The following is a 101527-nucleotide window of genomic DNA, read 5'->3' as shown; positions in this document are numbered from 1 at the left end:
TCCTCACTTCCCAGATGGGGCGGCCGGGCAGAGGCGCTCCTCACTTCTTCCCGGACGGGGCGGCCGGGCAGAGGCGCTCCTCATTTCTTCCCGGACGGGGCGGCCGGGCAGAGGCGCTCCTCATTTCTTCCCGGACGGGGCGCCCGGGCAGAGGCGCTCCTCACTTCTTCCCGGACGGGGCGGCCGGGCAGAGGCGCGCCTCACTTCTTCCCAGACGGGGCGGCCGGGCAGAGGCGCTCCTCACTTCTTCCCGGACGGGGCGGCCGGGCAGAGGCGCTCCTCACTTCTTCCCGGATGGGGCGGCCGGGCAGAGGCGCTCCTCAGTTCTTCCCGGACGGGGTGGCCGGGCAGAGGCGCTGCTCACTTCCCAGACGGGGCGGCCGGGCAGAGGCACTCCTCACTTCCCAGACGGGGCGGCCGGGCAGAGGCGCTCCTCACTTCCCAGACGGGGTGGCCGGGCAGAGGCGCTCCTCACTTCCCAGACGATGGGTGGCCGGGCAGAGGCGCTCCTCACTTCTTCCCGGACGGGGCGGCCGGGCAGAGGCGCTCCTCACTTCTTCCCGGACGGGGCGGCCGGGCAGAGGCGCTCCTCACCTCCCAGACGATGGGAGGCCGGGCAGAGGCGCTGCTCACTTCCCAGACGATGGGTGGCCGGGCAGAGGCGCTCCTCATTTCCCAGACGGGGCGGCCGGGCAGAGGCGCTCCTCACTTCCCAGACAGGGTGGCCGGGCAGAGGCGCTCCTCACTTCCCAGACGGTGGGTGGCCGGGCAGAGGCGCTCCTCACTTCCCAGACGGTGGGTGGCCGGGCAGAGGCGCTCCTCACTTCCCAGACGGGGCGGCCGGGCAGAGGCGCTCCTCACTTCCCAGACGGTGGGTGGCCGGGCAGAGGCGCTCCTCACTTCCCAGACGGTGGGTGGCCGGGTAGAGGCGCTCCTCACTTCTTCCCGGATGGGGCGGCCGGGCAGAGGCACTCCTCACTTCTTCCCGGATGGGGCGCCCGGGCAGAGGCGCTCATTTCTTCCCGGACGGGGCGGCCGGGCAGAGGCGCTCCTCACTTCCCAGACGGGGCGGCCGGGCAGAGGCGCTCCTCACTTCTTCCCGGACGGGGCGGCCGGGCAGAGGCGCTCCTCACTTCTTCCCGGACGGGGCGCCCGGGCAGAGGCGCTCCTCACTTCTTCCCGGACGGGGCGCCCGGGCAGAGGCGCTCCTCACTTCTTCCCGGACGGGGCGGCCGGGCAGAGGCGCGCCTCACTTCTTCCCGGACGGGGCGGCCGGGCAGAGGCGCTCCTCACTTCTTCCCGGACGGGGCGGCCGGGCAGAGGCGCTCCTCACTTCCCAGACGGTGGGTGGCCGGGCAGAGGCGCTCCTCACTTCCCAGACGGTGGGTGGCCGGGCAGAGGCGCTCCTCACTTCCCAGACGGTGGGTGGCCGGGCAGAGGCGCTCCTCACTTCCCAGACGGGGCAGCCGGGCAGAGGCGCTCCTCACTTCCCAGACGGGGCGGCCGGGCAGAGGCGCTCCTCACTTCCCAGACGGGGCGGCCGGGCAGAGGTGCTCCTCACCTCCCAGACGGGGCGGCCGGGCAGAGGCGCTCCCCACCTTCCAGATGGGGCAGCGGCCGGGCAGGGGCTGCAATCCCAGCACCCTGGCAGGCCAAGGCAGGCGGCCGGGGGGTAGAGGCTGCCGTGAGGCCAGACCACGCCACCGCACTCCAGCCCGGGCAACACCGAGCACTGGGTGAGCGAGACTCCGTCTGTAGTCCCAGTACCTCGGGAGGCTGAGGCGGGCAGAGCACTCGGCGTCAGGAGCTGGCGACCAGCGTGGCCAAGATGGCGAACGCGTGCCTGCATCCAAAGGAGAAAAGGCAGGCAGCGGTGGCACGCGCCGGCACTCCCAGGCAGTCGGCGGCGCGGGCAGCAGCAAGCCGAGTAGATTGTAGCCTGCGCCAGAGAGGGAAAGAAAGAACGAACGAACGAACGAACGAAAGAAAGAAAGAAAGAAAGAAAGAAAGAAAGAAAGAGAGAGAAAGAGAGAGAGAGAGAGAGAGAAAGAAAGCCAACAGATTTCTCATTAGAAATTTTGGAGGCCAGAAGAGAGTGGGCTGACATTTTCTTTTTTTTTTTTCTTTTTTTTTTTTTTTTTTTTGAGATGGAGTCTCGCTCTGTCACCCAGGCTGGAGTGCAACGGCGTGATCTCGGCTCACTGCAAGCTCCACCTCCTGGGTTCATGCCATTCTCCTGCCTCAGCCTTCTGAGTAGCTGTGACTACAGGCGCCCACCATCACACTCGGCTAAATTTTTGTATCTTTAGTAGAGACGGGGTTTCACCGTGTTAGCCAGGATGGTCTCAATCTCCTGACCTTGTGATCTGCCTGCCTCAGCCTCCCAAGACATTTTCAAACTATTAAAAAAAAAAACAGCAGGGCGTGATGGCTCACGCCTGTAATCCCAGCACTTCGGGAGGCTGAGGAGGGTGGATCACAAGGTCAAGCAATCGAGACCATCCTGGCCAACGTGGTGAAATGCCGTCTCTACTAAAAATACAAAAATTAGCAGGGCTTGGTGGTGTGCACCTGTAATCCCAGCTACTCGGGAGGCTGAGGCAGGAGAATCGCTTGAACCCGGGAGGCGGAGGTTGCAGTGAGCTGAGATTGCGCCACTGCACTCCAGCCTGGAGACAAAGTGAGACTCCATCTCAAAAAAATAAAAAATAAATAAACAAAAACAAAAACAAAAAACCTGTCAACCAAGAATCCTATATTGGATAAAACTGTCTTTCAAAAGTGAAGAATATGCGCTTGGCTGAAGAGCCAATGCAGCAGAGCTTCCATCTGTGGGATTATGACTGAATGCCTCTAAATCAAAACTCCACCCAGGCAGAATGATATGATAGCACTGCGGAGCCTTGGTTGGCCTCAGATAGCTGGTCCTCTGCTGTGCTGCCAGTGCCCCATCTGGTGCTGGGACCGGAGTCCAGTACAGAGAACTTCTCATCCTGTGAAATGGGGCATGGCCAGAAATGGGCTGTCCCTGCTGGCCCATCATGGAGTGCACATTCACGGAGAACCTGGTACTAAACCATTCATAGACAACCCGCTTCTGGGTCAGGATTTTGTACATAGCAGAGCAACTTCCTCACTGTGATCTATTTAAAGTCAGCCCTCAAGATAAGGGTTTGTAAAAGAAAGGAATCAATAATATAAAATTTTTTGAGACAAGGTCTTGCTGTGTTGCCCAGGTTGTAGCGGAGCAGCATGATCATAGCTCACTACAGCCTCAGCCTCCTGGGCTCAAGTGATCCTCCCATCTCAGCCTCCTGAGGACTACAGCTGGGACTACAGACATGCACCAAGTCCAGCTAATTTTTTTTCTTTTTTGTAGAGTGGGGTTTCGCCATGTTGTCCAGGGTGGTCTCCAACTCCTGGGCTCAAGCAATCTGCCCACTTTGGCCTCTCAAAGTGTTAGGATTACAGGCATGAGCCACCACACCCAGCCCATAAATAATATTTTTAAGGAGATAAAAGAAAAATATAAGAAAAGCAAAAGGGGCCAGGTACAATAGCTCTTACCTATAATCCCAATACTTTGGAGGACAAGGCAGGAAGTTCACTTGAGTCCAGGATTTTGAGACCAGCCTGGGCAACACAGTGAGACCCTATCTCTACAAAATTAAAGGCCAGGCGTCGTGATGCATGTTTGTAATCCTGGCTACTCAGGAGGCTGAGGTAGGAGGATTGCTTGAGCCCAGGAGGTTGAGCCTTCAGTGAGCTGTGATTACACCACTGTACTCCAGCCTGGGTGACAGAGCGAGGCCCTGTCTCTAAACAAAAAGAAGAAAGAAAAAGAAAAAAAAAAGCAAAGAAAACTCAAGAAGTTCATAACCAGTAAACCTGCTCTGCAAGATATGCTTAAGGGAGTCCTGCAGGTGAAACGAAAGGACGCTACATAGTAACTTGAAACTGTATGAAGAAGTAAAGTCCTCAACAGAGGCAAATAAATGCGCAATTATAAAAGCTAGTAGTATTGTAACAATAGGTTGTAACTCTACTTTTGGTTTTCTGCAGAATTTAAGAGACTATTACACTTTAAAAAACAATCAGTATCGGCCAGGTGCAGTGGCTCACATCTGTAATCTCAGCACTTTTGGAGGCCAAGGCAGGCAGATCACCTGAGGTCAGGAGTTCAAGACCAGCCTGGCCAATATGGTAAAATCCTGTCTCTACTAAAAATACAAAAATTAGCCAGGCATGGTGGTGGGTGCCTGTAATCCCAGCTACTCGGGAGGCTAAGGCAGGAAAATTGCTTGAACCTGGGAGGCGGAGGTTTCTGTGAGCCAAGATCGGGCCACTGCACTCCAGCCTGGGCAACAAGAGTGAGACAGACTCCATCTCAAAATAAATAAATAAGTAAATAAAATAAATTAAAAATCAGTATAATAATTAATTAATTGATTAATTAAACCAAGAACTAATCTAAAGCTAGTATTACTGTAACTGGTTTGTAACTACACATTTTGTTTGCTATATAATTTAAGACACTAACTTTTTAAAAATGCTTGTCAGTTTATGTTTTGGGGCATAGAATGTATAAAGATATAATTTTATGACATCAACAACCATAAGAAAAAGAGATGGAGCTGTAAAAAGAGCAGAGTTTTTATATGATACTGAAGTTGACCTGGTATAAATTCAAACCAGAGTGTTATAACTTTAGGATGTTGATATGGTTTGGCTGTGTCCCCACCCAAATATCATCTTGAATTGTAGTTCCTACAATCCCCATTTGTCATGGGAGGGGCCTGGTGGAAAGTAATGTGGGTGGTTACCTCAAAGTTGCTGTTCTCATGATAATGAGTGAGTTCTCACAAGATCTGATGGTTTTATAAGGGGACTTTCCCCCTTTTGCTCAGCACTTCTCCTTGCTGCTGGCATGTGAAGAAGGACATGTTTGCTTCCCCTTCCACCCATGACTGTAAGTTTCCTGAGGCCTCCCCAACCATGGTGAAGTGTGAGTCAATTAAGCCTCTTTCCTTTATAAATTACCCACTCTCGGGTATGTTTTTGTTAGCAGCATGAGAATGGACTAATACAGATGTTAAATGTAATACCCATTGTAATCATAAAGAAAATAGCTGCAGAATATACACAGAAGAAAATGAGAAGAAATTCAAACAGTTTACTATTAAAAAAAACAACCAAACACACCAAAAAGCTTGTAATGCAGGAAATGAGGTCCAGAAAAGCTACGAAGCATATAGACAAATAGCAAAATAACAGCAGTACATCTCTCCTTATGCACTGAGAAGACATTGCCCCTGGATATTCTTGCCACAAATGCACAACTTGAATCTACTCACAAGGAAACATCAGATAACCCACACAGAAGGACATTCTGCAAGTCAAGACCACAAAAAACAAAGCAAGACTGAGGCACTAAAAGACAGGACAACTAAACACATCGTGTGATCTTGGATTGGCTGCTGGACTGGGGGAAAAGCATGTATCAAATTATAATATTGTATTGCTGGTGAGTTTCCAGATTCTGATAACTACCAAAGTGATTATGTAAGAAACAACAATTTTGGAAATATACACTGAAGTACTCAGGGGTGCATAGGTGGGGTGTTTCTAACATAACCTCATATGATTCAAATCATCTTCATTATTCTTGGATTCTGTATTTGTGGGTTCACCTCTAGCTAAATTTATTTGTAACCCCGAAATCAATACTTGGGCCTTTCTGTGGGCATTTGAAAGCTGGTGCACACACGGAGTGGTGAAAAATTGGTGTCTCCAGAGACTAAAGTCACCCGCTGAGGTGAAGCAGTCAGCACTCATCTCCCTGTTTCAGCTCTCCGACCCGTAAACAAGTGTCCTTTTCACAGTCTATTTAGTGTCACGTTTTTCACAGTTTTGTGCTTCTTGTTGGTGATTTCACCATTTAAAATGGCCCCTGTGCAGTGCTGAGGCTGTCTAGTGTTCCCACGATCGAGAAGGCTATGTGTGCCTTTGGGAGAAAATGCCCGAGTTAGATAAGCTTCATTCAGGCATGACTTTTAGTGCTCATTGACCCCCATGGCAACGTGGGGTCAATGTCAATGGATCAACAATATGTATTAAATAAGGTGTATTTAGGCTGGGCACAGGGGCTCACATCTGTAATCCCAGCACTTCGGGAGGCCGAGGCATGTGGATCACCCGAGGTCGGGAGTTTGAGACCAGCCTGGCCAACATAGTGAAACCCTGTCTCTACTAAAAATACAAAAATTAGCTGGTGTTGTGGCACGCACCTGTAATCCCAGCTACTCAGGAGGTTGAGGCAGGAGAATCACTTGAACCCAGGAGATGGGGGTTGCAGTGAGCCAAGATGGTGCCACTGCACTCCAGCCTGGGTGACAGAGTGAGACTCTGTCTCAAATAATAGTAGTAATAAATAAATAAGGTGTCTTTAAACAAAAGCACACATTTTTGTTTCGAAAAGGTCATGTATTGATCAGTCGATGAAAATGTTGTAGCCGGAGGCTCACAGGAACCTGACCGTGTCTTCCTCTAAAAGCAATGATCCAGTATTTGCAGCAACTCTGTAACTACTGTGAAGAGGGAGAGTGTAAATAGTTGGCGAATTTGAATAATGTGTATATGGGAGTTTCTTATACTAGTCTTTTTTTCTGTAAGTTTGGAATTATACAAAAATAAAACATTACCCCAAAAACAGGACTGTGTCACTCCTGGCTTCTTGTTATACTTGGAATAAAATCCAAAGTCTTTAGCAAAAACTGAGAGGCTCCCACGTGTTCCAGCTTCTGCCTTTTCCCCAACTTCATTTCTTGCTCACCACGCTCCAGCAACCACGGTCTCCTGACACTCCCCAGGAGAACACACCAAGCTCTTTCTCACCTCTGCATCTACTCGTCCTTCTGCTTGGGACACTTTGACTCAAGTCCTTGGCATGCCTCGGTCTTTCTCACCCATTAGGTCTCAGCTTCCATGTCATCTGCTTGGAGAGTTTGACATCAGCCACTCCATCTAAGGGAGGTGCCATTCACCGTCTCGGCAGCCAGCTTACTTCTCTCATCCTCCTTGTCACAGTCCCTAATTCTTTTGTTATTTTGTTTTTGTTTTTGTTTTTGAGACAGAGTCTCGCTCTGTCACCCAGGCTGGAGTGCAGTGGTGTGATCTTGGCTCATTGCAACCTCCGCCTCCCGGATTCAAGCGATTCTTCTGCCTCAGCCTCCTGAGTAGCTGGGATTACAGGTGTACACCACCATGCCCGGCTAATTTTTGTATTTTTAGTAGAGACAGGATTTCATCATGTTGGCCAGACTGGTCTTGAACTCCTGACCTCAGATGATCTGCCCACTTCAGCCTCCCAAAGTGCTGGGATTACAGGCGTGAGCCAGCATGCTCGACCCCTAATTCTTTGGATTCTTTGTTTATTTGGTTATTGTCCATCACCCTCTTTGGGCTGTATGCTCCATGAGGACAGGCATCTTGTCTCTTATCCACCACTGTTTCCCCAGGGCCCAGCTCACCACAGGGGCATAGTAATGTTGGTTGAAATTGAGAATGAGACTCTCCCTGGGACAGGGATTAGCTAAACTTGAATCCAATGACCACCCTTGGGCTTGGGAGCAGAGTTGTACCAGAAATAACCCCTGTGGAGGCTGAGGGCATGGTTGGTAGAGATGAAAAGGTGGTGAATCGGGCAGACCCCATGAAAGGTGTCTAGTCCAACCCGCTCTGCATGCAGCCCCTCCACAGGGATGCTGAGTGTTGACTGAGATGGTCTCACAGTGGTGCAGCTGGTTCCAGAAGCTCACGGTCCCCCAGGACCCTGACTCCCAACCCTTTGGGAAGGGCGTCTCCATTTTCCTAGGCTGCTCTCTCCTTCTCCATTGGGGCCTTCTCCACTCTCCTCAAGTTGTTAATCTCCTCCTCAGCCACCCTCACCCTCACCTTGCCTCCTTCCTCACAGAGAAACCAGATGCAATCAGAAAGCAAATTCCTCGTCCACCTGCGGCCCACCCCTAGAAGTGTCCAAGTTTACCCCACAAGTGACACCCTCGCCCCTCCTGCCTAACGCAGCTCTCCCTCTGAACGCCCAACGTCGTCAGCCTCCTAGGCCTCCTGGGGACCCTGCTCCTCCCTGGGCACTCTCCTTTATTTTCAGCCTCTTCGTCTGCATTGGGCCCATCTTGGTTGGAGTTCCCTCAAAAGCAGACCCTGAAACAAGGGTTTGGGGGCAAGCAGGTATTCCAGGAAGTGAGGAACTAGGCAGGGGAGGAGAAAGTTCCAGAAAGTGCTTTAACGAGTAGGTCTCGTCACTTGGGGTGAGTAGGGCTCTCTTCTGCCAGTGACCGCCTGAGGAACCACGTGGAACTCACCCAGGAGTTGTCCCACAGAGGTGAAACTGATGGATTATCTGTCGGCTGCCCAAGGTATCACCTCCTGGGCACGGCTGGGTTGTGCCTGCTCCCTTGTGGCCAGAGAAGGTCCTCCGGCAGAAAAGGGAGAGGCCGTCCTGGGTGTGGAGAAACAGATCCAGGCAGTAAAGGGGAGGACTGTGGCGGATGTTCTCCTGCATCACTCACATTCCCCTTTAGGAGTGGGAGGCCCATTGGCCAGCTGCTGCAATGCCGTTGGCAGGTGGCCCCCTTCAGGGACGGCCTCAGTTGATGTGGGCTGCCCACCCCAGGACATGCTCCCTTCCCAGTGTGGCCTGCATCTAAGGACAGACAGGCATGGAAGAGCAAGAGCTACCTCATCTTCAGAGCTCCCCATGGGGGCTGGCATCCCAGGTCAGCTTCTCCCTCAGCCCAATCCTGCTTGCCTCCATTCCATTCTCTTCCAAAGGCGTTGATCCCAACAGCAGCCTCTAACCAACTTCCTGCATGTTCTCTGCCTCAGAGTCAGCCTCCTAGGAACCAGCCTGAAACAATCACTCTTGAGAAATGCTGTACCGTCAACATTCATGATGGCAGAAACAGTGTGAATTGAAAAATTATGGATGTCGATGACTGAGTTGAGAAGGGTTCAGAAGAGTAGGGCTCTAAATGTAAAGTAGTTTAACAGTAGTTTTTCTGCTTTATTGCAGACATTGACAATGCCCATCCACTTCCCTTCAGCACCCACTACTCCATGCCCCCAACCCTTCCAGCTGTAAGCATCTGTGCCTTAACTCGAGGGCACTCCCTGGCTGCACGAGCCTGCAATCCCAGAGAGCTTCCCTAATCCCATGACTGGCAGAAATGGTGGATCAATACCCCAGCTCTCTTGCCTCAGTTGGAGAACACTGAAGCACATCCTCGCGGATTGCCTGAGGTTAGGAAGATCCCAGCAGAATTGAGCCATAGTTGCCTGCAGCAGTAACCAGATTATGAATGCACCCTCTTTTCTGGCTTCCTCCCCATCCCTGTCTCACCTGCTCCCCAACTGGTGCTTCCTGGGATCACTTCTCAAATCATATTCTTTCTCAAATCATATTCTATGACTCTTTCTCAAATCATATTCTTAGGGTCTGCTTCTAGGGGATCCAGCCTGAGACAGCTGGTATCAGATGTGGGCCTAGGAAGCAGCCCCTTAAGAAGTGCTCATTTGCCAGCCAGAGGGTCACCGGGTGCCCACTGCTGAGGAGCAAAGTGGTGATCACCCCGGCCCGCTGTAGCGTCACAATGCTAAGATGCTCACGTGTTGAGGTGGCACACAGGTGGGAAGGGTGCACAGGCCTAAGCTGCTCCTGCACCTGAGTGGCATGGAGGCAACAGTAGCCACCAGGATGGTGGAGAGGATGGCGGTAGTGAGCTGACAGCAAAGACTGGACCGCAGACTCAGCAGCTGACTCTTAACTCACAGAAGAATGCAATGGCCAGAAAGCCCCCAGGATAGCATTTAAAAGGACCCTGTCTGGCAGGGCTCGGTGGCTCACGCCTGTAATCTCAGCACTTTGGGAGGCCGAGGTGGGCAGATTGCCTGAGGTTAGGAGTTCGAGACCAGCCTGGCCAACGGGGCAGAACCCCATCTCCACCAAAAATACAAAAATCGCTTGAATCTGCGGGGGTGGAGGTTGCAGTGAGGCGAGGTCGCACCACTGCACTCCAGCCTGGCCAACAGAGTGAGACTCCATCCCTCAAAAAAGTAAGATAAAATAAAAGGACCCCATCTTCTGCAACAAGAAGACAGAATATGCTAAAAATTGAGGTCCCAGATGGGATTCTAAGAGTGTCCTCCTGCAAAGGAGGTTGGAGTCACAGCCCTGGTGGCTCATGCAGCACCGGGGGGCACTCTCACACCTCAGCCGCACAACAGAGGGGTCAGCACACTAGCTTTGCCACTAAGGCTGTGTGGCCCTGGGTAAGCCACTCCGAGCCTGTTTCCCCATCTGTAAACACAGATCACAATGTTCTCTATCAGACCCTTGCCCAGTGCATGGCACATGGTGGAAATTCAGTGAACTGGCTGCTGTTTTGTTTTTTAAAAAAAAAAACTATGTGAAAATGCACATAATGTAAAATTTGTCATCAGTCTTTTTTTTTTTTTTTTTTTTTTTTTTTTTTTTGAGACGGAGTCTCACTTTATCACCCAGGCTGGAGTGCAGTGGTGTGATCTTGGCTCACTGCAACCTCCGTCCACCCCAGGTTCAAGTGATTCTCCCACCTCAGCCACCCGAGTAGCTGAGACTACAGGTGCCTGCCACCACGCCCAGCTGATTTTTGTATTTTTAGTAGAGATGGGGTTTCACCATGTTGGCCAGGCTGGTCTAGAACTCCTAACCTCAAGTGGTCCGCCCATCTCTGCCTCCCAAAGTGCTGGGATTACAGGCGTGAGCCACCGTGCCTGGCCTCAATCATTTTTAAGTGTATAGTTCAGTAGTATTAAGTACATTCACATAGTCGAGCTACAGTCATCACTTTATCCACAGAACTGTTTTCTTCTTACAAAATTGAAACTGTCCCCATTAAACAACTCTCCATTTCCTCCTCCCCAGCCCCTGGCACCCACCATTCTACTTTCTGTTTCTGTGAATACGACTACCCTACATACCTCACATAAGTGCAATCACACGGTTTCGTGCTCTGTGTCTGGCTCATTTCACTCAGCCTAATGTCCTCAAGATGCTTCCACGTTGTAGCACGTGTTGGAATTTCCTTCCTTTTTAAGGCTGAATACTCTTCCATGTTTTGGGTGTATCGTATTTTGTTTACGCCTCATCCACTGATGGGCACTTGGGTTGTGTATACCTTTTGGCTGTTGTGAAAAACAATACGAACATGTGTGTGTGGTGTTATTATTTTTCTTTTTTTTCTTTTCTTTTCTTTTCTTTCTTTTTTTTTTTTGAGACAGAGTTTTGCTCTTGTTACCCAGGCTGGAGTGCAATGGTGTGATCTCGGCTCACCACAACCTCTGCCTCCCAGGTTCAAGTGATTCTCTTGCCTCAGCCTCCCAAGTATCTGGGATTACAAGCATGCGTCACCACGCTTGGCTAATTTTTGTATTTTTAGTAGAGATGGGGTTTCACCATATTAGTCAGGCTGGTCACCAACTCCTGACCTCAGGTGATCCCCCTGCCTTGGCCTCCCAAAGTGCTGGGATTACAGGCGTGAGCCACCTCACCTGGCCTGTTATTTTTATTAAGAAAGCAATTGTTTGCAGAACACAGGCTTGAACCAAGCCCTGGTCCCTCTCCTACCGGAGTACCTTTGCCTTTAAGTTATATTTTATTATTGGAAACTCTGTTCCCAGGAGGAATAAGAAGGAAACACAGGAGGCAGAAGGTGCAACAGGGGCCAGAGGCCAGGGGCCAGGGACTTCTGCCTCTCCTGCCCCCAGCAGCAACTGGTCCCCACAGAAAGGGCCTGGTTTTGACAGTCAGAGGACCCCTGATGGGGTGGCCACAATAACTGTGCTTTTCTGCTTGTTTTTTTTTTTCTTGCACTGTTGGCCAGGCTAGAGTGCAGGGGCGTGATCTCAGCTCACTGCAACCTCCGCCTCCAGTGTTCACGCCATTCTCCTGCCTCAGCCTCCTGAGTAGCTGGGATTACAGGCACCCGCCACCACACCCAGCTAATTTTTTGTATTTTTAGTAGAGATGGGGTTTCACCATGTTAGCCAGGATGGTCTCGATCTCCTGACCTCATGATCCACCCGCCTCGGCCTCCCAAAGTGCTGGGATTACAGGCGTGAGCCACCGCGCCCGGCCAATAACTGTGCTTTTCTAGCACGGGCCCTGCGTCCAGCACTTCCCCTGCCTAACCCCTGGCAGCCTGTTTAGATTTGGAAATTTAACTCTTGACTTTCTCTTATTTGCTGTAATTAATTTTTCTCACTTCCAGGGAGGGTTTTAAAATTAAACTGTACTCTTTCTCTCCCCTTTCCCTTTCTGCTATAGACTGAATGTTTGTGCCCTTCCCTCCCCAAATTCATATGTCAAAGTCCTAGTGTTCTATTTGAGCCCCCAGTGGGTTGGATGAGGCCCCCACACGGCGGGGGATGGGCATCTGCTTGACTCAGTCCACCGGATTCAAAGGCTAATCTCTTCTGGAGACACCCTCACAGACATGCCCAGAAATCATGTTTACGCAGCTATCTGGGTGTCCCATGGCCCAGTCAAGTTGACACCCATTGACCACCATATGGAGAGACAGCCTAAGTCCCTCAGTCCCCATGGTGAGGGCGCTTCTAGGTCTCTAATGGCCCCCCACCTGGGAAGTCCTGTGCACTGAGAATGCAGGGCTGAGGCCCCCAGTCACCCTCTCTGCGTGGCCACCCAGAATGCCCTAGAGGAAAACCATCTGGACTTTTGGCTCAGGAAATGCCACCCCCTTGGAATTTATCAGGGGACAAGCCAATACCCCAAAATGTGTCTATGAGTTGTAACATAAGGGAATGATTATGAGACAGAGCAAAATTGGCTGATTCCACATAAACCACACATACCCTGGCCAGAGAAGACCCAGGTCAACTCAGAATTGGCTGGAGGCTTCCAGATCAGCACAGACCAGGCAGCAGCTGGGAGGTGACTGGAGGGGCCTGCAGCAGGGAGGCTCGCATGCTAGGAGAAGGTTCCAGCATGTCTATTGGAAGCAGGGACAGTTTCTCTTCCATATTTATTTATTTATTTATTTATTTATTTACTGAGACCGAGTCTCACTCTGTCGCCCCGAATGGAGTTCAACGGTGCAATCTCGGCTCGCTGCAACCACTGCCTCCCAGATTCAAGCAATTCTCCTGCATCAGCCTCCTGAGTAGCTGGGATTACAGGTGTACACCACCATGCCTAGCTAGCGTGTGTGTGTGTGTATGTGTGTGTGTGTGTTTTAGTAGAGCCGGGGTTTCGCCATGTTGGCCAGGCTGGTCTCAAACTCCTCGCCTCATGCGATCCACCTGCCTCGGCCTCCCAAAGTGCTGGGATTACAGGCGTGAGCCACCACGACTAGCTTGCCTCCTCCCTTTAAATATCTGCAGCAATAATTGGCACCAACAGTGCTCCGGCTGAAGGAACAAGATTCTTCAGGTTCCTCATCTGCACCTTAAACCTGTACCATGAACCTGGGTCATTCTCAGAAGCAATGTCTGGGAAACACCCGAGGAAAAACTATTTTATAAAATTTGCTTGTCAAGATAAGTCATGGAAAAACTAAAGTTTTCATTGAGCAGTAGTATTTCTCCAGATTATTTCCCTCTTTTTTGAGTGCATAATTTGCAGCAGTGATTTGCACAGATTTTAGATTTGGCTCACGCCTGTAATCACAGAGCTTTGGGAGGCTGAGGTGGGAGGACTGCTTAAGCTCAGGAGTTCAAGACCAGCCTGGACAACATGGTGAAACTCCGTCTCTACAAAAAAAAAATTTTTTTTAATTAGCTGGGTGTGGCCGGGCGTGGTGGCTCACGCCTGTAATCCCAGCACTTTGGAAGGCTGAGGCAGGTAGATTATCTGAGGTCATGAGTTTGAGACCAGCCTGGCAACATGGCGAAACCCCGTCTCTACTAAAAATATAAAAATTAGTCAGGCATGGTGGCACATACCTGTAATCCCAGCTACTAGGGGGGGCTGAGGGAGAAGGATCACTTGAACCCGGGAGGCGGAGGTTGCAGTGAGCTGAGACCATGCCACTGCACTCCAGTCTGGGCAACACAGCGAGATACCGTCTCAAAAAAAAAAAAAAATTAGCTGGGTGTGGTGGTGAGCGCCTGCAGTCCCAGCTACTGGGGTGGCTGAAGTGGGAGGATCGCCTAAGCCCAGAGAGGTCAAGGCTTCAGGGAGTGAGATCACACCACTGTACTCCAGTCTGGGTGGCAGAGTGAGACTCTATCTCAAAAAAAAAAAAAAAAAAAAGAATTTAGATTTGAGAATTTTCACAACATACACACCCCGGCAATCAGCCCTCAGAAACAGAGATTTCCACCTCCCCACAGTTTCTCATGTCCTCTCATGGGCAATCCCAGCTGCCCAGAGGCTAATGACCCTTGGATTTCCATCACCATAGATTAGGGGATTTTCTCTTCCACGACCTCATTGTTGGAACCCAGCAATTTTTACTCTATGGTTTCTGACGTCTTTGTCTCAATATAATGTTTCTGAAATTCATCTATGGTGTTTGTAACAGTGGTCCGTTCTTTTTTATTTCTGAACAGGATTCTATCACATGGAGAGACCACAATTTGTCTATCCATTCTTTCGGTGGTTGGCACTTGGGTTGTTTCCAGTTTACAGCTATTATAAATAAAGCTACCACAAATAACTTTAAAGGAAAAAATAAAGAAAGAGAGTGGGAGGGAAAGAGAGAGAAATAAATAGAGAAAGAAAAGAGGAAGAAAGAAAGGATGGGAGAAGAGGAGAGAGGAAGGAACAGACACCAGCTGAACAAAACTAGGAACCCACAAACCCATTCTGAGATATATATCAGAATATAGATATATAATGTGGTGAGGAATGATGTTCACATCCCCTCAATGAACCTCCACAGAAAACTTATTTATGACAATGGGCAAGCAAGTGACCTGCGATGGGGAAGCCTGGACAGCCCTAAACCACATGACGGGTGACCCATGTGGACATCACCCATAATGGGTTAAATCAAAACTGCTTCAGTTGTAACATCTCATTTTTTATATTTTTTTTATTTTTTTATTTTTGAGATGGAGTCTCACTCTGTCACCCAGGCTGGAGTGCAGTGGCATGATCTCGGTTCACCGCAACCTCTGCCTCCTGAGTTCAAGCGATTCTTGTGCCTCAGCCTCCCAAGTAGCTGGGACTACAGGCACGTGCTACCACACCTGGCTAGTTTTTGTATTTTTGGTAGAGAGGAGGTTTCACCATGTTGGCCAAGCTGGTCTCAAACTCCTGACCTCAAGTGATCCACCCGCCTTGGCCTCTCAGAGTGCTGGGATTACAAGTGTGAACCACCATACCTGGCCAGAAATTATTAAAAAATAATAGTAATAATAAAAAAAAAACTCCCTGTGCCCATGAGGAAACCTTTGTCAGCTGCTGTTGGTCCTCTCTGTGTTTGCTTCTAGAGAGGGCTGGTTAGGGCTGAGTTTTATTTGGGGGAGGGGAGACAAAAAGGTGTGTGATGGGATCCCAAAGGAACAACATCCTCAGTGACAGGGAAATTTTCTTGGTGCCTGTCCCACTGCCCCAGGTGGGTGCTGAGCACACAACCCCCAGGGTACCCGTGAGCTGGAACGCTACACACCTTGTGGGGTGGGTGGTGGAGAAGCCTTGTCAACAAAGCAAGATTGAGCCCCCAGAATTTGGGGAGTGATTGCAGACCCCTTGCACCTCCCTTTATCCTTGTAGCAACCCTGGAAAGTTAGCATTATCTTTCCCTCTTCCTTCCTCCCTCCCTTCAGCAAAAGCATAGAAGCCTCAACACCCTGTCCCCAGGGGTGGTTCCGGATGCTGGAGACACAGCAATGAATGAGATAGACAAAGCTCCCTGCCCTTGAGAAGCTGACAGTCTAAAGGGGGAGTCAGCCCTAGGATGAATACTGCAAGATACAGAATGCTGGAGCTGTCCTGTGTGCTAAGGAGAAAGAACCCTGAAGCCATGAAGGAAGAATGAAAACTAGGTCTTGGCCAGGCATGGTGGCTCATGCCTGTAATCCCAGCACTTTGGGAGGCCAAGGCAGGCGGATCACCTGAGGTCAGGAGTTCGAGACCAGCCTAGCTAACATGGCAAAACTCCATCTCTACTAAAAATACAAAAGTTAGCCAGGCGTGGTGGCACACGCCTGTAATCCCAGCTACTCAGGAGGATGAGGCAGGAGAATTGCTTGAACCTGGGAGGCAGAGGTGGCAGTGAGCTGAAAGAGCACCACTGCACTCCAGCCTGGGAGACAAGAGTGAAACTCTGTCTCAAAAAAAAAAAAAAAAGAAAAGAAAGAAAGGAAGAAAGAAAGAAAGAAAGAAAAAAAAGAAAACTATGTCCTGGACCTGGACCTGAGTGGTGGAAGGGTACCTGTTTGAGAGGTGGAAGGGTGTGTGAGGAGGGGGTTTTGCTTTCCTGTGTCCCCCAGGTTAGCCGTGTTATATTTGAAATGCCTATTAAGCATCGAAGTGGTGGTGTCTGAAGTTCAGAGAAGTCCAGGCTGGAGACAGAATTTGAGCATCTGAAGCACATAAACAATTGTAAAGCTATAGAGGAACGTACAAAGACAGGTCCAAGGAATGGACATTTTCACAGGTAAGGGAATGGTGGGCCGACAGGCTACATCATTTGCCCCAAATCCCATGGCTAGTAAACTGCAGAGCTAGGATTCAAACCCAGGTCAGACTCGTGCCAACCTCTGTTGACAGCTGCTGTACAGTCTTGCTGCTGTTGACCAGGGGTCTCGTGTGTGTCACTTGATCTTTCAGTGGCTGTTCCTTCTTTTTTTTTTTTTTTTTTTTGAGACAGTCTCAAAAAACAGGCTGGAGCATACTGGCATGATCTAGGCTCACTGCAACTTCCACCTTCCGGGTTCAAGCCATTCTCCTGCCTCAGCCTCCTGAGTAGCTGGGATTACAGGCATGCACCACCACGTCCAGTTAATTTTTGTATTTTTGGTAGAGACGGGGTTTCACCACGTTGGCCAGGTTGTTCTCAAACTCCTGAGCTCAGGTGATATGCCCACCTCGGCCTCCCAAAGTGCTGGGATTACAGGTGTGAGCCACCACGCCTGGCTTCAGTGGCTGTTTCTTCTATTCAAGGACAGTGGCAATGGAGGGGCAGGTGGAAGGCAAGAATGGTGCCAGGGGTAGTGGTGCTCAGGAATGTGAGCAGGAAACCCGCCAGCCGCCCAGAGGGGCCACTGGGATAGCCGGGTACGCCCCACTCTCCCTCTGGTTTCAGACACCTGCTCCCATCAGAGCAGTCCTAGTTTCCGGGCGGGGCGGGGACCAGGGCAGACGCATGTGCGGAGCACGAAAGCCAACATATCACTTTACAATGAAAAGCAACCTGCCTCCAACCTGGAATTCTGGGGTCAACGTGACCTGTGGGACATCCCAGTAAGCACAGGATCAAAGCAAGTGAATCCCTGCCATCCTGTCACTGGGTGAACCTGGCACTCGAGGAAAGGGAGTGGGAGAGCATACCAGGGTGGGTGGCACTAGGCTGGAGTGCCCCTGTACACACCAGAGCCAGCCCTGCTAGGGAGACCAAAATAGACTCCATGGCCTCAGTCAGTGCCCTGGCAAGCGTGCCACTCCCAGGCCAGCTCCGTCTAGGCTGGCACTCCTGGCCAGCCTCACGGTGCTTCCGGAGCCAGCCGGGCCCCTTCCGCTGACTCGGTCTTTCTTTAGAGCTGTTAATCCCTTTTGGTCCCGCCAGGCTGGGGAGGCCCCCCAGCCTCTGTGGCTCAGCTCTTCCACTTTGGGGTGTCTAGAGGTCTCCCAGTGTAAATGCCAAAGGCTCCTGTCACACAGGGACTGGGCAGGTGCCTGGCTGCCTACTTCCTGCTCTCCCTCCCCTGCCAGCTGGCAGGAGGAGCCTCCAACTGGCCTCTCCTGTGGGAGTCTCCCTAGGAAGGGCTCTCCTGGGCTGTGCTCTCGGCCCAGCTTAGCCCTGGCTTCCCTGAGTGGGGACCAAAGGCCTCAAGACCCCTGCATGGTTCCACCAAGGTCCTGAACCCCAATTCAGCTCTGCCAGGAGCCCTGGCCCACCCTGGGTCTCTCAGCTGAGGCTGGAAGAGCAGCTGGCAACGTTGGGGGATTGAGGGAGGAATGGACACAGAACTGGGGACCTGGGAGCAGGCTGGGCTTGGGTTTGCTTATCTGTATCCCTGCCAGGCTGTGGGCCCAGCCTTGCAAGGAAATGCCCAGAACACTTGACTTGGCATCGGGCACTGAATACATGGAAGTGTCTGCATCTTGGGAGTATGGGGGCTTCACAGGACTCAGGATTTGGCGTTCACCCTGAAGGGCACATGGAGAGCACCTCTATGCTGGGGTGGGCTCTGGAAAGCTGGGAGTGGGCAGGACATCGGCTTTGGGGGCTCTGGAGGGCTGCTCAGGCATAGCTGGACTTGGGACCTGAGACCAAGGTCGACTTAGAGGCAGATGGTGTTTCCCTAGTGAGCTCGCTTCCCATGGGCATTCGGTGGTGGGGGTGGCAAAGGCAGTCTCAGTGTTTCTGGCATGCAAGTTGAGTATTTGGAGCCAGGCACTATGAAAATCTTGGAAAGTTTCTGATAAACCAGAAACCAAGAAACGAGAGGTGCTTGGGCTGTGCCCACCGCCCACCCCAGAATCGGCCTCCAGAAGGTGGAAGCTGCTGATAGGGCAGGTGAGGGCAGTGGGAGGAGCTCTGTTTCGAAGATGAGACCCGCTTCTGCCTCCATCAGCCATGTGCCCTCAGCGAGTCACCGTGCCTCAGTTTCCCTCTGTGGAAGGCGGTAATGAGCATCATGTCTGCCAGCCGAAGTCAAGGTCGAGAATGAGGGCAAATAAGGGAGGCGCTGTGCGCCAGTGTTAGTTGGACTTAGTCCGGTTCTTGTGTTGGGTGGTCGTCCACAGCCTCGATTCATCATCCTTTGTGGAGGATGGCGGCTCTGGAGCCGCAGGGGAAAACTAAGGCAGGCTGCAGCTCTTCCTGGCATCTGACTGAGCTGCCTGCCCTGCCCGCCTCCTCTCTGTGGCAAGGGCAGCCTCTCTCCCCTCCTAGGGCCTTGACACTGGCTGGTCCCACTGTCCGTCCATATCCTAGCCACCCCCTTTTCCCAACACGCTCCAATTCACACTCCAGATCTGCGCTTCCTTGGGCACCTGCCGGCACCAAGTTCCAGGCATCTGCACGCCTATGCCAACCTTAACTTCTTGGAGGTCCTCCGCACCCGCTTCCTGATTTATTCTGCATTTTTCACCTGAATGCTGAATGACGGCTCTGGTTCAAGCCCTGACTAGTTGTCATAGAGGTCACGGAACTCCCTGTGCCTCAGTTTCTCTAGGTGTAAAGTGGGACCCACATGACCCCCACCTCCAGGGGTCGTCCTGACGCGTGAGAGGGAGGATGCGCGGAGGCCCTGGTCAGCCCCGCAGGGGCCGGGCGCGCGCTCATCGTTGTTCTGTTGTCTGGATTGCAAGATCGATGCCCAGGCAAGCTTCGCAGCTCCCCGGCTCGCAGGGTGCCCGGCCCCTCAGGATCTCCCCGCCAGCCCGGGATCCCTGAAGAGGGACCGCACGGCCAGCGCGCAGAGCACACCCGGAGTGGAGCGGAGCGCGGCGCGGGGCACATAGTGGGTGCTGGGGGCGGGGGGGGCCCGCGGCGGACCAGGCCAAGGCGCGCCCGCTCTCCTCCTCCCTCGCATGTTCCGCGCAGGAACGCTCAACCTGCCCACACAGTCTTAGGATACATCTGCTGCCAGTGACCCCCATTCCCACAACAAAGACGCTCGGGGCCACCTCCCTCGGCGCAACCGGACGCGCGGCGGGCGAAGGGGGTCCCCTTCCCCAGGGCTGCAGCCCGAGAGGCTGGCTCCAGAGCCGTCCCCGGTAGGCGCAGATGTGCAACGACCCAGGGCCCGGGACAGCCGCCGGGGCTCCGCGGGGACCGGGACCGGAACGCGGTCGCGTAAGGGCGGCAGAGGACCCTAAGGTGGCGCCCGCGGGGCGCGGGCGACGCCGCCTCAGCCGCAATTTAAAGGGCAGCGAGGGCGGAGGGATCCCAGCCGCCTACCGGCCGGCCGCAAATCCCTCCGCCACGAGGGGAGGGGAGGCGACTGCTCGCCCCCAATCGCCCTTTGTTCCTCCGCCGTCGGGAGCGCCCGGCGCAGAACTCGCTCCCCGCGCGTGCCCGCGTCCCGCACAGAGCCCCGTGGAGCGCCGCGGCGGCTGGGCCGGGCGGGAGGCGCGCGCACACTGTGGCGGCTGAGCCTCGCGGTGTCCCTCCGCCGTCGAGGCCGCGGCCTCCTTTTCGTATCCTTCCACCGTGCCCGGGCGGGGTCCGGGCGGCTCACCGGGGGCGGCGACGCGGCGGCGGTGCGGGCGGCAGGGCTGCGGGGCGATGAGGTGAGGACGCCCGGGAACCGGAGGCGGCACCGCGCGGCGCACGGACCTGGGACGCGAAGTCTTGAAGCCGGCGGACGCTTTTCGTACGGGCGGCCGTGCGCGAGGCGGAGGTGAGGCCCCGGGCGGCGGGGCGTGGGGGCGGGCGCCGGGGGCGCGGCCAGCCGAGGCCGGGGGCGCGGGGGGCGCGACGGCGGTGGCGGCGGCCGCGGCCGGTTGGGGGCGGGGGGCTCGGCCGCTGCGTGGACTCATTTTTCCCGTCAGCGGAGGGAGCGGGTGGTGCTGCGGCACGCGCCGCCATCTTGGATTTTACTCTCCATTTTTCTCTGGAATTATTTTTGGTGATTAATTTTCTGGGGGGACTGGGACGCGGGGCCCGGCGGCGCGGCCCCGCATCGCAGCGGCCGGGCAGCGGGGCCTGGGACGCGCCCTGAGAAGGAGCGGGGCGGCGCGGGCGGTGAGTCGGGGGAGGGGCGGGCGCCGGTGAGGGTGTGCGGGGGGCGGCCTCGGTGACGGGGCGGGCGGGGACGTGGGGGACCGCGGGCCCGGGCCGGTCGCAGGGCCGCTGGGGCCAGGGCGGGTGGGGCCGGGGCCAGGCACAGGCGGCCGGGCGCGGGGGGCGGGGCTGCGGCCGGGCCGGTGCGGGGCCGGCGCGGGGCCTGCAGTGGTGGCCGCGGCCGGAAGGGAGCGGTAGCGGCCGCCGGGCAGCGTCGGGGCCGGGCCCTCGGCCGCACGAGGGGAGCAGCCCCGCCGCTCGCGATTGGGGGACTCTGTTTTCCCTTTTCTCCAATGGGCAGCCGTGAGCCGTCTCGCCCAATCTGCTCCCACTGCCGCGCTGAACTTTTTGTTTTTGTTTTGGCCCGAGCGCATTTCGGAGCCCTCCCGAGCTCGTCCTGCAGCCCACCCTCCTCCCCGACGGCGCCCCTGGCCGTGGCCCGGCGACCCCGCGGCCGCTGCCTCCCCTTTGTGCTTTATCCGCTCTCCCTTCGTCCCCTGGTGTCTGTCTGTCCTTCCACGTATCCACGGATGATGTGCATCGTTGTCACCTCCGCCTTGGAAGGAGGAACAGGCAGGTTTTCACAATGACAGCTCGATGCAACTTGCTGGATTAAGATAGAAACAAGTTGGGTGCTGAGAAATTCAGTCTATTTGGGTTTATTGGACCCGGGTCTGGAGCAGTAACTTACGATTTATTAAGTGGTGGAACTTTCGGAATACTAGGGAGATGAACATGTGTTCTTTGAAGTTAATTTTTAAGAATTTGCCAAATGAAATTTACCTGGAGTGAGGGGAGTTTTCCTTAGAATAGAGGGCAGATGAATTAATTTGATTGATTGTGGTTCTTTGTGATGTGGACCTTTTTCCATTTAAACCAGTTTGATATAAAGTGTAGTTGAGGATGGCCATATAGGTCTGAACTCTGCTGTGTCGGATCTTTAGAGGAAGCAGTTGCCAGCTATAACTTTTTTCCTTTAGTCTTCAATATTGAGAACACTCCTGTGATATAGATAATTAGTAGTAAAAAGAAGTATTTTGAAAAGGGAGGAGGAAACCATTTTTGCCTGAAATACAGATAATTTTTGCATGTTGAAATACATAAATTGCTGCTTGCTGTAGATACAGATTTATTGTGCATCTGAAGGTTTAGCAATTTGAACCAGAGGTGTGGCCGTGTCCCTCTTGGAGCGCCTTATATTCCCAGGTTAGAGTCCACAGACGCTCTAATCCTGGCCTGTGTGGGAACTCCAGCCCATTTTTCACTTTGTAATCTCTAAACATTCTACATTCTGGTCCCTCTCCCAAGCTCTGGCTCCAATAGCTTCCCATCGGCCGTGCCCTGCCCTGCCCGGCATTCCTGCACCCCTTTTCTCCACCCCGTACACTTTCGTCCTTCAGAAAGGCCCCGTGAGAATGTTGCCTCCTGGTGAAACCTTCACACGCACAGCCGTTGGGGTGGTTTCTTGTGAGCTTTTCAGTCTCTTGTTATCTCGTCTGCCCACGGGCAGGTACAGAGTAGGTGCTCATAGACACTTAATGAATGGATTAATTTATTAATCTCCAAGTTGTCAAGCTTAGTAGTTTGTATTAGTTTTTCAAAATAAATCCACTTCAATGTTATTTACAAACATAATTATATTTTAAAAACTGAGCTGGAGAGTGAAGGGAATGTGGTAGATATTTCTTCAATAAGAGAGTAGGTTAGGGCTTGATTCTTTATCCATGATCATTTGTAAGTGCTCTCGCGCCTATATTTTCATCTGCCTTCCCAAACACCCTGAACTGCTCATGCAGTGAACTTTTCATTCTCGCAGCAAATGCCAGGGGGCAGTACCGGGGAAGGTGGAGGTGGATGGAGGGTAGCGGACTGTGAGAGGGAGAGACGCGTGTGAAGGAAGTGTCCCAGTGTCTGCGTGTCTTTCAGCAGAGAGTTTGGTGGGTGGGGGATGTTGTTGGTGATTTTTCTCTTGAGTTATTTAAAAAGGAGGTTGAATCTGATTTTCCTTTACCTGATTATCAATTTGTGGGTTTATAGGGCCTAGGTTCGTGGCCAGGTTGTGTGATAAAGAGATTTGTGTGTGTGGCATCTAAGCACCTCGCTGTCCACAGGAATGCCCTTCCCATGGCTTACAGAGCAAATCCTTTCAGATAAATCGCCGTGGTCGCATTATTTCGTGTTTCTGTGTACCATGTACGAGCTTTACTTTCTCTCCATTGGCAAAATCCTTCTCCGTGGTCAGGAGTTCCCCGACTATGTCAGCCCTAGAACGCTCTAATGGTTAAGAATCTTCCGCACACTTCTGACGGTAGGGACCATGTGTCCTCCCTCCGCTCCATCACCCTGTTAGCTACAATACTACATGTTAAGTAGTATTAGTTAAGCAGGGGGTGATCCATTATGTGTCTGGATGGGGTTGATTTGGGGCTAGCCGGTCTCTGAATGAGACAGACTTGAACACCAGGCCATCTTCTAGGGCTGTATGTCAAATGATGACTGCTGTATAGAAGTGTAATTTTAGGAATAGTTGAAGGACCATGGAATAAGAATCAATACCATTCTCTGCTCTGTCACTGTTTGTATAAGTCATTGATAGGGCCTAGACTCCGTCTACAAAACGACTAAACCTCTGAGGTCACTTCCAATCCAAAATTATATTAATGCTTTATCTTTTACACTTCACTACCATCCTATTTTATCCTAATAATTATTTTAATCATATTTTGACGTCTCTCTAGTTCGTCTGCATGTTTCATGTAGTTTTACCTCCTTTTTGGAAATGTCATTATGAGATAGTTAATCAGTTGGGTTTTAGAATTGAGAGACTAGGGTATCAGTGCCCCCCCAAAGCTTGATTGGGGGCCTGTATGACTCCTACAATGCCAGTTGCATCTCTGTAAGCTGTCTTAGTTTGTCTGTTGTAATAGCACACTAAAGAAAACAGTGCCGGCCGGGCGCGGTGGCTCACGCTTGTAATCCCAGCACTTTGGGAGGCCGAGGCGGGTGGATCACGAGGTCAGGAGATTGAGACCATCCTGGCTAACACGGTGAAACCCCGTCTCTACTAAAAATACAAAAATTAGCCGGACGTGGTGGCGGGCGCCTGTAGTTCCAGCTACTCCGGAGGCTGAGGCAGGAGAGTGGCGTGAACCCGGGAGGTGGAGGTTGCAGTGAGCAGAGATGGCTCCACTGCACTCCAGCCTGGGCGACAGAGCGAGATTCCGTCTCTAAAAAAAAAAAAAAGAAAGAAAGAAAGAAAGAAAAAAAAGAAAGAAAACAGTACCTAGATCCAGGGTTCATTTGCTGGTGATAAACCTCTAGGTGGTACACGTGGCTCAAGCACTGGAGTAAACCCCAGACTGCAGTTTAAAGATGAAGGTTTTAGACCCAGCCTTACCACTTAGTAGCACTTTGAGTTTAGGAAAGCAATTTGTTTCTGAGCTTTAGCCTCCTTGTTGTAGTGCTAATACCTGTTTCACCTGGTAGGGTTGCTGAGCTAGCGAATCCTGAGTCCTGCATGTTAGGGGAACGAGTAGAAACCGAATGCGTGTGTTCTGACACCTGTGTTTCTGCCTTGTGCCGCCTTTATAGGAATGCCTGGTCAGCACATCTCTAATGGCACTCGGCTTGCCTCTCAGGCCTTACGCGAAAGGCCCCTTCAGTGAAGGGTCATTGTGCTTCCTAATCTGTGCTTTTCTACCCTGTTCTCAGGTAGCTTTTTTTCCCCCATATGCATCTGTTTGGTTTTCGTCCCTGACTCACGACTGATTTTCCTGAAAGTAGAAGCTCTCAAGCGCCCTCTAGTGTTCCCTGAACATGACCAGTATTCCAGCACCACGAACAGTGCCTGGTAGCTCTGGGAGGTTCTTCGTAAGTTTGTTGAAATGAGTGGATTCTAGGTCAGCTCGATGAATCGTTTTGCCTGTCTGATTTGTATAACAGGGTTGAAATGTCTGTTACATTTTAATGGTCTCTGAGGAGTATTTTTATTTTCGAGGAAATGTTTATGTTGCATCATATGGAGAAATAGATATTTTTAGTAAGAAAACCAGTCTGGGCCGGGCGCGGTGGCTCACGCTTGTAATCCCAGCACTTTGGGAGGCCGAGGCGGGCGGATCACGAGGTCAGGAGATCGAGACCATGGTGAAACCCCGTCTCTACTAAAAAAAATACAAAAAATTAGCCGGGCGTGGTGGCGGGCGCCTGTAGTCCCAGCTACTCGGAGAGGCGGAGGCAGGAGAATGGCGTGAACCTGGGAGGCGGAGCTTGCAGTGAGCCGAGATCGCGCCACCGCACTCCAGCCTGGGTGACAGAGCGAGACTCCGTCTCAAAAAAAAAAAAAAAAAAAAAAGAAAACCAGTCTGATTTTAGGAAGCTGGAGCTTTCCTCACTGAGAAGTAAAAGGGGGCTTGATCCTTCAGCCAGTGAGCCAGTGGCACCATAGGAAACCCCCCTTCTCTTTCCCCCTTGGAAAGGAAACAAAACCAGACGTCATTCAGGGTCCTGGAGGGTTTAAAGGAAATATTTGTTTGGTGCATATAAATAAGTACCAGGAGGGCTTTTGACCCAAAAAAGGTATTTTTTGTTTGTTTGTTTTTGAGACAGGGTCTTGTAGCCTCCCAGGCTGGAGAGCAGTGGCATAATCCCAGCTCACTGCAGCCTCGCCTTGGCCTCCCAAAGTGCTGGAATTATAGGATGAGCTGCCATGTCTGGCCTCATTTTTATATTTGCAATTTTGATTTATTTTTCCCTGATCATCCTATCTCAAGTCCATTTTCACATTAGTCTCTCTCCTAACATCCTGTTTGTTTTTCTTACAGCTCGCACCAGATTGATAATCACATACTTACTTACATCTCTTCCCACAGTATGCTCTAATCTCTATGCAGTCAGGAACAACCTCTATTTTGCTCTAGAGTTTTACTTTTCAAATACGGGGCAAAGTGGTTTGTTTGTTTGTTTGTTTTGAGACAGAGTCTCGCTCTGTTGCCCAGGCTGGAGTGCAGTGGCACAATCTTGGCTCATTGCAACCTCCACCTCCCAGGTCTCGGTTCATGCAATTCTCCTGCCTCAGCCTCCCCAGTAGCTGGGATTACAGGCACGCTCCACCACACCTAGCTAACTTTTGTATTTTTAGTAGAGACGGGGTTTCACCATGTTGGCCAGGCTGGTCTTGAACTCCTGACCTCGTGACCCTCCTGCTTCGGCCTCCCGAAGTGCTGGGATTACAGGTGTGAGCCACTGTGCCTGGCCTGGGCGAAGTGTGTTTAAAAATTTGTTTGGGGCCAGGCGCGATGGCTCACACCTGTAACCTCAGCAGCACTTTGGGAGGCCGAGATGGGTGAATCACGTGGTCAGGAGTTCAAGACCAGCCTGGTCAACATGGTGAAACGCTGTCTCTACTGAAAATACAAAAATCAGCTGGGCGTGGTGGTGGGTACCTGTTATTCCTGCTACTCGGGAGGCTGAGACAGAATTCCTTGAACCCGGGAGGCGGAGATTGCAGTGAGCAGAGATTGTGCCACTGCACTCCAGCCTGGGCAACAGAGAGAGACAACATCTAAAAAAATAAAAAATTTGTTTGGGTCATTATTGTGTGTTGCTTTTTTTTTTTTTTTTTTCGAGACGGAGTCTCGCTCTGTTGCCCAAGCTGGAGTGCAGTGGCGCGATCTTGGTTCACCACAACCTCTGCCTCCCGGGTTCAAGCGATTCTCCTGCCTCAGCCTCCCGAGTAGCTGGGACTACAGGCAGGTGCCACCATGCCTGGCTAGTTTTTGTATTTTTAGTAGAAATGGGTTTTCACTTTGTTCGCCAGGCTGGTCTCAATCTCCTGACCTTGCAATCCGCCCACCTCGACCTCCCAAAGTGCTGGGATTACAGGCGTGAGCCACCGTGCCCAGCCTGTGTTGCTTTTTTGTGTGATATTAAGAGTACACAGTCTCTCAGCCTGGACTTAGCTTCAGTTTTTTTTTTTTTTCTAATTCTCTAAGTTTTGTTCTTATTTGTAAAATGGAGATGTAGTATTGAGTGTGTGTTAAAGGGCTGTGATGTATTTTCTTTTATAGGATGTGAAGATAATCTGTTTGACCAGGTTTGACCTGTGTTGTAAGAGAGTCTGTAGTCCAGTCTGTAGTCCCTCTGAATGTTTAGGATGGGAGATGTAGCTTGGCATGATTTTTTTTTTGAAACGGAGTCTCTCTCTGTCACCCAGGCTGGAGTGCAGTGGCGCGGTCTCGGCTCACTGCAAGCTCTGCCTTCCGGGTTCACACCATTCTCCTGCCTCAGCCGCCACCACGCCCGGCTAATTTTTTGTATTTTTAGTAGAGACGGGGTTTCACCGTGTTAGCCAGGATAGTCTTGATCTCCTGACCTCATGATCTGCCCGCCTCAGCCTCCCAAAGTGCCGGGATTACAGACGTGAGCCACCGTGCCTGGCTGCTTGGCATGATTTTTAATCATGTGTGTTGTAGCCAGAAGTTCCGTTCCTTCTCTTTGGGAACCGTAGGGAAAGCAGAACTGGTGCTCAGCCTTGTGTCATAATTATTCTCTTGCACATTTGTTCTTTGTTAAATGGGTGAGGTGATGAGATTTTTTTTTTCATGCGTGAGTTATTGTGGGGAATGGAAGGGAAATTTTTACTTGATTAAAGTTTTGTGAAGAATGTTTCTGGCCTGCCTTGCGTTTGCCTTAGTTACTTGGAAGGGGAGACCTTAATTTGTTAGCAGTTTGTGCTCATTTAAAATATCTTGTGCCAAACCTAGGGAGGCCCTCTTTTCATTGTACTGATGGGGCGTCGGTGAAGTTAAATATCTCGCCTGCTCACACTGCTGGGGTAAGGATGAAGCTAGGATGGGACAGGTGCTTTGACTGCAGAGCCACATCCTTAATCCCTGTGCAGGCTGCCTCTGCAAAGCCCACCAGCTGGCAAACTCAAAGCGGCCTCTAACGTCCAGCCCAAGAACCACCTTTTGGAAGTTTTTCCTCACACTTGTCCTTGCCCAGTAAAAATCTTTGATTTACTTCTTGTAACTTCTGACAGAAACTATGGGCTGTAAAGGCTGTACTTACAGACATTTGACAGTAGGTGGCATCTGTTTCCAGAAACGGGAATGGCTGTTTGAGTCCTAGAGAAAACAATAACAAAGAAAGCATCCTTGATTTTATTTCTAGGCACTGCTGGGTAAGCAGATGGATCAAATGTGGAGAGATGGGGAAGCAGGCATTTTTTGTTTTCTTCTGGAAGTTTTTTTGAGGACTTTCCCTCAACAACCCCATCAGTGAAAACCTTTGTTTTAAAATAACTACTGAGATGAAGACATGAAGTCTTTCTTACATGAAATCCCTCATCGTAAATCGTATTGAATGTGATACTTAAGAATGAAGCAGTATTTTCTGTGATAAGGCAATTCGGAGTTTCTTACATGTCTGGCTGTAGATCAGTAGTCAAATAAGTAAGTCTAACAATTGCGAATGTCTGGCTGGGCGCGTTGGCTCACGCCTGTAATCCCAGCACTTTGGGAGGCCAAGGTGGGTGGATCTCGAGGTCAGGAGATTGAGACCATCCTGGCTAACACGGTGAAACCCCATCTGTACTAAAAATACAAAAAGTTAGCCAATCGTGGTGGCGGGTGCCTGTAGTCCCAGCTACTCAGGAGGCTGAAGCAGGAGAATGGCTTGAACCCAGGAGGCGGAGCTTGCAGTGATCTGAGATCATGCCTCTGCACTCCAGCCTGGAAGACAGAGCGAGACTCCATCTCAAAAAAAAAGAATTGCGAATGTCTGATCGTAAACTTACCAGTAGTGGGTAGTTTGCTCCTTAAAATGTTTTGCTGAATGAGAAATTCTAATAGTTTCAGTTTTTATTGTAAGTTTTAATATAAATAGAAAAATGTTCAATTACAATGCTTTTCAGGAAGACCATGGTTATCTGGCCTAACACAGTGTGTGAGTAATCAGAGGTGTAATTAAGGGGCTAGCTCTATTTTCAAAATCTATATAACTCAGTAGCTGTATTTTATACCTTCAGTTGAAGGATAGTGTATGATTTAAACTTTTTATTTATTTGTGTTTTTAAAGGTGAGGTCTCACTGTGTCACCCAAGCTGGAGTGCAGTGGCATGATCATAGCTCACTGCAGCCTCTACCTCCTGGACTCTCATGATCCTTCAGCCTTAGCCTCCTGAGTAGCAGGGACTGAAGTTGCACACCAGCACAGCTGGCTGCTTTTTTTTTTTTTTTTTTTTTTTGGTAGAGATGAGGGTCTCACTTTGTTGCCCAGTCTTTAAAAACTTGTTTTAAATACACTGTTTTAAAAGTTGTTTAAAATCTTTTTTCCTGTGACATGTTGGAATTTTATGTATTTTTGGAGTGTGGTAACTGTAAAGCATTTCTACTTTGGTTTAGTTTTTCATAATCTCTGTTATGTGGTCGCTGTAACAAATTCCGTAAACTTAGCGGCTTAAAACAACAGAAATGGGCTGGGCACGGTGGCTCACACCTGTAATCCCAGCACTTTGGGAGGCCAAGCTGGGCGGATCACTTGAGGTCAGGAGTTTGAGACCATCCTGGCCAACATGGTGAAACCCCATCTCTACTAAAAATATAAAAATTAGCCAGGCGTAGCAGCAGGTGCCTATAATCCCAGCTACTCAGGAGGCTGAGGCAGGAGGAATTGCTGGAATCCAGGAGGTGGAGGTTACAGTGAGCTGAGATCGTACCACTGCCTCCAGCCTAGGCAACACGTGAGACTCTGTGTCAAAAAAACAAAAACAAAAACCAGAAATGTATTCTCTCACAGTTCTCGAGGCCAGAAGTTCAACATCAGTTTCACTGGGCCAAAGTCAAGGCGTTGGCAGGGCTGTGGAGGGAAGTTGCTCTTTGCTTCTTCCAGCCTCTGGTGGGCTGCAGCATTCCCTCACCTGTGGCCACATCACTCCAGTCTGCTTCACCTTCTGTACTTTGTGAGGTGTCAAATCTCCTTCTGCCTCTTATAAAGTCATTTGAGTGGCATTTAAGGCTTACCCAGATAATCTAGGATAATCTCTTTTATCTCAAAATTTTTTATAACATCTTCAAAGACCATTTTCCTTGTAAGGTAGCATTCACAGGCTCCAGAGATTAGGAGCCGATGTCTTTGGGGGCTGTTTTCTACCATACTACAGTCTGCTTTAGCGCTGTTAGCTCAACAAGTTTAGTCTTTTTCAAAACTTAGTGATGGTGTCTGTGGCCATCGTTTTATTCTGAAAGGGCAGTAGGTGAAGCATTCTGCCTTGGTGGTAGGTAAACTGCTCAGCTTCAGACCCCATTCCCTTGGTGGCCTGAGTGAGGGCATTACCACCTGAGGGTACTTGGGAAAGCTGTTGAATTGGGTGAAGCAAAATGCATCCAAGCTTGACCCTATGAAAGCTAGAGAAGGAAAGTAGGAATGATAATATCATGAACATTTGTAATTATTCTATTTTACGAGTATAGAGACGTATTCTTTGCTATGGAGTTGATGGTTCTAGATACCTGATTAGCATTTGAATTAGCGTGACACCTCTAGTTTTAAAGTAAAGGCTCTGCCTTAGGTAGAAGCATAATTGTGAATTCAGGGAAATGAAAACCCCAAGGCTTTTCTCTTTTCATAATACTAACACCAGTTGAACTACTCTGACAAGTCACCTAGCTTCTCAGGTCAGACAACAATGTTTATAGGAGCAAGTTTTAAGGTTACAGGTATGAACGTGAATTCATGATAGTTTTCTAACAAATTAGCAACTGAGAAATTGCCCTGTCAAGCAGTGTTATCGTGTTATGATGGAATATTGGTCACAAATGCTTCTGATAGCTTTGCAGGGCTTCTTTTATTGGCCTGATCGCTGGGATTGAGACCATAGGATTCCGTGGAGCCTTAGTTATTGCAATATTGATTGCAGATGGCTTTGGAATAGTTATTGATAAAGACCGATTTGGAATTCTTTGATGTCAAGTCCTTTTGTGATTTCACATTTAGGAGAAAGAACTAAAAACTGATTCTGCTTATGTGTAGCAGTTGGTTTGAGAATAGAAAGGGAAGGTGATATGAATGGACCTATGTCTGGTCTTGTGCTGGATTCTAATCATATGAAAGTGTATAGGGCCGGGTGCAGTGCCTCATGCCTGTAATCCCAGCACTTTGGGAGGCCGAGGCAGGCAGATCACGAGGTCAGGAGTTCTAGGCCAGCCTGACCAACATGGTGAAACCTCGTCTCTACTAAAAATACAAAAATTAGCTGGGCGTGATGGCACCCACCTGTAATCCCAGCTACTCAGGAGGCTGAGGCAGGAGAATCCCTTGAACCCAGGAGGCGGAGGTTGCAGTGAGCTGAGATCGTGCCACCGCACTACAGCCTGGGTGACAGAGCAAGATTCCATCTAAAAAGAAAAAGTTTAGCATAGAATTACCATATGACCTGGTAATTCTACTTCTGGGTATATCGTCAAAAGAATTAAAGCAGGTACTGGAACAGGTATTTTGTATACCCACGTTCACAGCAGGATTATTCAGACAAAACATGGAAATAAGGCCGGGTGCAGTGGCTCATGCCTGTAATCCCAGCACTTTGGGAGGCCAAGGCGGGCAAATCACAAGGTCAGGAGTTCAAGACAAGCCCGACCAACATGGTGAAACCCTGTCTCTACTAAAAATACAAAAATTAGCCAGGCGTAGTGGTGCACTCCTGTAATCCCAGCTACTCAGGAGGCTGAGGCAGGAGAATCGCTTGAACCCGGGAGGCAGGGGTTGCAGTGAGCTGAGATTGAGCCACTGCACTCCAGCCTGGGCAACAGAGCGAGAGTCTGTCTCAAAAAAAAAAAAAAAAAAAAAAAAAAAAGTGTGTCTTAGCTAGTAGGGAAGGCAGATGTTACCAGATAATTACACAGAGTAGTGAGTATGGTTGTAATAAGCACCATGCTGAAACGTTAAGGGTTAAAATGTATAACAAGGAAATCCATGTAGCTGGAGAAGTGGGGTTGGGCAGGGGCTGATGAGCAGTTTGGCAGCACCCGAAGTGCAAAGGCCCTGTGGTGGGAAGCTGCCAAGCTGTTTCCCTTTCTTTTCTGTAAGTATCTTCAATATTTTGTTACAAAAGTCACATGTTTATTTTGAAAAGTTGAACATATAGCAGGTAAATATTGCTTGTGATGTCATTCTCCATTGTAATCTCAGTCACTGTTAACCAGTGGTGTACTGGATTGTTTTCTTACCAAATTATAACTGAATCACTTGAAAAATGTTTTCTTTGCTTTTCTAAATAAAGATTTACGAAAGTCCTCTAACAGGCTAGAACCTGCTTTTTATTATTTCTTTGAGACAGAGTCTTGCTCTATCGCCTAGGCTGGAGTGCAGTGGTGCAATCTCCTGGGCTCAAGCCATCCTCCCACCTCAGCCTCCTGAGTACCTGGGACTACAAGCACACACCACCACACCCGACTAATTTTTTTTTCTTTTTTTTTGGGTAGAGACTGGGGTCTGACCATGTTGCGCAGGCTGGTCTTGAACTCCTAGGCTCAAGGAATCCACCTGCTTCGGCCTCCCTAAGTGCTGGGATTACAGGCGTGAGCCACCACACCCAGCCAGAACCTACTTTTTAAAAATGTGTATTGACTTTTCTTTTTCAACCACGTGGGAATTGTTTCCCTGCCACTGGATAATTTCTCTAAGATAAACTGTCTGCAGACAAGTTCAGCGTGTCAGCTGGCTAGAGGGTTCTTGGTAATGTCACAGGAATTATGTTAAAATTCTTTCTAGTCATTCAGAATCAGTGTTTTAACTTTTTTGACAGATTTTTTTTTTTTTAATCTTGGTTTGTTTTTAGGATGTTAAGCAAAAAATGCCTGTGTTTAAGTAAAAATGGATTGGAATCAGAGTTCTCAAATTGGACACAATTTCTCAAAAGTCACTCAACAATTTATAATCTCATAAAGAGACTGGAAAGAGAAGGGCATTGACATTTGTTGAGGGGCCATCACTGGCATAGAACAGACATGGTTATGTGAACTTAGCCCATTTCCTATGAATCAATGCTGCTTTCTTTTGAAACGTGTTAAAGTATTAAGGTTTTCATTTTTTTTTTCTGATTATAAGTAAATACGTTCACTGTAAACGTTTGGGGAAAAAATTTTTTTTTTTTTTTTTTTTTTGAGACGGAGTCTCGCTCTGTCACCCAGGCTGGAGTGCAGTGGCACAATCTCGGCTCACTGCAAGCTCCGCCTCCCGGGTTCACGCCATTCTCCTGCCTCAGCCTCTCCGAGTAGCTGGGACTACAGGCGCCCGCCACCACGCCCGGCTAATTTTTTTGTATTTTTAGTAGAGACGGGGTTTCACTGTGGTCTCGATCTCCTGACCTCGTGATCCGCCTGCCTCGGCCTCCCAAAGTGCTGGGACTACAAGCGTGAGCCACCGCGCCCGGCCAAAAATATTTTTAAAAGTTATCCCTCCCCCCACCAACGGTAGCACTGGTGATTTGGAATGCATTGTGGTGGTGCTGGTGGTGGTGGGTGTCGCACTTCTCACCTTAGTGGCATTATGTTATGATTAGGAGTTTCTGCTTTAAGTACAACCGGAAATCATTCTTGAAATATTTTCCCCTTTAAATACATTTCTTATTTTAGCAGTTTTCCAGTATGTTTTATCTTGATCATAAATTGTCCCCTCACCCCCCACCTCCTTATTTATGTTTGGTACCAGAATCTGTAGTAAGTGCTGCTTTTCCCATCTGTTGATCCAGTGAAACCACATAAGGTGACTCTTCCTGTTGATTTCAGTGTTGGGTAAATCCCTTGGGGAAGTGATACTGCCCATCTTGGAGCAGAATCCCAATTGCATTTTCTCAGAGCCTGATTGCATCATTTCTGTGAATACTCACAAAAGTAGAAGGCGCAAAGCCTTGCACAGTAGTCCTCAGGAATTCCACCTCATTCTTCTACTCAGATCATCTGTATTACTCCAATCCAGAGATTTAACTAACCTATTAGTTTTAAAAAATTTTTTAACACAGATCCTATAAGCGCTGTGAAGGCTTGCCTTCTCGAATTAACTAACCTATTCCCATCACCTCCCACTCCATAATTTTAATTTACATTTGTCTTTTCTGGCCTGTGAGTCAATCAGTCAATCTCTTTCTCTCTCTCTCTCTGTCTGTCTCTCTCTCTCTCATTCCTTATATTGCCCTCTGCCATCTGTTTCTTTTTTTTTTTTTTTTTTTTTTTTGAGACGGAGTCTCGCTCTGTCGCCCAGGCTGGAGTGCAGTGGCGCAATCTCGGCTCACTGCAAGCTCCGCCTCCCGGTTTCACACCATTATCCTGCCTCAGCCTCTCCGAGTAGCTGGGACTACAGGCGCCCGCCACCACGCCCGGCTAATTTTTTGTATTTTTTAGTGGAGACGGGGTTTCACCGTATTAGCCAGGATGGTCTCGATCTCCTGACCTCGTGATCCGCCCGCCTCGGCCTCCCAAAGTGCTGGGATTACAAGCGTGAGCCACCGCGCCCGGCCTGTTTCTTAAAGCAGAGCCCCGTCTTCCCCACAAGTGCGTGTTTAAGACATTATGTCCGTTTTAGAAGTTCTCTGTTGTTTCCGAGCAAGGCTCACAGATCAGCGATAGCCCATCCTTTCCATGAGTTTAGACTCATAAAATAAAAGTGTTTGCTTTCTGGGCACCTACAGTCCTTGCCTGAGCTGGTAATTCTCTTTGCGGAGTGGCCCCTGTCATGCTTGGCTCTGCTTCTCACTCGCTGCTCCTTTTATGATCCTGTGCTGCTTCTCCTCCTCTTGACCTGTACATGTTAAAGTGCCCCCGATACCCAGTCCTTGGACTTCTTTGATCTACACTGATTCCTAGATTTCATCTGATTCCATGGCTTGAAATGCCATTAATACTTTGACTCCAGATTTTTATCTTCAGCTTGGAGCTGGACTCCAGACCCTGGTATCCAGCTGCCGACTCCAGTTGGATCTGTAGTGGGCATCTCAAAAGTGACTAAAACCAAAAAAGACCTCCAAAAAGGAAGAAAAAATGACCAAAACCAAATTCCCACACCGCAGTCCTTGCGAAAACCAATCTTCCTATAGTCTTTGTCACATCCCTAAATATTAATTCCATTCTTCATTTGCAGGTATATTTGAGTGCTCTTTCTCTCACACCCGCATTCAATCTGTCAGCAATTCCTGACTATCAGCAGAACCTTCAGAAAAGATCTCGAAGCCAACCACTTCTTGCCACGTCTGCTGCTGCAGCCACTAATTCTCCTCTGGTTTTATAGCAGTAGTCAGTAAATAGACTGCTACTACTAATAATGTTTCCCTGCATTCTCTTGTCCTAGAAATTATTAGTAGCTTCATTAGAACTGCTTTTTTAAAGTACCATGTAGCAAGCTGCCAGCATGGTCCTTTAAAACTGTGGGTTGGATCGTGTCACTCCTCTGCTTTCCCTCTCACTAGGAGTAAAGACCCAAGTCTCAGCAGCGGCTTTGAAGCCCTTCTTCCCTGTGGCAGCCTCTCTGACCTCATCCTCCCACTCTCCCCCCATATTTGCCCCAGCCACACCAGCCTCTGGGCCTTGTGTTTGCCCTTCCCTTTGTCCACTGCGTGCTTCTTGCCTGATGCCTGGCTGTCCCCTCACATCCCTTGCTCTCTTAGAAAATAGCCACTATCACCCTCCTTCTCCACCTGAAACACTCCCTGCCACCATAAATGGCTTATTCCCCCCAAAAGGTGCCGACATTTATTCGTTAATTTATTATTTCCTAGTGCTTTTTTCCATTAGAATATAAGCACAGATGAGGGCAGAAGCCTTATTTTGTTCCATGCTGTATCCTCAGTGCCTGCAACAGTGTCTGGAATATAGTAGATGTCTAATTTTCCTGACATTTTTATATTGGGAAATCAGAACACGATTTGTAACTAAAAAAAAAAGCAAAAACTGCAATTACTTTTACACCAAGCTAATACGCCATTTAAGAAGTGGTGAGTAATGGCTGCGCGTGGTGTCTCATACCTGTAATCCCAGCACTTTGGGAAGCCAAGGCGGGCAGATCACAAGGTCAGGAGATCGAGACCAGCCTGGCTAACATGGTGAAACCCCATCTCTACTAAAAATACAAAAAATCAGCCGGGCGTGATGGCGTGCATCTGCAGTTCCAGCTACTCAGGAGGTTGAGGCAGGAGAATGGCTTGAACCCGGGAGGTGGAGGTTGCAGTGAGCCAAGATCGTGCCACTGTCCTCCAGCCTGGACAACAGAGCGAGACTCCGTCTCAAAAAAAAAAGAAGTGGTCAGTACTTTCTTGAAATGTTTTTCCTTACAATTTGGGACAAAATTGAGGCAATTTTTACTTCTAAATGTAGTCAGTGGCTAATTAGCTCAAGAGTGTGTCAGCCAAACCATGACCGTGGGGACATTTCCATGTGAGCCAGCTATGTTCCATGGGAGTCTGCACCCTTGTTTGTTTGTTGGGAAGGGGCACCTCTGTGGTAGCCGTGAAGCATTTAGGCTTTGCTAGCCACCCCGTCTTGTCTTGTCTTTTTTTCCTTTCCTTTCCTTTTGTCTTCTTTCCTCTTCTTTTCACAGTCTTGCTATGTCGCCCAGGCTGGATGGAGTGCAGTGGCACAATCTTGGCTCAGTGCAACCTCTGCCTCCTGGGTTGAAGCTATTCTCCTGCCTCAGCCTCCCGAGTAGCTGGGATTACAGGCACGTGACACCACGCCTGGCTAATTTTTGTATTTTTAGCAGGGATGGGATTTCACCTTGTTGTCCAGGCTGGTCTCGAACTCCTGACCTCAGATGATCCGCCCGCCTTGGCATCCCAAAGTGCTGGGATGTTTTCAACCCCTATTTGTCTATACTCTACGACAGTGTCGACGTGCTTTTTAAAATCCCATCACTACCTTTAATGTGTAAGCGTGTGATCTTAGAGGAAAGATCATGCCAGCAAGAACAGATTCCACACTTAGGAGGGCAGAACAAATGATGACCTGATCATTAGTAGAATATATATTCATTTTGAGCTAAAAATTTTTTTAAATAGCCCCCAAATTATTGATAGCTTCATTAGAATTGTTTTTACAAATGTTTCACTTATCAGTTTAAGAAAGATCTTTTGATAGCTTTTATCATATGGACATGTGGAGAATCTCTCTCTGCTAGGCTATATCCAGACATGTGCAGTGCATTCATACTAGTGAAATTTAGCCATGTTCTGTGATTGACAGAAGTACCTGTTACATTAAATTACCTTGAGTTCAAATAATATCAGTTGACCACAATATAAATGAGATCTGAGGGCACAGATTTTTTCCAGTTTGGATCATTAACCCACATTCAGTTTAAATTATGTACACATTAGAGTGGATCTCAGTCTGTGTTCCATGAATTGAACCAAAGTTTGCTATTACTAAAGTGATTTGTTGGTGAATTTTCATAATTCTCAGAAAAATGTTTGGTTGTTATTATAATTTCCTTAATTTTTTATTCCATAATTTTTCTTAAAATTTTGTGTCCTTTGCCCTAACATGATAAAATGAATGAATAAGTAAATTAGAGCAATTGCTCTTACACTGGAGCTTGCATCACCTAGGGGTCTTATTACAACATGGATTGCTGGGCCTCATCCCCAGATTTTCTGCTTTCTTTCTCTTGAGTAGACATCTTGGTTGGGACTTAAAGACTTTCCATGTCTGGGCATAGTGGCTCACGCCTGTAATCCCAGCACTTTGGGAGGCCGAGACAGGCAGATCATGAGATCAGGAGACCGAGACTTTCCTGGCCAACATGGTGAAACCCTGTCTCTACTAAAATAGCAAAAAAAATTAGCCAGGTGTGGTGGTGCGCACCTGTAGTCCTAGCTACTTGGGAGGCTGAGGCAGGAGAATCACTTGAACCCAGGAAGCAGAGGTTGTAGTGAGCCAAGTTCGGGCCACTGCACTCTAACTTGGGGACAGTGCAAGACTCCATCTCAAAAAAAAAAAAAAAAAAAAAAGACTGTCCATGGATAGCCTTTCTATTCCATATATTTTATTTCTATTTCATATAATTCTGCTTTACATCTTATTTTTGAGGTATATTAGGACTCCTGAGAAGCCTAAAAGTACATTGTTCCGTGATTATCCATAAGTTGTGTGTTAAACATAGGCATTCTAGAGATGATTTCCTAAAGGACCAAAAGCACTTTTCCTGGTCCTGGTTCTTTTTCTCTGGAGGGCCAAGGACTAGGGAGTAAACCAGAAAGTGTAATGGCAAGCGGTAGGGAAGTTAGTGGTGGTAGCAGCTATGATTCCTGCCTTGTTTCTGTCTGTGCAGGAGCTTCTCTCACCCCATTTAACACCATGGACATCTTGAGAAAGGAGAGGATTTGAAGAGGTCAGGAAGTATCTTTACAGTTGTTTTTTTTTTTTTAATGCAGAAATATAGTTTCTATGATGCAGTTTAGAATACAACCTATTTATTTCATCAGTTGAGTGCCTCTAGAATGTACTGTGTACTATACTAGATACACAAGGGCCAGAGATAAGAAAAATAGATTCTCAACCTTAGGAACTCTCAATTAAGGAAGCAGACACTTAAACAGTATAGTCACATAAGGGCTTTCACTTAAGTTTTATAGCATAAATATATAACTAGATTTGGCAGTGAAGGTCAAGGAACACTTCCTAGAGGATGTGAACACTGAACTGGGGCTTAAGGAATTAGGCAAAGAGATGGTGTTATAACATTCCAGGCAGACAGAGGAGAAAGGCAAGAGGCAGCCATGGTGCATTGCCTTTCCCCACACCCCCAGGAAAAAAATGCATTTTATTGTATTTTATTTTAGACAGGGTCTTGCTCTGTCACTCAGGCTGGAGTCCAGAGGTGCAGTCTTGGCTCACTGCACCCTCTGTCTCCTGGGCTCAAGTGATCTTCCTGCTTCAGCCTCCTGAGTAGCTGGGATTACAGGTGCATACCACCACGCCCAGCTAATTTTTGTATTTTTGGTAGAGACGGGGTGTCATCACGTTGGCGAGGCTGGTCTCCAACTCCTGGATTCAAGTGATCCGCCCACCTGTGCCTCCCAAAGTGTTGGGATTACAGGCATGAGCCACCGCACCTGGCCAAAAATTCGTTTTATTTAATGACTAAGTACACACACATTTACACATGTATAACTAAAACAAAACTTACTGTGTGGGATGCATTGTGAAATATTCTCTGTGTTCTTTCATTAAAAAAAAAAATTACTGGTCACAACATAGTAAAAAAATGTTGCAAACCATTAATATTACAACCCATAATTGCCCTAGAGCACTGTCAATGCTGAGCTATAATTTTAGGGAAAGTTACAGTCTTGCTCCTTAGAATTAGCCCATGGTAGTATTCTGTGTACTCAGAGGAAAATAAAATTAACATAGTCTTGTTACCATGTATCCGCCCTGGACATGGTAGGTACTTTCTGTGTGCTTAAATCACCTACCTTCCCAGGCCCTGGAGATAAGGGTGTGACTTGCAACTATGTAACAGGACCCTGGATCTATCTGTGTTGTACGTTTTACAGAAACAACTTTTTTAGGTACATTATTTCATGTGATCCTCACAACAACCCTGTGAGGTAGATGGGGAAAATATAATCAGCTTCACTTTCTGGATAATGGAAGTTAAGGTTCAGAGAGGTTAAGTGACTTTGTCGGTTACCAACTGCCTAGTAAGAGACAGAGGTGGGATAGGAGAGGGCTATTTTCTCTAAACCACATAGCTTCTGAGAGTATAATCTAACTTGAAATATAAAATACATTTATATACATTTACTACTTCATCGTTTTCTTTTTTTTCACTCTGTCGCCCAGGCTGCAGTGTAATGGCATGGTCATGGCTCACTGCATCCGCAATTTCCTGGGCTGCAGCCATCCTCCTACTTCAGCCTCCTGAGTGTGACTACAGGTGCATACCAGCATCCTTGGCTAATTTTTTAATTTTTATTTTTAGTAGCGATGAGGTCTTGCTGTGTTGCCCAGGCTGGTCTCGAACTCCTGGCCTCAAGCAGTCCTCTTGCCTTGGTCTCCCAAAGGGCTAGGATTATAGGCATAAGCCACCACCTGGCCCATTTGCTTGTTGTTAATGCAGCTTTTTATAGGATACAACAAAAAACCTAATTCTAAATTTATCATGCCAAGTTTATGCATCTGTACCAATGAAGGCTTATAGCCACAGAACATCTATTTTTCAGAAAGTGCTGTTTCTTTGTCTCTTGTCTAAAGGAGCATAAGTAATATGAAAGATCCTAGGGGTCAAGGAAATTGAAGAAAACTGAGGAAGGGATATAAAATGGAATGCAGTCACGGATTTTAGTCCCTTTAAGCTTTTACTTTTGTGAGATGGCTCAATGATGGAGAGCTTTAATGCAGATGAACCTTGAAGCTTTTAAAGATCTAAGTCTTGATGAGGTTATTCAAACTCAAATCTTGAATGCATTGTGATAGTAGGCTATAATTTTCGAACACTTGGCCGGGCACGATGACTCATGCCTGTAATCCTAGCACTTTGGGAGGCCGAGGTGGGAGGATCGCTTATGGCCAGGAGTTCAAGACTAGCCTGGCCAACATGGTGAAACTCTGTCTCTACTAACAATACAAAAATTAGGCGGGCATGGTGGTGCACACCTGTAATTCCAGCTACTTGGGAGGCTGAGGCATGAGAATAGCTTGAACCTGGGAGGCGGAGGTTGCAGTGAGCCAAGATCGTGGACACTGCACTCCAGCCTGGGCGACAGAGCGAGACTCTGTCTCAAAAAAAAAAAAAAAAACTTGGTACTTGATACTCTCCCAAAGTGCTAGGATTTGAATGCCACAATTCATATTGTTTTATGTTTTTATCTATTGCTGTTCCATGGGTCTCTTTAAATGAAGTCCATTTTAGAGTCCATAGGCAAAACTGCGGGGGATCCAAGATCCAAGGCTCCCAGTGGACCACCCATTGCTCTTTTTCTCAAGCTTTCTTTGTACTTTATACCTCAAAAGTACACGCTCTTACTGAATGTGGTGGCTCATGCTGGTAATCCTAACACTTTGGGAGGCTGAGGTGGAGGATTGCTTGAGCCTAGGACTTTGAGGCCACAGTGAGCTGTGATCACACCACTGCACTCCAACCTGGGTGACAGAGCAAGACCCTGTCCCTTTAAAAAAAAAAAAAAAAAAAAAGGTATGCTGCTCTTGAATTCTATGCCTTTTCTCCTAAGTGTAAGATATTTGATCATTAATGAGAGGTCTTAATGTTAAATTTGGTAGAATTTAATAATTGAAAAATCCTTAGCTTATAACTGATGTAGAATAGCTAGAAGACTGTTTAGTGAAACCTATAAGAAAAATCAAAAGGCACGTTAAAAGTTAAATACTATAATCGAATTTAAATAGTGAGGGAACCAGAAGAAAAAATTCATGTTAGAAAACAATTGTAAAGTTGTCTTTAGCATTGATCAGATTTTTTTTTGCCATTCCCCTAAGCATACTGCTCACATGCACATCTTACCCTCCAGTGAACTCACACAGATATTCCTGTAACATGAAAGAGATCTGAGATCAAGTAAAAATTCATGTTTTGTGTTTGTGTTGAGTATCATTAAAGGTATGTCCAGGCATGTATTTTTGTGAATACTTCAAAGTAATTTATCATTTGTACTTTTCTATGTTTGTGGAAAGGAAATTGACCTGCGTCTGGTGTAGTTGAGAATTTGTTGGGCAGCAGTGCTGGGTTCTACTCGTGAGACTGCTGCAGGCGGATTGTGTGGCTTTAGGCATGCGGCCTCAGTTTCATTTGCAAATTGAAAAGTTACACTGGTGATCTTAAGGCATCTTTGGCTCTGAAGTTCTGTATTTTTGCACTTTATCGTAGGGCCTTTTTAGTCTGACTTATACTAACGCATAATTCGATAATGAGGTGTTATCATGGACATCCTTTTTCTCATTCCATTAGTAATGAGTGTGATGTATAATATCCTCATTTCCAAAGGTCGTTATAAATTACAAGCATCCCCCACTATTCAAATCAATCGGTTCCCAAATTCAGATAGTAAGAGGTACATTTACATTACCAAATACAGTAGCATCTCAGTTTTGTTGCCATTGTGAAGGAATGATAAGGTAGACATTTCCAGATGGGCACTACTTTGATATCTGAATATTGGTTTCTTAAATATCTAGAACAGTGAATTCAAACTAACAATAACAAAGAGATACGAAGTCCTTTACTTTCCTTACTCTTGTCCCTCTGCTAAATTTTGTTTGTGGTGATGAGTAGCCAGCATAACAGTTAGGAGTCTCTTACTGTGATGGACAAAGCTTAGTATAGATGCCTTTTCCTAAGCTTGCCTTGGAACGAAGAGATAAATAACTTTCTTATAGTTTACTCACCCAGTTCAGAGCATTACCAAAACATGTAGTTTGAGCAGATAGATGATAGAGCTGTACTAGATATCAGTATAACAAGGAGCAAAGATGGTTCTTACTGTTTGCTGAAAGAAATATTTGTTGAGCACCTGCTGTTTGTCAGTACTGTTCTAAACACGAGCAAGGAACAAGTCAGAATGAGTCCCTGCCTTCTGTAGTTTACATTCTGGTCAGTCTGGGGGCACTGTATTCCTGAACAGGCATCATATGATTGGGGAGCCAAGATTGTCTTTAAAGAGTGGAGACATCAGTTATTAAAGTACAGTCATGCATTGCTTAATGACAGGGTTACCACACATTCTGAGAAATGTGAGGTTAGGTGATTTTGTCGTCGTGCAGATGTCGTAGAGTGCACTCATAGAGTGTGTCTCAGGGACACATTCTAGAAATGTGAGGTTAGGTGGTTTTGTTGTCATGCAGATGTCATAGAGTGTACTTACACAAACCTAGGTAGTCTAGCCTACTACACACCTGGGCTGTTGCTCCTAGGCTACTAACCTGTACAGCATGTTACTGTACTGACTACTGTAGTCACTGGTAACACAATGTTATTTGTTATCTAAACATACATAAACATAAAAAAGGTACAGTAAAAGTACAGAATAAAAGATTTTAAAATGGTGCACACCTGTAAAGGGCACTTCCTGTAAATGGAGCTTGCAGGATTTGAAGTTGCTCTGGGTGAGTCAGTGAGTGAGTGGTGAGTAATTGTGTAGACCTAGTACATGTATACTACTGTAGACTTTATGAACACCGTAGACTTAGGCTACACTAAATTTATTTTGAAATGTTTCTTCAATAATTAACATTAGCTTGTTGTAACCGTTTTACTTTATAAAGTTTTTTTTCCTAAAAACTTTTTGACTCTTTTATGGTAACACTTGGCTTAAAATACAAACACATATAGCTATATAAAAATATATTCTGGCCACATATAGTGGCTCACGCCTATAATCCCAGCACTTTGGGAGGCCAAGGCAGGTGGATCACTTGAGGTTGGGAGTTCGAGACCAGCCTAGCCAACATGGTAAAACCCTGTCTCTACTAAAAATACAAAAATTAGCTGGGTGTGGTGGCGCACACCTGTAATCCCACCTACTCAGGAGACTGAGGCAGGAGAATCGTTTGAACCTGGGAAGGGGAGGTTGCAGTGAGCAGAGATGGCACCACTGCACTCTAGCTGGGGCAACAGAGCAAGGTCCTGTCTCAAATAAATGAATGTATATTCTTTCTTAGCCAGGCACAGTGGCTCATGCCTGTAATCCCAGCACTTTGGGAGGCCAAGGTGGAGGGATTGCTTGAGGCCAGGAGTTTGAGACCAGTCTGGGCAACATAGTGAGACCCTGTCTCTACAAAAAAAAAAAAAAAAAAAAAAAGTTTTAAAGTTAACTGGATGTGGTGGCTCCTGCCTGTAGTCCCAGCTACTTGGGAGGCTGAGTGGGAGGATTGGTTGGGCCCTGGAATTTGAGGTTGCAGTGAGCCATAAGCACACCACTGCACTCCAGCCTGGGCCATAGAGTGAGACTGTCTCAAAACAGACAAAAAGACACAAAAATATATTTTTCTTTTCTTTTCTTTTTTGGGAGACAGGGTTGCTGTGTCACCCAGGCTGGAGTGCAGTGTTGCAATCCTGGCTTCACTGCAGGCTTGACCTCCCATCTCAGCCTCTCAAGTAACTGAAACCACAGGCTCATGCCACCATGCCTGGCTCACTTTTTTATTTTCCGTAGAGTCAGGGTTTTGCCATGTTGCCCAGGCTGGTCTCAACTTCTGGGCTCAAGCAGTCCGTCTGCTATGGCCTCCCAAAGTGCTGGGATTACAGGCATGAGCCACCATGCCCAACTATATTCTTTTTAAAATATCTTTATTCTATAACCTTTTCCTACTTTCATTTTTTTAACTTTTTTATTAAAAACTGAGACACAGGTCACACACATTAGCTTCAGCCCACACAGGGTCAGGATTATCCATATCACTGTCTTCTCCCTCTGCATCTTGTCCCACTGGAGCGTCTTCAGGGGCCGTAACATGCATGGAGCTGTCATCTCCTGTGATAACAGTGCCTTCCTCTGGAATAGCTCTTGAATAACCTGCCTGGGGCTGTTTTATAGTTAACTTAAAAAAAAGTAGAAGGAATATACTCTAAAATAACAGTAAAACGTATAATACAGTAAATACTAGGCAATACGAATTTTATGAAGTGTATGTCCAGCTCTGTTATAATCTTATGGAACCACCGTTGTTTATGTGGTCTGTCATTGACCAAAACATCATTATGCTGTGAATGACTGTCCTTTTAATATTATATATCTTTCTCAAGGGTCTGTTTAGCATGATCTTTCATGTATTTACCTCCCCATTTTGTTTTGTTTTTCATATTTTGTTTCTGTTAGGAGAGAACATTGAAAGTATTCTCTAAGCTATTTGAAGAGAGTGACTAAATGCACCTGGGTCAGGCTGTCTGTGGGTATGAAGTGGTTGGGAGAATCCAAGAACATGGTGGTGAATGGCAGGAGAAATGGAGGCAAGTTGTCTAATGACCATCAGCAGAATCAATCAAAATTACAGCACACGGGGAAGGACACCCTGAAGGCTGGCAAAAATGCAGTCGAGAGGAGGTCGAACAGATGTATGTACACACTTAAACCTTCAATGTTCTGATTGTGATAAGGGGTAGTAATTCTTTCCAGTTTGTAATGTGTATTCTGTTTTCTTTTGTCTTAAATAATTTTTTTGCATTTTCATAATTAGCAATATAGTCTTTTTACTCTCAAAGTTGTGTCAATTTTTATTCTCATCAAACAATATATAAAACTCAAGTTTAATGCTTCATATAATTATTTTAATCATGCTTTTCTGTCTGTTACTTTATATTTTGTAGAATTTACCTGAATGGTTGATATGTCTTATTAAATTTTTAAAATTTTAATTGAACTTCTTACAGGTTAACCTGTATTTTTTTAATAGATATAAGTATAGGTATGTACTTCTTTGCTAATTTCCACAAATGTTTCAAGGAATAATATGAATAATGACACCAACTGTAATTTACATAAGTAGAATGGAGGATAGATAGAACTGACTGCTTTGGGGCAGCCTCACAAATCGTAGCAATTCATTCTATTTATACAGGGTAGACAGTTGTTCATCCTGACAGTGAAACACTGCTGATAAGTTACTTTATTTCCTCTATACCTCTTGATGGGAAAGAGGCTGCTTTTTGAGAGTTCAGGAAGTTGTAGATTTGGTGCATATTTCATATTTCCTCTAAAAGTAGTAAAATGACTGAGGTCAAGTGTATACCTAACTAGGCAGTTACATGTCCAAATGTATGTCATGTTAAAGAGGACAGCTTTTCTTCTTTTTCTAACCTGAATCTGGCCACTTTTGAATATCCTTAATTCAGATTGGCATTGGCCTGTTTCCAGGGATTTGGATTAGCCTGGGGTTTTCTGTAGTTTCAGATTGTACCAGTTGTGATTGATTTTCTTCTTACCTTTTAGGGTTTATGCGATTCATTGGGCCCAGGCTACCCTTAACCTTTCCATTTCAGATCAGGTCACTGTTGCTATAGAAAACCATACAGAATTCCTGCTTGGGACAAGAGTAGGAAGAGGCAAGACTGAATGAATGGTCCTCTGCATGGACACCACTCACTCCTGAGGCTGCTGGCAGCATGCACCCTCGTCCTGCCTCACTCTTTAGCAGCTAGTGTGAACGTGAAGAATTGAGAAATATAGTGATCACATCAGTGTGTATTCATTCTGGTCAGTAAACTAGGCATATCTTAAGTTTTTTAGGAAATCACTGTTGGCCTCCTTTTGTGTATCATAGTGCAAAACAGTTTTAATTAGTTGAATTATTATAGATACACAAGAATTTAGAAAATGCGTCTGGGCGTGGTAGCTCACACCTGTAATCCCGGCACTTTGGGAGTCCAAGGCAAATGGATATGCTTGAGTCCAGGAGTTTGAGACCAGCCTGGGCAACATGGTGAAACCCCGTGTCTACAAAAAATACCGTGTCTACAAAAAAATTAGCCAATCATGGTGTTGCATGCCTGTGGTTCCAACTACTTTGAGAGGCTGTGGTTGGAAAGATCACTTGAGCCCAGGAGTTAGAGGTTGCAGTGAGCCGAGATCACACCACTGCACTCCAGCATGGGCAAAAAAATGAGACTCTTGTTTAAAGAAAAAAAAAAGTTTAGAAATGGCCATTACGGGCTGGGCGTGGTGGCTCACGCCTGTAATCCCAGCACTTTGGGAGGCTGAGGTGGGTGGATCATGAGGTCAGGAGATCGAGACCATCCTGGCTAACACGGTGAAACCCTGCCTCTACTAAAAATACAAAAAATTAGCTGGGCGTGGTGGCAGGCGCCTGTAGTCCCAACTAGTGGTGAGGCTGAGGCAGGAGAATGGTGTGAACTCGGGAGGCAGAGCTTGCAGTGAGCCGAGATTGCGTGACTGCACTCCAGTCTGGGCGACAGAGCGAGACTCCATCTCAAAAAAAAAAAAAAAAAAGAAAGAAAAAGGAAAATGGCCATTACGTTGGTTGCACTTTACCAAGCATAGATAAATATAGAGGGCTAGGTTGGGAAAACCCAGTGTGTGAAGATGACATAGCCTTACATTGAATGTTATTGGGCCAGAATGGTGCAGAAAGAGAGCCAGCGATGAGGAGAAATGGGAGAGCACAGAGCAGTGCCCCATCTCAGATACAATCAGTGACTTTCCCAGCAGCAGAGCCTTAAGATACAGGAAAGAAAAACTGACAAAATTGAAGGGAAAAATCGACAATTCAGCAATAATTTGGAGACTTTGATATGCCACTTTTAATAATGGATAGAACAGCTTAAGACTATAAACCAGTGAGACCTAACAGACATCTATTGAACCTCATCAGAATACACATTCATCTCAAGTGCAAGTGCAGCATTCTCCAGGATAGACCATATGCTAGACAGTATAACAAGCTTCCATAAACTTCAAAGGATTGAAATCATAAAAGGTATGTTCTGTGACCCCAATGGAGGAAAATTAGAAATTAACAAGGAAATTTGGGAATTTCACAAATACATGCAAATGAAACAACACACTTCTAAATAATCAGTGGGTCAAAGAAGAAATCAAAAAGGAAATCAGAAAACATTTTGAAGTGAATGAAAAGAAAGATAAAACATACTAAAACTTACAGGATGCAGCCAAAGCGGTGGTTTAGAGGGAAATTTATACTTGTAAATGCCTGTGTGAAAAAAAGAAGACTGGGCGTGGTGGCTCACGCCTGTAATCCCAGCAGTTTGGGAGGCTGAGGCAGGAGGATGGCTTGAGCTCAGGAATTCGAGACCAGCCTGGACAATATGGCGAGACCCCACTTTTACAAAAAAATACAAAAATTAACCAGGTTTGATGATGCATGCCTGTGGTCCCAGTTACTAGGGAAGCTGAGGCAAGATGATTCCTTGAGCCCAGGAATTCAAGACTGCAGTGAGCTGTGATCATGCCACTGCACTCCAGGCTGGGTGGCAGAGCAAGACCCTGTCTTCAAAAAAAAAAAAAAAAAAAAAGTGAGTTGTATCATGTGTGAATTGTATTTCAATAAAGCTATTATGCTGTTACAAAAAATTTAACAACGTTGATAGCTTTTCACATACCTACATGCAACTAATTTGATTGCAAAATCATATGTCTACCCTTGGCAGGAACTTACATTTAAGTATTTGTTCTGTGAAAGAGTGGATGAAAAGGTTAAACTTTGTGTGTCATTCTTCCCCATTTTGGTTTTGAGAGCCTGAAAGTTACATTGCTGTTGTCCTCCATAAATGATGTGCTAATTCCATGGAAGGACTGTCGGTGGCATATACATCAAACTTAATCAGCTCTGATGAAACTTCTTACAGAGTTGGACTTCATTTCCTTCTGTACATTGCTTTTCTTTCACAGTTAAACCCAGTTATTTCAGTTATATATTTCAGTCTGTATTTTTATCCATTCATTCATAATTGCTTCAAACAGAGGTCAGTAGAAACAGGTCTGTCATTCTCTCTCCACTTCTTTCCCCACTTCTACTGCCCAGCTCTGGAATTGTGGACAAGTTTCTTTTTGTCTGGGCCTCAGTTGCCTGCAAAGTGGGGATAATAATCATTCACCTGCCCAAAAGCAGGAAGCTGAACTTCATGAGATTCCTTTTGATACTTGAGATCTGGAGTTCTGGCACTTCTTGCAGAAACTATCTTGTGTTCCTCTTTCCTTTTCAGCCGAGTCCTATCTATAATGGCCCTGTGTATTGTCTTGTTAAAATAGTGAACATCCTCCCGTCACCTGTTTCTCAGTGTTCCTTAGAGAGAAGGGGGTGGGGGAGAGTCAAGCATTTGAACCAAATTCTCACAGCTACCCAGACCCCATTCTTGGGAACCTGCTATTACTACCTGCTAACAAAAATACTCTCAGTAATGGAGATAGTTTACTGCATTTGGTTTTCTGTCTTATGCAAAGATTGTTAAATTCTTAATTACTAAAAGTGATTGATTTTTCAGTTCTTTATTACCAGCTTGAATGGACAATGCCACTAAAGATTTTAAGACAGATTTAAGTAGTTTTCAATTTGAGTAATTTTTCTTGCTTTTGTTTTTCACAGGTAATGGTAACTCGGGATTTGAAGGACAGAGTCGCTATGTACCATCTTCTGGAATGTCTGCCAAGGAACTCTGTGAAAATGATGACCTAGCAACCAGTTTGGTTCTTGATCCCTATTTAGGTTTTCAAACACACAAAATGAATACTAGGTAATTTTCAGTCTTTATCCTGAATGGAACAGATGATTATGTTGAATTCAAGAACGTAGATGGCTAATTTTACTTTTGCTCAAAATTTAAAATGACATTAAAGGAAAGTTCTTTGCAGTGGAAGGGTTTTCTGTATGTGAGCCAAGAGAAGCAGAGAAAAGACTCCAGGAATCTTGTCAGTTCTAACTCTGTGTTCTTATTTTACCTCAGAACATTTCTATTAACATATAAAGCTGGAGGAGCATCCTCATGTTCTATTTTAAAAGTTGATGATGCCAGGCATGGTGGCTCACGCCTGTAATCCCCACACTTTGGGAGGCCAAGGTGGGTGGATCACCTGAGGTCAGGAGTTTGAGACCAGCCTGACCAACATGGTGAAACCCTGTCTCTACTAAAAGTACAAAAAAAATTAGCCAGGCGTGGTGGCGCATGCCTGTAATCCCAGCTACTTGGGAGGCTGGGCAGGAGAATCACTTGAACCCGGGAGGCGGAGGTTGCGGTGAGCCGAGATCGTGCCATTGCACTCCAGTCTGGGCAGCAAGAGCGAAACTCCATCTCAAAAAAAAAAAAAAGATGATGACAATTATCTTAGCGAAAAGAAAAATCTGACAGGCATCCTGTAAAACCTTGAAAATGTATTTCCAACTTAAAGTAGGGTACATCCCTTCTTTTCATGATTTTATTATAGACTTTTCTCTTACACGTTGTCTCTGAATAGATGGGGAATTTTGTCATCATGTTTAATCTGGGATTCAGCTAATCATTTTAAGAGTGAATAGTTTTAAAGACATGTTTATATTCAGTATGCAGGTAAGAAAGTGGATGCGTGAGTACCAAATGCTGTGTATAAAAAACATTATTACATTAATCTTGAAATCTGTCATCTTTTAACAGCAGAGGTCTCTCTCTAATTCTCTTAAATACCATTTCTCCCTCAAAAAAGACCATTAGATCATTTCACAAATGTATCTGCCACCAAACAGATCAGAGCTTTGCAACTTTGCTTTATCCTTAACCTCTATGGCAAAGGGTTTTTTAGTCTGGTGGAAAAGCATAACAGCAGGGATTTCTAAGATAGAGCTAGTTCTGGCCCATCACTTTCATCTCCATCACACCCGGACTGGGGTTATATAGTTCCGATTTCAGTGGCAACCCTGGGGGAACTTGATACCCAGGTGGGTGGTCACTGACCAGTAGTTGGGAGAGGTAGGAATTGGTGAGTACAGGTAATTATAGGAAAGTCTTGTGTCCTATTTCCCACCTTTTAATTTTATCCCTTGCTAGAATTAAGATACTATATGCTTCACTTACCAATTATAGTCTAAGTCCAAAAGAAGTAATTCAGGTAAAAACGTGCTGTTTTTTTCATAAATTTTTTTTTCTTTTCTTTTTTAGATGGAGTCTCACTCTGTCGCCCAGACCCGAGTGCAGTGGCACGATCTCAGCTCACTGCAACCTCCACCTTCCAGGTTCAAGTGATTCTCCTGCCTCAGTTTCCCAAGTAGCTGGGATTACAGGCGTGCGCCACTGCACCCAGCTAATTTTTGTATTTTTAGTGTAGACGAGGTTTCACCATGTTGACCAGGCTGGTCTTGAACTCCTGACCTCAGGTGATCGGCCTGCCTCAGCCTCAGCCTCCCAAAGTGCTGGGATTATAGGCGTGAGCCACCATGTCTGATGATAAAATTTTCTATCATATATCTTTACCTACTAAAATGAAGTGTGAAATATTGGAATGGAGTTGGGAGATTATTTAAACAGTTCCCTGCCAAATGACTGCCATTGGATGCCCTGATTGATTAAGATCCAGGCTGGATGTGGTGGCTCATGCCTGTAATCTCAGCACTTTGGGAGGCCGAGCTGGGTGGATCACCAGAGGTCAGGAGTTCGAGACCAGCCTGGCCAACATGGTGAAATCCCATCTCTACTAAAAATGGAAAAATTAGCTGGGTGTGGTGGTGCACACCTGTAGTCCTGGCTACTCAGGAGGCTGAGGCAGGAGAATCACGTGAACCCGGGAGACAGAAGTTGCAGTGAGCCAAGACCACATCACTGCACTCCAGCCTGGGCAACAAGGTGAGACTGCCTCAAAAAAATACAGGGCCGGGCATGGTGGCTCATGCCTGTAATCCCAGCACTTTGGGAGGCCAAGGTGGGTGGATCACCTGAGCTCAGGAGTTCGAGACCAGCCTGGCCAACATGCTGAAACCCCATCTCTTCTAAAAATACAAAAAATTAGCTGGGCATGGCCACATGCGCCTGTAGTCCCAGCTACTCGGAAGGCTGAGGCAGGAGAATCCCTTGAACCTGGGAGGTGGAAGTTGCCGTGAGCCGGGATCGCGCCACTGCACTCCAGCCTGGGTAACAGAGTGTGACTCCGGCTAAAAAAAAAAAAAAAAAAAAAAACACAACAATTTGCATTATTTTAAGTCCGTTTTCTTTTTTTTCTTTTTTTTTTTTGCCCATTGAACATGAGACCAGTGCTCATTCTCCTCCTAGAAGATGCTGATAATATTTGTCACCCTGTAGCACCCCCAGTGTTTTTTTTGTGTTTTTTTTTTTTTTGAGTTAAGAAATGTGAATGTGTGAATGAATCACTCTTTGACACAATAGTCTAGTGGCATTCAGAATGTCACCACAAAGGCCCAGAATCTTGACCTGGGGTCATCAAGAAAGTTATATTGATTATGCCTTATTACTAAGATATGGAAGCATATAAAACAGTGTTGTATCAGAATTACAATGGGCCAGGTGTGGTGGCTCACACCTGTAATCCCAGCACTTTGGGAGGCTGAGGTGGGCGGATCACCTGAGGTCAGGAGTTCAAGACCAGCCTGACCAACATGGAAAACCCCATCTCTACTAAAAATACAAAATTAGCCAGGCGTGGTGGCACATGCCTGTACTCCCAGCTACTCAGGAGACTGAGGCAGGAGAATCACTTGAACCCGGGAGGCAGAGGTTGCGGTGAGCCAAGATTGTACCACTGGACTCCAGCCTGGGCAACAAGAGTGAAACTCAGTGTCGAAGAAAAAACAAAATTACAATGAAAGTTTTAGTGGCTTATGACAGAACTTCATGTACTCTAAAATCCCCGTGCCGTATTCCAGAAGGCTGCCTGTTATTGGCATCTTCAATAGTAAATACTCCAGTTTTCTGCTGCAGTGGCTCACGCCTGTAATCCTAGCACTTTGGGAGGGCAAGGTGGGAGGATCACTTGAGCCCAGGAGCTCGAGGCTGCAATGAGCTGTATTCGTACCACTGCACTCCAGCCTGGGCCACAGAGTGAAACCCTATATCAAAAAACAAAAGGAAGCACTCCAGTTTTCTATAAAAGTCCTCCTATACCATTGCTTCTCATAATTAGTTTACATGAGAGTCACCTGGGAGTTTGTTGAAATGCAGGTTCTGATTCAGTAGCTTTGGACTGGGGCCTGAGATTCTGCATTTCTAACAAGCTCCCAGACTACACTTGGAATAGCTAGGTCCTAAAACATCTGGCCTCTCAGTTTCACTGTGATGTGATAAGTGGATAAAAATACCTTAGGAGTTTCCTAGGGCTCACGTAAAACTATGTAGTCATAAATGTAAACTTCAGGATTACCACACAAATATTTTTAGAACTCAAGACATTAACTGAGGACTCCTAAGTTAAAATGCATCCAGTGCCTAAGATTTTTCCCCATAGAAATTGAAGCATCTAAAATTAAAGCTGGTTAAACTTGCAGAAGAAATCATTTTTAAAATATTTTTTAGTGCAACATTTAATTATACAGTTCCTAAAATAACCTGTGGAAGTACAGACGATTCTATTGCCCTGGTGAGAGCAGCCTGGGTTCGTAGCAATGCCAGCACTTCAGGCCGGTGTGGCAGTGCAGGGGACGGCCTGCCTACTTCCTACCAGAGTGTTCCATTTACGTGTGCTTTTACACTCTTGTGTATGCTGATATTTGGGAACAGAAACTTTATTAATGACCTTTACATTAATCTTGGTGAAAGGTATATGTTTTCATTTAACCTTAGTGAATTTACTTGAAAATAAAACTATCCCTTCTAGCTCTTCATCTCTTGAGCAAGAATTTACCAGAGTGTGACTTTAGAAAGTAAGGAAAACTGATAATGTTTAATTAGGGTAGTAAATAGCCAATAAATACTTCTTAAATTTTTAGTTTATGGACTTCTCTGTCTTTGGGGTGCAAAAGAAGTGACCAGAAGATGTACTGCTCTTGGATTTTAATTTTCTAAGCTCTCTGCCTGTTCCTTGTATAGCGCACTCTTTGTTCATATGTTTATGCACCTGTAATTTGTCACTTTTTAGTTTCTCTTTTTTTATATTCTTTTCCCTTCCTTTTACTTCTTTCAGTCTACCAACAGGAAGAATGTTTAGAAATAGTAGATGTTTAGCCCGGGCGTGATGACTCACGCCTGTAATTCCAGCACTTTGGGAGGCCGAGGCGGGTGGATCACGAGGTCAGGTGTTCGAGACCAGCCTGATCAATATGGTGAAACCCCATCTCTACTAAAAATACAAAAATTAGCTGGGCATGGTGGTGCGTGCCCTTAATCCCAGCTACTCAAGAGTTTGAGGCAAGAGAATAACTTGAACCTGGGAGGCAGAGGTTGCAGTGAGCCTAGATCACACCACTGCACTCCACACTCCAGCCTGGGCAACAGAGTGAGACTCTATCTCCAAAAAAAAAAAAAAAAGAAAAAGAAACAGTAGATGTTTAATGATTGGAGAATTTTCAAAGCTGGCTATATTTTGAGTACATAGGTTTTAATCTTAATATATCCTTACATTTACTAACAAGCAAGAGTTGTAGCATGAATACTTAGAAATAGTACGAACAAAATGCTAATTTCAATTTATTGGGAGAAATTTGAACTTAATTGACTTTTGTCAATTATGAAACCTAAAGTTTTCTTTTTAACAAGAAAAAAAGTTGTTTATACCTCTGGTTTTTAAATGGAGCGGGAGCGGGATATTGTAAGAAAGGGATTGATGCTTTCAGTAATGCCCCCTTTTTGAGGCTGCATGACCCTGAGATGTCACAGTATCCTGAGGCGCGAAGGAGACTTAGGCCAGCAGTGAGCTGAGCAGGAGACAGCATTTAAACATCAGGGGAGTCACCTCAGGGTACTGAGTTTCTCTTTTGAACTTTTCTTGGTTTTTCTAATCAGAATGTCAGCCTGTACAGTCCTTACTCATTTTTCTACTGTTATAACTGTCTAATTTTTATTTCACTTATATATGTATTTGATTATTCATATCCACTATTGGATATGAATATGAATCACTTTAAATATCATTTTAAAATTAAGTGCTTGACTGGAATCCATAAAGAATGTTTTCAAAGCTTCTAACTTCATGGTAAGGTGTGTTCTATGGGAAGCAGAGAATTTCAGCAGCATGGCTTCTGTCCTGCCACGCCCATCTGTGGCATCTTAAAGTTCTTAAGTATCACAGAGTTTTAAAGATTTTTGCAGCAACGAATATTGTAAGTCTGTTTAGAAATTACAAGTACAGATTATACAAATAGCTTTTTATTTTTGTTGTTTGTTTTTGCATTTATATAGCGCCTTTCCTTCGAGGAGCTCAAGGCATTTTTCAAAATCTGACAGTTTTTCTCACAACAACCCTGTGAGGTAGGTAGTGTGTGTTAAAAACAATGAGATACTGACTAACCCATTCCAGCCTTTTAAAATGTTCTTTTATGTTAAGTAATTTGAAGTGTCAGCTTAAATTAGAGTTTTAGAACATTTTACAAATCTTTTCAAGTAGTTTGATAATAGTTGTATTTTTTAAAAAACCACTTGTACTTCATAACAGGGTGATTTTAAGAGAAACAAATCATCAAAAGATCAGGAGTCACTCCAGGTGATTAGCTGAGCACTGGTTGCAGGACTCAGCCAGGTATGTTTTTGGTTCTCATTTATTTTCAGGTCAAGAAGGAATGAAGAGCTGCTCTGTGACTCCTCACTCGGCGTCTACAAACTGTCGATTTGCAGCTAAACTTTCTTCAGAGGGGGAAATGTGTTCACTATGTTGCCTCATGGTTTTATTTTATATCTTAAATATTTGAGCATTTTTCTCTCTTCCTCTCTCCTTCCCTGTCTCCCTTTTTTCTGTTCCCCTTCCTGTTCCCCACCCCTCCAGTCAGCTCTTGATTGTGCATGCTAATGAAGGGCACAGTAGCACAGCTAATACAGTCTACAACTTTTCTTCACTGCCACAGTGGGGAGACAGAAAAACCAAATAGCAAGAAAACCTGGGAAGTGAGTCTCTGGAAAGAGTGGGGAACAGGTGTGTGGGAGTGTGAATTCATATGTTTTTTTCTGCCCCTTTAATAATAACCAATTGTAAATGACATTTTTATTTTTCTTATACCAGCCATTGATCAGAAGTGTAAGAAGAGAAAAAATAGATATATTTGGTTGATTTAAAGTAGCAAGTTTTCTATTAAGGGAGGGAGGACGGGGCATATTGGTTTGGAAATACCAAATAACTGTTTTTCTTACCTCCCTTGCCACCCACCCCCCCACCCAAATACAAAATTTTAAAATTTACATTTGCATCCATCCCTTCCACTGTATTGTCAGTATACAAGCTAGAGCTGTCTCTGTCTGGGCCCAGTGCTGACGCTCAATGGCAAATGCAAGTCAAATCCTCTTCTAATCATGAAACGATGTGAGGAAGGCTCTCCTGAGCCAGGTCATATAACGGAAACCAGAAAGGCCAGGGTAAATCCCGGGTCTTCCATTCATTAGCCCGAAGTCATTGGCAATCTACTCAGCCTTGTTGGGCCTTATTTTCCTCATTTGTGGAACAAAAGGGCTGTTCTAAATTATCTGGCCTTTAAGTGCCAGAGTAAAAGGATAGTTTTATGCAGTTTGTATGGGAGATTTAGAGTGATTATAGTTAAGGAGAGAGGGTGTTTTTCTGTTCAATAATAGGAAAAAAAAAATTCCCCTAAGGTTCTCAGTGCGTTTGCCCTGGCCCTAGTAGGTGTAACAGTCTTAACTTTTATTTTCCACAGTATTTGTTACAATGGGATTTGATTTGGACTGTCAGCCAGCTGACTTTTACATACTTCTGTAGGATTATTGAAAACAACTGTCTCATCTCCTGCCTGTCTGCACCCATAACCATTTTCTTCCCCCTTTTCCTTACTGTCATTTCATGCCCATGGCAGCCAAGTGTGACAGTAAGTTTTAACAGGTTTGGGACAGCAACTTATATTTTTAGTGAAATAGAGGTTCTTGCTATGGGTAGCAAGGGATAGTTTCAGGGGTTTTATTTATGTTTGAGGCAATAAAGTCAGAAAAGCAGAAACAGAAGTCAACACAGGGAAGGTAGGCAGAATACTACTAAATCAAGAGTTGACTGTTTTGTGTTGGTTTTAGCATATAAATTGTTTGGCATTATGAATAAAAAGTAAACAAAACTAAGGGTACCTGAAGGCATTTTTAAATAGGCATGAACTTGTTTCAGGAAGCATAGAACACACATAAAGCCTATTAAAAATAGCCAAGTTTCATTCCAGGTCTATAACTTATTTTTGTATAATGTTCCCATTGGTCACTTTCACATTGAACATGTAAAGATAGCTTGGCCCTTTCTATCGTTTGTGGCCCTGTCATTTAACGGCATGGATAATTTATTGCATTTGCTTAAAGTGAACTATTGCTTTTCTGATTGCCACACAAAACATGGGTTATCTGTTTCCCACCATTTCATATTTCATATTGCTCAACAGGTCATGCCTTAGCTGAGAGCTGCTTTGTTGTCTTATCTGTCCTTCGTATGCAAATAACCATGTAGTGTAGGATTGCAGTAGGATTGCAGCAAAATTGGATTTCTTGGAGATGGTATCTTGACACAATCAGTTGTGATGGCTACAAGTAGTTGAGTATGGATATTTGGATGCTTTCCCAATTCTGCAGCTCTTTATTTTCATGGTGGTTCTCTGACATCATATGTTGACAGCCTAGTAAGACGTTCTGAATTGTTTAAAGGACTTGCATTTATCTTCTGTAAAGGCTTGTATACCAATTGATTGAAAATGGAAAATAGGGCCCCGTTCATTTCTTCAGTATTATCTCTAGGATATGTTTGAACTTTCAGATGGTTCAGCTAATAGTTGTGAGAATTCAGGATTACTGAATTAAAAAAAAAATGACTAGAGTGTGTAGCTAGTAAGTTCCTGGTAGTATCAGTATGCATTAATACACCTGAAGTCTTCCAGTGATCCTGTCCAGTAAACAGTATGATACCTGTTCAAGACCTCATGTCTTCCCTCTTCCTGATTCTGGTACTTCACTTTATTATTGCTAACTAGCTGACCCTGGTCAGCTCTTTGAATCCAGCTTGATTAAGATCTTCTGCTTAGACTACCCCTCACTCTTCCTTACTTTTGATTCTTAGCTGCATGTAATGTGCTTTTCTTAAACCTTTCCCATGTAGATTTTACACCCTAGTTATAATTTCCATACTTTTAGGTGCTATAGCAATGCAGTTTTTAGCATATTAACATGCATTTGCACATTGATCGCTTACTTAACTGTTTGATGCATATATATGTCTTCTAGTCCCAATTAAATTTTCCATTCAAGAACAGTGGCCATGTCTTCTCTTGTATTTTTCACCATAGCACTTCATATGCCACTGTATACACAACACAGCACCTAATAATCCTTTGAAATATTGTGGCTTGAAATCTTACTGAAATACTATGAATACATGTATGATAGCTTCTCTAGGAAAAAAAATTCTGCTGAATGCTTCCTTTGCTAGAGTTTGTGCTAGATCTCACCTCAATTTTAGCATATTCAGGTTTATGAAATGTACAATTTTAAATGTCAGAGTAAGACACATAAAGGTTTTTTTTCTCCTGAACCACTAATATTTTTTCTTAATGTATTTTATTTGAATGGCAATCTGTGATTCCTTTTTTCTGTTGGATGATTTTGTTTTGTTTTGTTTTTGTTCTGTTTTGTTTTGTTTTTTTTGATACAGAGTCTCACTCTGTCACCAGGCTGAAGTGTAGTGGTGCAATCTTGGCTCACTCCAACTTCGCCTCTCGAGTTCAAGCAATTCCCCTGCCTCAGCCTCCTGAGTAGCTAGGACTACAGGCGTGTGCCACTACGTGGGCCTGGCAAATTTTTTGTATTTTAGTAGAGACGGGGTTTCACCAGGTTGGCCAGGATGGTCTCGATCTCCTGACCTCGTGATCCATCTGCCTCGACCTCCCAAAGTGCTGGGATTATAGGCGAGAGCCACCACACCTGGCCATAATCCGGGGAGAATTAGCTTTATGAAAATAAAATAAAACTTTTTTTTTAAATAAAAACTTTATTTGGGAGAATTAGCTTCATGAAATTTACATGAAAAGAAAATGTGAAATTAAGATGCGAGTAACTTTATAGTACACATTTTACTGAAAACACAGCTTTAGAATGAAGGGTTCACAAATTTGTCTTGCTTGGGCCATGATTGCATCATGCATTAATATAGACCTAATCGTATAATATTCTGAAGGTGTCATTATGGCTGATTCTACAATGGAAGCCTTTTCAATTCTACCCCTGCAGGCCAGGCGCAGTGGCTCACACCTGTAATCGCAGCACTTGGGGAGGCCAAGGCGAGCAGACCACTTGAGGTCAGGAGTTCAAGACCAGCCTGGCCAACATGGTCTCTACTAAAAATAGAAAAATTAGCTGGGCATGGTGGCACACGCCTGTCATCCCAGCTACATGGGAGGCTGAGGCAAGAGAATCGCTTGAACCCGGGAGGCAGAGGTTGCAGTGAGCCGAGATCACACCACTGCACTCCAGCCTGGGCCACAGAGTGAGACTCCATCTCAAAAAAAAAAAAAAAAAAAAAAACTCTACCCCATCAGTTTTCCTACATTACCAGTATAGCAGTTTCACCACTAGAGTTACACTGCTTGTACTCATTTTGTTCTCTGAATGCAGTCATCAAAGATGACTTTGACATGGGTGATTAGAACATCAAGGTGTGTTTCAAAGCCTGTTGGAATACTTAGTTTGGGGTTTTTTCTAACTGTGTACATAAAGAATGTTTTTGTGTATGGCATGGTTTTGTTTACATCATCATACTTCTGAAATTCATTGCCTGGCACTCTTCCAGCTTGATTTTGCATGTTTTAAAAAGATTCTTGTCATTCTAATTCTAAATTTGGTGTGCTATATTCTAGAGCTTTGATTTTGTGTCTCCCAAAGTTGACAACTAGTGTAAGTCTGAATCAGACAGCTTTTGTTTGAATCCTCTGCTCACCTCACAGTTAATAACAGTGAAATAAAAATATTAAAATAACAGATTGAAAAAAGAGAAGTTACTGAGATAACAGTGAAATAAAAATATTAAAATAACAGATTGAAAAAAGAGAAGTTACGTATCCAGGTGATCAGTATTACTTGAATGGTAGTAATCAAGACTATTGATTGTTGTTCTCTTCTCTTAGATCTTTGCTCTGATAACCATGGCTGTTTTTAGGGTATTAGCTCTTTCTCAAGATCTCTTAAGATGGATCAGTGGCGCAAGGATTGTGGCAGATAACCCATTCATTGTTTTGATTTCTTTCAGATTTCGGCCTATTAAAGGAAGACAGGAAGAACTAAAGGAAGTAATTGAACGTTTTAAGAAAGATGAACACTTGGAGAAAGCCTTCAAATGTTTGACTTCAGGCGAATGGGCACGGCACTATTTTCTCAACAAGAATAAAATGCAGGAGAAATTATTCAAAGAACATGTAAGTTTATTAAGACTGATGCTGTTAACCTATTTGGATAAGAATAGTGAAGTAAATTAAAACCCTAAATGTTAGTTAATACTGAAATTTTAAATTTATTTTTCATAAAACTAATCAGTCTGAAGATCTTGTAACACATACAGTCATTTGCATGACAGTCCAGAGAAAAAACTGGGCCATTCTCAGTGGCTAATGCTTGTAATCCCAGCACTTTGGGGGGCTAAGGCGGGAGTATTGCTTGAGGCCAGGACTTCGAGACCAGCCTGGGCAACATAGCAAGACTCCATCTCTAAAAAAATAAGAATAAAAAAATTAGCTAGGCATGGTAGTGTGTACCTTTGTATTGTAGTTCCGGCTACTCAGGAAGCAGAGCCAGAAGCATTGCTTGTGCCCAAGAGTTAGAGGCTGCACTGAGCTATGATCATGCCACTGCACTCCAGCCCTGGGAGACAGAGCAAGACCATGTCTCTAAAACCAAAAAAAGAGAGAAAACTTTGTCATATAGAGGTGAAATTCATTATGAGCCTTAAGGGAAACAAACCATTAGGTACTCATACAGAGTGAGTACCCTTAACCCAAAAATTTGAAATGCTCCAAAATCTGAAACTTTTTGAACACTGACGTGACACTCAAAGGAAATGCTCACGGGAGAATTTTGAATTTTTTGGTTAGAGGTGTTCAGCTAGTTACCGTAATGCAAATATTGCAAAATGAGAAAAATTGTGACATTCAAAACTCTTGAGTAACAATAAAGTTTGTTACTTAATGATCTTACTTTTTTTGTTTATTTTATTGTTTTTTTTAGAGGCAGAATCTTGCTCTGTCACCCAGGCTGGAGTGCAGTGGCCTGATTATATGGCTCACTGCAGCTTCCATCTCTTGGGCTCAAGTGATTCTTCCTCTCAGCCTCCCACGTAGCTGGCACTAAAGGTACATGCCACCATGTTTGGCTAATGTTTTTTGTAGAGACAGGGTCTCGCTATGTTGCTCAGGCTAGATCTTACATTTTTTCATCATTGCGGGTGGTTTGCTTTTATAATTCTAAGAAAGTCTAGCAGGGTATACCGTTTAAAGTCATTATCAATTTTTTTTTCCTGTTTTAGGTATTTATTTATTTGCGAATGTTTGCAACTGACAGTGGATTTGAAATATTGCCATGTAATAGATACTCATCAGAACAAAATGGAGCCAAAATAGTTGCAACAAAAGAGTGGTAACTATTCTACTAGTATAAACCTTTAATTTAATTTAAAGTTCTCTTTTAAATTATTGTTGAAGTGCTGAGAAATTCATGGTAAGGAATGAAGCCAGAGTTTACCCTGAAGTAGCCAGTGCATCGCTGTTGCCTTGGCCCATCAGCTAGAGTCAGAATGGGGAAATCAGAAGTCTCAGTTGAACCAGATCCCATCTCTAGGCCAAATTGCTTTTCATTTTCCTTTATTGACTCTGGATGCCTGTTCAGTGATGTGATTGCTGAAGGATTGTAGACACCATTATTAGATAACCTGGCTTCCACAGTCAGTCTTCTACTGGCCTAGAAGAAAGGTTGGGGCTAAAGTCTTAATGATCCTAGTTTTATGGGTGGAAACCTCCCTAAAGCATTAGTTGCTTAAAAATACATAAATACACACACACATATATATATATGTATATATGCCAGCTTCAATAAAAGTAGTAGAGTTTGTGGGGGACATTGGCTCACGCCTATAATCCCAACACTTTGGGAGGCTGAAGCAGGCGGATCACTTTAGGTCAGGAGTTCAAGACCAGCCTGGCCAACATGGTGAAAGCCCATCTCTACTAAAAATACAAAAATTAGCTGGGCGTGGTGGCGCACACCTGTAGTCCTAGCTACTTGGGTGGCTGAGGCAGGAGAATCACTTGAACCCAGGAGACAGGCTATAGTGAGCTGAGATCGCACCACTGCACTCCAGCCTGGGCAATAGAGTGAGACTCTATCTCAAAAACGTCAGAGTTGAGCCCAGCTAAAAGGGATAAAAGTTACAGATGAAAGAGAATGTACTACTGTATCTTCTTTCCTATCATGCCTGTTCCTTATGTTATCTCCCAGGAAAAACATGTAGCTCCTCATGTACCCACCCTCCAATATTTCTACCACAAAAATTTGGGGGGTCAGATATCTGAAAATGGATAAGAAAAAGAACCTTATTGCCAGGCCTCTGGAGTGAGTGTGTGTACATGAAATGTGCTTCATTTACCTCAGGATGTATTGAGCCTGCTAGTTGGATTATGTGGCTCCCTGTGTTGCAGATGGGTGTGTAGGTTTGAGATCTAAGGTCCTAGAGCTGTACCGTCCAGTACAGTAGCCACCAGCCCTTGAGTCCTTGAAATGTGGCTAGTCTGAATTGAGAAGCGCTGTAAGTGTGCTATACACACCAGATTTTGTATTAAATTTTATTCCCATTCATAGTTCTTATATTATCTACTGAAATCGTATTTTGGATACTGGGTTAAAATATATTGTTGGCCGGGCACGGTGGCTCACCTGTAGTCCCAGCACTTTGGGAGGCCCAGGTGGGCGGAGCATGACGTCAAGAAATCAAGACCATCCTGGCCAACATGGTGAAACCCCGTCTCTAGTAAAAATACAAAAAAAATTAGCTAGGTGTGGTGGCACGCACCTGTAGTCCCAGCTACTTGGGAGGCTGAGGCAGGAGAATCACTTGAACCCAGGAGGCAGAGGTTGCAGTGAGCCGAGATCACGCCACTGCACTCCAGCCTGGGCAACAGAGCGAGATTCCATCTCAAATAAAATAAAATAAAAAATTGTTAAAGTAATTTCACCTATATTCACTTAACTTTCTCAATGTGGCTGCTAAAAAATTTAAGATTGAAAATTTGGCTTGCATTATATTCCTAGTGGATGGTGTGCTCTAAAGAGTGGCACCGCAATTCCAGATCCTCATAACCCTTACTGCCACTGGTCCCTGCCTGCTTCATCCAGCAGTTAGAAAGTTTAATTCAGTGCCGCGAGGATTTGAGTACTTTCTGCTTGCAAAACACCACACCAGGGGTTTCAGAGACATAGGTGGCATAGTCCCTGTCCTGGTTGAGTTTCCGTTCTCTTGCAGGAATAAGATAGGTACACAAGTAACCATGGCACAAGGCTGTGGAGCTCCAAGGTGAAAGAGAAGATAGCCAGGTGGGGATCCCAGTGAGCTAACTAAAGTATAGACAGCTAGGCCTTTTCAGTTTCTGATATTTATTGTCAGGATTATTTTATTAAAAGAAGCCTTACTATATTTAATTACTAGTAATTTTTAACACATCACATATTTTAAATAGGAAACGAAATGACAAAATAGAATTACTGGTGGGTTGTATTGCCGAACTTTCAGAAATTGAGGAGAACATGCTACTTAGACATGGAGAAAACGACTTCAGTGTCATGTATTCCACAAGGAAAAACTGTGCTCAACTCTGGCTGGGTCCTGCTGCGTTTATAAACCATGGTAAGCTGTATTTCCAAGGTGTTGGCGCTAGTGTTGGGCAATTCCTGCTAACTGCTAGAATGGCCTTGTCAACCTCAGTCAAATCTTTATCTTCCTTTAAAGGAGAATTTGAAATAGAAATTTTTCCACAAACTTATTAAAATAAATGTATATTCCTTTAGTTGAACCTGAGACCTAAACTCCTATCAAAAGTTGTAAAGTTATATGGAAAGCTTATTTCAGATTTCTATAATTGTTCGTGTTTCAGATCTTATCAACAGTTAATTGACTTTATCTTTTGGACATTTTTCAGATTGCAGACCTAATTGTAAGGTAAGCATTAAAAAATTTTTCTTCAAGTATTTTGTTTTTGCTTCAGGTGTGAGTTTCTTACTGAGTTACTTTTATTTTAGTTTGTGTCTACTGGTCGAGATACAGCATGTGTGAAGGCTCTAAGAGACATTGAACCTGGAGAAGAAATTTCTTGTTATTATGGAGATGGGTTCTTTGGAGAAAATAATGAGTTCTGCGAGTGTTACACTTGCGAAAGGTAAGATATTAAGTAAAATGTTCAGCCTAAACATTTTTTGTTAACAACCTGATTATGGGGATTAACCTCACATTATCTCTTCATTGTTTAAATGCAGAGATAGTCTTTATGTTCTTCAGCATAGCAGCCGGTGCAGTGTATATGAACAAAGTCAAATGCTGCACAAGTATTTAGGGACACTGGAATGTCCCTAAATAAATTTAAAATTTCCCTTTAAAATCTCAATATTACCAGCTAAGAGTAGGCCAGCATACAGATGTGCTTAAGGAGAGAATGGTTAATAGCTCACACACATGCACACACGCAATGCCAGAATGGGGCTGCCCCTACTCAAAATGTCAAGTGGAGTTCACCGCTGATAGTCATCTTGCATATTATCAAGCTATGTCTTCTGGAATTTTGGTTTCACAGTTCTTAAAGAGTTGTTCCCTGATGTCAGTCATTCAATAAGGAACCTCTTTTTATGTCTCATCAAGAGTCCTGGAGTCTTTACAGAAATCCCCCGAATCTTCATTAGCAGGACCACCAGTTCATATTGCTCATTATAGTGACTTCTGTATGTGAGAGCACCATGAAGGGAGTGTCACAGACTCAGACAGGCAAGGGCTGCAGGAAGAGTCCCCTTAAAGGCAGTACAGACCACACAGGCCACAGAGAAGGAAACCTGGAGTCAATTGTGCACATCTTGCACTGTGCCAGGCACTTTACTCACCCCACCTTGTTCAGTTCTCACAGATATTCATGAGAGAGCTAGGAGGTGCCCACATTGCAAGTACCAGAACATAAGTATCAGACCCTAGTCAGCCTAACTTCAGAGTCCTCATTCTTTCCACTTCATACTGCTTTTGGAGTTATGATCAAAGTTATTAGTGTCACTTCTCCCACTTTAAAACACCTACAAATAGCCAGCCTAGAGGTTGTAGTGGGCAGGTACCCCAGTCGCCATTTCCCTCCTTTCTGGATAGCCAGGGATTTCCACCTGTGTGGTGAGAGAGGATGGAGTCATAAAGTCACAGTGCTACCGTAGCCATCTCTCTCCCAGCATTGAGTGGGCTCCTTGCCATAAAGATGTGGCAGAAAACCAGTTCCTAGTGCTGCTGCCCCTCTGTCCCAGGGCAGAGGGACATAAAGTTTATCTTTTTCTACATAAAAATTACTCACATGTTGGTTAGATCTTCTACCAGTCCACAGAATACCCTTTAATCTGTAAAGTAGTTTAATTGTAGTTCAATAATTCTTCAAAATCATTTTGTAGAGGAAACAGTATAACAGTTAAGTGCCTGTCATCTGAAATCAGACCGCCTGGGTTGGAATCCTGCAACTCTGCATTTCATTAGCTATGTGATGTGTAGGGAAAGTCACTTAGCTGCTTTGTGCCTTAATTTCCCCATCTGTAAAATGGGGATAACATCAGAACCTATTTTGTAGGGTTGATGTGAAGATTAAATTTGTTATTTCCTGTAAAGCATGTAGAATAGCACACAGTTAATACACAAATGTTAACTACAATAATTGGTTTCTGGTTATTTTCCCATTAGAATATAAGCTCCATGAAGGCAGGGGCTTGTATCTGTTTCATTTTCCGCTATATCCCCAGAATACAGAACAGTATCCTGATGCATAGTAAGTCCTTGATAAATATTTGGTAAATGAATGAATAGAGTAAATATATATAATGCAGTTTTTGGAGGCGGTCCTGAAAAACCTAACCACGATCTCAGGATTCCAAACCAACACCGAAACGGCTCTTTACCTGGTTTAGAACTGCAGGTATAGTCATTTTCCTTGAGCAGATTAGTTCTCTTTCATGAGCCTCTGTTTTCTCACTGGTGAAAATGAGGATAATCCCACCTACTCCACAGGGTTAGTGTGAGAAGTAGATAGAAACGTGTGTAAGTCCTTTTTAAATGGAACAGCATGATGGAGAATAGTGGCCATGGCTCTTGTCAGACTGTTTGAGCAGTTTGATTTCAAGATTGGCTGCATATTTTGAAGTACTCAGAAACACCAAATTGTTTCTGCCTTTACAGAAATTAGCTGGGAAGATGCATCTAGGAGCTCATTCCGTTATTCATTACATATTAACTAAACAGTTACTTAGTGTTAGGCCAAGTGCATGCAGGATAAACAAGACCAGCACAGTGCCAGCTGTCAGGGCAGTTCAGTGAAGGGGACACACACACTGTGCTGAGAGCCAAGGGTAAAAGGAAGAGGCTCCGTGAAGAAGTGAGAATGGACAGAATCGCGTGTGCAGAGACACTGAGTCTCGCTAGACTCTCCAGGATACATTTGAAGCGTGTTTCTCTGCTACACTATACTGACAATAGTAATTGTAATATGTTCATAAGTACTGCACATTTTACTCTAGAAAACTTAAAGCAAAGGCCACGCACATGTGACTCACGCCTATAGTCCCAGCACTTTGGGAGGCTGAGGCAGGTGGATCACCTGAGGTCAGGAGTTCGAGACCAGCCTGGCCAACATGGCAAAACCCCGTCTCTACTAAAAATACAAAAATTAGCCAGGTGTGGTGGTGCGCGCCTGTAATTCCAGCTACTCAGGAGGCTGAGGCAGGAGAATCACTTGCACCCTGGAGGCAGGGGTTGCAGTGAGCCAAGATCACACCATTGCACTCCAGCCTGGGCGACACAGCAAGACTGTGTCTCAAAAAAAAATAAAAAATCCTAATAACAAAAAGCTCCTATAAGCTTATAAGGAAAAGACATAGTCAAATAGGAAAAAAGGTAAAGGAAAAAGAGATGCAGAGATGCTTCACAGGAAAAAAATGGCCATAAATGAAATTAAAACGAGATTAGGTATTCATTTTCACTCATCACTTTGGCAAAAAAGAATTTTTTTCTTTTTTTTGTAGACGGAGTCTTGCTCTGTCTAAGTTTTGATCTCGACTCACTGCAAACTTCACCTTCCAGGTTCACGCAATTCTTCTGCCTCAGCCTCCCGAGTAGCTGGGACTACAGGTGCCCGCCATCACACCAGGCTAATTTTTTTGTGTGTTTTTAGTAGAGTTAGGGTTTCACCATGTTCACCAGGATGGTCTCTTTATCTCTTGACCTCGTGATCCACCTGCCTCAGCCTCCCAACGTGCTGGGATTATAGGTGTGAGCCACCACGCCTGACCCACTTTGGCAAAATTTAAGGGGTACAATGTACCGTTGATGAGGATGTGGAGAAGCAGGAACTCACACCATGCCAGTAGGACCATGATTTGCTCTATCCCTATGGCAAAGTAATCTGGCAATGTTTATTAAAGGGCTGGGCGTGGTGGCTCATGCCTGTAAATCCAACACTTTGGGAGATCCACCTGGGAAGATCCCTTGAGCCCAGCAGTTAGAGACCAGCCTGGGCAACATAGTGAGACCCCATCTCTACAAAAAAAATTTAAAAATTAGTCGGTGGTGGTGGTACACTCTTATCTGATACACCCCAGATACACAGGATGCTGAGGTGGGACGACTCTGTGAGCCTGAGAGGTTGAGGCTGCAGTGAGCCATGATCATGCCACTGCACTCCAGCCTGGGCGGTAGAGTGAGACCCTGTCTCAAAAAAAAAAAAAAGAAAAGAAAAGAAAAAAATTTTACAAGGTCCAGTAGTTTCTCATAGGCAATTAGCAATTGATAATAGTCATAGCAAGTTGTTTTATTATTTTAAGTATAGATTTAAAGTTACTTTTATAATATAGACAGTTTCTTTTGTGAGTTCTAGTCTTGGGTTTCCAGTGGTGATTAAGGCCTCAGCAGCTCATCACATCTGTTAACCTGTAGCCAAGTACCCTCAGCAGTTAAGCTTATTATAAGAAAGTGTGTTCTGTTTGTTTAATCTGTGCTATTTTCTCTTTCAGACGGGGAACTGGTGCTTTTAAATCCAGAGTGGGACTGCCTGCGCCTGCTCCTGTTATCAATAGCAAATATGGACTCAGAGAAACAGATAAACGTTTAAATAGGCTTAAAAAGTTAGGTGACAGCAGCAAAAATTCAGACAGTCAATCTGTCAGCTCTAACACTGATGCAGATACCACTCAGGAAAAAAACAATGCAAGTAAGTAAGGGAGATTTGATAAGCATATCTTTTAAAAGTTTTTTCACACAATTTGCTTTATAAAGTGTGCTTCAGTAGTTTTAAACTTTTAAATACTCAGAGAGACTGGGACTTGTGAGCTTTGGCAGCACTTCAAGGCTCTAGACGTGATTTGAGTAGAGGCACAGTCTGTATCCCACCTCTAACTTCAGTACCGTCCTCTAGACTATTTTGCTTGAATACCTTGGTAACTGGATATGAGTTCTTCATCATATGTTCCAAGGTCATCATATGTTTTAAAGATTTTCAAGGTGTTAGAGACTGTGATGATGTCGCTAGGTCCTGCAAGAAGACAAAAGGACTGAGTAGAATTATTAGACTCTATACATTCCAATGCCTAGCCAGTTTGTTAGAAAAGATGATGGACTTGGGGAATTCATAGCTTCTGGCCTCAAGGCTTCCACCTTTTCATTGCTTGCTGACCTTTTTCAAAACGAACTGACTCAGTTCAGCAGACCACCAGTACCAGACTCAGAATTGTGATAGAGGAGCATTTTGAACAGTGCCGTATTGTGACATGCTGTATTGGCTACTCCAGAAAGTAGGAGTAAAGATGGAAAGGAGAAAGAAGCAACCTCTGAGATTCCAGTGGTGTGTGGGGGCAAGATCTGATGGAAACTGAAAAAGAACGAAGACTAAACAAAGAAAGGAAAGAGAAGAAACTCTAAATGGGCAAAGGAAAGCACATCCTGTTTGTGGAGCTTTGAAATATTGGAACCATTTCTAATTGCTCCTGTTTTTCTGGGTAACACCAGTTTTCTGTAGTTGCCACTAAAGCAGTAGACTCTTGAGTCTCACTTGTCTCTGAGAGAGACAGAAGTTAGAAAGTTTTGACTTGGCGATTCCGAAAGTATGCCTTTGTTGGCACTTAAATGTCCAGTGAGACTTCTTGGCACCTTAGAGCCCTCTGAGATACTGATTATTTTAGGTTCTTCTCCCTACTTTCAGATGTTCTCAGCCCACCACTGGGCACTCTCTTCCACTACAGAGAATCCTGAAGAAAAGGGAAGGTGTTTCCCATGATGGTGAATGTCACTGCCATGAATTCCTGAATCTACCTGCTGCTGGGAGTCAGAGTCCAAGCATAACCCGTGTAGCGTAAAAGCAGTGCTGTAGCCCTATTCCAGTCTTTTTCGTTAATGTCCAGAGTGAACAACCAGAGTTAGTCAATCATTAACTGTTGACTGTTGATTCTCATAATAAATGCAGCATAACGACCATTTGTTTTCTGAGTCTGGTTCCTTGGTGAAACTGGAGACTTGTGAAGCCCATTTTATAAATGCAGACATAAAAACACTTAAAAGCCAGGCATGGTGGCACGCCTGTAGCCCCAGCTACATGGGAGGCTGAGGTGGGAGGGTCACTTGAGCCCAGGAGTTTGAGACCAGCCTGGGCAACATAGTAAGACCTGGTTTTTGTGGGGTTTTTTTGTTTTTATTTTTTTTTTTTGAGACAGTCTCGCTCTGTCCCCAGGCTGGAGTGCAGTGGCGCACTCTCAGCTCACTGCAGCCTCCACCTCCCAGGTTCAAGTGATTCTCCTGCCTCAGCCTCCCAAGTAGCTGGGATTACAGGCACGTGCCACCACATCCAGCTAATTTTTGTATTTTTAGTAGAGACGGGGTTTCACCATGTTGTCCAGGATGGTCTCAATCTCCTGACCTCAGGTGATCCGCCTTGCCTCGGCCTCCCAAAGTGCTGGGATTATAGGCGTGAGCCACTGCACCCGGCCAGAGACCTGTGATTTTTAAACAAAAACACTTAGGTTCGTGCTGCCATCTGTATATGGAGACAGCCACAAAGTTGCCCATGTTGAATGGCTATGTGACGTAGGTTTTTTATGCTTAAGTAGTAACTTTATTACTAGTGTATAGCTACTGAACTCAATATACTACTTAGTTTAAAAGATAAGAATACAAATTTTGGAAGATGTTGGGTGTACTAATATTTATTAATATTTATTAAACCAAATATTTGGGAATATATGTTAATAAACTAAATACTTACTGAAATCCTGCTAGTTCTTGAAGACATACAAAGATGTTTGAGACTTGGGCCCTTTCCTCGGGGAGCTGTATGCCTTAGCTCCAGGATAAGACAGGTGCACAAGTAAGCAGAACAAACTGGAGGAACGGGCTTTCAAGTTCAGAGGGACTGAATAATCGCTTTAAGCTGGAGTCTCAGCATTACAGAAGAAAGGTGCACATTTTGCAGTGACTGCTGATACTGGGGTGCTTGGCTTATTCAAATTCCCTTTCTGCAGCGTGATTGGAGCAATCCAAGGGTCAGTATGACTAACTGAGGTCATGGGCAGAGTGGATAGGCATGGCTCAGTGCTCTCTGAAGGAGCTCAAGGCTTTAGTTGTCTCTGAGACCATTGTATGTTAAGTCATGTTCACATAAGGATTTCTTGAGTTCTTACATGCGTTCTCTTAGGCTGTATTTCTTTTGGTGTTTGTCTCAGCCATCCCCTCCACCTGTCTGAAAGAAAGGCTCTGGAAGCCACAGCTTGCAGGAAAGCCAGCACTGCCAGGCCCTCCTCCCAGGGTGGTGGGTGCACATGCTGTGTGTGTGTTTGCGGAGTGCTTTTTCTGTGTGGCTGTTCATCTTTTTCCTGTGGTGCGTTTAGAATTTAGCAGCTGATAGAGGAACCGCTTTCTTTGAACACATGTATAAAGAAATGTTCTGAGTAGTTGGAAGAAAAATTTTCTTCCATACAGGTGCTTTTTCGGAAAGTGCCTTGAGAGCTGCAGTGTGACTTTGCTTTAGCATCCAGAAGTAGAGACAACAAGGAATCCGTTTTCACAAATCCAGTCCACAGGTCTGAATTAGAATGCCAGGACTGGAGGATTCTGGTTTTTCAGGCCTTTTATGCCTCGCTGACTGGGCTGCCCCCTCTGAAGTTAGTGCTGTGATAGGGAAGGTGAGACTAGAGAGGGGCTCACGAGCAGTCTGTGAAGATACGGACACGGATCTCTGCAGGTGCCACAAGTCAGGACAAGCCCCAGAAGAATCGGCCAGAGGGAGAAGTTGATCTTAACTATGGAGCACCTGTCTTAGATGCAGAGGCTGGGGCACTGCTCCTCACTCCTGCCCTGTCACTCATGTCAAGAGTTGATCTGAACACTCTGCTGAGCCTTCGGGCTGCTTCTGAGTTCTAACACCCCGTTCCAGGTAGCCATTGGCAGTCTGTGCTGGTCACGTCAGATGAAAGCTGCTTGTGCCGAGTAAACTCCTTGAGACCGAGGTCTTTAAAGACCTGTCAAAGGCCTTCTGGATCCTCAAGCTCTGGAGATGCTCAGCTGTGGCCCTTGTATTATCTTAGTTGACGCTGATCGTGTGCATTTCCAGTGCAGCCTGAGTGCTCAAGAAGGCTTTGGTGTCGGTCACAGCTCTTTTGTCTGACTGGAAGTCTTGTGCCACCCTGCCTTATGATTTTGAGGACACCCTGAAATGACCATAATAGGCATGCAGTGGGGCCTTTATTTACCCAGAAGTTGAGGCCAACACCATAATTCTTCTGTAGTACACCTTATAGGCAGCATAAGAGTGATTTTAATGCTCAGGAAGGCCTAACAAGTCCCATCTCTGCCATTCACCAGATGGATGACCTTAGGCACGCTAGTCCGTGTAAGCTTGGTTTTCACAAAGCTTTAATCGCATTCCCTTCCAACAGCGTTCATTAGGATGAATGTGGCCATTTTGCACAGCACCTAGCATGTAGTAATTGCTGAGAAGAATGTGTACCCCCACCTAAAATTACTGTCCGGGTCCATGCATTTGAGATTCGTCCCAGCCACTAGGGAAAGAGTCATACGAGGCATATAAGTCATATGAGGCAAGTTCAAACACAGGCCCATCTTACCCCTTAGGTCATAGTCCTTGGTTTCTTGATGGACTTTTTAAAATCATTGACTTTTAGTTCGTCGTTGTGGCCACTGTCTTCCTCCTTTAGCCTTCACTGTCTGAAATTCTCAACCCCTGCCAGGACAGTGCAGCTTCTTTGGACAGTGAAGGACTCTTGTCACTCTACTGGACCCTCATCTTTGTCACATTTCTCAAATTCTTTGCCTGTCTTTTTTTTCCTTTGATTTGATGAGCATACCTTTTGACAGGGCTTTTGATGAGATAATGCTTTTCAAACAAAATTAGAATACATTGGTAACATGTAAGTGAAATCTCTGTGTTGATGTAATACATAGCATCAAATACATACCCATTTTGTGCTCAAAAATGGAGACTTTATGTTAGTTTAGACACAAACACATAAAAGTGCTTTGGTTTTCTGTTGTCAACAGTGAATGTTTTGGAAGGAGGGATGGGATGGGGAGAGCCGAATTCAGAATCACCATAAAATGGGAGTCATCCAACAGGTAAAAATAAGAAGTACCAAGGAAGGAGCTTCTTGGGTGCTGTGAGAAGACATAGGAAAGGCATTGCGGAGAAAGTCCCGAGAGGCTCCCTCAGAGAGGTGTTGCCTAAGCTGAGTCTTACAGGGGGATGAGAAGTTGGCCAAGTGAAGCCTATTCAAAGCAGAGGGCCTTTCAGACAGCTCTATAGACAGAGGGGAGTTTGAGTCAAAGCTTTTCTTCATGGCAAAGTACAGGCTAAGAAGAGATGTGAGCACAGGTTAAAATTTTAGACTTCATTCTTAGGGCATTAGGTTGCTGAAAGGTTTAAAGCCCAGAAGCTGCATGATACACTAGGAAAGTCATCCTGGCTATGTGGTGGTAAACGGATTGTTGGGAAAACAATAGGAAAAAGAAAACTGCCATAGTTCATGCAGGAGACTGTGACATTCGAGGCAGGGAAGAGTAGACAGGTTGCAGTGACATTGCAGGGGTGGACTCCTTGGCACATGGTGATTGGCTTAGTGAGGCAGTTAAGGAGAGCAGGAGTCAAGGAGGACCTTCAGCTTTCTGCTTTGGCAGCTGGGCATGTGGTGATATTGACCAAGATGGAGACCTCGAAAGGGGACGTCGTCAGGAGACTTGATGGTGAGTTCCATTTAGGGGCTTAGAGACAGTCGGTATTTGGTGACCTGGTTCTGTAATTTAGGAGCGAGTCTGGCCAGAGTTTGGGAACTGTCAGCCTGTAAGTGGTAATAGCTGTGCGAGAATGGGTGCTTGTCACCTGGGGCCTAGGACTACGCAGACCTGAAGAAGAACAGTCTAAGGGGCTGATGAAGGAGGGTGCCAGGGATGGAGAAGGGAACCAGGAGAGTGTGCTCTCTTTGACAGCCAAGAGAAGAAAGGTTTTCTCAAGAAAAAGTGGTTATCAGTGTCACATTCAGAGAAATGAAGAAAGGGAAGGGCTGAAGAGTGTATGCTGGGTTTGACGACAAGAAGTGGTCAGATCACCAAAGGCTGTCTCATTGGAGGAGCAGGCTGGATCCAGATGGCAGGGATTGCTGTTGAGAATATGACATAGATGTGAGTGTTGTGTAAGGGTGCTTACAGTTACGTCATGAGAGTGGAATGGAAAGAGGAGAAATCAAAGGTTGGAAACCACTAAGTTTGGTCATAAATTAGTCCTTGAGAAGGCATAGAATGAGCAAAGGATCATTGTAGCCACATCTGAGAGAGCCAAGCAAAGGGAAGCCAAGCAGTGCAGTCCTTTCTTCACTAGTGTGTATATTGGCAGCACGTCCACTCAGTCCACCTTGTAGGCAAGCAGAAAGAAACCCTTTAGCCAAAGAGTTCCCTATTTTTTCTTATTTTCTAAATTTATTATTTAAAAAAAAAAATTTGCTATCACATAGTTCTGTATAGTTCCAGTGGATAATAAATCACTCATTCTCAAATTGAATCACATTCAAACTCCACCACTCCTACTATTGTGAAAAGAGGCACCACCTTGGTAGCAGCCCACATGTGTAAGTATGTTCTTGGTTCAAACTGTGAATCCCCTTGCTGTGAATTCTGCTGGTTTATGTCCCCTGAAGCCATTTATGAGCCAGTCTATGCGTGCAGGACCTTCTTTGTTTTTGTTTTTGTTTTTCTGAAAGGAAGTTTCACTCTTGTCACCCAGGCTGGAGTACAGTCGTGCGATTTTGGCTCACTGCAACCTCTGTCTCCCAGGTTCAAGTGATTCTCCTGCCTCAGCCTCCCCAGTAGCTGGGATTACAGGCACGTGCCACCGTGCCCGATTAATGTTTGTATTTTTAGTAGAGACAGGGTTTCACCATATTGGCCAGGTTGGTCTCAAACTCCTGACCTCAGATGCAGAGCCTTCTATTCTTGGTGGTTTGATATTTTTGGAATGCTTGTGATGCATTCTTTCTCCTCTTACGGTAACTTACTTGCTTAGCTGGGCGGAAGGAATGGCAGTTGCCCTGGCAACCTGAGGCATGTAGAAAGCGACAGAGATTTTTCTGCAGGATCCTGGTCCTCACTTGGGTGGGCAGTGTGCTGAACTTACCCGTATTTTATTGTTTTTATTCTCCCTGTTCTGGTGAGAGGTGGTGATGATTCATTTTGTTATCGTGGCTTCTCTAGTGAATCTGTAAATGGAGTGTTTTGATTAGGAAGAAGTTTTTCAACTGGACATGCAAGAACTAAGTAATTGAGAAACTGACTTGTGTAGACTTCTATAAATAATAGTCCGGAATGTCAATACAGAGGAAAAATTAACATAGCAGAAAGTCAGTGGCAAGGTCAGAGACACTACAGGAGCAACTTAAGCTTGAGTCACAAATGAAGCCTTTTGAGAAGCCATTCAACTTTATTCTTTATATTGACAGCACGTCTACTCAATCCACATTGTAGGCAAGCCTCGTAAGCATAAAGAAATTCTGTAGCAAAAGAATTATCTAAATATCCTTATGTTTAAAAAAAATTTTCTACCTAGTAGTTCTGTATAATTCCAGTGGATAAGAATACACTCATTCTCAAATTGAATCATATTCATCACTACTCAGGTTGTCATTACCATTAGGGTCATTGTAACCCTTTTCTATCCTGGCCATGGAGGAAAGAAGTTGGATCTCCCTTTGTCCTGAGAGTGTACAATTGTAGCAGCGTGCATCTTCCTTCACTGTGATTGTTGGCATTGGGCAGTCACTGAAGGGACGGGGCTGTGTAAGCTTTGCAGCTCTTCTAAGTTGACAGCCCACTGGTTGCCTCTTCTGGTCCTCAGGGGGTTGAAGGGGACAACTTAGAATAGTGCACTTCTTTTTTGGTAGTGACTGTACTTTTCAGAGTGATAATATATGGTTCTTAGCATCTGTTTTTCTTGTTTGAAACCATTGGGATAGAATTTGTTCCTTAGAGCCCGTGAGTATTATATTTCTATTCTATGTTAATGGCCAAGTGCCGTACTTCCTTTGGGTTAATGAGTAATGGATTTTAGAAACATTTTAAATGACTAAGGAGAATCTGTGAAAGGAAAAAACCATGTTAACTTTCTTTGAAATCTTTTATGTGGGAAACTACTAAATCAGGAGAAGAAAGCATTCGTTTGGGCCAGTGTCATGAGAGGTTAAGAAGCTTAGAGTGGAATCTAGGTCCCTGCTGTGAAAAGCTCCTTAACCATACAACTACTTACCTCGAAAATGAATAGATGCCCCATAAATTAGAAAAGAACTTCAAAGAGAAGCAGTGCAGGGAATGCAGGTGTGCTGGCAGGATCTGCAGCAGGAGCCGTGGTGTTGGTGTTTGTGTAATCTAAACGTGCTGTAGCTAATAGCCTGGGTTTGGGCATTCTTTTCTTGAACTCTGCTGTTACCAAGGCTTTTCACCTTTTTCTCTTTAACCTTACAGCTTCTAACCGAAAATCTTCAGTTGGCGTAAAAAAGAATAGCAAGAGCAGAACGTTAACGAGGCAATCTATGTCAAGAATTCCAGCTTCTTCCAACTCTACCTCATCTAAGCTTACTCATATAAATAATTCCAGGGTACCAAAGAAACTGAAGAAGCCTGCAAAGCCTTTACTTTCAAAGATAAAATTGAGAAATCATTGCAAGCGGCTGGAGCAAAAGAATGCTTCAAGAAAACTCGAAATGGGAAACTTAGTACTGAAAGAGCCTAAAGTAGTTCTATATAAAAATTTGCCCATTAAAAAAGATAAGGAGCCAGAGGGACCAGCCCAAGCCGCAGTTGCCAGCGGGTGCTTGACTAGACACGCGGCGAGAGAACACAGACAGAATCCTGTGAGAGGTGCTCATTCGCAGGGGGAGAGCTCACCCTGCACCTACATAACTCGGCGGTCAGTGAGGACAAGAACAAATCTGAAGGAGGCCTCTGACATCAAGCTTGAACCAAATACGTTGGATGGCTATAAAAGCAGTGTGACGGAACCTTGCCCCGACAGTGGTGAACAGCCACAGCCATCTCCCATGGTGCAGGAGGAAGAACTGGTTCATGAGACTGCACAAAAGGGGGAGGCAAAGTGTCATAAGAGTGACATAGGCATGTCCAAAAAGAAGTCACGACAAGGGAAACTTGTGAAACAGTTTGCGAAAATAGAGGAATCTACTCCAGTGCACGATTCTCCTGGAAAAGACGACGCGGTACCAGATTTGATGGGGCCCCACGCTGACCAGGGTGAGCACAGTGGCACTGTGGGCGTGCCCGTGAGCTACACAGACTGTGCTCCTTCACCCGTCGGTTGTTCAGTTGTGACATCAGATAGCTTCAAAACAAAAGACAGCTTTAGAACTGCAAAAAGTAAAAAGAAGAGGCGAATCACAAGGTATGACGCACAGTTAATCCTAGAAAATAACTCTGGGATTCCCAAATTGACTCTTCGTAGGCGTCATGATAGCAGCAGCAAGACAAATGACCAAGAGAATGATGGAATGAATTCTTCAAAAATAAGCATCAAGTTAAGCAAAGACCATGACAACGATAACAATCTCTATGTAGCAAAGCTTAATAATGGATTTAACTCAGGATCAGGCAGTAGTTCCACAAAATTAAAAATCCAGCTAAAACGAGATGAGGAAAATAGGGGGTCTTACACAGAGGGGCTTCATGAAAATGGGGTGTGCTGCAGTGATCCTCTTTCTCTCTTGGAGTCTCGAATGGAGGTGGATGACTATAGTCAGTATGAGGAAGAAAGTACAGATGATTCCTCCTCTTCTGAGGGCGATGAAGAGGAGGATGACTATGATGATGACTTTGAAGACGATTTTATTCCTCTTCCTCCAGCTAAGCGATTGAGGTTAATAGTTGGAAAAGACTCTATAGATATTGACATTTCTTCAAGGAGAAGAGAAGATCAGTCTTTAAGGCTTAATGCCTAAGCTCTTGGTCTTAACTTGACCTGCGATAACTACTTTAAAGAAATAAACAATTCCAGTCAATTATTCCTCAACTGAAAGTTTAGTGGCAGCACTTCTATTGTCCCTTCACTTATCAGCATACTATTGTAGAAAGTGTACAGCATACTGACTCAATTCTGAGGTCTGATTTGTGCAAATTTTTATCGTACTTTTTAAATAGCCTTCTTACGTGCAATTCTGAGTTAGAGGTAAAGCCCTGTTGTGAAATAAAGGCTCAAGCAAAATTGTACAGTGATAGCAACTTTCCACACAGGACGTTGAAAACAGTAATGTGGCTACACAGTTTTTTTAACTGTAAGAGCATCAGCTGGCTCTTTAATATATGACTAAACAATAATTTAAAACAAATCATAGTAGCAGCATATTAAGGGTTTCTAGTATGCTAATATCACCAGCAATGATCTTTGGCTTTTTGATTTATTTGCTAGATGTTTCCCCCTTGGAGTTTTGTCAGTTTCACACTGTTTGCTGGCCCAGGTGTACTGTTTGTGGCCTTTGTTAATATCGCAAACCATTGGTTGGGAGTCAGATTGGTTTCTTAAAAAAAAAAAAAAAAAAAAATACAATGACATACGTGACAGCTCACTTTTCAGTACATTGTATGTACGAGGGTAGCAGTGTGTGGGATGAGGTTCGATACAGCGTATTTATTGCTTGTCATGTAAATTAAAAACCTTGTATTTAACTCTTTTCAATCCTTTTAGATAAAATTGTTCTTTGCAAGAATGATTGGTGCTTATTTTTTCAAAAATTTGCTGTGAACAACGTGATGACAACAAGCAACATTTATCTAATGAACTACAGCTATCTTAATTTGGTTCTTCAAGTTTTCTGTTGCACTTGTAAAATGCTACAAGGAATATTAAAAAAAATCTATTCACTTTAACTTATAATAGTTTATGAAATAAAAACATGAGTCACAGCTTTTGTTCTGTGGTAACCTATAAAAAAAGTTTGTCTTTGAGATTCAATGTAAAGAACTGAAAACAATGTACATGTTGTAAATATTTGTGTGTTGTGAGAAATTTTTGTCATAAGAAATTAAAAGAACTTACCAGGAAGGTTTTTAAGTTTAGAAATATTCATGCCAATAAATAGGAAATTATAAATATATAGTTTTAAGCACTGCATCAGTGGGAGTTCTTGGCTTATGTTAGTTTATGTTAGTTTATTATGAAAATATCAAAGATTTTTTTGACTAAATTATCAGTTAAACAAAAAGGAGTCAGATTTAATTTGTTTTTTGAAGCACTTTGAGAAAATTAACTTAATGAGCAAATTTTTATTACTACTTTATGTTCAGTACCAGGTTCTTTTCATTTCTCTGGATTATTTTGCAAATCATTGGACAGAGAATTTGGGAATATAAATCTGTAACAGGTGTTTGACACCCGTAGGTCTCTTTATTTCTGGGAAATGTGTACATGTACTTTCTGATATACAGTGTTCCTAAGTAAAAATCAATTTAGGGGATTTGTATAGTGTCTATAGGAAAGTAGCCCATGTCTTGAAATATGAAAAGGAATCTGAAGATAATGAAAAGTCCAGTGGAGAAAATCTCCACTAACTTACCGTTACTACTAATTGATTCCTACTAGTTTCCAGGTTTGGGGGGATACTATTTAAATGATGCTCCTTAAGACTGTTAATTGCCCGTAGGTTCCAAATAGAAATTAATAAGACTCATGAACATTTTTAGAAAGTAGATTGTTTTCTCCTGGTTCTCTAAGGAACTACTTCTGCAGTCTTACATAGTCTCATCCTTGTTTGTTGTGGTGCAGTTGAACTCCTCAGGCGTTTGGAAAGCATGTGTTAGACCTCCTTCCACACCCACCCACACCCCCCTTTGCTGCGTCTGGAGGTCTTCACCAGTGAAGTAGGGCAGGCCACACAGCCTCTCAGGAGCACTTGTCTGAGGCACCTGGAGCACTTTGCAGAGCATATCCAGCCCTCATGGGGTCCCCGCATAGAAATGTGAACCCCTGCCACTGAGGAAGATGAAGGTAGACCCCGTGTCTGGAGGTGCTGGAGGGCAGTGGGTCGCCTCTTGTATTCCCACCTTAGTTTGGGATGTTTTGGAGAGGTTCAGAGACTAAATCTTAAACCTTATTTGAATACCAACAATAGCTATTTTGGGAATTTCAATCTTAAAAAGTGACAAAACACATTTCCCATTTTTCTTCATTTTTCAGCTGAATTTTAGTAACTTATTTATGATGTTTTAATTTTATCATGGCCTCCTCTTTGGAGGCTGACCTTCCCATGGGTCTCAAAGCAGTGACATTTGGTAGTAAATCACTGCCTCTCAGGAGTCGGTATGCACAAGCACTCAGCAGCCACTGTTGATGCCTTCTAGGAAAACCTAATTTCCGTTGGTAAAGGTAGGGGCCTCGGAACTGTTCCGGATCTGCTGTAGAACTTCACCGTGTGGAATGGTGACATCCACACACTGTTGACCAGTTTGGAAGAGGTTGCATTCAATAAAACTCTTAGCTTGAGCTTATGCAATGATTGGTTAAGATTTTGGCATTGTAAGAATTAGGAGATGATTATAGAAACATATGTAAAGTATTCAATTTTCAATCATTTTCAAATTACTGTTATAAATTGTTTTTGCTGAGTTGTAATACTTTTGAGATACAATGTATTCCTTGTACTGAAAGAATGAAAAAGGACTTTTTCAGCATTTGAGGTAAGTTCTTTAACGTTTCATTAAAAACATTTTTTACAAATATTTTGTACATGCACTTGCAGTATTGAGGTTAATCATTTTAATAAATTCGGAAATTAAAACAATTTGGCCGGTGTTCACTGTATCTGGGAAAAAAAAAAAATCAAAGTGGTGACTTTCTCCACAAAATTTTCATGTAAAACAGAATTTGTAAAATCAGTTTCTAAAGCTTTTCAATACCTGTGAGTGTTGAGTTCTCTAGGCCCTGGTCTCTTGTGTCCGGTGCCACTCATTTTTAAGAGAAGAGAGGGTAAACATTCATTCTTCTTTTAGTAGGGAGACTTAAACTACATACCTTCCTAGTCCTTGAACCCAAGAAATGTTTGCCCTCAATATGGAGCACAATAACATTGAAGGCTTTTGCAACCCAAACGCATTAATAGTTCCTGATTACTTGGAGTTGTTTTTTTTCCGCCCTCACCGTATTGGTCAAAGTTAGCATACTCATAACTGGCCTGGATCCTTTTTTCTCCCATTTACTGTTGAAATATGACTGTACAGGAGGGAGGAAACCTGAATTTGCCCAGCTCTGCAACATCTGAGTATCCCTGAGCAAGCTGCTTAATCTCCATATCTCTTTCCTAGCACCTTGCACCATTCTGTGTCAGAGGTCAGTGTGGACGCCTGGTCCCATCATCAGTTAAGTTTCTGGTTGAGCTGCATTCACTCTTGAGGATAATCTGGGTGAGTGGTGCACACACTGGACTAGTCAAGTATTGATTATTGATTTTTCCTAATTGATTGAAGTATCCACCCAAACTTGGGTTCCCAGTATGGAAAAAGGCTAAGCGTGGCATGTGTGTTAAGTACTTAGGAGTCTTATTCAGCATCTCAGGTTTTCTCTCTACTCTTCCAATAGCCAATGGCAGCTAACTTGCTGGGAGCCCTTGTGTGACTTGTTTCTCAAACGTCAACTTTCTGTCACTGACATGCTGCACCGTCGCGCACTCTGCTGCAGAACCCAGTCGCACCCAGAGCAGAGTACAAGCAAGTTGCCAGCTCCAGGGCACTCCCTGTGACTGTGGCACGTGTGACCCTCGCATGCAAGGGAAGGTGAGGTCTCCAGCCTTCTACTCCCTCCCTGATGTCCTAGAGCACATGGGCATTACTTGTGTTTGCTAATGATAGAGCCCAGGGGAAAAGGGAATTTATTGATTTAGAGATGGAATCTCACTCTGTTGCCCAGGCTGGAGTGCAATGGCACAATCTGGACTCACTGCAACCTCCACCTCCCAGGTTCAAGCTGTTCTTCTGCCTGAGCCTCCCAAGTAGCTGGGACTACAGGCACCCGCCACCACGCTGGGTTAATTTTTGTTTTTTTTTGGTAGAGATGGAGTTTAACCATGTTGGCCAGGCTGGTCTCGAACTCGTGACCTCAAGTGATCTGCCCGTCTCAGCCTCCCAAAGTGCTGGGATTACAGGCATGAGCCACCATGCCTGGCTGAAAAGTAAATTTGGATTCTTCAGAAAGGGTACCAGGATTGCTAGGGGCAGTGTGTGTGAAGACTGGGAAAGGGGGTTGCTCACTAACACTGCTTCCACCGTCTGCCACTCATTTTCTCCCAGGCCGTTAAGCTTAACACATATTCATGGAAACTTGTAAAGCTGCTAATCTGGAGGACGGAAGACAGATGCAGACCCGTAGAGACTGCTTTGGTAATGTTCTGAAAAAGCCAGATCTGTTGCCAGATCCTGTGTCCTCCTTGCCAGGTTTGTGGGGTTTTCAGCTGACTCGCGGTAAACAGTGACTTAGGTCTTTTTGGGGCAGCCCACCTTGTTGAGTCTGCTCTGGCTGAAGGGAGGCAGAGCGCTGCTGGGCCTGCTCAGGCACACCAGACTGCTGGAACCGGTGCGAGGCCCTGAGCAGCTGCGGCCCAGTGTGGCAGGAGTGAAGGTACACTTCAGTGTTGTCTGAGCACCTAGTACGTTCTTGGGGTTTGGGGCAGGGAACAAGATTTGAGTCTTCAATGTGGGGTAAAATCAAAGCCATGGGAGTGGGTGTCTTGGTCTCTTTGTGCTGCTATCACAATATCACAGACTGGGCAATTTAGAACCAATAGACGTTTATTTGGTTCATGGTTCTGGAGGCTGGGAAGTTCAAGATGGAGGGGCCAATTCTGGTGAGGAAGACCTTTCTGCTGCATCATCCCATGCTACAGAGAGGGAAAGGGGCTTGACTTCTTTTATCGGGAGCCCACTCCCACGATAACGGCATTAATCCATTCATGAGGCAGGGCCTTCATGAACTAATTGCCTCTTAGACCCCACTTCTCAACACACTGTTGCACTGGGGGCTGAGTTTCCAGCGTGAACCTGGAGCCGCGCTCAGACCACAGCAGTGAGCTAGCCTAGGGAGCTGGCTGAGGGCAGCCCCTGCACCCACCCTCACTGAGGCATGGGGGCGGCAGGAAAGGCTGCTCCCCCGCCATTGGTCCTCGACCTCAGAGAGCTGAGCTTAGGCCAGTGCTTCAAGGAAGAGCCAGATGGGTTGAGAGGGTGGAGGCAAAGTTTGTCTGTGAAGGAGGAACGAGGGAGGATGACCACTGGGAAGGGAAGAGGTTCATTTCATTAATAGGAGACGCAAGTTTAATCTTGGAGGCGGGGAACTTGCATAGGGCTACGTGTGTTCTGAGAAAGAAAGTGAAGGACTTACTCGGAGTAGGGCCTCGGGGGGGTCTTCAGAGACTAGATCTGTCTTCCTTCCAGGAGGAAAAGAGGATTTGGGATGTGGTGAGGGAGCTGGTCCAGAGTGAGGCTTTCTCTCTTGTCTGGAAAGTAGGAGGCATCTGAGAGTGAAGACAGGAGGGCCAGGAGGTTTGAGGGGTAAGAAGGAGGTTTGAAATTGAGAATGGGAAAGCATGCTGACTGTGGAAACCTAGTTATCATTCATTAAGGAAATATCTACTCATCACTTTCAAGGTACCAGTCAGTGTCCTGAGCCCAGGCTGGTGGCCAGCACTTCCCTGCACAGGTGCGAGCCTCTCAGGCACACGTGGGCCTTTACCCAGGTGGAGACCACAGAAGACGGCAGGGCTGGGGGCCCTAGGGTTCAGGTTGGCAGGAGAAGAGATTGCATGAGAAGCCGTACATACCTGCAGGTCAGGGAAGAAACGGTGAGTCTGTGAGCTGAGTGTGTCACTAGACAGGTGAAGGTGGAGGTGTTTGAGTCCTGGAGGCTCCCCGTGGGCAGAGGACTGCCAAGCATTGGAGCAGTAAGCACGTGTGGAGGGCAGGCGGAGGATGGGCGCTCAGAGCTCTGGAGGGGCCACGCTTTCCTGTGAGAACAAGGTCCTAGACCGGGCCCTGGTAGTGGAGTGGTCACAGTTGTGAGAAATTACGGCATTGGTCACCGAAGATGATGGCAGACAACCTTAATGGTGGGCCTCCAGTGCACTTCCAGTGAGTGCAGGCTTCTGGGACCCAGAGCCCCGGGAACAAAGCAACACGCCCCGGGGGGCTACCACACTCCATACAGGCAGCCAGACAGAAACTGGGCCTGTGGGGAAACGAATGGGGAATGCCCCACTCAGGGTGGTGGTGCTCTGGGGCAAATATGTTCTTAATAAACAAGGAAATCGGCCTGCCTGAGATCGTGCAGCTGGTGGCAAGTGACAGAGCCAGACATTAACCCCAGGCTCTAAGGCACCAGCTTGTTTGTTTTTGTTTTTGTTTTTGTTTTGAGACAGGGTTTCACTCTGTCACCCGGGCTGGAGTACAGTGGTGTGACTATGACTGACTGTAGCCTTGACCTCCCAGACCCGAGCCGTCCTCCTGCCTCAGCCTCCTGCTGAGGAGCTGGAACAACAGGTGCATACCACCATGCCCCACTAAATTTTTTACTTTTTGTAGAGACAGGGGGTCTCCCTATATTGCCCAGGCTCGTCTCAAACATCTAGAGAACACAGGTAAGGACCACAGAGCTGCCAGTGCTCCAGAGACCCCCAGCCCCAGCTGCACAGCCCCACCTTTGCCAGGGTGATTCTGGAAGTCTCTGTCTCCTCGGCATTCCTGTGGGTCTACTTGGGAGGCTGAGGCTGGAGGATCGCTTGAGCCCAGGAGTCCAGCCTGGGCAACATAGCAAGACCAATCCATCTCTTTAAAAGAAAAAAAAGGCCAGGCGTGGTGGCTCACGCCTGTAATCCCAGCACTTTGGGAGGCCGAGGCAGGCAGATCACGAGGTCAGGAGCTCGAGACCAAACTGGCTAACATGGTGAAACCCCGTCTCTACTAAAAATACAAAAAATTAGCCGGGTGTGGTGGCGGGCGCCTGCAGTCCCAGCTACTTGGGAGGCTGAGGCAGGAGAATCACTTGAACCTGGGAGGCAGAGGTTGCAGTAAGCCGAGATCGTGCCACTGCACTCCAGCGTGGTGACAGAGCAAGACTCTGTCTCAAAAAAAAAAAAAAAAAGAAGAATCCCTGTGGGCGAAAAATAGGAATCATTGCTTTCTACCCACTTTCCATGCAGTTATGTGGGGCCAAAAGTCTGTCTAAAGATTATGGCCCAGATAAGTGAGGTGATCCACACCCATTGTCAAATATACTTAAGGAGCTTGAGAAGTGGGAGAGGTGCCACTGCCCAAAGCACAGGCTCCTGGGAAGCCACAGGTGTTTGCTGGCCCTCACGCACTCCATGGGGGCAGGCCTCTTGTTATCCAAAAGGGTGAGTCAAACACCCTGAGTGTTTTTTCGTTTTGTTTTGTTTTTCTTTTTTTCTTTTTCTTTTTCTTTTTTTTTTTTTTTCTGAGACAAGGTCTCGCTTTGTTGCCCAAGATTGGAGTGCAGTGGTGAAATCTTGGCTCGCCACAGCCTCGACCTCCTGGGTTCAGGTGATCCTCCCACCTCAGTCTCCCAAGTAGCTGGGACTATAGGCACAGACCACCACACCCAGCTAATTTTCTGTATTTTTAGTAGAGATGGGGTGGGGGGGGGTCTCATCTCACCGTGTTCCCCAAGCTGGTCTTGAACTCATGACCTCAAGTGATCCACCCACCTTGGCCTCTCAAACTGCTGGGATTACAGGTGTGAGCCAGCATGCCCAGCCTGGACTTGGTGATTTTAATAGCGACTTGACAGAAATGTCATCCAGGGGCAAAGGAATAACTGCATTTGATGAGGAGAAGGTTTCTTGTGTTATTCTCTAAATTATTACTGTGATTCCCCTCAGGACAAGTGTTTTCTCTCATGGGGCAGATGCTAGAAGCTATAATTACACGAATGGGAAGCAGGATTCTATTTACAGAAAGGCAATTTACATCTCAGAAGCACGTCTGCAAAGCACGTTACACTTTTGCCACTCTTCATGTGTGTGGTTACTCCCTGAGCAGCAGGCTGGGGTTGGGTAATTTTGATTTCATCACACCAGCCTCAGTGGGGATGGCAAGCTGGGCACTGATTGGAAGTGACTGGGAGCTACAGGCCAGGAATCTTGGACTTAGCTGTTCTCCAGAGTGACTCTTCTTTTTCCTTTTTTTTTTTTTTTTTCTGAGACAGAGTCTCACTCTGTCGCCCGGGCTGGAGTGCAGTGGCGCGATCTCGGGGGCACTGCAATCTCCGCCTCCCAGTTCAAGCGATTCTCCTGCCTCAGCCTCCTGAGTAGCTGGGACTACCAGCGTGCACCACCATACCCAGCTAGTTTTTGTATTTTTAGTAGAGAAAGGGTTTCACCATGTTGGCCAGGCTGGTCTCAAACTCCTGACCTCAAGTGATCCGCCCACCTTGGCCTCTCAAAGTTCTGGGATTACAGGTGTGAGCCACTGTGCCTGGCCCAGAGTGACTCTTCTATACACAAAACTCTAATATCCTCCTCCTGCCAGTCAAACCACATTTTTCTTCTGCGGTAAGCGGCACGCTGGGGAGGCTGAGCTAGGTGTGGTGGCACATGACTGTCATCCAAGTGGACCAGAGCTGACTCAGGCACCCGCTTGGCCTGGGGCAAGGCTGGGGGGCACCTGCCTTGCCTCACTTGTTCCCAAACCTCAGGTTTCTAACTTGTAAAGCAGGGGGAGTGAAAGCGCTCTGGGTTTGTTGAGGATTCAGCAGGAGAGTGCCCATCGTGCCCTTCACAAGGGTCTGCACCTGAGTCAGTTGGTACCCATGTCCTGCCTCAACAGTCTGTGGGTGCACCCCAGACACCTCATGCGCCCTGCTCTGCCTCTAACCTCTGCCCTCCTCAGCTGACACTTACTCAAGCTGCCTTGATCACAACCTTCTCCAGCCCAGCTTCAGTACTCAGACGATCCTGGATCCCGGTTCTATTTTCCCCTGGCTGATGCCCCTCTGTCAGTCACACCGCCTCTGTTTACCCAAAACCTCTGCTCCAACCCCAGGCCTCTCCTTCCAAGGGAGTCTCTCTGGAGTCATCTGCTCCCTTGACAGCCTTCCCTATTTGACTGCCGAATAAGGGCTGCTCACTCAAAAGGCACAGGGGATATGGGGGTGATTGAAACCCACTCCTTTCCCTCCAGGGAAACACACACGAACATCAGTAAAATGTGGTAATTGCCAGGATGCGTGTGTGGAAGAAGCGTGGCAGGAGGACCAAGGAGAGTGCCCCCTGTTTCTGCCGGGGAACCAAGCAAAGCAGGCTTCATGGAGGAGGTAAAATTAAGAAGGGTCCTGAGAGATGAATAGGAGTTCATAAGCCCAAAGGGCAGAGATGGTGGACACCTGCAAAGTCCTGGAGACATGGAAGGACAGGGTGTCTTATGGAAAGGGGGATGAGAAATTCAGCGTGGCCAATCCAGAAAGTTTAAAAGGGGATGATAGCTGGCTGGACACAGTGGCTCACGCCTATAATCCCAGCACTTTGGGAGGCTGAGGCGGGCAGGAGATCGAGACCATCCTGGCTAACACGGTGAAACCCTGTCTCTACTAAAAATACAAAAAATTAGCCGGGCGTGGTGGCGGCCGCCTGTGTCCCAGCTACTGAGGAGGCTGAGGCAAGAGAATGGTGTGAACCCGGGAGGCGGAGCTTACAGTGAGCCGAGATCGTGCCACTGTACTCCAGCCTGGGCGACAGAGCGAGACTCCATTTCAAAAACAAAAAACAAAAAACAAAAAAACAAAAAGGATGATAGCTGAGGACCATTGACCTTAGGAGACAGGGGGGCATCTGCCTCTAGGTGAGGGCCCTGATCAGGCACCCTAGGGGCAGATTCTGTCTTCACCACCTCCTGATTTTGCAGCTTTTCCTATCTGAGCCTTAGTTTCTGATCTGTAAAATGGAGATGATAATAGTACCCAACTCACTGAGGATGAAATAAAACAGCAAAAGATGCATGAACACCACGTTGGGTGCGTGGTAAGCGTTCGGTAACTGTTAGCAGCTTTTGTTATTTCCTGGAATCTAATAGCAAACCTGTACTTTTCTACTGGCTTCAACTAATCAGCCCCAGCCCCAGCCCAGCCTTCCAACTTCCTCCTGGCCCCCAGCCCCAGCCCAGTCTTCCAACTTCCTCCTGGCCCCCAGCCCCAAGTGTGGCCCAACCATTCCAGGGCTGGGTGTCTTCCCAGAGCAGAGAGATCCAGGCCTCCCACAGTACAGAGAGGCAGGGACAGTGACTTGCCTGGGGGCACACAGTGAACAGGAGCAGGGGTAGCCAGGGCTTGAACCCAGGGCAGTAGCTGCCCTTCCCTGACTGTCGGCTGTGGCAGGCAGTGCCCCAGAAGGGCTGCTCTGGGCTCTGAGCCAGCAGCAGCCCAGCCAGCAAGGAGGTGGCCGCTGTTGACACATGATAACATGTGTTTGTTTAGCTAGAGCCACTTACCAAAGGGGCATTCAACTCCCTGCAGCAGGGAGCTGAGCTTGAGGCCAGAGTCTTTCTGCCCTTCCTCCCTGACACCCACAAGGGCTGCTCTGGCCTTAGAGGTCGCCTGGCTGGAAACTCACAACTGTGTGTCTCCTGGATGTTTGGGAACACGCAAATCCAACAAGGTTCCACATCGCTGCTTCTGGGCGGTGTAGCCCGAGGCTCCAAGTGGGACAGCAGTCCCAGTGCCCCCCAGCCTACCAGCTCTACCACATGGAGTGCTCCAGGCTGGGGACCCCTGGGAGGCCCTGAGGAGTGGTGGCTTAAAGAAGTGGGGGCACTGCTGGTCGGTGGTCTCAGCGCTCCCCTGGGTCATGGAGGTCTTTGCACTTGCTTCTCCCTCTGCCTGGGACCCCCTCTCTGCCCCACCCGCTCAGGTCTCTTTGTAGATGTCACCTCCCGAATCTTCCCTTACCCCTTACTGCCATCCCGGGGCTTCCCTCCCCTTAGCCCTGAGCCCTCCAGCCACATGGGGTCCTTGGGGCCAATGTCAGGCTGATGGGGAAGGGGCTTCTTCTCTGGGAAAGGAGCCCCCAGAGACTCCAGCCTCCATAATTCGGCAGGATTCAGGTCACCCTGAAGTCAAAACCTCAGGCTGCCAGCCGCTGTCAGAGCCCCTGGGCCAGCCCAGACCCCTCCCACCCAGGAGGAGTGCATGGAGCCCAGGAGGCCATGTTGGGCATGGAGCCCAGGAGGCCATGTTGGGCAAACAGGCTGTGCCCAGACAGTGCCCCAAGACCAACTCATCACACCCAGTGAGTCCTGGCAGAGAAGGAGCCAGAAGCCGGGGGCAGAGCTTTCTCTGGGTTGGGCAAACGACGTGGCGTGAGGTCTGAGCAGCCTCTGGCTTCACCCTGCTGCTGCCACAGCCTGTGTGCCAGGAGAGCTCAGGGGACTGGCAAGAAAAGAACTGTCCTCGGGCTGGCCCTCTGCCTACTTCCTGGTATAGAACTCCCTGCCCCAGGGGTTCCCACACGGCCCTGAGGGCTGGGCCCCAACAGCACAAAGCTCAAAAACCCAGCCTCCCAAGGTGGGCGGAACACCTGAGGTCAGGAGTTCAAGACCAGCCTGCCCAACATGGCAAAACCCCGTCTCTACTAAAAATACAAAAAATTTGCTGAGTGTGGTGGTGGGCGCCTGTAATCCCAGCTACTCGGGAGGCTGAGGCAGGAGAATCGCTTGAACCTGGGAGGTGGAGGTTGCAGTGAGCCGAGATCGTACCATTGCACTCCAGCCTGGGCAACAGAGCGAGACTTCGTCTCAAAAAAACAAAAAACAAAAAACACCAGCCTCATCCAGCTTCAAGGGGCCAGCCTCCCCCAACTGCCTTTGCACAGCCAAGAAATACAGAGAGGGAAACTGAGGCCCAGTGACGGGCCAAGCATGTGTGTCAGGCAGGGGCAGAGCTGGCACGAGGCCCCGTCTCTCCTCCAGACGAGAAGAAGGGAAAGTGTGCTCTGGTCGGGGAGTAGCGCTGCAGGCTCAAAAGAAGGAATGAGAGAGAGAGGTGCAGGGTGCCCAGTGATGGGCCCAGTAGGGAGATGGGGCCTGGCACGGCCCCATCCTGAAGCTGCTCCTCCCACCCCCAGTGGGGCAGCCAGGTTAGCATGTGACCCCTTGGCTGGCAGACACGCAGAACAGGGCTGTCCTGGAGATGAGCCAGGTGTGACCCATGCCCCCATACCAGGCAGCATTCTGGGCACTGAGTCACAGACCTGAGGTTCCCAGCCATTACGTCAGGTAAACAGACTGCAGTAAGGGTGACAGCGTGTTACTGACCATGTGGCTTCCAAAGGCCATGGTGTCAGCCGGGTTCAGAGGGGTCCTGTTGAGAGAGGCTGACCTTGGACTCTGGCCTCCAGAAGCTGCAAAGGACTGGCCTCTTTCCCTCCTCCAGCTTCAGCCACCCCCAGACCAAGGCACTAGACGGTCCAGCTCCTACAGCCACAGCACCCTGGGGCTGTGTGCAGGGAAACTCACTCCAAGATTCCATGCATTCATTCACTCACTCATTCATTCATTTATGCTCTGTTTGCTGAGCCTCCACTCTGTACCATCATCTACATGGGGCACTCCTTGGGCATCAGGGAATTCCCTCTCCTTGCCCTCAGGTTGTCCCAGTCTGACCGGGGAGACAGACAGACAGACAGACACACACACACCATACACATCACACACACACACTATGGTTGGGGCTTCGATGAGTACAACGTAGGTTATGGAGTACACAGAGAAGTTGTGCATGTGTGTGTGTGTGTGTGTGTGTGTGTCTGTGTCTTCCTGGGGTCGGGGGAGGATTGTAGGCACAGCAGAGAAGACTTCTGGGAGGAAGTGTCCTTTGAGCTGGGTTTTGAGGGAGAAAGAAGAGTTGGGCCACAGTGGTGAGGAAGGGTCCTACGGCCTTCAACACTGCCTCAGCAGCTGCAGCAAAGCAGCAGTAGAGCCCCTCCCACATCCTTCACCCCCACCTCACTCACTCACAACAGCCTTACCTCCTGGGATGAGAGCTGAGGCCTCAGACATGGCCCACAACCTCACACTAACTCGTTTACAACTAGAACAGCACTACTTTAACAAGACACTGATGATGTTTTATGTGTTTTTATTTTATTTTATTTATTTATTTTTTTGAGACAGAGTCTTGCTCTGTCGCCCAGGCTGGAGTGCAGTGGTGCAATCTCCGCTCACTGCAAGCTCTGCCTCCCGGGTTCATGCCATTCTCCTGCCTCAGCCTCCCGAGTAGCTGGGACTACAGGCGCCCGTCACCATGTCTGGCTAATTTTTTTGTATTTTTAGTAGAGACGGGGTTTCACCGTGTTAGCCAGGATGGTCTCGATCTCCTAACCTCGTGATCTGCCTGCCTCGGCCTCCCAAAGTGCTGGGATTACAGGTGTTAGCCACCGTGCCCAGCCCACCTGGCTATTTTTAGTTATTTATGTATCTTGAGTCAGGGTCTCATTCTGTTGCCTAGGCTGGGGTGCAGTGGCATGATCACGGCTCATTGGAGCCTCAACCTCCAGGGCTCAGGTGATCGTCCCACCTCAGCCTCCCAAGAAGCTGGGACCACAGGCATGTGCCATCATGCTTGGGTAATTTTTGTATTTTCTGTAGAGACGGGATTTTGCCATATTACCCAGGGTGGACTGATGATGTTTTTAAAAGAAGATAGGCCAGCGCGGTGGCTCTTGCCTGTAATCCCAGCACTTTGAGAGGCCAAGGTGGGCAGATCACAAGGTCAGGAGATTGAGACCATCCTGGCCAACATGGTGAAACCCCGTCTCTACTAAAAATACAAAAATTAGCTGGGTGTGGTGGTGTGCATCTTTAGTCCCAGCTACTCGGGAGGCTGAGGCAGGAGAATCACTTGAACCCGGGAGGCAGAGAGGAGCTGAGATTGCGCCACTGCACTCCAGCCTGGGCAACAGAATGAGACTCCGTCTAAAAATAAATAAATAAATAATAAATAAATAAAAGAAGATAAAGAGGAGTTTTTGGTGGAATTGTAGAATTCAGGGTCTGGGATCACACAGACCTAGGTTTGAGCATAGATTCAGCCACTTATTGGCTGAAACGTTTGTCTTTCTGAGCCTCCATTTCTTCATCTGTGAAATGGGTGCTCATGAAGCTTTGGCAAGGCTGAAGTGAGGTGACTCATCGGATGTGTCCAGCATAGTGCCTGGCCTTGGGTCAGCTCTCCGTAAGGCCCTGATCTTGGCTGTTAGAGAGGTTCCTGAGACAGAGGCTGGGCCGGGCACTTGCTGTTTGGAGAAGGGGAGGAGACATTATTCTCCCCTCTCCAAGAGAACATTCCGTCCTCAACTGTTTCTCACACTCTGAGCTCCAGCATGTACCTGCCGCCTCTCCAGACTCCATCCAGCTACTGCTGCCAAGGCGAGGAAGAAAGGATGGCCACCATCAGCAGGGCTGGCGACACCGGGGCCTGCGTTCCCCCGTCAGGGTCATTCACTACTTCTGACTCCTGGAGTCCATTACCCCCTCTTTGGAAAGGTCACCTCCCCATTCTCAGTTCATGTGGCTCAGGGAGGACAGGCCTTTCCTGACCCCAGCCTACTCCATGGCTGGCCTTGAGAGGGCGCACCCCCCGGGCACTGTGACTGGTCAGGGATGAACATATCACCAAGCCTGGCCAATGAGACGCAGCCTGGGGACTTCAGCTGGGACCCTGAGGCAAGGTGACCTCTCTCTCCACTGGGGTAGCCTCATGGGTGAGCCTGAAGCTGGAGGCCACCATCTTGTTGTCGCAGGGGAGAGGCTGCCAGGGAGGAAGCTGGACCGCCAGATGTGCATCTGAAAGCCCAGGTGCCTCAACCTGCAGCCCAGAGAAAACCTCCAGGCCTCTGCCAACCTGCCTCGGTGCAGCAAGAGTCCAGCCTGGGCAAGGGGATTCGGAGGCTTGAGCTCAGGCCCCAGGCCAGCCCCAGCACTGGTCTGCTGCACAACCCAGGGCCAAGCACTGCCTTGTTCTGAACTTCTGTCAACAGCAGGCCCTGTCCCTGCCCTGTGGAGTGCACAGGGCTGACAAGGCCCAGGCAAGGAGACAAGGTGGACAGGTGAGGGCCACGGCAGTCCCCTACCCCACAGGGCAGCAGCCCTAGGAGAGGGAGGGGCGGCAGGCTGGCCCGCCTGCTTCCCTCACCCTGCCATGCCAGTTCCCCAACCGGCGTCCTGGCCTCCCACGGGGCACTGACCCACAGCCAGGGAGAAACAGACAAGCTGGAAGCTTCACACTCCTGGGTTTGAATTCACACACCACCACCTCCCAACTGTGTGATTCGGGGCAAATGACATCACCTTTTTGAACCTCACTTTCCTCATCTGTTACCAGGAAATGGAAAGAGCGCCTCATCGGCCATCACCGCAGGCACTGGGCTTGTGTGTCCCCAGTGTCGCCCTGGTTTATCTCCACGTCCCCATGAGAGACGCCACCACTGCCTGTTCCAAATGAGGAAACAGGAAAATGAGACTCAGGCACATGAAGTGACCAAAAAACCACAAACCCACAGAACTGGCAGAGCCGGGCTCGCACCCCCAGCTTTCCTGTTCTAAAACCAGTCCTGCCTCAGCCTCCTGGGGCCTGGCACCCGGTGAGTGCTTGGCACAGGGGCTTGGCACCAGTGAGTGCTTGGCAAATGCTGGCTATTAACCTAGAAGGACATTTCTTGGGGTAGGAGGCCCTGGCTGCTTGTTGAGCTGCCCCACACCTGGTGTCCCTTCTGCAATGTGGAATTCCCCACTGAGGGGGTCTTGTTGAGCGCAGGGACCAGAGCCTTGTTCCTCCATTCCCCAGCCTCTAGAGCTCAGGCCTATAGGCCCAACTGCTTTGCCTTAACACCTCTGTCTCATCAAGGTTCAGTTGGGAAAATGGCATTTCAAGCAGGAAAGGACTGAACATGGGGAATTTGAGGCTTGCAAAACCATCCAAAGAGCTGAGGGGCAGCCACACCTGGTCCAGAAGTTAGGATTTGTAGCCGGGCATGGTGGCGCATGCCTGCGGTCCCAGCTACTCAGGAGGCTGGGGCAGGAGGATTGCTTGAGCCTGGGAGGTCAAGGCTGAAATGAGCCATGATTGCACCACTGCACTCCAGCCTGGGTGACAGAGAGAGACCCTGTCTTAAGAAAAAGAAAGAAAAGAAACTAGGACTGGAGGAACTGCAGGAGCATGCACCACTGTGGAGGGCTGGTCAGCCCCAGGAGACCCCCAGAAGTCACTGGCAAAGTGTCACATCTGGCAAAGCCCACTCCTGCCTGCCACGGCACCTCCCCACAGCCTTCCAGGTGTCAGGTAAATGCCCATGACTGACAGGCTGTAACCCAGAACCCTGCTGCAGGGGCTTCGAGGAAACGTGGCTGTCAGGCTTCCAGCCCCTGCAGCCCCCGGCAGCCACAGAGCAGGGAAAATGGTGCTGAGTGTCCAAGGCCCTCAGCCCTAAGAGGACTGCAAAGTGCCCTGCACTGACCTGGCACACAGGTGCCCCCAATGCAATGCCGCCTCCTCCTCCTCATGTGTGTGGTCCTGGGCAGGTTGCCAGATTGCTCTGTGCCTGCCTCCTTGTCTGCAAAATCAAGATAATAATAACCCCCACCCCACAGGGCTAACGTAAGGATTCTTTGTGATAATCCATGTAGAAAGTTTGGCACAGGGGCCTGGCACCCCAGTGACAGCTCAACAAATGCTGGCTGTTATTATCTTAGAGGACATTTCTCGGGGTAGGAGCCCCTGGCTGCTTGTTTAGCTGCCCCGCATCTGGTGCCCCTTCTGCAATGAGGAATTCCCCACTGAGGGGGTCTTGTTGAGCATGGGGACCAGAGACTTGTCCCTCCATTTCCCAGCCTCTAGAGCTCAGGCCTATAGATTCCTCCACAAAGAATCAGGGCCCATTGGGACCTCTTCCCAGTGGCTATGGCCACAGCATCCCAGAGTGGCACTGTCCCCAATGGTGACATCCACAGTGTCAGCAGTGGTTACAGTGGCCCCTAGACCAGCCTATTCCTGGGGTAACCCGGGCTGTGGGGCAGCTTCCTACCTCCTTGAGCTCCTCCTTCTTTCCAAGCCAGGTTTCCTAGCCTTCCCAGGGTTCTAAGAAAAACCTTCCAATAAATTATTTTGCTTCTTAAGTTAAGGTGGGTCGGTACCTTGTCTGCAACCTTGGGGCTGTGATGTGGGGCTGTGGTTCTCACAACAATTCTGGGGAAAGATTTGAGAGTGAATGAAGGTGAACCAGGACACATCCATGGATGGGAAAATATGTGGCCACTGAAGGTGGTATTTTCTTTTTTCCTTTTTTTTTTTTTTTTTTTTTTTTTTTTGAGATGGAGTCTTGCTTTGTCATCCAGGCTGAAGTGCAGTGGTGCAATCTCGGCTCACTGAAACCTCCGCTTCCTGGGTTCAAACAATTCTCCTGCCTCAGCCTCCCGAGTAGCTGGGACTGCAGGCATGTGCCACCATGCCCAGCTCATTTTTGTATTTTTAGTAGAGACAGGGTTTCACCGTGTTGGCCAGGCTGGTCTTGAACTCCTGACCTCAAGTTATCTGCCTGCCTTGGCCTCCCAAAGTGCTGGGATGAAAGGTGTGAGCAACTGTGCCTGGCCTGAAGGTGGTATTTTCAAAGAACATTTGCAACGACTTGGGGGGACGGGCACAGTAGCTTATTATGCCTGACATCCCAGCTACTTGGGAGGCTGATGTGGGAGTATCACTTGAGCCCAGGAGTTCGAGGCTGCAGTGTGCTATGATTGTGCCACTGCACTCCAGCCTGCGCAACAGAGCGAGACCTCATGTCTGAAAAATGAAAAAAAATTACTCGGGAGCCAGGGGCAATGATTGTGCTAAATGTTTCAGTTGAAGTGCAACTGACATGTAATAAAGTCCACAAACCTTAAGGTACAACTCAATTTTTTTATATGGTGGTAAAATGTATATAACATAAAATGTAACGTCTTAACCATTTTTAAGTGTACAGCTCAGTGGTGTTAAATACATTCACAACATGACTCAACTTTTTTTTTTTCTTTTTTGAGGTGGAGTTTCGCTCTTGTCACTTAGGCTGGAGTACAGTGGCGCAATCATGGTTCACTGCAACCTTCACTTCCCAGGTTCAAGCAATTCTCCTGCCTCAGCCTCCTGAGTAGCTGGGATTAGCGCCTGCCATCATTCCTGGCTAATTTTTATACTTTTAGTAGGGTTTCACCATGCTGGCCACACTGGTCTTGAACTCCTGACCTCAAGTGATCCACCCACCTCAGCTTCCCAAAATGCTGGAATTACAGGTGTTAGCCACCGTGCCCAGCCCCAAGTATCTTTTATTTCTTTTTTTGTTTCTTCTTTTGAGATGGAGTTTCGCTCATTGCCCAGGCTGGAGTGCAATGGCTCGATCTCGGCTCACCACAAACTCTGCCTCCCGGGTTCAAGCCATTCTCCTACCTCAGCCTCCCGAGTAGCTGGGATTACAGGCATGTGCCACCATGCCCGGCTAATTTTGTATTTTTAGTAGAGATGGGGTTTCTCCATGTTGGTCAGGCTGGTCTCTAACTCCTGACCTCAGGTGATCCACCTACCTTGGCCTCCCAAAGTGCTGGGATTACAGGTATGAGCCACTGCGCCCGGCCTTCTTTTTTTTTTTTTTTAAGATGGAATCTTGCTCTGTCCTCCAGGCTAGAGTGCAGTTGTGTGATCTCAGCTCTCTGCAACCTCTGCCTCTCGTGTTCAAGCGATTCTCCTGCCTCAGACTCCCGAGTAGCTGGGATTACAGGCGCACGCCACCATGCTCAACTAATCTTAGGTACTTTTTTTAGTAGAGATGGGGTTTCACCATGTTGGCCAGGCTGGTCTTAAACTCCTGACCTCAGGTGATCCACCCACCTTGGCCTCCCAAAAGGCTGGGATTATAGGCGTGAGCTACTGTGCCCGGCTAACTCAATTATTTTTGACAAGCCATGTGCCTATGTAACCACCACCTAGCTCAAGATACAGAACATTTCCAGCCCCCAGAAGGCTCCCAAGTGCCTCTTCTCAGACAATACTTGCCAAAAGTAAACCATTATCCTGAACATTATCCTCAAACTCTCATAGATTAGTTTTGCCTCTTCTAGAGCCCCAAATAGACAGTATCACACAAGCACACTCTTTTGCCTGCCTTCCTTCACTTCATGTATGTCTGGAAGATTCCCCTTCATTGTCAAGTACATGGGCACCCACTGTTCTTCACGGCTTTGTGGTATCCAATTGCATGATGGAAAAGGCAAATAAAATCTCGGAATCCCAATTCAATCTGCCAAAAGAAAAAAAATTAAGCTGAAAGCTGAGTCAGGCAAGAAGCTGCTTCTCCTTTTGTTCCTAAGCAGAGAGCCGCGGATGAAAGGTTAAATAGCTACACTCTGCATTCACCTTATCTTGTGTAAAATGCTGATGTAGAAGCACTAGATGAATACGTCACTGACTATTCCCCTCCCTACTCCTTTTCTCTTCCAACATACGGATTTAATAATGTGACCATCCCCTCCCTCCTTCCCCTCCAGCCTGCTTTTCCCCTTTAAATACTGAAGCCCTCAAAATCATCTTCAATGATTGGGGCTCAGACTGGGAGAGTTCTTGGCTTCGCAGAGAAAAGAATTTAAAGGGTGAGCAAACAAGACAGAGCAAAGCAAACACAAGTTTATTAGAGCAACAGAGGGCAGGAAAATGGCTGCTCCATAGAGCAGTAGCAGCAGCCCTCGTGGATTGCTGGCCAGCTATATTTATGGCTATTCCTTCATTATATGCTAAGTAAGGGGCAGGCTATTCATGAGTTTTCTGCAGAAGGAGTGGGGAGTTTCTGGAACCAAGGGTTTCTACCTTTTTTTAATTTATTTAATTAATTAATTTATTTATTTATTTATTTTGAGATGGAGTTTTGCTCTTGTTGCCCAGGCTGGAGTGCAATGGCGCGATCTTGGCTCATGGAAACCTCCGCCTCCCGGGTTCAAGCGATTCTCCTACCTCAGCCTCCCAAGTAGCTGGGATTACAGGCAATAAGCCACCACGCTCGGCTAATTTTGCAATTTTAGTAGAGACGGAGTTTCACCATGTTGGTCAGGCTGACCTCAGGTGATCTGCCCCACCTCGGCCTCCCAAAGTGCTGGGATTACAGGCGTGAACCAGCCTGGGTATTTTTTTTTTTTTTAATTTGAGACGAGTCTTGCTCTGTCGCCTAGGCTGGAGTGCAGTGGTGCCATCTCGGCTCACGGAAACCTCCACCTCCTGGGTTCAAGCGATTCTCCTGCCTCAGCCTCCTAAGTAACTGGGACTACAGGCGCCTGCCACCACGCCTGGCTAATTTTTGTATTTTTCGTAGAGACGGGGTTTCACCATGTTGTCCAGGATGGTCTCGATCTCCTGACCTCGTGATCTGCCTGCCTCCCAAAGTGCTGGGATTACAGGCGTGAGCCACCACACTGGGCCTCTACGCTTTTTAAACTGTATAAGGTAGCTTCTGGGAGTGGCCACAGTATTTGTAAACTGTCACGGTTCTGGCGGGAGTGTCTCTCAGCATGCGAAGGCATTATAATTAGTGTACAATGAACAATGAGGGCATCTAGAGGTTGCTTTGGTCACCGTGTTGGTTTTAGCTAGTTTCGGCCAATGTCTTTCCTGCATCCTCTTTTGATCAGATCCTGTTTTGTTCAGCAGGGTCTTGTGACTGGTGCTCAGAAAACAAGTCCTGCTGATCTCTAACCTTATTCCTTTCCGGAGAGACTGTAGGGTCCTCTTCAATCTTTTTGTTTTGTTTTGTTTTGTTTTTTGTTTTTTTGTTTTTTTTGAGACCGAGTCTCGCTCTGTCGCCCAGGCTGAAGTGCAGTGGCGTGATCTCAGCTCACTGCAAGCTCCGCCTCCCAGGTTCATACCTTTGTCCTGCCTCAGCCTCCCAAGTAGCTGGGACTACAGGCGCCCACCACCATGCCTGGCTAATTTTTTTGTGTTTTTAGTAGAGGCGGGGTTTCATCATGTTAGCCAGGATGGTCTCTATCTCCTGACCTCGTGATCCACCCGTCTCAGCCTCCCAAAGTGCTAGGATTACAGGCATGAGCCACCGCACCAGGCCTTTTTTTTTTTTTTTTTTTGAGACAGAGTCTTGCTCTCACCCAGGCTGGAGTGCAGTGGCACCATGTTGGCTCACTGCAACCTCTGCCTCAGCCTCCTGAGTAGCTGGGATTAAAGGCGCACGCCACTACTGCATGGCTAATTTTTTTGTACTTTGAGTAGAGACGGGGCTTCACCATGTTGGCCAGGCTGGTCTCCAACTCCTGACCTCAAGTGATCTGCCCGCCTCGGCCTCCCAAAGTGCTGGGATTACAGGCATGAGCCACCGCGCCTGGCCTTTTTTTTTTTTTTTTTTTTGAGACGGAGTCTTGGTCTGTGGCTGGGCTGGAGTGCGATGGCGCAATCTTGGCTCACTGCAACCTCTGCCTCCCGGCTTCAAGTGATTCTCCTGCCTCAGCCTCCTGAGTAGCTGAGACTACAGGCGTGCACCACCACACCCAGCTAATTTTTGTATTTTTAGCAGAGGCAGGGTTTCACCATGTTGGCCAGGATGGTTTCGATCTCTTGACCTTGTGATCCACCCACCTCAGCCTCCCAAAGTGCTGGGATTACAGGCGTGAGCCACCATGCCTTGCCCTTTTTTTCTTTTCTTTTTTTTTTTGGAGACAGGGTCCCACTCTGTCTCCCAGGCTGGAATGCAGTGGCGTAACCTCGGCCTACTGCAGCCTCTGCCTCCCAGGTTCATACAATTCTCCTCCCTCAGCCTCCAGAGTAGCTAGAATTACAGACATGTGCCTCCACACCTGGCTAATTTTTGTATTTTTCCTAGAGATGGGGTTTCAACATGTTGGCCAGGCTGGTCTCCAACTCCTGACCTCAAGTGATTCACCCTCCTCGGCCTCCAAAAGCACTGGATGTGAGCCACTGTGGGCAGCCTTGTTCATATATTTTGTCAGTATCTTCCTCTACTTGACCTGAAGTGTTTACATAGGTACAGCAGGTTTTATTAATCACAGCATATACGTGTCATTGTTCAGCCAACAAATAGTCTAATGCCAATCTATTATCCATAACTATATCTGCTACAGAATTGAGAGAGTCTCAATTTATCTAAAGTATCTCCCATTTTATAAGGAGGTGTGTAGAGTGAAAAGTAAAGTTTTGAAGAGTTGCCTCATGTTAGGCAAACCCTCCTTGCTGCCAACAAGCCCACAGCAGCCCTGACCCCAGACAATATAAGGCCAATTGCTCACTTAGTTCTTGGGCAAGTGATGTTGTATAATTGTATATTAGAAGGCTTCACCTGGCCGGGCGCAGTGGCTCAAGCCTGTAATCCCAGCACTTTGGGAGGCCGAGGCGGGCGGATCACGAGGTCAGGAGATCGAGACCATCCTGGCTAACATGGTGAAACCCCGTCTCTACTAAAAATACAAAAACTTAGCCGGGCGTGTTGGCGGGCGCCTGTAGTCCCAGCTAGTCGGGAGGCTGAGGCAGGAGATTGGCGTGAACCCGGGAGGCGGAGCTTGCAGTGAGCTGAGATCGCGCCATTGCACTCCAGCCTGGGGGACAGAGCAAGACTCCATCTCAAAATAAAATAAAATAAAATAAAATAGAAGGCTTCACCTGTCTTTTTGTTTTGTTTTGTTTTTGTTTTGCGATGGAGTCTTGCTCTGTCACCCAGGCTGGAGTGCAGTGGCACGATCTTGGCTCACTGCAAGCTCCACCTCCTGGGTTCACGCCATTCTCCTGCCTCAGCCTCCCGAGTAGCTGGGACTACAGGCACGCTCCACCACGCCTGCCTAATTTTTTGTATTTTTAGTAGAGGTGGGGTTTCACCATGTTAGCCAGAATGGTCTCGATCTCCTGACCTCGTGATCCACCTGCCTGGGTCTCCCAGAGTGCTGGGATTACAGGCGTGAGCCACCGCGCCCAGCTATTCATCTTAAAACCCCTTTTAAGCAACACAGGAGCCAAAAACCAAAAGCCAAAAGGCAAGGTGATGAAACTGACTCATCTATAAATTCTATGCATTTGATCAAATGTAATTTTGTCTTGTAGCAATGAGCTATACAAAACACAAGCATTTTGTTTAGCTGTTGTGGCGTCTGTGTGTCTATCCTTGATTTGGAGGGCCTGAACTAATCTTATTTTTCAAAACTGGCCCTTATAATCTCATGCAATAGCCCCTGAGCCTGGAGAGATTAAATAGTTTCAAATTCTGGAGGTAAAACAAAACATTAAGAATTAACAATGTTTCAAGCAAAAAGGCCAGGAGGAGGAGGAGGGGAAAAAAATGTCATAAGCCCTGTATCATTTTGAGAATGACAGAAAGGAAGCTCATAGGTAGCTAAAGATTCAAATTATTTAGTATTGAGGCATAGAATTAATCATATTAAATGGATACAAGTCTGTCCCTGTGTCTCAGAAAGCAGTTTACGGCCAGGCGCAGTGGCTAATGCCTGTAATCCCAGCACTTTGGGAGGCCAAGGTGGGTGGATCACGAGGTCAGGAGTTCGAGACCAGCCCGGCCAACATGGTGAAACCCCATCTCTATTAAAAATACAAAAAAGTGGTGGGCGCCTATAATCCCAGTTACTTGGGAGGCTGAGGCAGGAGAGTTGCTTGAAATCGGAAGGCAGAGGTTGCAGTGAGCTGAGATTGTGCCACTGTACTCCAGCCTGGGCAACAAGAGTGAAACTCTGCCTCAAAAAAAAAAACAAAAAAAAAACAAAGAAAGCACTTTACTTTTATTGGTGACACTGAAGGCTGTGGCCCGACTGGAAACTGTAAAAAGATTTTACAATCTTGCAGTAATTAATTTTTAAAGCTTTGATAAACCCCAGCAACAGGTCAGAGTCTTATACTAGGATTTGATTCTGTCGGCATTTGTCAAAGATGTTAAAATGACTCGAAACATTTGATCAAAACAGAACCACAGATCGTTGTAGAACAATAGTTGTTTGGTGATAATCAAAAGCCTTTAAGGGCAATACAGATGGTTATGTGGATGTAAAAACTTTAACCCTTTTAAATCTTCAAGCATTCAAAAGACCTAATAAAGTCAGGCATGGTGGCTCATGCCTGTAATCCCAGCACTTAAGGAGGCTGAGGTGGGTG

The 101527-nt window shown here is 46.4% G+C and overlaps 1 protein-coding gene across 8 annotated transcripts; it reads left to right on the top strand.

The window, feature by feature from the left end:
* Nucleotides 1-20232: 20232 nt before the first annotated feature.
* KMT5B (lysine methyltransferase 5B) lies at nucleotides 20233-77899 on the top strand. Of its 8 annotated transcripts, none has more exons than XM_055270506.2 (11): nucleotides 20242-20595; nucleotides 44797-45032; nucleotides 49037-49184; nucleotides 54762-54830; nucleotides 59791-59956; nucleotides 61060-61169; nucleotides 63263-63429; nucleotides 63722-63741; nucleotides 63822-63958; nucleotides 67818-68014; nucleotides 75811-77899. In XM_055270506.2, the coding sequence occupies exons 2-11, from the start codon at nucleotides 44873-44875 to the stop codon at nucleotides 77292-77294; spliced, it is 2658 nt and encodes an 885-aa protein (XP_055126481.1). In that variant the 5' UTR covers nucleotides 20242-20595; nucleotides 44797-44872; the 3' UTR covers nucleotides 77295-77899. The 8 variants fall into 8 exon arrangements, with proteins under 8 accessions (XP_055126509.1, XP_055126499.1, XP_055126481.1 ...); XM_055270497.2 differs by lacking the exon at nucleotides 20242-20595 and adding an exon at nucleotides 20766-20939; XM_055270515.2 differs by lacking the exon at nucleotides 20242-20595 and adding an exon at nucleotides 21280-21551.
* Nucleotides 77900-101527: the final 23628 nt, after the last annotated feature.

Source organism: Symphalangus syndactylus, chromosome 1 (genome assembly GCF_028878055.3).
Source record: "Symphalangus syndactylus isolate Jambi chromosome 1, NHGRI_mSymSyn1-v2.1_pri, whole genome shotgun sequence".
In the NCBI taxonomy this organism is placed as follows: domain Eukaryota; kingdom Metazoa; phylum Chordata; class Mammalia; order Primates; family Hylobatidae; genus Symphalangus; species Symphalangus syndactylus.
The sequence above is the reverse complement of the archived record's forward strand: the minus strand, read 5'-3'. Positions and strand labels throughout refer to the sequence as shown.

Excerpts from the sequence above, each read along its gene's own strand:
- KMT5B (XM_055270506.2), top strand. The coding sequence starts at position 44,873 with ATGAAGTGGTTGGGAGAATCCAAGAACATGGTGGTGAATGGCAGGAGA. Across the intron at positions 61,170-63,262 it reads ATAGTTGCAACAAAAGAGTG|GAAACGAAATGACAAAATAG; the intron begins GTAACTATTCTA and ends TATTTTAAATAG. Across the intron at positions 63,959-67,817 it reads GAGTGTTACACTTGCGAAAG|ACGGGGAACTGGTGCTTTTA; the intron begins GTAAGATATTAA and ends TTTCTCTTTCAG.